Here is a 143686-nt window from a genome sequence, read left to right as displayed (position 1 = left end):
AGCTGTTGTACGGATTCATGAACACTGCACAAGTCATTTATATTTTGTTTAAACATCTCCAAAGCTTCATTCACATGTTCCACATTCCCATCATCCACAAGCAAGGCCTTCATTTCGTTGATTTTCCTTGTGCATGCTCCTAATTTCCCACTGCGGGAGGCTTTGAGTGATTTCAACTATGTTTCTGCGTCAGCAGAAGTCCTGGGATTGTCCGAGATGATTTATTTATTTGTTTTTAGGCCGTGCGTAAAAGACGCTCTGGCTAGCAGGGCAGCCTTTGTTGCACAAACAAATTCAATCACATTCTTTTCACAGACGATCCACAGGTATTTACATTCCTCGTCCAATGTGTGCATCGCCGTTATGATTTCCTCTTAGACTTTAACACATCCGACATTCCATTCAATGCGTATACGGATTTATTCCATTTATTTACTCATGACCGGCCCAGTCTGTCAGCTCCGGTGTGTCCACAGGTGTGTGTCTCTTCCTTACGGAGTTTTTTCGACTTGATGTAGTGGCATCCAAGGTTTCCTTTGCCACTATAGAGTGGGGTTGACGACACGCAATCCAGAGCAATAAGCAGCCGAAGGTTTTCAGTCAAAAAATGTAATTTATTAACAAAAAAAGTATTGACTTAAATAGTCTCAAAATAACAAATCTAACTAATAATTTCGGCGATATACTTTCCTATATAAACTATACTTTGCAGTCCAATATGCAACACTAATTTCGTTTACAATTTGCGGTCGAAAAACTGTTCCGCTCCCCGTCTCATCAGGTCTCAGAGCACCCCGACTGTCCTCAATTACCTCACTTAAATAAACACCGGAAGGTACAAGGAAACAGATCATATTTACGATTTAAAATAAACAATAATTTCATCAAAAGATATTCACCATGGCAATATAAATCATTTTACATCATTAATTCATTTATCAAATTATGAATCTAAATAATAACGTTGACTTCATTGTGGCTCTAACAGCGGCCTTGACTTTTGCTAACCCTTCTTGCGATGAATGTGTCACTAAAGTAATTTTCACCTATAGATGTGGGGGGAGGGAGGGGGGTTGGAGCGAACGGGCGGAGCTATCAGAACGAGGAGGCGCAAGCTCGGGTCAGTCACACAGCCATGTCAGGTTGAACCGGATGACTGCGGGGCCCCGCATGTTGCCCCTTTCACACCAACGCGGTTCCAGGGCCGGTTCGGAGCTTGTGCCTGATAAGCACCGGTTTTTCCTGTTCACGCCGCAGCGGAGCCGGCTCTTTTCCCCGAAAACCGGTTCTTACCAAGCTCGAAAAAAGTGTTGGTCTAGAGCAGGGGTTTTCAAAGTGTGGGAAGGTGAGCCTCCCCTCAGAGAACATAAGAACAGCCGCGCCCCCCCCTCCCAATTATTATTGCTATTATTATTATTATTGTTGTTGTTGCTATAATGCAGGGGTATTCAATTGCATTTCAAAGAGGTCCAGTAAGATAAAATGAAGACTGTTTCTCTCCTCTTGTCTTGTCTCTGTGTGTGTGTTTGAATCTATCGTGCTGACTCACTGACTGCACCGATGTGATTGGCTGAGTAGCATCACCTCCTTAAAACATTAAACAATAACTTTTTTAAACCTTTTTATCTTCATGTTTTAAACATATTGTATAAAACTCCCCCACTACTTGGACTATTCCTTGCACCCCTCTGGAATAAGCCCGAATGGTCTCAACGATATTGCATCAGTAACGTGCACTTTGTTGTTATAACAAGATTGCAAGGACACTGGTAGCGATCGGACAATTGAGTGTTGTTCAGTTTGTGTGTTGAGACCTCTTCCTGTAGATTTGGCCACTTCTTCTAATTTCACCGCTTTTCCCATTGATCACAGTTGTGATGTCATCTCTGTGCAAAAAGTTTTGGACGAGCTTTCTCATTTTATTCCTTTTGTTATTTGCAACTTCAACTCTCTTTTTGTGAGTCTTGTTTTGAGTCCCAAGCAGCCCCCTGGTGCAACCTTTTGCAGCCCGATTTGCTTCAAGTCTTTTTACCTTCTTCCGCAGTTTGTCAAGCTCTTTTTCTTTTGTCTTGAGCATCCTCTGTGTCTTGTTAAGTTTTTTCCTCAGTTTTACTGATGTTTTCCGTCTTGGTGTTGATGTCTTTGGGCTGGAGGTTGATGGTGTACCCTCACCGACATTTTGATCCCTGGGGTTTACAGATATTTTCCGTCTTGGTGTTGATGTTGGGCTGGAGGTTGATGGTGTATCCTGACTGACATTTTTATCTCTGGGCTGTAGGATACTTTGTTGTCTTAGGTCATCTGCCATGCTAGATGTATCTGAGGGCAGGCTGTCTGAGGGCGGGCTGTCATTCATAATTGCATTGAGGCGTTTTTTTTCTTTCTTTGTATCTCATGGAATTCTCATTCCACTTTGTTCGTTGTTTTTTTTTGCTGTTTAGCTGTTAATGCTGCAATAGGCTTCAAATGCCCCTTTGCCTTTCTCCTTTGATATCTGTAAAATGGTAGGTATACAAAAATAAATTATAGAATTACAGTATACTGCATGATGTGCTCAGTCTCTCTCTTTGAGTCTCTCTCTCTGTCTCTCTCTTTCTCAGTCTCTCTCTTTCTCTGTCTCTCCCTCTTTCTCACTCACTCACTCTCTCTCTCTCTCTCTCTCTCACACACAATGTGAAGATGTCCTGTTCTAACCTCTCTCTTTCCTTCCTTCTGTACTCTTCCAGCAGCTCTGGGTTGCTGTACACTTTCTCTCTGTGCTTCACCACCCTCACCTTGGAAGCTGCCCTTTTCCTTTCCACATTTTCTGACCTTAATTTCAAGAGGGATTCAGTATTCATTAAATAAATTAGATTCAAATAATACATATAAATTATTTCTTTATAGTTAAAGCTCACCATACATAGCTGCACACATTTTTTTCATTACCGCAACAATATTGTTCATTACCGTAACAGCCTCCTATATGACATGGTAATGAATGCAGAGCATTACGGTAATGAATGACCATAACACTAGCTAGCATAATAGTTAGCATAGCCATGATGCTACAGAAGAAATATTTGCACTATCATTCTGGCTCTATAAAAGCTACTTTTCTATTGATTTTGGAATCAATAACTTAAAAAACCCCATTATATAATACCCCATTACGGTAATGACAGTTAGTAGTGTACACTGGGGTGTCAGTAAATGGAATCTTTAACATATCTATAGCTTGACCTTGAAAGGACATCTTACCTTGTAGCCATCTTGCATCTTCTCTTCCATGCAATGCATCATGGGTAAAAAAATAACGTTATTTAAACAAACAGGACTTTTAATGGGGCCAAATAGGCAGTGCATCGGTAATGAACGCCACATGCTCCGGACACACATATTAATCCAAAAATATTTTAATTCATAAATGTTAGACCCAAAATAATTATATTACCAGTAAGAATGTACCATTTCAACCATTTTTTGTATTTATGTATGTATTCAATTGTGCAGATTTATTGTGATATTTTGGGGTTAAATGTAAAAAAATAAACTCTGGACGCATTACGGTAATGAATTTCTACATGGAAAAATTGTGAAAAGAATATGAATTACTACCTCAACTACAAAAATAGAAATAGTACCACATAAAATACACAATGCAGTTTCATATAGAATTGATTATTTTGATTATTTTTGTAATTTTGTCTGTCAATTCGTCACAGACATGACCAAAGGTGGTTTCGTGAGAATCACCCGCGTGTGCGTGCATGAAAATATACCACACACCCAATTACAATAGCATGTTCAATTCACTACCCTAGAAGTTAATAAAGTTGTTAAAGTTGGAACAGCCTTTGGACAGCCGTTCTTCCTTGCATGTCAGTCGCCGACACCTTCTTACAGAGGACAGGCAAATCTAGCTGCAGCACGACCCGTATATTTTCGCACGCCGTGTTCTCAACACATGTTTTTAAAACATTTTTAACATTTTCAACATTGTGGATACATCCTTATATGCTCCCGGCAACACACTGCACGTCAACTTTGCCTCCTTATTACACTCACCCCTACTTTAGTCGGAACAATGAGTCTGCGTCTTTGATGCGCACAGGAATAAACGCAGATCAGCCTCTGGCTGCAGCCTTGACCGGCACTTGCTTTTGATCAGAGTCAATGCGGAAAACCCGCACTCACACAGGTAGGTGGAGGTGAAGGGAATGAGCACTTTTACAGCCTTTTTGGCAAGGTGGGGGAACTCGGTCTCCACAGACAGCCAAAAGTGTGCAAGTGTCGCTTTACTCGTCTTTTTCTCGTTGTTTTTTTTCTCACGCTGCGCCTCCCCTGAAGCTCTCTAGCGCCCCCCAGGGGAGGCGCGCCTCACACTTTGAAAACCGCTGGTCTAGAGCATAGACTATATATAAATGGACGTAGTGTCCATGATGTCACCCATAGGATTCTGCAGAGTTGCCGAGAAGCCTAAAGTAGGCAGTGTCGGCCATTAACGGCTCGACAGTGAGACAGCGAGAACAAGCGAAACTCATCCTGAGCACACACAAACACTCACAGCCGAAGTAAAAACAATAAGTGTGGCTTGATATTGAGTAAGAAAAAGGTTTATAACGTTGTGAGATCGCATTTCTCCGCGATCCCAACTCGTCTATTACCAGCGTTCAGGGAGCTCGCTCTATGCAAGTCAATGGGGACTCCCTGTTAGTTAGCCAAGGGATCCTGGTGTGTGAGGTGCTCCGCGGATTGGTCCATTTGGGCCAATCCGGTCATTTGTTGTTGATTTGGGTATTCACACGTCACAGTACCCAGGAAGCAAACAATGGAAAATGAGAAATCTCCAACGAGGCTTTTTGGGGCAGCATAGACTGTGTTAGAGTTTTACTCGCTACAGGGTGTACTTTGAGGGTTTTTGACTCTGCAGACCGTTGTTGGAGTAGAACACTTTTCTGGTGGCTGAATAGCCCCCCTCTCCGCGCCGTTCGTTGGATGAGGCTGGATCTCTATTAAATTAAGAAAGGAATTGAAAACACCGGAATCAAAGTTATAACAAATTATCTGAGTTTACTTCTAGTAGGAAACCAAACACATATACAAGTTATACAGAGTACTCGAGCACTCCGGGCTTCAGGCCTGTGATGCGGTTTTACAGGTAGACAGACCAGCTTTCAGAAAACGAGAAGTATGGACTCCAGGTTTGTGATGCGGTTTACCGTCTTCTAGCACCAGCTTTCAACAGACCAGAAGCATTTTACACTCAAAAACATCAGTATTTCTATCTATTTTTGGGGCGGAGATGGGTCATCTCTTCCTTCCCACTTTTCTCCCAAGCGAATCAGAGTTCTCTGAGGAGGAGCTGTGTAAGCTGATCACCTCCCCCAAGTGTCTTGACTGGCTGGATTCCCTTCTGGTCTAGTTCAATCACAGTTCAAACCATAAAGTTCCATAAGGTCAAAAGTCAACCTCTATCTGTGATTAGAATCTTAACTTAATTTCTTCCCATGAGTTCTCCACCTATTTAACGATGTATTTTAACGACTTAAAAACAGCATCTGGCTTTTAGAGGTGATAAGGAGCGATGTTGGTGTGTGAGACACAGAATCTCTGGATCAGTGAGTTTGAAAGTAAGAATAACATTCCTATTCTAAGTGACTTATCAAAACCCGTTTGTGATTACCTAAAACAGTTCAAACAATACATGTTCACTAAAATACAGTGTAGAATCATATCTTTTTACTTCAATCCCTCTTTTGATCTCACCTCACGAGATCAACATATAGCATTTGAAACATTACCACTGTCAATTTTCTTCTTACTGTGTCTGTCCCAACATTTATATAAACCCATCAGAAGTTGGGATATAGAGCACTTTAAACCTTTAGGAACAGTCCACAACAACAACTTATTATGACAGTGGAGGGAGAATAAAATATGTCTAAAAAGCAAAGTCCTTGTCAGCTGAGTCATCTTTACTCTACCCTCAATGGTGGAACTGATGAGTCTTAACACACAATGAGCAGATACAAGGCACACAACAACAACCACATGTCACCAAAATGGCAATAAAAGTAGCCACAGAAATCAGAAAAGACATTATCATACTTTTCCCTCTTTTGGTAACACATAGTTCTGTAGAATAAAAAATACAAATCCCTTAAATTATGGGATATAAAAATAAAGTTGAAAGTTCCTCCAAAAAATGGATTGTTCAGACAAAGTTCCACACCGGCTATATCAACCTGTTTCAGCGGGAAATGGAGTTCCCTGTGCCGTCTTGGTTTGCCATGTCTTCGTCCCCCCAGCCCGCTGACGGCGGCTTCTGGGGTGCTTGCTAGAGAGATGTGGCCTGATTGTTCTCCCCCGGCCCGCTGATGGCGGCCTCCGGGTCGATGCTGGAGAGATGTCCCGATCCTCCTCCTCCGGCCCGCTGATGGCGGCTTCCGGTTCGACTGCCTTGACGAGAGCCAGATCTGTTCTGATGTCGTCTAGGGTCCTCGCGACGAGGGCCAACTCTGTCCTGATGTCGTCTAGGGTCCTCGCAGGTGTTTTTCCCGACCGCACACTGGCTCCAGTGGTACCAGTTGTCTCCCTTTCCATCTAGGCGGACGGCATGGGAGGTCCCCTTCAACCAGACGTAATCTGCTGTGTTGGCCTTGTGTTTCTCGGGTCCCCCTTTTGACGTCAGCAGCCTGTGTGGAGAAGTCTCATACCAAGCCCTTAAGTTGCTGGAAATATGGTTTTGAAATCATCTCTTCTACTTCTTTAGTGTTTATTGGCGGCACCAACTAGACTGGAGTGTGGACAAGAGACTATGCAGAAAATAATAAACAAAAAATAAAAAATAATAAAAAATAAAAAATAAAAATAAAAAATAGAACAAAAATAAAAATAAAACAAAAAGGAACAAACTAACAAAACAAAAAATAACCAAAGCTAGATTATTTTAAATGTATCAATTTCTCTTAAAAGCAACAAATAAAACAAAACAAAAAATACCAAAACTAGTATTTTAAATTGATAAATTTCTCCTAAAAACGTAATAATCTCACATACATATTGTCTGATGTATATCCTATCCTTTTCCCCCTTTTTCTGAAATAGAACGCCGTTAACGGTGTTCTTATTTTCAGAAATATCGAGCCTTATACATCAGTTATTTAATATCAGCTATATATTTATTATTACTATTACTTATATATCAGGCATTAAATGTCAGCCTTCTTCCATGATTGACCTCGTCTATATTATCTGACTTATATTGATACGTGTTCGTTTGTATTTATTTAATATACTGGGCAATTATTGATAATTTTTTGAATCTCCCTCTTTTCTTAACAACTGGAGATATGGCTATTTGAAATCTGACTTGGTTAAGAGATGATTTGTTTATTGGTGAGAGCAAAACTCTTCCCCTTGTTCTGGGGTGGGGTGGGTAGTTTGGGAGAGTTCCTTACAATCTCCAGATCTTCCTCTCTGTGTTGAGGCCATAAAACCTTTTAATGGGCTCTGTGGTCTGTTCAGATTCAGATTTTCTTCCTCTCCAGAGGTCATGCCTGTCTTTGACCCTGTATGCTGCTTTGAGTCTGCAGCACCTCAGGAGCAGAGAAAGGGAGAGATCTCTTCCCAAAAGTGTAAGCTCCCACATGAGCAACATAGCAACACATTAAACTCTCCCTGACTTGTTTGTAAAGCGCTTTTTAAGGCCTGAATTGAGTCTTCCGTTGTGTAACGGAAAATCCCATTTCCAAAAAGGGGTCAGTTTAACAGTCCTTATCATATTATCGCACTGTGCTTGCATGCTAGGACCTAATTCTCTTTCTACATGTTTTAGCTCCATATTAGCAGGGTTCACTAACATGGTTGGTTGATCCAGTTTAAGATTTTCAATATCTGCCATTACTATTTCCAACATTCCTTTTCCCTGAATATCAGGTCTAACAATGTGTTTTCTTTTAGGAGTATTAGATGGGATACTCATAAGTGGAATTTGTGAGCTATTATCTCCGTAGGGTGGAGGTAGGGTCTCAGACATTATACCACCTTCTTGTTGCTCTCTGTCTCTATGTCTTCTGCAATTCTTTACCCACAGTTCTTTTTACTGGATTTTTCTCTCAAGTATTACACAGATTTGACTTAAAAAAATCACACAGAGCTTTTCATACCTTATCATATTACAGTCAGGCACATTTTTATTGTGCGATGTTTATTTCAACAGATAGCGTGACTTCCAGAAACAAGCTTCTACAATCCCCTCACGGCGATTGCGGCTTCAGGTCAAGAGTTAAAACTCAGTCAACAAAATCTCTTTATCGTCACGTTTAATGAGCCTGATTATCCCCACAACAGTTTTGTGATGAGATTCGGTCGTTCCAAATAATTAGTTGGAGGTCGCGTCTCTCTCCTCCTCTATCACCCACCATATAACAATTACAGACATTTTTATACATTTAAAGCACCACGAAAGGTAACCGCATTAATCAATCTTATCATGATCTGCGGGGAATTTAACCCATCTGTTTTTTACACCTTTTGCAGCCTTTAATTGACGCACTGCAAGCTAACCGCATTAATCAATGTTATTTTGACTTGCAGGGAATTTACCCCATACATCTTTTACAGCGTTGCAGCGTTCGTTTTTAGTGGGTCATAGGACGGGACTGAACTACCCGCCTCTTATGAGCACTTTTGTGCCTTAGGTAAGGACTGAACTACCCGACTCTAAGCACTAATAATCTAATTTAACTAGAATATGTATTGTATTTCCCACCGTGACTAAGAACAGTGAGAACGCTGCTGACAACTCTAAAGTTTTAGTATAATCAATCACAGATTTTTGATATTCAAAACAGGTGTCTGCTCACCTTTTGTGTATAGCGCGCTTGCAGTTGTCAACAGTGTCTCTTTGTCCTCCCCCTGGACTGGATTCTGTCCCCTGGCTGTCGGTGTTCCTTTCTAGAGATCAGCACTCCACGTCGGCAGGTCACCACTTGTTGGAGTAGAACACTTTTCTGGTGGCTGAATAGCCCCCCTCTCCGCGCCGTTCGTTGGATGAGGCTGGATCTCTATTAAATTAAGAAAGGAATTGAAAACACCGGAATCAAAGTTATAACAAATTATCTGAGTTTACTTCTAGTAGGAAACCAAACACATATACAAGTTATACAGAGTACTCGAGCACTCCGGGCTTCAGGCCTGTGATGCGGTTTTACAGGTAGACAGACCAGCTTTCAGAAAACGAGAAGTATGGACTCCAGGTTTGTGATGCGGTTTACCGTCTTCTAGCACCAGCTTTCAACAGACCAGAAGCATTTTACACTCAAAAACATCAGTATTTCTATCTATTTTTGGGGCGGAGATGGGTCATCTCTTCCTTCCCACTTTTCTCCCAAGCGAATCAGAGTTCTCTGAGGAGGAGCTGTGTAAGCTGATCACCTCCCCCAAGTGTCTTGACTGGCTGGATTCCCTTCTGGTCTAGTTCAATCACAGTTCAAACCATAAAGTTCCATAAGGTCAAAAGTCAACCTCTATCTGTGATTAGAATCTTAACTTAATTTCTTCCCATGAGTTCTCCACCTATTTAACGATGTATTTTAACGACTTAAAAACAGCATCTGGCTTTTAGAGGTGATAAGGAGCGATGTTGGTGTGTGAGACACAGAATCTCTGGATCAGTGAGTTTGAAAGTAAGAATAACATTCCTATTCTAAGTGACTTATCAAAACCCGTTTGTGATTACCTAAAACAGTTCAAACAATACATGTTCACTAAAATACAGTGTAGAATCATATCTTTTTACTTCACCGTTCACATGCATAAAAACCTTCATAACACACAAGGGGACGGGTAATAACCGGAAAACCATGACATGGGCCCTTTAAATCAACAATATCAATGCATACAGTTACCTAACTAGCAAACTAACTAATGTACGAGCATGACCTTATTTGACCAACCTCACACAGAAGCCTTTTGTTCTACAGTATAACAGGGTTGCCAACTCTCACGCATCTGGCGTGTGACACACGCTTTCACTCTCAATCTCACGCTCTCACGCTGCCCAAACTATTCTCACGCCAAAAACAAGATGAACCGGCGATCGTTTTTGGCTGGTTATTTACAATGTTGAGTTGACAGCTGCTCAAGCTGTCGATCCGCCCCCACCACTCTTAACAACGTTAACAGACAGCAGAGCAGTGGGAGCCGGTTGGTCAATCCCGGACCCGTATTGCGCATGCGCAGATCTAAGATCCAGTAGAAATGATAAAAAAGTAAAAGTCTGCTGCTTATTGTTCTACTAGGCCAAAATAGAGTCAAAGAGTATATGAGAGTGAGAGTGTGTTAATTAATATATTTGGCAGTTTGGAGTAAGTCTATAGATTTGTTTGTGTGTGTTTCATGTATAGGCCTCTCACGATAATTAATTTTGTTGGATACATTTTCCCGGAAATTATTGCGATAAACGATAATATTGTCGGCACCGTTGTATGACCATTTTAGACCACTGACATAATAATATATAATAATAATTCAAGTACATCCTTTCAAACTGCTAGTCACATCCTCATGTAAATGACAATTTATCGAGTTCATGTTTATTTATCGTAAGATAAGTCAATTATTTGCTTATCGCAGGCACACAATAAAACACTGGAAACAAACATGTGTTTGACTTTCATCTGTGTGCCCTTTATAGTCTGTGTCCAATATTGTGTATTTAAATATATTGTATATATATCCTATATGCTAAGGTCCCGCTACTGACAAGATAGCAGTCATTTAGTGCGCATATGTGTAATTAAACCCATGATATCAAAATCTCACTTCAGCCAGGTACCCAAAGTTGGCAACCCTGGTATAATCCTTCTTAATGTTTTACACTTCTCTAATATGTGTTAACTTGTATGCCACGGATAGCATCATTAGCACAGATGTAGCTTAGCTGAATAAAAAGACCAGTAAGAAATAAAGTGCTTGAATTTCACTTACCGAAGAAACTGCATTCAGGGACGGCCCGTTTTAACCGCAGAGCCATAAGATAAGTCCGATATTTAAATTCAGAATACTCCACCAGGCACCAACACAGCAAACAGATCAACGAGTTCAAGTTGTGTTCCCCGCATCAGCCTCGCAGCTGAGCCGCTGTAGCATCCTGGAGCTTACTAAGCTAACGGAGCTACTAGCAGAGAGACAGAAAGCTAGAAGCAGCACTCACTGCAGAGACCTGTCACTCAAGGTGACCACGCCCTAATTTATGCAAAAACTTCAAGACCTAATATAACTAAAAGGGTTGTGTTATAAAACAATTCACCCCCCACACAGTTGTCATGAAGGGGGAATCTAACTATACAGAGAATATGTTTTTTTTAACCACGATGTAAACATGTTTATTTCTGCTGTAAAGTTGGTCATTTTAACATGGGGGTCTATGGAAATTGCTCCCTTCTGCAGACTGCTCCTACTGGCCACTAGATGAAATGCAGTTTGAGGCACTTCCTTATTGGCCTCCCGGCTCTGCCCAAGAGTTTGCCGCTTGGTCTCGAGCAGTGGTTCTCAACTGGTGGGTCGCGACCCAAAAGTGGGTCGCGGACCCGTTTCGAGTGGGTCGCAGATGTGTGAGTGAAGAAATTGTTTTGCATGCAGTAGGCGTTGGACTGGAAGTACCGGAGACCATAAACGTTTTTGAAAACTTCTGTCACGTAGTGATAATCTTCTCAATAAAACATCTTTGCTGATGTTTTTTCGAGTCTTCTGGCCAATCAGAATCAAGATTGTTGCAGGTGGTCCCCACGGAGAATAACTTTGCGGTAGAACTATTCTTTATGCATCCATGGGTACAACTTCAGATAAAAATGAACACATAATGAAATATGACCCCCGGTTTGATGATTGACAGGTCACAGAACAATGGGAGCTATCTACCCTTACCCACAATTTAAAGTAATTCACACAGACTATCTCCTCTTTGCTCTTCTCTCTGTGTGGAGCAGCAAGTTCAGCTGTCAGAACAAAGTGAAAAACAAACAATGGCATAAAATATTATTAATATGTCGGGTAGTAATAGATTTATTTATTTTCTTCTCAGAGTGTACCAGAATGCGTTTATATGTTAGTATTTCAAAAATCTTGTGGGGGAGAATCCCCCCAGACCCCCCTTCTGGGGTTGGGTTTTCAGCATGTCTGCCTTTTTATGTTATACAGTTCAGCTTTGATTCCATCATCTTGTCAAACCTTTTTCAAAAGCATACTTTAGTTCTGTGAAGGGATATAAGGGATATAATGCACTGTACTTCACGTTAATTAATATTGTATGCTGAAAAGCGTATATATTACAGCACGATTTTTTGTTGAATAGATTTGAGTGGTTAAAAATGTCGGGTCGCGATTTATTGACAAAGGAAAAAAGTGGGACCCGAGGCCTGACCAGTTGAGAACCACTGGTCTAGAGGCAAGAACCGCATACGTCACGCTTACGCCGGAGGGGGGCGAGATGAACCTGAACTAACAGTTTATGGAGAGTACGGCAAATAAAAGTTGAAACAAGCAGTAGCGCTGAGCAAAGTGACTAGAACGCAACTACACACTTTATAAAGTCAGGCAACACTAACCAGTAACCAGGCTTCGTGTGATTCTGTTTATTTGTACCTTACTTTGACCATCCGTTTGCTGTTATTGATCATTGTGGAGGGGGCAGACGTTTTGTTTTGTATTATAGCAGCTATCAGATGGAATCAATACATGGGCTGCACAGGTTGTCATGTCCGGCTATCACAAGTAGAATCATAATGAAAAATATGCCGGTAAAATGTGCCTGTAGAAAACGGCTTATGCCACAAGTTAAAGCAACAAGCAACAAGTAGCCTAGTCAAGATAGTCAGTTTAGCTTTGGTTGCTATGCTAACATCACCCATTTTATACCAGAGAAACCTTCATAACAGCATTGTGATGCCAAACAGCGTAAATTCATACTGAAACACATTCACTTATGGGGAATTGGGGATATTTATCAGCTGCTTGTGTGACAGTCAGACAGTGAATACTTTACAGCGGCCGCTGCTGTGAGTTAATAAACTCCAGTGGACGAGCAGCACTGCAGCGGTCGGTAAATGCCGCTGTAAAGGCCCGGACACACTGGGCCGATTTTGGCCGTCGATGGATGTCAGGCCGACGATGAGCGTCCTGTCGCCCTACTCAGATTGGTGTGTCCCGCACCGCTGTGTCTTTTCGGCCGTGCCGACACCTTTTTGGCCGAAAACATACAAGGCAATCGGCCAAAGGCTGTCGGTCAAATAAGTCACTCTGATTGGCTGCTCAGCTAGCGAATCAGTGCATGAGAAGCTAAACGGAAGTGAGGGACGTAAACAAACGATTTAAGAAGGCACACACAGACGGCTATTCTTTTTCCTTTTCATCTCACCTGGACGCAAGAGTTTATTTTTCATCATGGCGATCTGGAATGAAGGAACCGAAGACCAACTCATCAGCTTGATCCAGGAGAGGCCAGCTCTGTTCGACATTACAGAGAAACGGTACACGAACCAAATAGTGAAAATCCGACTCTGGCGAGAGATTGAAACTCAACTTTGTTTATCAGGTAAGATTCTCTTTTTTTTCATCAATTGAGCTCTTTAGCAGAAACTGTTGGTTTGTTATTGTTTGCCAGCGTACAGTGACGTTAACGTAAAATATAATTTGTTATTTCAACCTTGTGTTTTGTTGTTATTTTTTGCTAGCTGTTGCTACTTGTTTGGCACTGCATATAGATATGAATTGGACATGCTAACTAGCCACAATGCTTAAATCGTTTATTTGTGTGCTTCAGAGAAAGAGCTCAAGAAGAAGTGGGATTCTCTGCGAACCCAGTACACCCGGTACAGAAGACTTGCACCTTCGGGTGGTTCTGGAACACAAAAGACTGGCAGACAGCAGTGGATCCTGACCAGGCTGCAGTTTTTAGAGCACTCGAAAGGCCTCAGGCGAAGCGCAGCAGGATGATGCAGGATGAGCAGGATGAGTCCGCCATTAAGGCGTCAAAAACATTGCTGCACTCGATTGGCATGACCCTGGCACAGTTTACCACGGGTGGACATAATGGACATAATGATGACATCGCGGCCCATTCAAAAGTATTTGAACACAGACTGCGGCAGTTGCCACGTGATCGGCTGCCGCACTTCCTGCATGAGTTGGAAAATACCTTCTTTAAGTATTTAACGGACAATACCCTGGAAAATTTGGCTAATTTCTTTGTACAGACAGTTCACTAATTTGTAAAGATGTGGCTAAACATTTTTTACAGACAGTTGTGGCAATAACAATTTTTATTGTATTACATACTATTTTTATCATATTGTATTTTTGTCGATTGTTTACATTGTCCAGTTATTTTGATAATAAACCACTTTTTACCGATACTGCAAAATGCAAAACTTTATTTTGTACCTTCATACTACAGCCATTAGTTAAGACAACATTAGACCTGCCGCAAACACCCGCCGCAAACACCCGCCGCAAACACCCGCCGTTGCGACGCTGTGAAAGTCCACCGCCGTTGCAAGTCTCCGGCTGTTACAGTCCAATACCGCCCGCGAGGACCCAGGTTAGATCCAGCCTGAGGTCCAAAAAATGTATTAAAAAAATAAATAATAATCTCCCGTTAATCGCGTCTATTCGCGACCCACCTATCATATCTCTGCGCCCCACACTTTGAGAAACGCTGCTTTAGCGACACATTCATCGCAAGAAGTGTAGCAAAAGTCAAGGCCGCAGATTCGTCGATTCATACTGCCACAGAGCAGATTCGTGAAGTTGTAATGACTGATTTGAGAGGTTGTAATAACCAAGTTGCAGTGGTAATGGAAATGATATTTAAAAAATATATTTTTTTCTGCAAGTGAACATTTCATCACTAAGTTCAAGCTACAAAACTTTTTTTTTCTTCTGTGACTTCAAATGTGGTTCACAGATACGTGGATATTTTATACAAGTGTAAATGTATGCACACAAGCTCAGATTTCTTTTCTGCAAGTGCTCACATCAGGTTTTACACGCTCTCACATTTTGCACCATATCTACCTTCATACCCTTGGTCCATTTTAAAAGAAGGGTAATTATACAAACAGAAAGGATGCAAATCCCGAAGTAGACCAAAGAAACAAAACTCAAAATGTTTTTTTTTGTGTTAAAACAAATCAGCTTCTATTACTTTTAATTCCCACTGACTCTGTGATCGACTCCCCGGCTTTATTCCCAGGAGCATCTGAGGAAGATAACAACCAGATGAGTCAGCACCGGCACCAGATCCTCGTCTTTTGACAGGCATTGTGGGTGATTGGATTGTCTGTATCAGTGTGTCGGGGGCGAGAGGCGCACAATGCTGACCCTGAAGCTGATTAAAGGCTGGCGCTGCTCGCCACCTCCTAAACAGCTTGTGACAGGCCGGAGTCCTGCAGGCTCCACGGAGGGTCCTGCTGGAGTCTGGAGGTGCCATCGCTGCTTAGACTGCGTTTGAAAGGAGCATCTTTACAGAAAGACGGACAAAACCCATAGAAATCAATGAATTTTCAGCAGTTCTGGTTGGTTACTGCTGTTGTGATGTGTTCAAGTAATCTGCACTCTGATAGCTGATCTATGTTGTTAGCTGATGGGTTTAAGAGAGAGGAACAGGTAAAGATAGAAACCAGCTAACCAGAACGTCCTTTTCAACCTTAGAGGACTATCTGCGTTGTTGAATGGCAGACCAACAAAAGGTGGGATTGAACATAATGACTTTTCACAATACAGAGTCCCTCTCAGCTGAAAACAAGTAAATGGCTGCTATTTTCTCAGAATTAGGAATACAACATTATTCAGAGCCATTAGGAACAAGAGATTACCAGGTCCTTTACTTTTTTACTTTGATTTCTCTCAGTTCTTTTGGCTCTAATTGCCCCTATTTATATTCAAAAGTAAGCACACAGCATGTTACCTTTTTAAGCCACATCAAATAAAGCAAAATACTTGCAGCAAGGTAATAGCCTGGTCATTTACTTGCCTCTTTTGAAAATATTTATATATTATGCACTGGGCCACAGAGACTATTCATGATTCACTAATGTATGCAGAAAGAAAAAGTTGTCTGTATGTAGCACTTGCAATGGTTTGACTTATTGATAGCTAATGTAGCTGCAACATTCTTGCTTTGTTTCTCATGGTTGAATGCACTTCCTGTTGTCACTTAGGATAAAAGCGTAAGTTAAATGAAATGAAATGTAATGTAATAAGTTGAATACATCATAAGCCATTACATATGTCCGTAAGCGCAAAAGCCAAAAATGCACATCTACAAATGTAAGGGGTTTCTAAACAGTATAGGCAACAGTAAATAAAGGCCCCCTGCTTGTTAAAGTTGCCTGTCATACATTTGATATAATATGTATCATTCCAATAACTAGCTTGATACTGAATAAAGCTGTAAAACACATCTCCATAATTACATTAAGTATAGTGCAGTTAAGTGTCATCCCTACAGGTCACACTGAGACAGAACTTGATTACATTTCCTTGTTGAAAAACGGAAGCACGCTTACTCACTTACATCTATTAAGAAAAGGACATACAGTCTAAATCAATTAGGCAACCCCCATAAACATACTCTTTTGTTCCATAAAGCAAAGCCTTGGTTGAATGCACTTCTGATACTGTGATTAACTAGCATAGTGTGTGGGCAAAAAGCCTTTGTAATTAGTGATATATAAGCCCTATGATAGCAACTGTAATAAAATACAAAATGTTTACTCTCTGTTTTAAAATTAGAGTCTGATGAGGGAAAAACTAGCAGCAGTACAGGTAAATCAGTTCAATGCGGGATCATAACAATGGTGTGTATTGTGATTGTGTGAGAGAGAGCAAATTGCTTACGCTCTCTCTTCCTGAGAATGTGCAAGGTGACAGTGCAGGCCAGACAAATGACCATTTGCAAATACATACAGACTTTTGCTTAGGGTCAAGTTTTAGAGAGCCACAGATCCATTATCTAGATCAGCCTGTAGAGGTTCCAGGTGTCTAGACACAGAACACATTACATGATTAAGGGCCGTTAAGATGGTACACAGGTTGAGTGTGTAAGTGCATACCTGAGTGTTTGTGAATCAGATGAGGAGTACAGGTTACATCAGCAGCACGGAGCTCTCGTTGAGCTCCCAGATGAATCAATCCCTGGCCATCCAATTTAGACTGTGGGGAAAGAGTGAATCGATCCAGTCTTGGGGTTTTCCACACATGGTGATAGCCTTCCCTCGGGAAAGAAAATAAATAAATAAAAATAAACACTCTGAGAAAACAAAACCCCCTGCACCTCTGCTACAACAGCCCCAGCAGCATATTTTACATCATGCAACACAGTTATTCAGTATTGCAATCAAGTGGCAACCAAAGATGTTTGTTACCTGTCTGCCACCTCCAAGCCTCGCTTCTCTACAGTTCAACCCTCTCGTCCAAAAATGTTTTTATCTTGCTCTTAACAAAAATAAAATGCAAACAGCAAAAACAAAAAGGAAGAACTTAAAGCTTCAAAACAGTGTCATCACAAGCCATTTATATGACTTGCTGAAAATGTTTCCTTGTTGTTGTCAACCAGTGATTTATCAGAGGCCGTATGTATCTCTGCAGATTTGGAAGTTATTCATATCAAGTAAGGGATAATGTGCAGCGAGGCGGTCATTATGGGTAAAAGATAATGACTGCCTCGCTGCACATTATCCCGCTTATTACAAGGCCACATTCTCAACAAAGTAACGACATGTGTCAATATTAATTGAAATGCTTTTATTGATTTCAAAAATAGTATTATTGATTTCAAAAATAGTTTTATTGATTTAAAATGACATGCATCCGCTAAGAAAAATGGTCTGTTGTTACCGTTTGAACTACGTAGCAACCGCAGGAACTGATTCGATAGCTTTTTGATTACATATTTGAAAACATCGTTGCTTGCTTTAAAAGTAGCACAATTCATTATGTCAAACCTTGCAAAGTATCTAGATATCCCTGCCCTAATGCCAAAGTAACTGGCAACTGAATATGTTTTGCCGTCTGATGTCTGAACTGTTGCGTAAAAAGGACCGCAGCTCCGTGTTGAGGGTTTCTGCCCCGTAGCTGATCAGCTATAGTCTTTAAATAGTTTCATAGCCCATCATTTGGTCCGTCTTTTCGCCTCTCTTACTTCTCCGCTGTTTTCTTGTTCCTCTTGTCTTTTTATTTTCTTCACTGGGGACTCATCAGCCACTAACCATTCATCCTGTGCTCTCCAAATATATTATTAATATTAAAATCCTCCATGTTGCTCTCAGACGGTAGACAACGGAAAACTAAAAACAAGCAAACAGTTTGACGAAACATGAATTGACCGGACTTCTTTCTGCAGATGTGAGCGTCCTTAACAACGGTCAATAAATCCTTGACAGCGGTCTGTACTACTGGATTAACAATGTGTCACGTGTTCTGAATTGACCAATCAGAATCGAGTATTCAACTAAGCCATGTAATAATCAATATTAGTAGACACAAAACTCAAACACAAACTCAAATAGAAAAAGGGAGACTTAAAAAGTAAATTATTTAAAGGTTTCTATGCAAAATCCACTTTTTCATGTCTTTTATACATAAATATGTGTCTGCGTTAAGAGATTCTGAACGTTTCAGAAAAAAAGATTTGCTCACTTTTTGTCCTGAACCATTTATATAAAAACTTGTCTGAAAATTAGCTGATCCGATTTTGGCCACTTTATGATGTCATACTGTATTTTGGGTTGTGTAACCAGCACTTTTGAAACAGGGCTCAAACAGAGGGGTTTATGGCATGCGACAATGCACGATCTGTTTGGTATTTGGAGCCAAACACTTCAGAGACATGTTTTGTATATATCTGAGATCTATAATATATTGATGAAAAAGAGTATAATAGGGAACCTTTAACCCTTGTATGGTGTTCATATTTTTGTTACTCAGCCAGTGTTCGTGGGTCTGGTGGACCGGCTGCCTTTTTGGGCTTCAATTCAACACAATCAAACTATTTTATGTTAAAATACTCAACAGATGTTTACTTCATCTCAATTACAAGCAATATAAACAACATATATGGTTAATATTTGCCCTTTTACATTTGTTAGATCACATTAATGAATTAAAGTCCTACTCTCAACATCGCCTTCCAACAATAACTCACTCCCCCCCCCCCCCACTTACAGTACACTTCCATTTCTGCCCCCTGTTTTATGTTTATGTTTTGTTATGTTGTATGTCTTGTCCTTGTATGTTTCTTTGTAAAGCGACCTTGAGGTTATGAAAGGCGCTATATAAATTCTAGTTATTATTATTACTCGTTTTTTTTGCCCACTGACCGGCTGGTCCTGTGGCTCGTTTTTTTGTTGTAACTAGCTGATGCTCAATCTCATCCTCTTCTTCAAAGTCACTGTCAGACTCAGAATTCTCAGAAATGAGATCCTCACATTCTGAAGCCTCTTCCTCTTCCTCTACATCATCATCAAATGGTTCTCTCTCTTCCAGAATTATTTGCAAGGCCCTCTGAGCAGAGAATCTTTTGGCCATCTTGATCAGTTGTGATAAGGACCCAAACTGGCGAAGCTTTATTTATTGTGTCTTGCCCAAAATTTGCAGCTTGGATAGAGTGTGAAATAAATAAAGATTGGTTGCCGCAAAACATAATGCGGGAATGTGGGAGCAGACAGGTGTCGGTGCTTGAATTGACCAACAATGTTGCAACATTGTGCGGGAATGGCAGGGGCAGAAAAACACAAAAGTCTCACACACACACACACACACACACACACACACACACACACACACACACACACACACACACACACACACACACACACACACACACACACACACACACACACACCACACACACACACACACACACACACACACACACACACACACACACGGCCCAGACAGGTGCAGAGGACCTACAATTTCCACACCTTTGTTAGCCCAGAACACCCTGTATGTAATGTTCTGATATATGTTCTTCACAGAAAATGAGCCAAGGCCATTGAGTGTGGGTTAGAAAAAATTATTTATCATGTCATTTTTCTTTAAAAATGAAAACGGGTCCCACAGACCCGAATACCATACAAGGGTTAAGGGAACCTCAGAGAGGCTAGACAGAGGAAGTGAAGGAGAGGCAGATACCTGTACGAGATTGGGTCGAGCTAAACTCCCTTCTTGAGATGCTCATCATGCCTGTTTGAATAATGACAGGGAGAAATACTGCCTTGCAATCAGACCATAAACCTTTATCGCTCTCAAGCTTTGACATAAAAAAAAACTCAGAGTAAACAGTCCCCACATAACCAATATAACCAAAGCTCTGTATTTACGACGCTGTTGGTGCTGTATGTCTTATAAGTTGATCACCATCAGATTGTCAGAAAAATCAATCTTAATCTGAGAACATGCTCATTGGTCCATTTTATGAGGGTCTGGACCCAACCCCAGTTGGAGCTATTGCCCACTGAGCTACCAATGGAGCGTATCACAGTAAAGAAAATAAAAAACCAACATTACCACTCAAGGGCAGCTTTACTGCATCCACTGCAGGCTTGTGTCCTACTGGTCACTTTTTGATTCTGAGAAATGAAACACACCCTTTTATCCAATGTTACATCAAACAAGAGGGAAACCATGATACCATATTAAAGAATAATGGATATCCCATCATGGAAAGAGACAGCTGTATCATTTACCATCACTGACTCTTTGAAGTGATAATTGCATGGCAGAAGAAAGGCTCCTTGAGGGATTTTTTTTTTACTCAGCGCCCTGGTCACACTTCTTGTTCTGATAGAAAACCCCAGAAGAATTGGAGGCACATAGTGATTTAAAATGGGGCGAAGCCTGCGAGCTAGTTCAGGCAGTCAACTCGAGCACCAATGATACATTAACACGTGACGCACCTCGTCCCTCTTACAACCATCCAAACACATTCTCTCCTAAACATGCCGCTCTATTTAAGCTGCCAGGTCTTCCTGCCTCTGCCTCGCTATGCTGCTGCTGCCACTGCTGTGTTCACTTGCTATTGCTACGTTCATGCTCCTGCTGCTGTGTTTCATGTTGCTGCTGCTCGCCTGCCCCACCACCACCCCAGCTCCACCCCAGCTTCCACCTGTAGGCTCGGGGGATAGTTATCTAATCATCACTCAATGTTCTTTGTAAATCTGTGGAGTGATGAGGCCCGAGCCTAGACGCCAAACTCAAACTATGTGCTGCTTATAATAAACATATTAAGAACACGTGAGTTGTCTGACTGAATTGTATATGTTTTCAAAATGACTGTCACGGTCCCAGATGTAAAATTTCAGACGCTGGATCTTTAGCATCATCATTGCTTCAGGTTACATCTGTACAAAGACATGCTGCAAGATGAACCTAAAAACACAGTTGTGTATTAAATGTACGTATGTTACCTCTGCTACCTATGCTGAAGTTGCAGTCAACTTTCTGTTGTTCTGAGATTTCAATCTTTAGATAATACATGCAGAGGACAAAAGTGGGCAAGAATGCATATTAGCTTCCAGACTTCTCCATCTTCTATCCAACAGTCCCAGCAGCTGGTTGTCCTTGAGTATTGATACCTCCTGGAATCTTCAACACAATCTGCTGAAAAGATGAGGTTCATTTATCTTTTTAAGTGGGAAAAACATGCTGAGATGTTTTGCCGTTCGCAAAGAAAGCAACCTTCCCCCAAAACAAACTTGCCTGCAACATTTCCTAACCAATTAAGGACGTAATTAATGAAACCTAGCACCTGTAGTGCCAGAGCAATCACCAGAGAGGGGACAGTGAAAAATGTAGCAATCAAATTAATCAAGCAAAAGGCACAGGCCAATTACTCACACACCATCTAGAGTGTCTCGCTGCGCTTTGCGAACAGGTGATAGTTATCATTAAATTAGAAGGAGATCAGCGGCTCAGGCTGTTTCATGATGTGGGACTTTGATGAACCGCGGGCCGGGCGACGCATTTGTAGCGGGCAGAGTGGCAGACAAGGCAGCCCATGTGTTCGATTATTTAAGAAGAGTAGAGGAGAAGTGTTTGGATAATGATTAATGAAAATGTGAGTGACTCTGTGGCAGCAACACAACAACATCTGGTCCTGCGTCGGGCCCTTGTGTACATCCAGTCAATGGTGGTCTTGTAGGGGAGCACTCATTCTCTCACCACCCACAATGACAGCAGAAGTGGTAAAAGTATGCACATTCTTTCTTCACTTCTCAATCTGGATGGACAAAACCTGAAAAACTGAACAATCTCCAACTATGTTAGTGGAAATTCTTATCTGGTTTCTCTATAAGATGTTGGAGCGTCCTTAAAAACAACAGTCTTAACAGTTCCATATACACTATATTATAACCTATCGTGATATATTTTCCCTTTCAAGTCAGTCTGAAGTCCTTTAAATTGTTATTATAATGACATTAGGAAAAAAGGAGGAATACTGGAAGTTGTTCTCAGACATATTAAACATGGTGTCCTTTGTCAATACATTCTAATGCTTTGGACAGTAAGACACTATGCATCAGCATTCTAAATAAAAAAGGCTAGGTAATCACATTACATTCTTAGACACTAGAACACAGTGGAAGCTATTTAAGCCATTAGTACAACATATACCATGCTTATTGGCCACAGAAGAACAGCCTTAGCCTCAAGTTATCTGAATTTATTTTGTACTTCAAACAGTCATTTATTTGTACTATCCGGTTGTGGATATCAAACTCCAGGTATGTTACAGCTTTTAAAAAAGACTGATATGTCTGGTGCCACACTACAGAATGTTTTTCAATATGAAAAATGTACACTTTACAGCTTTAAGTGCTTGGAAGAGATGCAAAAAGATGGAACATTACAAAGAAAATGTGTGAGTTCTTGTGATGCTGTATTTGAGAAGTTTTCCAGCAGTATCGCATCAATAAGTATTCAACGCCAAAATGTTTCTTCTGTTTGTGATCCTGCCTTTGGTTTGTTGTGTGTCAATGAATAAATGAATTGCTCTGTGTGGACAAAATATGGTTAAAGCTTTTATTGCGATGGAAAATAAATGGTGGAGGGCTGCTGGGGCATGAAGTGAAAACAAAGGCTAAGTGTACTGGAGTGTGAACAGAGTTGTGCATTTTAATCGAGGGAAGCGGTGGTTGAGCCGAGTGAAGTTTTGAGGTGCTTTCCGTAGTGCTGTCTGATGGACTTTGTGTAATAAACCATGATGACCTGCTGCTAATCCAAATGTTGGTGCCCAGAGTCACTAAAGCTCAGCCAATGCATGGAAAACTGCCCATTCCCCACCATGTACCCCCTTTGGTCATGTATACAAAGCAAAATTCAGCTATATTTAAAAAAAAAAAAAAAAATGGTGAATGAAAGAGACTGTATTAGGTCATTGGTGACTCTAATTCAAAGAGAAATACAAAATAAAATGCAGCACTTGTTTCAGCCTGTTTCTACATAATGAATTATGTCAATGTGTGGAAGGTTTGCTATGAGGGTGTTTCCTACATCCATTCAGAATCGGTTTTGGCTGACATTAAGGAGACAGTTAGTGAATAGCTGGCAAACAATGTTGAGCATTAGGCTGCGAGTCAGATGTTTTCCCCAAGGGAAAGATCCTAAATCCTGGGCCTACATTTGTTTAGTCGCCAGAAACATAACTCAATATACAAGCTAATGGTTCTTTGTGTTGCATGTGTAATACATTAAGCAATGGTTTTGCTAACATGTTCCTAACAGAGGCCCAGAATATTTTTGAAAGACAAAACTCACCCAATGTATGAACAGATTGAACAACTGATGTACTGCTATTTATTTTCTTTAGACATTTTTAGGTTTATTACTGATAACATTACTGCTTTTCAAGATAGATTTTTAGATTCCATAGTTTACATATAGGTATTAGTTTGGTTGTGTTGGTTTCAATATGGTGTAATGATGTTTATACTACATGATGTTGTCTGTAATAATCCATCAGTTAATGCTGCAATATTCAAACAATCAAATATCCAAGTTTTATTGTATATATATAATTATTTGTACACATCTATTAAGGTCTTGTTTTGATCATTCGGAGTATCTGTATACAACAGGCATCCTCACAGTGCAGGTGCACAATAATGTTTCAATCCACCAAATATATTTGTGGAATAAAACATAAATACTACATTTATTAATACAGGTGCTCATCAAGATGGGTATGTGTCTGTTTTCATCTCCTGTCAGTTGAAGCATTTTGTTTCATTTAAAGGGTCATTTAACCTTCTTGTGTATGTAACCACCTATATAGTTTGTATGTGACACATTTGTGACCTGTGTCTACTTCTGCCACCACCCAAGTACAATGGATGTGAAAACAAACTATTTTAGTGCAGTACTGAAGCATTGTGTTTGTTGTGTTATAATGATTTTTGGCTTTTTATCTCCTGCAGTGACATTTAGTTTTATCTCACAGTTTGAGTCATGAGGTCCAACAAAGTCTGCTGTTCAACACAGATACCACAATAACCAAATTCAGGCAGCAAGTGGTTTCCATTTGGTTTGGATTAGTTTCTTATCTGTACTGTACAGATGGATACTACAGTGCAGACACATGCAAAATTCTGACATATTTGATTCATGAGGTTTTCAGAATTGGCCCAGTCTGGACACCAGAGACACACAATCCCATTATACTGACCCGCTGATTGTGAACTACATTTGGAAATGTTACTAATTCCCTTCTTTTTTTGTATTTTTAACAGCTTGACTGGAATAGGAACAAACACATCATTAAATCAGCTCTGTCCCACTGTCGTCGTCATTATGAAACTCAGTTTGATGCCAACATCTTTCATTAAAAAAACATGTAGCCATTCGGGCCCCGACTTCCCTCTGAACAGAATATGACGCTAATCACGGACACAGTGCACGCCAAACCTGGGGGAAAATGCTCTCTGCTTTACGAACCTATTCAAATAATACCATAAAAAAAAGAAAATTGATGAAGTTGGCTCTGAGCAAAGGCGCTAAGCACTTTAAAAGCCTTCCGTCGCCTTACAATACAATTTCCAAATCAATATTTCATTAACTGGATAGAGGTGCAATGTTCCTTGTTAATAAAGAAGGTTTGGCTCAGCTCAGAGTTAACGTTTAGCTTTAGTGAATTTCAGGCAGGGAGGTGGGCAATTATGCCCACAAACGCATACAAACATTCTCTGCACACACACACACACACACACACACACACACACACACACACACACACACACACACACACACACACACACACACACACACACACACACACACACACACACACACACACACACACACACTCCGACGCCTGTTCCTCCCTTGATTGTTTCTGTGTTTATGGGCCGTTTTATGACCAGAGAGCCTCTAATCTCGAGCGTCGCTGGGCATCAGGTGACTTTCCCCGCGGCAACTGTGAGAAACTAACGTGAGCTCCTCTGACTTTGGCCCTGATTCAAGTGACAGAGAAGGTACAGCTGCAACGCTAACAAAGCTGTCAATACAGTGAGATTCAGGTCAGAATTAGATCATTTACAGACCTTACAGATCATCTTCAAAGAGCTGGTTTGTATTCAGAAAGATTAAGACCGATTCACGACCACGGTTTAAAGAGTATTCAACTCTGATTGGCCGAAGGGGGTCAATAATTTAACATAACCACACGGCTGTGACAACCTCAACAACCTCCACATTTTAAACAAGTAACCTTCACGCTAAAAGGTTACTTGCTCTAGCTGATCTTTGCTTATTTTTCATATCAGATTTGACCCATCTTTTTATTACATTTGGATTGAGTAATACCTGCTGACACTTAATCAATGCCATTAAAGTGGGTTTCAGTGACAGTTTTATACAATGCCCCTTCACACTCTCCATTATATTGACTTTAGATAAAAGTATTGCGCAGACGAACATATGTGGAATTTAGTATTTGGGTTTGAGAAGGCAGTTTAAATGGATTGCATGTACGGGGGGAAATGGGTGTCAACATGTTTTAGTGTCCTAGGGTTTTTAAACCTAAACTGCTCCCAAAGCCTTGTCAACTATATAATAGAGAAAGGTTAAGAACAAGTAATAATGTAAGTTAAATTTGCCATGTTAATATGTACCCAAAAATCTATCCTAAAGAACTTACTGCTTTTGTCACACCTCGTTCTTGTCTGTAGCTCTCTACTATCGAATTATTTTAAATGAGGTCTCTTCTTTAAGAAAGTCAAAATAAAGTTTGAATTAATTCATTCAATAATTGAAAACAAACATGGAAATAATACATACTTTATGTTTATTAAATGCGTGGCCTTAATTGTCCCCTGCAGCTGATAATGCTTAGGTTTACCTCACAAAAGATTGGATATAAAATGATACTTCTGCTTCAAGTTATTTCTTTTCATGATCACCAATTAGATGTCAGCAGCAGGAGAGGAGGTTTGTCTCTTAAGTAATTCACAATACATTACTGTGAGGTTCATTACGCGGGTCTCATTTAGTTGGCTGTTATTATCCCATAGTGAACTGTAAAAAGCACAATTGGGTACAACTGTTGGTCACTTACCAAGAGCCAACTACTATAATGCATGCACAGGCAGAACAAAAACAGGTCAATAAAAAGATAAGCAGTGTGCCAGTACTTTGTGTCTGCCACATGATGAAGTCCTCTTCGTAGAATTCCCTTTGGAGTGAGTAGTGGATTTCTCAGCTTCAGTCTTTCTGCCTAAAGTTACTAATGAATAAATTACATTGTATGAAACAGTGTCTTTTATTGTGTGTTGATCCACTCCACTGCTCCCTAACAGAATGAATCTTGGTGGAGTTAAGGTAGGACAAATGCTTCAAACGTGTTCATCTTTTCTTGTTTTGTTTTTTTACTTTGTCACTCTGCAAAATGCACTTTACAGTGATTCAGCTCCAGATGGATTTGTGTGGAAAGGATTCACTGCGGGGCTTTGGCATCAATGCAAATGCATTGGTGCTTGTCATTCATGGCTGTGTGCCTGGACATTTGATTAACCATTGTACAGCTGAAATGAAATATTGAAATGCACACGCACAGTATCAGAATTACAGAAAGTCAATTTTACTGTAACATTCTTTAATAGTTCTTTTTTTCTCAGCCGGCTGCACATAGTCCCCGCACTGCAAGGCTCTGCAGCATGCGTGACAGATTGAAATATTGAAATTAATCTTGATGAATAGAAAGACATGCAGCGCACATATCCAGCAGGGTTGTGACAGATTGGTTTCTGTGTCTCTGGTTTCATGTGGGATGTGTTCCGTTGGAGGAGTCTGCAGATATGTTTAGGGAAACTGAGTCCTGTGATACGTGTTGCTGCTGGATCTTCTGACGAGCCGTTTGGAGCAGGAGGATTCAGATGTGATGCAATAGTGACACCCAGTGCAAATCAAATACAGTTAACTCATATCACCATGGATGTGTGGCTAAAGGGCTGGTGGATTGCATTTTGATCACCTCTTTCAAAATGTTCACTCAAAACAACACTTACCACCTGGCTTCCACTCCTTAATTATTTTACTTGCTTTATGAAATTAATTTCTTAACAGTGATTAGTAAAGCTTTAATTCTCATGTGTATGCTTGCTTATTCAACTGTTATCATTGACAAACTGTTCTCTTGCTTTCTCTCTGCAAGGATGTCAGTTTGTGCAGTCAGCTCAACTTGGCAAGACTTGATTTAGGAGTGAAATAAATGTATTAACATTGGGAAAAGTAAAGTTTAGAAATGTGAAGAGGTTAGAGATGAAGGAATATCCCTTGATGGAAACTGAACAGAAGACATGAAATGGAAATGGACCGCAGCATCCTCTAGAAAAGAACATTTAAAATGTTTTGCAGTAAAGACTGGCTCATTGATATCTTGACAAAATCTGACATAATTAATGAGCTGGTTACAATTCTTCCTGAATTGACTCCAGCTAAGCATCATTTAATGCTGATCAGCAACCAGGGGCGCTGCAGAATAGCACAAATGCTTTGTGTTCTTCAACAAATCCATAACAAAATCAGAGATGGAAGGTTAGAGGGTTAAAATGCAGTTCTGCTGTTTAACCTACAATTTCTCTCCAGCTCGCATAAAGGAAACAGCATATAATGTTGTCTTTCTTAAGTGATTATAAGAAGAAGGTGATTTAGCAACCCTGAACAAACCAGGATCAGACCCCAGGGATGACCCAGAACACGCTGAAGAAATTGTATTTGGCCACTGGAGTCCTAAAGTCTGACAGAAAGCAGATGAACGATACCCAGGAGGAGCTTGAATATGTGGCCAGGATGAGAGATGGGTTACTTAAGGCTCAGTTAGCTTAAAACAAAGTGCTTGTCGGATCACAGAACAACATCTGAGACACCATTTCAACAATGAAATTGGGGTTCTGGTGCCATACATAGTTGCAACAAACCAGAAAAAACTGAATCTGAAATGTGGCGATGGACCGTGTGTGCTGAGCTGTGAAAGAAAGCAGGGTTTGGATGTGTTTCTCTGTTTGTGTGTACAACACCATGGAGACCTTTGATGAGAGAATGTCCAGAATGTGTGTCGTTCTCACAATCTATATGACGGCTGGCTTTTCGCCATGTCTTCAAATGTGTTCAATCGGAACAGGCATTAACGCTATAGTTTATGAAGCATACGAAAACGTTTTCCTACTTTCGTCCAGATGAGTGCCAATCATTTGGTATCAATAAGAAGGGAACAATAAACAATTTAGAGCCGCCTTTCCAGCCTACAGGTTCTACATAAAGCTGCAGTATTGTGTTGAAGCATGTGATAAGAAAACTAAGTCTGTTAAGAAAGCCTTTAAGTTGTTATTCCTAAAAACAAAACAACTAAAGCATTGAAGTGCAACAAGAACAGACAAGTGCTTAAGTACTTTTGTTTCTTTTACTTTCTTCCTTTTTTTCTTCTTTTGAAAACAGATGTGTTCCTGCCAGATAGATAAAGACTGAGCTTTTTTTCTGTGTAGCTTTATTGGAGGCTGTCCAGAGAGCTAACAAAATGTTTTGTGTCTGGATTTGTTTCTCAAGGGCACTGCATCCAGCGGCGGCCAGCAGGCAGCCTGCTCTAAGGTGTTTGTGCCCAAGATTTCATTTGGGAGCTAACACCATTTTGTGGCTGTCGTTCTCTGCACACCGCCACCACAGAGACAGGGGGAGTGAAAAAATGGGAAAGTTAAGAGGAAATTAATAACACCCCGAGGCGCTCCCCACACAACTGGCTTCTGATTTCTATTTGTTTCTCAATCTGGGCCTCCGCTGCACTGCCCCGGCACAATGACCGACAACCGACATTAAAAACAAATGAAAGGAAGCATCATGCCATCCCATTCTTTCATCCAGGTGTGTGTATGTGTGTGTGGTGGCCCGCGTTGTGTAGCACATGTGCTTGTGTATAGTACAATTTAAATCACAATTTCACCCATCGTGAATAATAAAGCCCAGACTACTAGTTTTTCCTTCAGTTAATTCCCAACTCTAGCAGCATGTTTTCTTGTCTTTTTGCTTGATGAACTCATGCTTGAAATGAGACGATACATAATTCACTTCATGTAGGCCTACACACTGGACACCATGACATCCATTTGCATGGGATGCTGGGGGGTAACAGAGAGGAAAGTAGCATGGTTTCTTATTTTATTATCATTTATTTAGGTGACTTCTCATGAAATCCACAATAGGGAAAGTAAATGTTTCACCACACCAGCGACCCCAGACAAAAGACATTTGGAATGAAACGCTTAAGAAATGCTGGAGATGATTCATAGTTTGTCCTTAAGAAAACAGTGACTCTTGATCGTGGTTTGAATTGAAATATTGATTTAAAGGATATTTTTCAAAAATGTTGTGTGTTGTGTTTCAATGGTATAAAATAAAGTAATATCTTTGGTATCTGCGACAACAATCCGGCATCAGTTGGTCTCCAGGGGCGAACAAGAACTGTGTGCCTTTTACAGTTTTAAAGGGACCCTGTTATGCTCATTTTCAGGTTCACATTTGTATTTGAAGTTCAAAAAAAAGTTCAGAGCCATGTCTGCTCTGATTGGTTAGCTGGCCGGCTCTGTTGTGATTGGTCAACTGCTTAGAGATGTCCCGCCCCTTAGCCTATCACGTACAATGTGTTGGAGCGCTATAGCCAATATAATCACAAGTGTTACGTAGTGATATCATCATGTTACGGAAGTTAAGTTTGTGTATGTTTGTGTTTGTTCTCAGAGTATGTGAAAGTCTGCTGGAAGGGAAGAAGATGAAGCCTTTTGCTCTTTTCAGAAGTCAATGCTTCTTTATGTTGTGGGACCGAGCCTGCCTCTAACCTGAGATTGAGGGCACGTGTCTGCTGAAATTGGGGCCAGCGGTTGGCATTTTATTTGAAAATTCACTGAAAGCTGCTGAGAGCTGACAAGGGCTTTAGGGGGACGTGGTGACAGGCAGATACACGAGCTGGATCACTCACATCAGGAACAGGAAACAAGAGCCAATTAGGATCAGCAGAGACCAAAGCACTGGGCCTTGACAACACTGAGACACTGTGACATTTAGAAAATACTAATTCCCAAAGAAAACACTTGTTCATATCAGGATGTTTTCTTTGCCTCTAAATGCAATTTCCTAGAGAAAAGCTGACAATAATGATCAGAAATTCAAAAGAGAATACAATAATAGATTGATAAGACATCACAATGGGCAAACATAATTACATCCTGCAGAAGCTTAAGAAAATAATGCAAACCAGATTGAATAAACAAGCCATTTCAGTCCTCTGATAAAAACAAACATTAAAGGGTTGTATGATGTGCAGTTTAACATTAACACAATCATATTTTTATAAGAAGCCTGACTTATCCTTTAAAATCACAATTTAAAAACAAGAAGCTCTTCCACTTTTCGCCAGACTGAATCTTCCTAGCAAAGCTTGACACTCCCAACTTAACGTTTCCTGTGCGCTAAGGCAGCTCCAAAGATGTCTGCAGGACACTTCCTCACTGAGCAGTGGGCGAAGGGAAGAGATGAAGAAGTGAAGCTGACAGGTTTATACTCCTTGGAGCAATCATGGTGACTGCTGTCACCCTGCGTCCAGCGCCGGCACAGATCTAAAGTGTGGGGATGGTCTGTCTCTGAGTCTACTGTCCTCCTAACACGACTACCAGACCCATCACAGTGAAGTTGTGACAGTTCCGCAGACACACACTTAAGGCGTCACAGGAGTAGTGGAGTAGAGACGTTATTTCAGGAAGTGCAGTGGGACATTTTTCCTGTGTCTGCCTGGTGTTTTAGTGACTTGCTGTTTGCTGCAGAGGGGGCGGCAAACATCAATTGTGGTATCAGATTTTACCCAGCCACTTTTTTAATGACTAAAATTGAAAATTACGAATCAACTCCTACCCACAAAGTTATCTAGAGTTTTGTTTATTAGTGTTTACATTCTCACTCCCAATTCATCCTATATTGACGTTATGTCAGGATCACGATGATTTGGAAGGACTGAACAAAACCACATGGACATTATAACCAATATTTTCTGAGGAAATAATGTACAAATTAGAACAAGGTAAGTTTACCTCCTGATTGCAATGTAAATCAATGTTACTGACAACTGTCCACACTGTGTCTCTGTAAAACAGTGGGATCAGCTGGTTCCCTGACCCAGAGCCAACACACACACACACACACACACACACACACACACACACACACACACACACACACACACACACACACACACACACACACACACACACACACACACACACACACACACACACACACACACACACACACACACACACAAAGGAATACCTGTTACCTGTGAAATGTCTCTCTGGAGCCTCTTCCTGTCTGCCTCGGTGCAGCTGGCGTACTGTAACGCAGTATGCCATCAGGCTCTGGATGGACGAGTGGTAGAAGGTCTCCAGCAGTTTAGTGTCCAAGTTGTTCTCCCTGAGCACCCTCAGGACATTAGGTAATAACACTGGGGGGTATTCTCCTTGATCTCCCATTAGACTGTCATAGTGATGTTAGCCATGACTTGCTAACTTTCTCTACCGACAGAATCTTGTGTGATTCTGGGTTCATGGTTCTTCATTTGCATGTGATTTGGCCTATTTGTGTTTTTACATTAGCATCACTTCTGAAGCTGCAGCGTGTTCCTCTTTATGGAAAGGTTTTGGGCTGTAGCGTGTTGTGTTAGCATGGGTGTGCCGCAGTAAGGCAAGGCAAGTTTATTTATATAGCACCTTTCAACACAAGGCCATTCAAGGTGCTTTACAAAAATGAAAGACATTCAGACAAAGGCATTTAAAAACTGTCATTAAAAAGAAAAGATAATAAAAGAAACATTAAAAGAAAAAATACATTAATAAAAAGTACATGAATAAAAAAGTACATGAATAAAAAGTTACAGTGCAGTTTAAGATATGAATAGTTCACACAGAAGTTCCATTTTACTGATGCCTTTCTTTAAGGTTACACAACCGCTCAGTTTCAATTAAAAGCAGCGGCAAAAAGAAAAGTCTTCCGCAGTAACATGATCTGTGATAAACAAACCCCTTGAACAAATACTGTAACCTGAAACCTGTGTCTGAAGCCTGTGTATAGATCTGACTTATTACTCTTTATTATGACTTTTCACCGTTGCGATGATCACACAAAATGTACCCTGACTCTTGTAGAGGGTTCTGTAATCAACCCACTGATTTGTAATTTCATTTCTGGGAATGACAGTTCAATCTGAGCAGGGACTCTGCAGCAGGGACAAGGTTAAGTGCAGACATTAAGTACTGTGCACGGTGCAGGATTAGAAAACAGAGCTACCTATGTTAACATTTAGCATGCAGCATCATTTGGCTCGGTCAGGTACGTGCTAACAGGATGTAATCTACAGGTTTTAAAGGGAGTGTTTCAGTTAGACGGAAACCTTAACAAGTATCCAGTTGAAGGTACACTGCTTACAATGTAAAACAAGATAAACAATAATGTCTGCCTTATATATGCAGCAGACAGGATTACTACAAGCTCATTGAAGTAAAACAACAAAAAGAGCTGTTTGTTTTTGTCCCTACTTTAAATAACCTCCAATTTAAATCTGTAACACACCCCTTTTTTACAGGTGGAGCAGCATCATTTATCAGAGGACAAACCAGGAAACAGTTTGTTATTCTCCGTCACTGCAGAGAGACAGACGGACTGAAAAACAGACGATCAGATTCACCTTCAGACCAAACTAACAACTTCCTCTGAGTTCAGCTACTGGAGAGAAAAGTGGAAACTACAACACTGCTGCTTCAACCTGCTGATCCTCCACCCCCTGAAGGTGAGTGTGACTCTAACACCACTCAATACCTGTTGAAACCTGCTTTAAAGATTTTAGGGGCTTTACCATTGCTGGTAACCTGATTGTATGAACAATCTTTTCAGTGTGGATTTACTGTGAATCCAGGGGTTGTCTATCTCAAGGTTCAAGGTTCTTTATTTTGTCATACGTACATAGCTACATTGCAGTTATGCCGATGAAATTCTTAGGTCACAGGCTTCTCCAACAGAGCAACACAATAAAACAGATAAACAGAAATATAGTGCAAGTAAATACAAAAAGAAAAATAGTTTAAAAAGTGAAATATTGCATATATATATATATATATATATATATATATATAATAGTGCAATAAGAGTAGATAAGAGTTGCATGTAGCAAGTTATTGGAATATGATATATTAGGTAAATAGATAAATAATTACTAAGTAGTGAAATAATTTTAAGTAGCAGCCAGATGAATATTTTCAACAGCAGTGATTAACAAGGAAAAGAGAGCATTAACTGTTTATGTAATACATGTTCATCATCGTCCAATGCATTATTCATCATTTGTTAACTTCATGGCGCATCATAAAGCATTGCGCCAGAAAAGAGGTGAACATGTGGGGGTCCACCTGACTGTAATGTCTCCATCACTGCAGATAAAAAACGTACCTGACCTCAAAATTAAAGTGACTAACAACAATCCTTTTTAAATGTAGGCAAACGTGCAAATCCATAAAAACTAAGCTTATTCTTTTGTGGATTTTAAAGTCTTGCAGCACTTAAAAGTGGGGTAGGTAAGTTTGAGCTCGAGATACACTTTTTGTTATATTCCATGGAATGCTCTTAACATCCCGATAGCAATGAATATCTTAAGTGCTTTGACAATAATTCCATAAAAAAATGTCATCTGTGGAAGCTGTAATACTGTAAAAAGCACGACTAATCATTTTAGCCGGCCCGGCTAAAATAACTGGATGGCCTACCTGCCTGTCAGCCTTCCATCTGTGCACAAACTTATCTCGTGCCCTCATTGGTCATGTGCGCGTTCGTGTGTGTTGGAGGAGGGGCTCTGTAAGGAAGTGGCAGATTTTTTCCGGCTGTGTATTTTCAAATTCTAGCGCACTCGAGCTGGTTTCTCCAAAATTACCTACCCCACCTTTAATAGATAAATGTTCCATGATATCTGAACTGAACAATATTTGCTGGGCTACTTTAGGGTTAAAATGTCCCGTCCTGTTGAGATAAAATGAAGTTGAACCAATTACTGGTGAGCTGATGAGGAGTGGCTGGTGTTTGTAGAATGAGACTAAGAGAGACACCAGGAAACAGTTTTATATTATTTGACACTATCTGACACTACATAAAAAGTAATAATGCAATCAAATCAATTTTGTTGCTAACAGGAAATAAAAGGTGTTGAAGGATTCAAAGCATTTGGAATTAACTATTTGCCTTCAACAGGTCTTCCATTGCTAATCTCCTCCACAGCACTCAGAGAGGAGGGGGAGTATTAGAAGTGGAGCTATAAGTAATTCATCCCTGGGTGTTGTGCTGTTAGCAAGGTTAGTCATGGTTTGACAACATCCTCTGCTTGTCCTCAGGCCAGAGCTGGACATTAAGTAATAACACAGGGCGGTATTCTTCTTGATCAGACTGTCATAGTGATTTTAGCCATGAGTTGCTAACTTTCTCTACAGACAGAATCTCGTGTGATTCTGGGTTCATGGTTCTTCATTTGCATGTGTTTTGGCCTATTTGTGTTTTTACATTAGCATCACCTCTGAAGCTGCAGCGTGTTCCTCTTTATGGAAAGGTTTTGGGTGTGCCACAGTAAAATAATTTGTGATAAACAAACCCTTTGAACAAATACTGTAACCTGAAACCTGTGTCTGAAGCCTGTGTATAGATCTGACTTATTACTCTTTATTATGACTTTTCACCGTTGCGATGATCACACAAAATGTACCCTGACTCTTGTAGAGGGTTCTGTAATCAACCCATTTCTGGGAATGACAGTTCAATCTGAGCAGGGACTCTGAGCAGGTTAAGTGCTGACTTTAAGCACTCTGCACGGTGCAGGATTAGAAAACAGAGCTACCTATGTTAACATTTAGCATGCAGCATAATTTGGCTCGGTAAGGTAATTGCTAACAGGATGTAAAATACAGGTTTTAAAGGGAGTGTTTCAGTTAGACGGAAAACTTAACAAGTATTTAGATGAAGGTACACTGCGTACAATGTAAAACAAGACAAACAATGTGTTTCCTATATGCAGCTGACAGGATTACTACAAGCTCATTGAATTGAAACAACAAAAGGAGCTTTTTGTTTTTGTCCCTACTTTAAATAACCTCCAATTTAAATCTGTAACACACCCCTTTTTTACAGGTGGAGCAGCATCATTTATCAGAGGACAAACCAGGAAACAGTTTGTTATTCTCCGTCACTGCAGAGAGACAGACGGACTGAAAAACAGACGATCAGATTCACGTTCAGACCAAACTAACAACTTCCTCTGAGTTCAGCTACAGGAGAGAAAAGTGGAAACTACAACACTGCTGCTTCAACCTGCGGACCCTCCACCCCCTGAAGGTGAGTCTCCAAACATCACTCAAAGTGAATTTCAGTGAAGTCAGTAGAGGAGGGGGAGGGGAGCCATGACTGACTGTACTTCCTGTCTGCTGTGTTTTCAGCTTCACTCAGAGAGACAACATGGCTTCCAGGTCAGAGGAAGATCTCTGCTGTCCGGTCTGTCGGGAAGTCTTTAGAGATCCTGTTCTTCTGTCCTGTAGCCACAGTTTCTGTAAAGCCTGTCTGAAGAACTGGTGGACGGGGAAACCAACACGAGAGTGTCCAGTTTGTAAGATAGAATCTTCAAGAAGAAATCCCCCTTGTTACCTGGTGTTAAAGAACCTGTGTGAGACCTTCTTACTGGAGAGAGATCAGAGATCTCCAGAGGCTCTCTGCAGTCTGCACTCTGAGAAACTCAGACTCTTCTGTCTGGACCATCAGCAGCCAGTGTGTCACATCTGCAGAGATTCAGAGAAACACACTGACCACACAATCAGACCCATCGATGAAGCTGCACAACAACACAGGAAGGAGCTCCAGAAATCTCTGCAGCCCTTAAAGAAGAAACTGAAGATCTTTGAAGAAGTTAAAGTGAAGTTTGATCAAACAGCAGGACACATGAAGGTCCAGGCTCAACACACAGAGACGCAGATTAAGGAGCAGTTTAAGAAGCTTCACCAGTTTCTAGAAGAGGAAGAGGAGGCCAGGATGGCTGCACTGAGGGAGGAAGAGGAGCAGAAGAGGAGGATGATGGAGGAGAAGATGGAGGCTGTGAGCAGAGAGATAGCAGCTCTTTCACACACAGTCAGAGCCACAGAGGAGGAGCTGAGAGCTGAAGACGTCTCCTTCCTGCACAACTACAAGGCTGCAGTGGAGAGGCTGCAGCGCCCCCTGCTGGAAGATCCACAGCTGCCCTCAGGAGCTCTGATAGACCAGGCCAAACACCTGGGCAACCTCAGCTTCAACATCTGGAGCAAGATGAAGGACGTGGTGTCCTACTCTCCTCTCATCCTGGACCCAAACACTGCTAGTCCATTACTCATCCTGTCTGAAGATCTGACCAGTGTGAGACTAGGAGGAGAGAGACAGAAACTTCCTGATAATCCAGAGAGGTTTGATCATCACCGCTGTGTCCTGGGCTGTGAGGGCTTTAACTCAGGGATTCACAGCTGGGATGTCCAGGTTACAGACAGTACATACTGGGTACTGGGTGTGTCAGAAGAGTCTTTCCAGAGGAAGGGACGCATAGAGTCTGGATTATGGAGACTAGCATTCTATAAAGGTGAATACGCAGCATGGTCACCATTAGGTTCAGACACTCCTCTCAGCCTGAAGAAGAAGCTCCAGAGGGTCAGAGTGAATCTGGACTGGAACAGAGGAAAATTGTCGTTCTCTGATCCTGACACTAACACACACATACACACCTTCACACACACTTTCACTGAGAGGATGTTTCCAATCATTAACACTGCAAATGAAGTGAATATATCACCACTGAAGGTGTGTGTGACAATGGAACAGAAGAGATAGAAATAAAGAGTTTGTTTGTGTTTATTATGTTGTGTATTTCCTTTAATGGATCAGTCACTGAATGTAACTTATCAATTTGAACCTGCTGTAGAATTATGCCAAAGATAGGCTCATTTTATTACACTTGTGTGAATTGCTGTGTATTCAAAATATCATTTACTCTTTGTTGTGATTTAGAGGTGTTTTTTTGCCAAAAATACACTAAAATCTGCAATTCTTGGCTAACATACCTGCATGATTCTTGTTGTTCTGAATTTTTATCTTTATTGCACTTATTGTAAGTCGCTTTGGGTAAAAGCGTCAGCTAAATTAAATGTAATGTAATTTAGTTTATTTTTCTATTGTCGAGCTTTACATCTGTCAAATTATTTCTGATCTTTATGTTTGGTTCTACTTTTCTATTTAATGAATTCAGTCTCATTTTAAAAATGTGTTTATCCTTTGTTTTGAATTGTGTGTAAAGAAAGATTTTAAATAAAAATCATTTAAAAGACAACTTCATGTTTGAATTTCCAATCATTGTTCAGATCTTACTGAGGGTCTAGTTAAACCATATTCTCAAGCTAAATATGGACATAACTGAAAGAAGACAGATAGATTTCTAAAAGATCTTTTAAGATTCAAAGACTCAAAATGTTGAAAATATGCTGATATGTTTTCTGATGAAAAAGGAAGAAAAGTATTAGGCTAACCATAGTCATCAAACTGTTGAATTACTCCTTTAAAGGTGGGGTAGGTAAGTTTGAGAAACCGGCTCGAGACACACTTTTTGTTATATTCCATGGAATGCTCTTAACATCCCGATAGCAATGAATATCTTAAGTGCTTTGACAAGCACAAAATTTCATCTGTGGAAGCCGTAATACTGTAAAAAGTACGACCAATCATTTTAGCCGGCCCGGCTAAAATAACTGGATGGCCTACCTGCCCGTCAGCCTTCCATCTGTGCACAAACTTATCTCGTGCCCTCATTGGTCATGTGTGCGTTCGTGTGTGTTGGAGGAGGGGCTCTATAAGGAAGTGGCAGATTTTCTCCGGTTGTGTATTTTCAAATTCTTGCGATCTCGAGCCGGTTTCTCAAACTTACCTACCTCACCTTTAATGCCTGATATATTTTAGTTTTGTCCAACAAAGTAAGAAAGCTAACTATTTAGATAGCTGCAGCAAGCTAGCTTTTTAAGTAGTCGATCGCTAGCTAGATATTTTATGTCCGTTAGCTTGTTTGAAAAATAAAAAACGAGTATGATAGCCTGATAGATTTGTTTTGTCTTACCCAAAAGTATTAAAGCTAACTTTTAAATCAGAAAGTTTAAGTGAGCTAGATTTTTAAGTAGATAGCTAACTATGGCTGGCTAGCTTGATAGATAGCTAATGGTCGTTAGCTTGTTTGAAAAATCAAAAACAAGTAATGTAAGTTCCCAAAATTACTGCTGTAAAGCCTGACATGCTTTAGACTAGTAAAACAGAAAGCTTAAAGTGGACCTATCATGCTGTATTATAATAATATAGTGTAGGACCATACCTATATAAGGCATATTTATACTTTTTTTTTTTCAAAATACCAAACAGATCATGCATTTTAGCCATGCCTCATTTCGCTCAATTTGCACTTTTTTAGCCCTGTTTTTGCAAGGGCTGATTCTGTGAGAACAGCACCACCTACAGGCCTGGCATATGTACTACAGCGTCTCCAGCGCTTTCGAACGGCAATGGCCGTGGCTGTCTCCTCCTGATTGGTGGAGTTGGCCCAATAGCCATAGCGCCACCGTCCAGAGATGGAGTACTCGAGTCCTGGATTCGGACTCGAGTGCCGATTTTCGGGACTCGTGACTCGACTCGGACTCGCGCACTGATTGACGCGACTCGGACTTGGACTCGTGAATTCTCGCGCACGATGACTTGGACTCGGACTCGGACTCGTGAATTATCGCGTACACTGACTTGGACTCGGACTCGGGACTCGTGAATTTTTCCCCCCACGATGACTCGGACTCGACTTGTACATTGACGCTCCGACTTGGACTCGGACTCGAGCAAGTTTTCTATGGAGTCTGATGTCCTCTATCCTGGCGTGTGCACCGGCTGCGAGGCGAGTTCACGTACTGGGCCCCGCTATCCCAGTCTAAAGATGTCTAGAGACACACCCCGCATCGTGCTGTATGCTTTCACAGATTCTGCTTCCACATTGGAAAAGAGCAGCGCAAAATACTCTTTATGTGGAAACAATATTGAAGAGAAGGCTCCGTAACACATTACTCTAAACATCGAGTTCAGACATATAGACTGTCTTGAACACTATCATCAGAGTAACGTGATCTAATCAATAAATAAAGATTCAGCCGATAACACGAAAGCACATGGCTACTTAACATGCAGAATGACGTTATTTTGCATGCCAAGTAGCCATGTGCTTTCTGGGGCTAAATCTTTATCAGTAAACCGATTTAACCGGTAAAAGTTCCTTCAAAATAAGAGTCCCGATCTTATTACTATCAAAATAAAAGTGCAAAACGAAAACTTTACCATAGGAAAATATTGGCATACAAATATAATCACTTCTCTAAAAGGTAACTAATTTTAAATATAGTTTATTTATATATAATAATAATATTAATATTAGTAATAAGCTTTATATTTGTATAGCACCTATTACAAGAATTGTAGCCAAACTGGCTTCACAGCAGTTCAATAGACAGATTAGTATAACATGACAGGATAAAAGCAATGTAGAGGAGCAGCTACATTTCAACACATATATCCACGAAGATTAATACATGAAGACTTGTGACTCGGACATGACTTGGACTCTTCTTAGGTGACTCGGACTTGGACTCGGACTCGAACACAGGTAATGATGACTCGGACTCGGACTCGACTCGGACACTCCTTGGGTGACTCAGACTTGGACTCGGACTCGAACACAGGTAGTGATGACTCGGACTCGGACTCGACTCGGACACTCCTTGGGTGACTCGGACTTGGACTCGGACTCGACTACGACTCTCCCTTGGTGACTCGGACTTGGACTCGGACTCGAAGAGTGGTGACTCGAGAGTGACTTGGACTCGTGAATTGGTGACTTGACTACAACACTGCCACCGTCCTGACGTCAGGACAGTGTTCAAATCTGGATCAGTTTTTATCAGATCCGTTGCAGCCCCTTTTTTAGAGATTTGGGTATGGAGGAAAATAGAGAGGGTTGTGTTTTCTGACACTTGGTGAGTTCCCTGGAACACCGGGGACACATATTCATGTATAAAAGACGTACAAAAGTGCATTTTGCATGATAGGTCCCCTTTAAGTGAGCTAGCTTTTTATAATTATGAAAATAATAATCAGGCCAACCTTTGAGTTCACAAAAAAAAAAGAGAAACTTTCATGTGTACAGTGTTACAAATGTATTTGTGGGGGAAACTTCTGAAGCAATTGGAGTCAGGACTCAGAGAGACACGAGGGGAGCTGGAGCTTTGATGGCACTGACGGTTTATTTGGAGCTTCGGCCGGAGAATTCACAAGACATTTCACGGGCCACGGTTTGACCACACGGTTGAGATGCCACAATAAATTCAGAAGAACTCTACCCCAGACCATGTATTTAGCTAGTTCTGAGAGAATAATCAACATTGTGCAATAGATAGACTAAACAGCTGAGGGACACTGAATCACATTTGTTGTCGCTTATGGCTCGGGGTCATCTACACCCCGAGAAGGATGTGTTCCAAGTGTCCCATAACAATAACTATCTCTAACCGAGAGTTGCCCGGTCATAAACTCGTAACAACAACAAAATGCTAGGGCAGCCCCTCCTTAAGGGAGATAACGGCTGCTCAAGGCTGGGCATCTGCGTCAGAGGGCGAAAGATGACATGCAGGGGAAATTATTCCCCAACAGTATTGAACATGTACAAACTATTTACATAGAGGGTGTGGTCAAACATTTAGGGTTTCCCATTAATGTACCGGGCGCTACAGTGGAATACGCACATACACAGTCAACACAGTCTCACGGCATTTCGTGTTATAGTCAGGAAATGAATCTATTGATTTGTGTTCACCAACACGATTTTCGCACCAAATAATAACAAATTAGAAGGAAAAAAAGATTTAAAAAAATACAGATTTCAGTATTCTGAGACTCTGAGCTCCAATTCTTTTCCTCGCGGATGGCAAAAAAACTCAGATATTATACAATTTAAAATAAAAGTGTTAGGGTTAGGCTTAGGGTAAGATGGTGAGTAAGGGAAGATACCTCCTTATGGACAGAGTTAACATGAAATCTTTCCCACATGTGTACAAATATCCTCTCAACTGCATTGAGACGTCAATTCCATGTACAAATCAATGGCCAAATCTCCAGCCACTGGCAATAACGTCGTCAAGTGGACACAAAAGGCAAAAATTACATTTTCCAGTAGGGGGAGCTCTAAGACCATGTAATATCTTTGCTGCACTTGGGAAAAATAAAACAAAACTGTATTTATGATGAAACGCGCTTTAAAAGGGTAAACAAGTGTGCCTGGACCCCAAACTGTGTGGGTGTGCTACAGCGGGTACCATCTGTCACGTTTGTAATCCCTGCGAGTTTATAAATATTTGACATTGTCCAAATGTCTGAATTTTCACACCAATACATCATATGGTGGCCTATATATCACCGTTCAAATATCAGCTCCAAATGTCAATGCATTGCGGAAATATGTTGGTGTCCATTTAAAGGAACCTATTTTGCATTGAAACCTTCCCTTTAACACTAGAATCGCCAGAGATTTTTTATACCTAAAACCGCCACCTGGGTCAAATTGACCCGCTATTAGAATGCATTGATTTTCAAGGTAAAATGTTCTTTTATTGAACAGTGAGTTTTGATCGCATAGGGATGAAACGTATACCAATATAATCTGTGGACTCTCAGGGCTCGACATTATAAATGGCCCGCTGGCCCGGAAGCATTATTTAGACACCGCGGCCAGCATATAATGTACTTTCAACTCGCCCCACAGCTGTTTGCCGAGAGTGTTGACGTCACACACTCAGCCCGGTTGTCTCTGGCCCTAGACCCACGATTTTATGAGGCCAGAAAAACTGTGAATTAGGACCCGCCGGCCGGTACTAGGCCAAGTGGAAACGCAACCAAAAACGGGCCGCTGACGTCACAGCCCTCTTAAACCGTGCTCCGCGCTGTAGTGGAAACGCGCCATAAGTGCCAACAGAGAAGGGGCCCGAAAAAAGCTCAACCCTTTGGCGCTTCGGGCCCTTTTTTCCCCTTAGTTGCAACGGAGAAGGGGAAAAGTGTCCGGGGCTTCATTGCCCCTTCTCCGTCAAAAATATTCATCCATACATTTTGGACTACAGTCCGCACGAAATCGGAAACCCGGTTTTTGGGTGCATTCAGAAAAAAAACGGCTGTCTGCAAACACGGAGGTGAAGTGTCCGCTCACCATGCACTTTGGGTCGGCCTTATTTTGTGCCTCAAGGCCCCCCCAGCCTGGTTCTCACAAAAGTTGACTCTGACAAATGTGCCTCTGGAGGAATGCAAGGGGAGTTGACAGGGGACTCTACCCGCCTCACGAGTGCCTATTTTCGGACACTTTTTTTCCTTTTTCACCCTTTTGGCCCGGATCTATTTATTTTATTTTTTCTTCAGTTTTGGGCCGTTTGACCCAGTTCCATCTACCTGGGGCACTGCCCAGTCCCGGGTGTCCCCAGTAGGCCCTCCACTGAAAGGGTGGTGATGCCAATAAGAAGGCCGAAGTTGGATGCTGAGGGGCGGCGGGCGGGAAGCATTAAGGTTCCGGGGGAGGCGCTCTCCTTGGTGCTGAACCCTGTGAGGAGTGCTCAAGTGTTGGTGGAGGAGGTGTAAGGCAGAGGAGGGTGAAAAAAAGTTAAAGTGTGTGAACCTCCAGCCGAGAAGGGGTGGTGGTGCCGTGAAGAAGGAAGAATATGGATGCTGATGGGCGGACAGTAAAGCACCACAAAATCCACCCCCCTTTTAGGATTACCAGGGGCATGAGGTTCTGGCGGGTGTGAATATCTGGGTTTAGTCAGTGCTTTAGTGCGGGTACCCAGGCAGTCACAGTTAGGGTTAGGGACACATGCTGGAGGTCTTTAGTCCAGGACAGATTGAAAACATCTCGTAGCTTGAAACATAAAAATAAATTTAACAAAACAATTAAACAAAATGCCTCTTGAGGGCATGAACTGACAAAAACTTTTTTGTACATTCAGGCTCCTCTTTCCTCACAGCAGCAGCCGCACACCTTTAGTTAATCTGCCAAAAAGGCCACATTATTGACCCGAAAGTACACAAAAAGCACACTTCAGATGCTCAAGGTTCTTGAGATGCTTCACACGTTGAAATTTCACCGATATCTGTTACGGTTCTTCAACAAAACGTTCACATGTAAGAGGTTTATCTCACATTCAGAACAATGCAAATGCTCTCCTCTCACTGATTACTGCACATCACCATGGAAACCTTTGATCTCTGGACACGTCGGTAGCTCAAATATAAACACCTGTGTCATGGAACACGATGATGTCATAACTCCAACTGACATGCTCAGAGCAGCAGATTTCAGATAATGGTTAACACAGCTCTACATCAAATCTGATGTTACGTAATGTGGTGTTACTATGGCAACGCATCCCTCGACATAAAACAGCAGCAGACTTCAGATAATGGTTAATGGTCCTGCCCTCAACAGCTCTACGTCAATTATGGGGTGTCACCATATGCCGTTTCCCTCGCCATAAAACACGATGTCGCTGTAGCTCCAATGGACACGGTCCGATCGTCCCCCAAACTTCGCTTGTATATCACCGGTCCATGCCTCAACAGCTCAACGCCAAATCTGAGATCTCACCATAGGCTGTTGCCATGGAAACACATCCCTCGCCATAAAACACGATGTTGTCGTGATACCTATGCAAATGGTCTAAAACAGCACCAGACTTCAGATGATGGTTAATGGTCCGGCCCTCAACAGCTCTATGTCAATTATGGGGTGTCATCCTATGCCGTTTCCATGGAAACGCATCCCTCGCCATGAAACACGATGTTGTCGTAACTGATATGAAAATGGTCAAAACACCACCAGACTTCAGATGACAGTTAATGGTCCAGCCCTCAACATGTCTATGTGCCATTAGTGAGTTTTCCTCAAAAGCTGTTGCCATGGCAACGCATCCCTTGCAATAAAACACGAAATTGCTATAACTCCTATGAAAATTGTCAAAAAGTGCTAAAACTTCACATGTGTGCTAATAGTCCAGCCGTGAAGACATCTACGGGACAGTTTTGAGATTTCTTCAAATGCCGTTGCCATGGCAACACAATGCTTGCCATGAAACACGGTTTTCTCATAACTTCAGTGAAAATGCTCCAAACAGCCAACAACTTCACAGGTTTGGTAACGATGCAGCCATCAACGCATCTAAGCGTATTATGGGGTGTCATCAAATACCGTTGCCATGGCGACAGATCATTCGCCATCAAGTTAGTTCAATAGTTTGCAATTCAAATATTCTGCTGCTTTTCCAAGCCTTTTTACTTTATTTTCTTCTCTTATCACACATTCAAGCCCCCAGTGTTCATGTATCATTTCAATCTAAATTCTTCACTTTCTTCTTACACATTACATTTCAGCATAGCAACTCAGCGTCAGCTTTTCAGCATAAAGCATTCCCACTAGCAATTTCTTCAGGAATTGCATTCTCTAGTTTATCTTATTATCTGTTTTGTGTAATGCACTGCACCTATCTACCAGCAGCTGATTTTGTTATTTTTCAATCAATTTCCAAACTTTTTATTCATTTAAGAATTATAAATAAATGTAATCATTGTTCATTTAATTTGTTAATTGCCAGCAGTTATAAGCAAACTGTACAAAAAAATGAACATTAAATAAAAAAATCGCCTGACTATTAATCGCCTGACTGGACATGATTCTATTAAATGCATCTCAGGACTTTTATGTCCAAAAGATAAAAATGTGTAGAAAAGGAAAATCAAGGTAGCTGGAATAGGCTTATAAATAAACTTGAAACCGGCAAGCAACCTCCTGAATGCAACCTTACACAATTCATGTATTTTCGTAGATTTTAAATGGGCTTTATGATTTCTGACTGAACTAGTCATCAGATAATTTTAAAGTGCATTACTGATGGAATAATATTTCTATTCTATATATTTATACAAAATACAAAAAATAAGTAAAGTTGTATGCTTTATTTACAAAAGTCAAATGACACACACATACAGAGAAAAATATCATGTGAAATATCCTATCAGCTGGTCTACAGGCTGTGGACGATGGTTCTGCTCTTGAGGTGCTCAACGTACTCTTTGGCCTGGTCGAAGCTCGTCCTCTCCTCCACTTTGGGGGGTGAGCCTTCCACCAGCTTGACAAAGTAGTGACAGTTCACTTTGTCCATGATGCCGTACCTCCCGCGACCGTGGTAACGGATCCGCTTCAAGTACCTCCCTTTGCCAGAGTTGGACTCAGCTGCAGGAGGGGAGGGGGTGTGATAAACAGAGAGAGAGAATACTCATTTAATTTGTAGAGGTGACTTTGAATGAAAACCGGTGAAAATAACAAAGATTGTGCCCAGTTTAGGCTTATCTGTAATAACGTCTCTACTCCACATAAATTACTCACACAGCACAACATCTGGACTCAAAAGAATGTACTGCTTTGAAAAAAGAAGACCTGTATTTACTGAAGGTCATTTTCTGAATTCTGAATTTTGAATTCTTGCTTCAGGCATAAAGGTTGAAAGTCTGTGACAACTAATAAGGTTTCAAGTAAATAATTAGGGAAAAGCTAATGTTCTCTATTTGTATGGATAAGTCTTTACAAATTCAATTCTACATATTTAAATATATCCTGCATCTTTAGTACAACAGCTTGAAAACCAAATCATACTGAATATTTTTTAATTGTTTTGTCTTTCCGTCTTTTCTTTCTTGCGAGTTAACAGGATGTCAAAGACTACTCGATAAAAAAGTAATACTGTATACCAGAGGTGGGGACTCGAGTCACATGACTTGACTCGAGTCAGACTCGAGTCGCATATTTTTGGACTTGAGACTTGCTTGACTAACATTGATAAAAGACTTGACTTTGACTTGGTATTCATGACTTGAGACTTGACTTAAGCTTGAGACAGATGACTTGAAAGGACTTGTCTGTTTAAAATTAAATATTTGCGTTTGTTTTTGTAGTGAAATATTACGTTTAGTTTTTTCGAAAAATGTGATTGGGTGATTATAGCGCCGTGCACGCAAACCTGGCAACCCACTAGACCGCAGGACCGTTAGTTAACATGGCAGCGGCTGGCGTTACTCCACAAATAGTGAAGTTTGGATTCAAGGATTATGTTGTCGATGACGCTAATAAGAAGAAAACAGCGGTCTGCAGGGTCTGCAGCATAAAGATCAGTGACACGACCACCAAAACATCCAACTTCATTCGTCACTACAAAAAAACCCACAGAGAAAGGTGCGTGAATGTGTTGTGTTAGCTAGAAAGCTAACGTTAAGTTTAAGCTACGTTAGACTTGGTTTCAAATCGATTAAGCATTACAAAGAGAAGACAAAACGGTAAATGAACACTAGAACCGCCAAGGGATTCATTTGTACTAACCCCGATACTGACGGGCTGTCAGGAGAGGGAGAGAGAGAGAGAGGAAAAGAGATGCCTCGTTTATTTTCCCTGTGTTATTATCAGAGGTTACTGTAAACTGTTGAATAATGTAGTTCATCTACTTTTAGTAGTTGGTTTAAATGTTTTAATTATGTTGTTTTTGTTTGTAGAAGTGCATCATTCCTTGATTTATTGTAAAATGAATCTGAACTTTTTGATCTGTTACGATGATAAACTGAAGCAATTTCTAAATTAACCCAATTAACTGAGTTTTAAATCGTCCTACTTAGTTTATAAGGAAATTATGAAGAGGAACAAATTAAATTATTTGAAAATGATATCTATGTAGGTGCTGATGCTGTTGGCGGTTCTAGTGTTAACAGAAATTTAAATTAAATATGTGTAATGGCAAATGCCATATATGATTTTCTTACCTGGAATTCTGCCTTTTTGAACAGACTTTTTGATTGAGTCCTAGCTATATTGTCTGCAGTTCTGGGGTTAATATGAATCTGATATGATTGTCATCGGTCTAAATTAGATTTCAAATGATTAACTGTGTATGTAATGAAGATCATATTGTGGGTTAAATCCATTTTCATAACCACTGTCTTTTAACTGATTTAAATGCGGAAACTGGGCTTATTCATCAGAATTTCGTATGACTTGACTTGACTTGCTTGACCTGAGCAATGACTTGACTTGACTTGCTTGACTCTCACCACAGTGACTTGGGACTTGCTTGATACTTGTAGGTCAAGACTTGAGACTTGCTCATGACTTGCACATGTAGGACTTACTCCCACCTCTGCTGTATACAATGCATGTTGAACGTAAATCCACGGGATAAAAAGATTGTTTCATTTTACTCCAAATGTCTTGTTGAACTATACATTTAATCAAAGAACAGCAATTCATAAGAACATTTATTATAATGTTTGATTTATTTATATTTCCGCTACTTGTACACACTTTCCAATTATTGTCTTTTGTACCTAGTCTTGTATCTTGTTAAGTACCTGCTTTTGTATCTTGTTGTTTGCGCCTTATGTTTCATTATTTTGTTTTTCACTGGAACCTCTTATCTCTCCTTTCTTATTAGCCCCAATGTTAATTAAAAACCACAGCACCAACATTTGTTGTGTAGACTCAAGTGTTTGTTCTTTTTACTTGGCAATACAACCACCGGAGGTCATGTTGTGTTAATAATGTGATGCTGTTTACACAGTAAAACCCATCAGTGCTGCAGACACTTACCTACATACAGGTTGGATTTGTACTCTACATTGTGATTTTTGACCGCCATTTCCTGGGCTTCCTCAAGAACCTGAACAAACAAAGCAGTGACAGCCATAAATACACTCCATCTGGTGTGATGGGGAGTCATTTTAGAATAATGCATGAATACACAACTTAATGAAAAAAACATGAGCTGTGAACATTTAAAAATGAAATGAAAATACAGGAATGTGATTAAATATGTTTTGAAGAATGTGGTGTATAATTGTATTCAACCCAAATCTTGGCCAACCGTAATTAACAGTGAATGTGCAGCTTCAAACCTCTTTCATGATCTTTGCTCCCTTCTTGTCGTTGAACTGCAGCTGTGCAATGGCCTGATCGATGCTCATCCCTCTGATCTGTAAGGGAGAACAAACAGTGAGATGAGAAAAACAATTAAACATTTCCCAACTGTTTTGACAGCAAGGCGCTGCACTGCCGAAGGAAGTCCCTTTGTAACTGCAGTATACTTGTACTAGTACTTAAAAGGGTAATTTGGCGGCATCTAGCGTTGTGTTTGCAGATTACAACTAACTGAGAACTGTGTAAAAGGACCCATCGGCCTAGTTCGAGGGGAAAAGTACTCCGGTGTTACACAATAATATCCTGCATTATATTTGTTCCTGGAAATTTGTATTTCCACAAATATATATTTATTTTATTTTATATTCTTTAACTTTTTTAATGCTATTTTATTTATATTTCAGAAATATTTTTGGACTGTTTATTTCTTGTGTCTTAATTTCTCTAATGTACATTGCCTTGTGTTTTTTATGCTGTCATCAACTGGCATCTCTGCATTTGCTTGTTTGTAGCCAGGATTAGGTCAGGCGTTTGATTTTGTTGGTCATCTGAATATATGATATTGACAAGGAAATTCCACCATTCTCACCATGTGGGCCAGGTACCACATCTTGTCTTTGCTGTACTTAATCTGCCTTCTGCTGTGGTAAACCTCCTGGAGAAAGAAACACACCACAGTATTCAGGTGTTTGAACATCACAGAGACAACATCCAAACAGTTCATTATGTATAATTATTAAAAGCAGAGAAAAATACTTACTGCTGGCCGGCGAGGTTCATCTGGTTTCTGAGGTGGAAATATCTTCAGGTTGTTCCTCTCCCAGTGCTTCGTTTCCAGTGACGTGCTCGTGTGCAGACATGAGAGCTGCAGAGGACCGGCACCCAGAACCTGTAACCTGGAGACACATTTAAGAAAGTTGAACAAATAAATGTAATTGCATTTGTGTGGTGTACAAGCTCAGACATTCATGAACATTTTACTGTAAATTTGTATCTCAACATGTATATTTTCTACTTTTTTTAATGCTATTTTATATATATTTGAGATGTTTACATTTTGAATTGTTTATTTATATTCATTTAATTGCTCTAATGTACAATGCCTTGTCTTTTTATGCTGCTGCAACCCAAACATTTCCCAAATTGGGATCAATAAAGTACATCTTATCTTTATAAAAATAAGAGGATCACAATTAAGTATTCATCCAAAATAATAGGCTTCCATTCACTATATTTATTTAATCACTGTTCACTAGATATAATCATTATTTGGCACACGTTATAAAATAAGTGCTGCCATCTGGGAGGTGCTAAAGGTCTGCCCCTTATTTTCAGAAGATAGCTCTACATTCACAGTATGAAATGTGTTTTGGAACATCTCAGAATAATGTAACATATGTTTGGAAGGTAATATGATTAAGTGTATATCTACACTGTGAACGGAGCCTGGTTACCACACCATACCAAAAACAAAAACACAGCTTCTGTTAATTTAGTTATTAAAGTTAATTGAAATGACAACAATCTGAAGGTGAAATGGCCAAACACATTTCCGCTGTTAATGTGGTATTATGTGTGGACTACAAATAAAATGTCTATACTTTTCCTCCGAGATTAAGCAAGATACCATAACATTGCCCACACACACTGCAGTTCTGTATTTCACAACGTTACATTATCACGTAGATGTGTTTATTATCAGTAGCTAATTAAACCAGTCAACAGACATTTGTCCTTCTGCAGAGATGGCGATGTACTTACCGTGATTGCAACACCCCAGATATACTTCTAATGAAAGCCATACCTGAAAACACAAACAATGTTCCGTTAAAACTTCATAAGGGGACACATTTTTGTCATAACATTGTACATTTTAAGTTAAAAGGCTGCATTTGTCTTACCACGTCCTGTCATTGCAGTCGCCATATTTCCTTTTTGCGACACTACAGTGTTCACTTGACGGCAGTGATGTTTACTGAGTTAACATAGATATTTGTTTTGCTTTATTCACTGCGTATCAGACACATTGTATTCTCTTATACATTCTTACGTTTAAAAAAGGAATGAATGACAACAAATGTTAATGGTCGTGTTGCAAAAAATATATAAAAAGGATTTGTACAATGATAAACTAGCCAACTCGAAATGGTTTGACCCAACTAGGATTCCGTACTTGACACCGGTTGAATTTACGACACCACGCTTGCCACACGGCCGGTAGTGTATTTGCTACGACAGTGCAGGCAGCATGTGAGAAGTTGGGGTTTCCTTTATCATACTTTATTCGTAAATTAGTCCAATTTAAACTTTCTGAGGCGTCATGCATGAAAGGTCGCTCCCCGCCTCTCCCAACTGGTACTGCTCCCGCAGCAGTGACGTCAGCAGCAGTGGTTTGCTGGGCGTCGGAGCCAAAAACATCATCTATTTGATTGATGTGTCTGCATCCTCCTGCAGGGTTGTAGGTGAGTCTGCTGTCACTGCTGGACATGACATACACACAGGGTCAGTCTGGCACTTATCCACTGGCTTCTATTTTGGTAAAAGTTATGTTGCACGCGTGTTTTTGGGTCCAAATCAAGGTGATCAGATATCCTCAGGTGTGATGATTACAGCTCCTGGACTCACCTACTGAAAGAGGGAACAGATATCTGATCACCTGGCTGGATTGGGAACATAAAGAGCCAGGTGATCAATCCTAAAAACGCAAAATACATATTTGACTTAAATCTTCCCAAGTTCAAGTTACAGACCTTTTTTTTCCTTTTTGCCTTGTCTTCTTTCTCTATGCGTAATACTGAGATCATAATTAGAATGTTGCTGTTAAAAGATTACTTCAAGTCATTATTAGCAGAACACGATTCGCTTTCCCTTTTTACTCATCAAGAAAGGGTTTAGGCTGTTGATTAGACACAACAAGCAATTTGAAGTCCCTTCAAATAGTTCCTCGGTTTAAATGGTACTCCAGTGTTTTATAACTGCACTTCCATAATATGTTGAGACCTGTAAGTGACAAATAAAAAAGAGGAGAGGTCAAATTCAAAGCAGTTAACTGAAGTCAGGTCAAGTTAACACTAGATCATATGATCCCCATTATGGTGCTCAATACATTATTTCATTAGACTCACACACATGAAATCCTGATCTCCTGACACTCAATGTTTTCAGGTGAGCTCGTTGGCCACAAAGACTTGGTGTCCGGCTTTTCATTCTGTCAGCATGCAGGGCAGAGTAACATCTGTGTCAGCTCCTCCACTGATGGGAGCATTCGCTTCTGGGACTCCGACAACAAGGCTCTTATAAGGGAGGAAGCAGCTCATCAGGTGAGTGTTGAATTTCCTGTTCTGTGTCATGACAAGAGGAATGATGCATTTTCACAATATGCTGGTGCCTTCTGCAGACTGAAAACAGCTGTTTGCCTATCATAAAAACTCTCCACCAGAGCCTGACGATTAAAACATATTGTGTTATACAGTATAACTAGGATGTCCCTAAAGTTTTGTTCCCACACACAGAGCTCCGTATCAGCGGTGCACTGGTCTCCGGTGGATAAAAACCTGGTGGTGTCGGGGGATGAGAAGGGTGTTGTGGTGTGTCACTGGTACAACACCGGCGACACCACCAGCTTCTTTCCAGAGCCCAGGACCATCTTCTGCCTCACCTGCTCCCCTCACACCTGGAGCACTGTGGCTGTCGGGTAAGTAGATATCAGAGAGCACAGTTCACTCTGCTTGATTTACAACTTTAAGTAGTTTTCTTTAAACATGATTCAGAATGTCAAATCTGAATGACAAATTAGGTTTCAGTTAGGCTTAATTTGTTTATAATCATAAATAAAATATTACTAGAAGACATTTGTGATTATGAAACCCTTGTACTCAACTGTGAAAGTAAAACAAAATCTATTCTCAAGCTCCGGAAAAAGAAAAATCTTAGGATCTGTTAAACATTAATTTCTTTAGGTTTTGTTTATAAAAAAAGTCTTCTTCAAATCTAAGAAGTGACCCTGTGTCAGAGAGGATGACAGTAGGAAACATTTCAAGTTTGTTCAAATTCAATCTTAAGCTGCCAAACCAAAGTGTAATACACATATCAGTGAATGTGACTGTTCTGTCTTCATCCTGTCTCAAGGTACAAAGATGGGATGATCGTGCTGATCGATGTGAGTAAGAAAGGCGAGGTGATGCACCGTCTGCGTGGACACGAAGATGAGATTCACTCTCTGGCGTGGTCGCCTGTAGCCAGCGAGGACACTCTCTACATCACTGAAGGTAGCAGTCATTAAAAATAAAAATAAGCAACATTTCACAATGCAGTAGCAGCCATGTTTTATTTCCTTGTGCATTTTTTTCTCCACAAAGAAATACATTAAGATGGAAAAGATTTTTTAGATATTTGTAAACAAATATATGTATTTTCTTTGCTTCCTATAGCAACCAGTGGAGCGACTGCAGGAGATGAGAAGGGCTGCTATCTAGCATCTGGGAGCAAAGACCAGACAATGAGGATCTGGAGCTCAGCCAAGGGAAAAAGTAAGAGATTCAGCCTGACTATTATTGGTGTCTATGTGAAAAAAACTCTTACAAGTTATATATTTTAAACCTTATATGCCAGGAATTTAGTTTTTCTTTTCTAATTAAAAAAACAATATATTTCTTTTCTCCTGTCAGTGTTCAGGAAAAGAAAAAAAATGCATTTCTATTTCATTGCATTAACATACAACAACTGTACGTGTTTTTCCCAAACTCGAAGTTTGACCACTGGTAAAACTTGAGATAAAAAAGGACTTAATAATAAAATATATATTTATACAAGAATTTAAGAAAATTGAAAAAAACAACTCAAATCCAGAGAGGATCAAAAATCACTCTGCTTTGTGTAATCCTCTTTTTCATCGTTTTTCCCCTGCAGGTGTGATGACTCTGAAGCTGCCATATCTGAAGAAAAGAGGGTCTGCAGTCGACCCCGGGGTCAAGGAGAGACTCTGGCTCCACGTCCACTGGCCGAAGGGACGACCCACACAACTGGTGTCCAGCTGCTTCGGGTACACACAGTTCTTATCATTTTAGAACATCAGAGAAAGCTTTTAAAAAAACATGGCAACAGCAAGGTTTTGTGGTCACTTAATTGTGTCTTGGAGCAGTTATTTTGCATTTAGAACCCCTTCATTAATAACTTTCCTGTTGTCAGCATCTGGTGTTTTTACTTCCAGTAAGGAATCAATGTCACATTGCAGATACTTGTTATTATCTTACGGTGATGCAGATGCTTTGCCTTTTATTTATAGTCCACTCAGTCTCAGATCAGGGTGTCACGTCGTTTAGTATATTGGCGAACATAAATAATAAAAATACTATAATTAAACATTTCGTTTTATTGGCTTTTATCATTAATTGGCACAGGAATATAAGTGTATATAATTATTGATCATATGAACCATAGTCGTGGAACAAGAACATACACACAGAGTAGTAGAAAGGGACCATGCATGAGACAAAAACATGTATTCCTGTGTGTAAATAAGTGTGTGTGTGTGTCTTATCAGTGGTGAGTTGGTGATCTGGGACCTAACCCGGACAGGGAAGCAGAGGTGGACTCTGTTGGGGACATCATCAGAGGGGCAGAACCACAACAGGATCGTCTTCAACGTGAGTTCAGTTCACCTGCAGGACGACAGAGAGCTGATCATCAGCACCTCCATGGACAGAGAGGTGAGTCACCGTCTTTGCTCTTACACATAACGGAAATGTGTTTCATGTTGCTTTTTGTATAATCACAAGCAGCTTGTTTCATGTACAGAAATTGCACCTCTCATCCTTACCTGGTTGTTGAGCCTTGTATAAAATACACTGAACAAAAATATAAAGGCAACACTTTTGTTTGTGCTCCCATTTTTCATTAGCTGAAATCAAAGACCTGAGACTTTTCCTATGTATACAAAAGGCCTGTGCAGGAGCGTATTTGCAACTTAATGATTGTTTAATAAAGGGTCAAAATTCTAGTCTTGTTGCAAGCAATGTTTTCAGTGTTCAATGTTTAATTATTAACCTTTTTTCCACTTTTTATTCTCCAGATTAAATGCTGGGACCTGGCCTCTCTGGACTGCTGTTGGACTCTGCCCACCCTGGGGGGGTTCGTCTACGCCCTGACCTTCTCCCCTGTGGGAACAGGGTGTCTGGCGCTGGGTGTCGGGGACAACATGATCCGGGTGTGGAACACACTGACCACCCAGAACCAGTACGACACCCGGTCCTTCTGGCAGGGCATCAAGTCCAAGGTCACAGCGGTAAGATGAGACTATCAGGATGTTTGTGGAGACGATTATAATGATAACATTACCCTTCCATTGTTTGTTTTCCATGAAGCATCCTCCATTTTAAACAGCTGTGAAAACTCTTACATGACATAAATATAAGATTTAGTGCATTGAAAAACTTTCAATACTAAGATGGCGCCGCAGATGGCTGCTTCGGTGTTTTGGTGCGCTCTGTTTTGTCTTGTTCTGTGCGTTAATTCAGTGTTTACATACTGTACACCGAACTCTTTCACCAGGGAAGAGCTCCTAAACATTAGAGAAACAACTTCAGCGGATTACTTTCCCACTTTTCTCTGTTCTTCCGTGGAATTATTGGACATTCTTGTAAAAATTACCCTCACGTGCATCCGAGCACTGAAACGCCACAGGAGAGGGAAACAGGCCGGGACACTCGTGCACCTCCGCAGCCGCGGACTTCGCACGCCGCTACCCGGAATATTTCTCTCCAACGTGCGTTCCATAAGCAATAAACTGGACGAGCTTCAGCTACTGGTTAGTAGAAACAGAGACTTTTCTTCATCTTGTGTTTTGTGCTTCACTGAGACCTGGCTGTGTGGATCGATTCCGGACTTGGCACTGCAGCTGGGAGGCTTCCTGCTGTTCAGAGCGGATATGATACGGAGCTCTCTGGCAAATCAAAAGGTGGAGGAATATGTTTTTACACTAAGTTATTGTTCTTGGTGACTTTAACAAAGGCAACCCCAGCCACGAACTCCAAAAATACAAGCAGTTTATTAAATTCCCCACCAGAGAGGGGAATATTTTGGAGCCTATCACGCTGTCCCCCGCGCTGCATTGGGCCACTCTGACCACACCATGGTTCACCTGATTCCTGCATACAGGCAGAAACTCAAACTGTGTAAACCTGTAGTGAGGACATTCAGGCAGTGGAGCAGCAGTTCCTATGGAGGAACTTCAGGCGTGTTTGGACTGTACTGACTGGGACATGTTTAGGACTGCTACTCAAAGTCTGGATGAATATACAGAGGCTGTGACCTCATACATCAGCTTCTGCGAGGACAGCTGTGTACAGGGTTCCCGCGGGGTCTTAAAAAGTCTTAAATTTGATAATCTGAATTTAAGGCCTTAAAAAGGTCTTAAATATGACCAAAAAAATAAGAAAGGTCTTAAATATGATTTAGAAGGTCTTAAAAATGATCGGATTTGAAAGGTACTTCTGTGTTGCGATAGCGTCTAAATGTGTTTTGGGGGAAATGTCCGGGCTGCAAAGTAACCAGTACGGTAATAGCCTTTCAGTTCCCCCCAACAATTTGTATTGAAATAAATCAACATGGAACCAGTAATCACTAACTTTGTTTCCGCCGGCCCCTTATCGGAGAACACCCAGCTAGTAACCTAGCAACCAAGCTTCAGCTAGCGGCAGTCAGAAACTCATGTATCTTCGAATAAATATGGGGAAGTGTAAGTTCAACCGTTATTGGTTGGAAAACATCGAATTTAGTGCTTGGTTGAAACCAGGGGAGGGAAACGTGTTTGAAGCCCGCTGCACCTTTTGCAAAATAAATTAGCGTTTGTTTGGCTAATGTAGCGTTAGCTAGTGCAGCGTTAGCTAGTGCAGCAGCTCCCGCAACAACACAGTGGGACCTCCGGGCAACGTTTGGGTCTACGTCAACCCTAAAAGCGGAGGTGCTGTAGACGCTAAATACCGTAGTACCAATCATACAACAGCAACGATGAAAGATTGTAGCCAAGGCAGCAGAGCTCTGAATATAGCTCTTGTCACTCTCTCTCTCTCTCTCTCACACACACACCCACACTCACACTCACACTCACACACACACACACACACACACACACACACACACACACACACACACACACACACACACACACACACACACTAGGGCTGCTCGATTATGGCAATCATCATAATCACGATTATTTTGGTCAATAATTGATATCACGATTATTAAATACAATTATTAATTGACTTTGAAAACATCCATTTATTGAACTTTAAAACAAATAATAATTTGGACAGTATCTTTTTAACTGTTATTACCCTGAACGTATAATTCAACGGAAAAAATAAATTAAATAAATGATACATTTAAATAAATAATATCAAAAATAATAAATACCAATAAACAAGATCAACAAATATTTTGGAGCGCACTTCCACAAGCTACTAAACATATACAAATATGATAAATAAAAATAAATTAGACTAAAATTAATTAGATCAAATATGTTGTAGTGCACTGTCACAACCTAGCAAAGCAAAATAATCGATTATGTTGTTTCGTAATTGCGATTAAAATATGATTAATTGCACAGCCCACACACACGCACGCACACGCACACACACACGGGCTGCTCGATTATGGCAATCATCATAATCACGATTATTTTGGTCAATAATTGATATCACGATTATTAAATACAATTATTAATTGACTTTGAAAACATCCATTTATTGAACTTTAAAACAAATAATAATTTGGACAGTATCTTTTTAACTGTTGATTACCCTGAACGTATAATTCAACTGAAAAAATAAATTAAATAAATGATACATTTAAATAAATAATATCAAAAATAATAAATACCAATAAACAAGATCAACAAATATTTTGGAGCGCACTTCCACAAGCTACTAAACATATACAAATATGATAAATAAAAATAAATTAGACTAAAATTAATTAGATCAAATATGTTGTAGTGCACTGTCACAACCTAGCAAAGCAAAAATAATCGATTATGTTGTTTCGTAATTGCGATTAAAATATGATTAATTGCACAGCCCACACACACACACACACACACAGACACACACACACACACACAAGCACACAGAGACACATACACACTTTTTGTCTAACACGCTAACACAGTTCTGTACTGTTATGCTGTTATGTTCAGTCATTGTTCTTATGTTGAACATGAATACATTTATGGGACGTATTTCTTCTTTCATAGCAATTTTCCTTCATACAGTACTTTCTTGCCGTGAAATAGGTCTTAAATTCTATTCAAAGTGGTCTTAAAAAGGTCTTAAAAAGTCTTAAATTTGAGTTGGCGAAACCTGCAGGAACCCTGTGTGTACCAACACGCACCAGGGTGAGTTTCAACAACAACAAGCCCTGGTTCACACCAAAACTGAAACAGCTAAGATTGCAAAAGGAGGAGGCGTTTAGGAGTGGCGATAAGGCACGTTTTAGAGAGTCGAAGTACGTCTTTGGCAAGGCGGTGAGAGATGCTAAACGACAATACTCTGAGAAACTCCATCATCAGCTCTCAGCAAACGACTCTGCTTCTGTCTGGCGTGGTCTAAAGGCCCGGACACACCAAGCCGATTTTGGCCGTCGATGGGCGTCAGGCTGACGATGAGCGTCGACACGCCCTACTCAGATTGGTGTGTCCCGCACCGTCTTGTCTTTTCAGCCGTGCCGACACCTTTTCGGCCGAAAACCGTCGGCAGTCGGCCAAAGGCTGTCGGCAAAATAAATCACTCTGATTGGCTGTTCAGCTAGCGAATCAGTGCATGAGAAGCGAAACGGAAGTGAGGGACCCAAACAAACTATTAAGAAGGATAATCTGATATTTCATTTAACTCCAGCTCTCGACACAGGTTCGGGAAAGCCCCATGAGCTTCTCGCTGTAGAGTGAAAATGGAACGCACACGCTATTTGTTGTTTGTTTATATCACGCAGTCTGTTCTTCTTCTCTCGGTTATCACGCAGTCTGTCTTCCGGTTGTTGCCTCTTTTGAATGACGAATAAACACTACCGCCGCCTGCTGGTAAGGAGAGTTATTGCCACTCACGCATGCGCAGTTCGTACGTGCTTCTTGGCCGTCGGCTGAAGTATTTGCGGTGTGTTCCAGTGCGACACATGGCCAAGACGCAGAGACGCGAGGCGACACAACAGTCGGGGGTCCGTCTGTGTCAGTTCTTTGGTGTCAGCTTGGTGTGTCCGGGCCTTAAGACAGATCACAAACTACAAGCCAAAAGCCTCCCTCTCCATGAACGACTGACGCCTTGCAAACGATCTGAATCAGTTCTACTGTAGATTTGAAGACAAAGAGTTCAGTCCTGACACCATCCCTCATGACGCCTCCCAACAGCTTCGGTCTCACACCTCCACGTGCCCCTCCCCTTCAGTGTCCCACTCTCCCACACCACTGACCTCCCCGACATCAAATTCTCTCTCGATAAATGAAAGGGATGTAAACAGACTTTTCAAAAAACTCAATAGCAGAAAAGCGGCTGGCCCTGACAATGTCTCCCCCTCCACCCTGAAGCTCTGTGCTGATCAGCTGTCTCCTGTGTTTACTGACATCTTGAACACCTCACTGGAGACATGCCACGTCCCAGCATGCTTCAAAACCTCCACCATCATCCCGGTTCCCAAGAAAACAAGGATCACAGGATTAAATTACTATAGACCCGTCGCCCTGACCTCTGTGGTTATGAAGTCCTTTGAGAGCCTTGTCCTGTCCCACCTAAAATCCATCACAGCCCCACTCCTGGACCCCCTGCAGTTCGGCTACAGAGCCAACAGGTTTGTGGACGACGCTGCCAACATGGCCCTTCACTTCCTCCTCCAACACCTGGACACAGCAGGAACCTATGCCAGGATCCTGTTTGTGGACTTCAGCTCCGCCTTCAACACCATCATCCCGGCTCTGCTACAAGACAAGCTCTCCCAGCTGCACGTGCCCGACTCCACCGGCAGGTGGATCACAGACTTCCGGTCTGACAGGAAGCAGCACGTGAGGCTGGGGAAACACGTCTCTGACTCCCGGACCATCAGCACTGGTTCCCCTCAAGGCTGCGTTCTTTCCCCTCTGCTCTTCTCCCTGTACACCAACAGCTGCACCTCCAGTCACCAGTCTGTCAAGCTCCTGAAGTTCGCAGACGACACCACCCTCATCGGACTCATCTCTGGTGGGGACGAGTCTGCCTACAGGTGGGAGATGGACCATCTGGTGACCTGGTGTGGGGAAAACCACCTGGAGCTCAACACTCTCAAGACAGTGGAGATGGTTGTGGACTTCAGGAAGAACGCAGCCCCACCCGCCCCCGTCACTCTGTGTGACTCTCCAGTAACTGCTGTGGAGTCTTTCTGCTTCCTGGGCACCATCATCGCCCAGGACCTCAAATGGGAGCAGAACATCTGCTGGTGAACTTCTACACCTCCATCATGGAGTCCATCCCCACCTCCATCACCATCTGGTACGCCGCAGCCACAGCCAAGGATAAGGGCCGGCTGCAGCGTGTCATCCGCTCTGCAGAGAAGGTGATCGGCTGTAATCTGCCATCCCTCCACGACCTGCACGCCTCCAGAACCCTGAGGCGGGCAGGGAAGCTAGTGGCCGACCCCTCCCACCCTGGACACAAACTGTTCACCCCCCTCTCCTCTGGCAGGAGGCTGCGCTCCATCAGGACGAAAACCTCTCGCCACCTGAACAGTTTCTTCCCCTCCGCTACCGGCCTCTTAAACAAGGCCCGGCCCCCCCACTGACACTTACCTCAGCCACAACGTAGTCTCTATATGCATTACATTAATGCACACAATGTTCATACTGCTCACTGCACATATTTCTTGTTTCACATTTCATATTTTATATCCTATAATTCATTCATAGCATTCTATTTCCATGTAAATTACTGCTTTATTTTATTGCTATTTAACTATATTTTATTACGGTGTCCTTAAAGGTGGGGTAGGTAAGTTTGAGAAACCGGCTCGAGATACACTTTTTGTTATATTCCATGGAATGCTCTTAACATCCCGATAGCAATGAATATCTTAAGTGCTTTGACAAAAAATCCATAAAAAAATGTCATCTGTGGAAGCCGTAGTACTGTAAAAAGCACGACCAATCATTTTAGCCGGCCCGGCTAAAATAACTGGATGGCCTACCTGCCTGTCAGCCTTCCATCTGTGCACAAACTTATCTCGTGCCCTCATTGGTCATGTGCACGTTCGTGTGTGTTGGAGGAGGGGCTCTGTAAGGAAGTGGCAGATTTTTTCCGGTTGTGTATTTTCAAATTCTAGCGATCTCGAGCTGGTTTCTCCAAAATGACCTACCCCACCTTTAAACATTTTTTGTTTTATATTAGATTTCTTGTTTTATATTTTATGTATGCACCATGACATCAAGTCAAATTCCTCGTATGTGTGAACCTACCTGGCAATAAACCTGTTTCTGATTCTGATGATTCTGATGATTCTGATTCACTGCAGCTGGCATGGCACCCAAAAAAAGAAGGATCCTTGTCTTTTGGAACAGATGATGGAAAAGTTGGCATCTACGAAGTGTTCTCAAACAGGTAAGATTCCAGATTTTTGTTTTAAGTTATGTACGTTTCCAACACTTTAACACACCTCCACACGTTCAACCTCACCCTACTGTAGATTTGTACCTGCAGTTCCTCATTGTCAAAGGAAATACAAAAACAAAAAACCTTAGTGTTTACAATAAAACTCCACAGGGGACCTTTATCAAAATGACGATGGATATGATTTTTCTAACTGCTCAAAGAGACAATTGCTCTGACTTGGACTTTGTGTTAAGACTTTTCTGTAGGTTAAACCATTGTTTTTCTAGTGGGTTTGTCCCATAATCCCCAAACTCCCCGGAGTCCCATTGTCCTGCAGCTATCTATGTCATGTATGGCTGACTCTCCATTTGTTCTGCTTCATCTCCCCCCAGGCCTCCTCAGATATCGAGTTCCTATCACAGAAAAACGGTGTACACACTGGCCTGGGGGCCCCCAGTCCCCCCGATGTCGTTTGGTAAGCTCCTAATGAACTGGAAGAACCTCCTGCTGCTTGTTGTGAACGCTCTGACTCAGGAAAAAACTCCTGGGATAGGACACTGAAAGTCAGCGGAAAAGCCCAAATGGCTCTGCACGCCTTATTTGTAATTAACTCCTTAATTGAAAAAGCTGGAAAAAAACACTTAATGCTCACCTCCCGCTCGTGGGGAAATCTAGACGTAGGAAGATCATTTCACCAGCTGTCGGCAGCTGACATTTTGATGAGCGTATCAATCGCTCGGCTTCGAATCCATAGATATGATTGTTACCGGGCCAAAGATCAGCTGGTTGCTCCTTAACACACTAGAGAAAAAGCTTATTTGATGCCTTGACACCAACTCGGCTCTCTTCATGTTCCTGGTGGAGCTCTGGGATCCCATTGGTTTAGATCCCCAAGCTAAATTAAAATAGTGGTGCAGAGGAAAATCAGGGCCAAATGCTTCTTACGTCTCTGGATATCTGAAGACTATCAACTGTCACACTACTTTTTTTATAGTTCTTTACAAGAAGACCTGAGAACGCAGAGTAACTATATGTAGAGTGCCTTTTAGCTGGGTTTCCAGAATATATTTCAACTTCAGCAGTAACCAGACTGAAACACACTGAATGGTTCACACGTTAAAAGGTTTATATCTACATTTTTAAGGTAGTTGCCAGAATATGGTTTAGGTGAAAGGTTACTGTTCTTTTTAAATTAACCACGTTGAGTCATTGTGATCAATCATTTCTGAAATGTTTCATGTATTTTAATCAACCTCTGTAATGCAGAATACAATTAGTCAAAGCTGAACCAGGAGAAGGTTCTTCAATGAAATGTATTTTGTGTAATTCCCCTATGAGCAGTTAAACCAAAAGGTCAATAAAAAGCGTATATCCCTGACACTAAGTTAATACTGTGTTTTGTGTGTGATGTTCAGGTGCCGCAGGAGGAAAGCCGTCCTACAGCCTGTACAGCTGCGCCGGGGAAGGCACCATCCTGCAGCACGACCCGTCTAAACTGAGTGGAGAGGCTGCGGACATCGACAAGCTGATCAGAGACACCAACAACATCAAGGTGAGAGGGGTGATGATAGAATTCTCTGGGCCATTTAACATGTTCTAATGTGGTTCATTTAGAAGTTAATGCTTTTTTAAATGTGGGTTGGTACCATGATTTACGCACTGAACTGTTCAGGGTACTAGTTGCTTTTCATGCTGCTGACACTAGTGATGAGCAGTTTAGTCATTATTATATATTCAGATAATCAATTGGTGCAGTGTTCCTGTAATCATTTTATGAGTCCCTTTTATCTTATCTTTGTGTCCTCTGATATCCATGCACATACTTCAGAAAGCCTTTACTAAACCAGCGTCACAATCTCGCTATGAAGTCATTACAAGAGATAGTGACACAGGCTGAAGACAGATAACAGGAGGAAAATAATAGTAAACACAAAAAAGGAAAAACAATTGATTAGATATGTTTATCAGTAAAGTCAGTAGCGAGGGGGGTGCATGAGTAGTTTGAGGAAAATATTTTGGATAGATGTAGACAAGGCACAGGAGAGAGCCTCTTGGCAAAGAAGTGAGTGATTTATAGTATGAGAGCACTAGTGGTTCGTCCAACTAAGATGATCACTACTTCGACCCCTATGTACCAACAGAAAGAAACAATCAATCAAAAACTCACTTGAGAAAATCTGTTTATTCTATCTGTGATAAAGCTTTAATCGAGGTTAATACCAAGGTTGGCGCTCCTGGCTTCGACTGTTTATTCTATGTTTTCCTGCTGATAGAAAGAGAGGTGATTTTGAAAGGTCATAAAGGTGAGCTCTGCTTCCCAACAGCACAAGCTGTCTCCACACACAGACTTCAGCTGGAAGCCAGATGGGAAAGTGGTTGCCATCGGCAACGAGGACGGGTGAGTGACGACCGTCTCATAACGAACCATCAGCCTGTCAGGTCCTCTCTACTCTGTGTGGTCTTCATACAAAAATACTGGCTAGTTAGGACCTTGCTAATTAGTCTATTGTGATGTTTTGTAATGCACTATGTATATAAAAGGACAACAAATTATCAAATGTGACTTAATTAGTTTGCTTTCCAAATCTGGCTGTTCGGCAAGAAGTGTAGTGTCATCCAGTGTTGATATTATAACCGTCTCTATCGTTTTGTCATGCCTTACTAGTTTTCACTTGGTCTTGGAACTACAATTACTTACATTTTCTATTGTGGTTCCTGTGTGTTTTCCAATGCTTGATAACACATGCTCTCTGTCACAGGTGTATTGATGTGTATGAGGCTCCCAGTCTGAAGCTTCTGTGCAGCATCCAGCAGCACCACAAGATCATCAACACGTTGCGCTGGCATCACGACCACAGCTCCCCGCCAGAGCTGCACGGCCTCCTGGCGTCAGGCTCCAGCAACGCCACCGTCTACGTGCACGATCTCCGCTCCATCATAGGTTGGCCAAGCAAATTATACTATTCAGTCAGTCCTACATTATTTGTAAGAGCTTGTATTTTTTTCTGAATTGAAATAATAATATTCAACATCACTTTAAGATGTTCTAAGCTGGGTAGGTATTTACATGCGGTTTCCCTTTCTGCACAGAGAATCCTCCAGAAAGCCCTGTAGTGTTGACAGAGCCGTATCGCAGGCTGTGTGGTCACACCGCTAAAATCACCGGTATGGTCTGGAGTCCACACCACGAAGCCCGGCTGGTCACCGTCTCATATGATGGAACAGCTCAGGTTAGTATCAGGCCAGTATCATGTGCATAAAACCATGATAATGGTTAACTCAGCTGCTCCAGAGTCTGTCTGAATCAACCAAAAACTGTAGGGACATTTCTTGAATCTGTCTGCCACATGCTCCTTTCTAAGGGTTTGGACTTCGCTTTACCTTTGATTGAATAAGTAGACTTAGTTTCTTAAAGGTCCCCTACTATACTATTTTTCATCAATATATTATAGGTCTCAGATATATACAAAACATGTCTCTGAAGTGTTTGGCTCGAAATACCAAACAGATCATGAATTGTAGCATCCCATAAACCCCTCTGTTTCAGCCCTGTTTCAAAAGTCCTGATTCTGTGTCTTTTACTTTAGATGAGAATAAGGAGCCACTCCCAACGCCCCTCTGATGCCCCTTTCACACCGGCGCTTTTCCAGCTCCTGCTCGGAGCTGGAGCTGGAAAAGCGCCGGTTTTTCCTGTTCACACCGCAGCGGCGCCGCGTCATAGCTCCGGAATGCGGTTCACTTCCAGCTCCAAAAAATTGTCGGTCTAGAGGCAAGAGCTTCGGAGCTATGACGCGGCGTCGCTTACGTCTCTCTTACGTCGAGGCGTGCAGGAAACTAAACCCACCTCCCTGAACATGGGTCGACTGAAGAGTCTCGCCATGCCTGCCTACAAGCAGTAGCGCTGAGCAAAGTGACTAGAAGGCAACCACACACACTTATAAAAAAAAACACACTTTATAAATTCAGGCAACACTAACCAGGCTTCGTGTGATTCTGTTTATTTGTACCTTACTTTGACCATCCGTTCGCTGTTATTGATCATTGTGGAGAGCAGGCAGACGTTTTGTTTGTTATTATAGCTGCTATCGGATGGAATCAATACATGGGCTGCACAGGTTGTCATGTCCGACTATCACAAGTAGAATCATAATGAAAAATACGCCGGTAAAATGTGCCTGTAGAAAACGGCTTAGCAAGTAGTCAGTTTAGCTTCGGTTGCTATGCTAACATCACCCATGTTATACCAGAGAAACTTTCATAACAGCGTTGTGATGCCAAACAGCGTCAATTCAGACTGACACACATTCACTTAAGGGGAACTGGGGATATGTATCAGCTGCTTGTGTGACAGTCAGACAGTGAATACTTTAGAGCCGTGTGAGCTAACCCGGAGCTAACGGGAAAATAAACTCCCGTGGAAGTGCAGCCAGCACTGCAGCGGTCGGTAAATGCCGCTGAAACACATTAATAAACAATGAACCACGGCACTCTGGAGAAAAGTATAAGGTTGGAGAAGTCGTTATTTAATTTAATCTGGCTTGGTATGATTAAAAGCAACACGATCATCGACCCGACGCAGTCCCCCCCCCCCCCCCGTTCTTGTTGTGAGCTCCGTTGGGGAGAAAATCAGCGATGTAAACGGTGACGTCATGACGCAGCAGCGGCAGCTGGGCGGTGTGAACAGAGCGGGAGCAGAAAAGGGAAACCGGAGCTGAACCAGAAAAGCTCTAGCTAGGAGCTAGAAAGGGAAAAGCGCTGGTGTGAAAGCCGCATGAGAGATATTTGGTTCAAAAGAACACAATGGTGCTCTAGGAGGAGATTCAGGTGATAAGGTGGGGGGGGGGGTTACCTTGGTTGGTTATTGGCTAATGGTTACACAAGCCAAAAAAACGTTATGACATCATAAAGTGACCAAAATCTCATCAGCTCATTTTCAGACCGGTTTTTATGTAAATGGCCCAGGAGAAAAAGAGAGCAAATCTTTTTTCTTGAAACTTTCAGAATCTCAGAAGGGACACATATTTCTGTATAAATGATTTTGCATAATAGGTGACCTTTAATGTCAACTGTTGCATCAGACATTCTTATCGATTTGAAGTCCCTGTTTCATTTAATTGTTTCTTTTCAGATTTTAAACCTTCTTTGATTTGTTTTCTTCTGTTCAGGTGTGGGATGTGTTGGAGGAAGCAGCTATCTGTAACTACCGCGGTCACGTTGGTTTCCTGCTGTGTGTGGACTGGTCGCCTGTGGATCCAGATGTGATCTGGACTGGAGGAAAGGACTTCACGCTGCATGAATGGAAGGTCTCCACACAAGAGTTTACAAAGCCACCTAAAGGTGAACATCTGTCTTGGGAAACCAATAAATCCCAACCTCCAACTCTCTCTTTCTGGACTTTAGTGAAACGAACCGACTGTAACGTTCACATGCTTATCCTTTCAGGGAAAAAGATGGTCAACCTGAAGGAGAAGAAGAAGAAGAACAAGAAGGTGTCAGGGGCCGGAGGAGCCGGAGGGGCCGCACCACTAGAGATCAACGGAGGTTCAGTTACAGGAGGAGTGAAGGCGGTGAAAGTCCAGGAGCTGTCTGGTGAAGATGAGGAAGATGAAGTCAGCTCAACAAGCAGTTCCGTACCTCCATCAGGTAAGAGAGTTGTAGTTATAGATTTAACAAAAGTAAGATTTGTAGGACCTTTTTTAAAGTGAAGCCAACTTAATTCTGAAATGTTGTTTCAGCCATAATTGAGACGCAAAGAAAAGCCTTCACTGCCGTAAAGAGCAAAGACAAACCAGGTACGTGCTCTAGTTCATAAAACACCTTCAGCTCAATGTATGCATCTGTTTTATATGTAACTGCATGGGTGTGTCTGCAATTCTCTCCAGACTTGCTGAAGAAGAAGAAGCCTCGCTCCATGCTGCCCGTCAGCACCGCCATGGACCATCGGCCCAAAGAGGATCTGCTGCAAGACTGCATCACTCTGGCCTCGGTCAAACACAACAGTGGTAAGACAGAGAGGATTGATTCGCACAACTGTTATAATACATAGAAAGACGGTTCGATTTACTGTACTGTGTGTGTGTGTGTGTGTTTTCCAGCTCCCCCTGCAGGGTGTGTCCCAGGCCAGGGAGAGCACATCCATCTGGGCCTCTTTTCTGACAGACAGGCTCTGTACCGCATGTTTGAGGCAGAGGGTATGTCATTATTTCCTTGTGTTAACACAGATATGTTAATAAAGCATGTGCATATCTTTCAGGCCGTTATTTCTGTACTTGAAGCTGCCTGTTTATAGTAACACAAGTTAGCTGTTCCTTAGACCTGAACACTTTATATACCCTGAGCATGATGCACACAGTCACTGCGAGATTCATGTGCTCCTGATATAAATCACTGAACTATATCAGCAATATTGAAATGACCCTTGAATGAAGTGCGATTCCAGATGTTCTGTCAGTGAAGTAATTGTATCCGTTGTCTCTTGTTCTTCAGAGGAGGGTCATGTGGAGGCGGGTCACTTTGAATCAGTGGTGTACCTGCGGCTGTGGAGTGGAGACCTGGAGGGGGCGCTGCAGCTCGCCACAGAGAAAGGAGAGCTGAATGACCACCTGCTCTCCCTCGCTCCCATGGGTTAGGACCTGTGCTATGTTGGATATACATGTATCTTTAGCTAACACTCACTGACACGTTCTCTTGATGTAGAGCAATTTTCGCTCCAAAAAAAATAGACTTAAGCTTTACTTAAGTCTATTTTCTTAGATAAAATCAAGGCACACCACAGAGTGACTATAAGTTGCACTGATTACATCTCATTAAGCTGTAAATCAGACCCTTCCACACTCACTCTATGAGCAGCATCAATGTGGTGCTTCATTAATGTTTAAATCTTATACAACATAACATTAGGAGGCTTCCAGACATTACATCAACTCCTGTGTTTCCTCCTCCAGCGGGGTTCCAGGTGTGGAGCCGGACAGTGGAGGCCTTTGTGAAGCAGCTGTGTCTGCAGGAGCAGTACCTGAAGGCAGCATCTCACCTGCTGTCAATCAACAAGCTGTACGAAGCCATCGACCTGCTGCGCTCTCACAAGCTCTACAGGTTCCCTCTCTTCATCTTTTTGTTCAAATGAGCATTTATTTACTTATTTTTGTTATTAGCCTTCGGTCAAATACCTACACAGTAATGTGCAAAGTTTGTTTGGTCTGCACATTTTGTTGTGCTACAGCATGGAGGGTAAAATGAAAGAACTTGAACATTTCTAGTTGTTCGCAGCAGATCTATCCATGTTTCTGGTTTTCACGGCAAAGATGTGTATATGCTAAAAGAACAGATCTGTGTGTTTTACGTCAGAGAGGCCATAGCCCTGGTGAAAGCCAGGCTGCCAGCAGAGGAGCCGGTCCTGAAGGAGCTGTACACCTGCTGGGCCGCCGTGCTGGAGAGGGACGGACATTTCTCTGCAGCCGCTAAATGGTAAGAACTGGAAGGATTCCTGAAAGTGTCTTCTCGTACTCCTGGTGTGATTTAATTGGCAGTTAATATCAATGTAAAACTCTATTGCAGACTTTATTTCAACGTGTCCTTTCCTGTATGTTTTACCTCGTCTTCCAGTTACCTGGCTGCTGGCGCCAGTTTCGACGCTGCTAAAGTTATCGCCAGGAAGAACGACGTCTCCTCGCTGAGCACCGCGGCCAGTCTGGCCAGAATCTCCGGAGAGGTTGCCCTGGCTCAGTCGCTGGCGCTGCGGTGCGCTAAGGACCTGGCAGCTGCTCAGGACTGGGCCGCAGCCCAGGAGGTCCTGAGCTCACAGGAGAGCCTGCTGGTCAGTGGCAACAACATGACACAGAAAAACTTTCCTGCAGTGCAGAAAATATAACTTTTATTGTGTTTTGTTAGTTTGAGACAGGATGATGATGATCTTTTTCTTGAAATACAACAACAAGACATGCAACCTAAGACATGCAGAAATGGTTGGGAACCACTGCAAATGTTTTGGGTATTCCTATTAAATATTGCTTTGGGCAGGTCTTGAAGAGAAATCTGCATTTTGAGCATGATATGTTGTTTTGTATATTTCAATTCCTAATCCCTAAAATCCATATGCATCTTAAAGAAACCTGCTCATCTTCTCAAATCAATGACTTTACAGGTTATACATTCAAAGAATAGGGTCAAAAAGAGATTTTACATTTCATTTTTTTGAAATAAACTTTTAATAAAGTGTTTCCACCCTGTGCAGGTCCACAGGCTGCATCTGTGTGTCGCTGAGCTGCTGGCCGTGATGTTGGCAGACCCTCAGGCTGCGTCTCCGCCTTGCGTCTCCACCAACCTGTGGGCGTCTCCAGGCGAGCGTCACATCAGCATCCACGGCCGAGTGAAAGCCGTGTGGGAGGAGCAGTTTGGCGTTTCACAAACGTCTGCAGGACACCGCAGCGTCAAAACTCTTTTGCAGGAGCTGAAGTCTTTGGAGAGTCCTACACCCACCGCCAACATTCCTCTCAGACAGGTGCACAGTCTTCAAAGTGCTCGCATGATTTTAAACAATTTGTGCTAATTAAAGAGGCCAAATGATAGTGATTGAAGTGTCTTATAAGTTATAAGTACCTCAACCATTTCCCTGATCTGTCTCTATCTTGTTGTGTGTCTTTGTTGTTGTTGTCCTTGTCCTCAGGTTCAGCTGTATTCCTCCCTCCATCTGACCCGTGCTGTGTTGAGCTGGTTATCAGACGATGACGGGCAGCTGATAAAGGAGCTGTGGCAGGCGGTGGCCTGGCTCAGAGACGCCGGACACTTCTGTGTCTCTGCAGAGCTCTGCAGGCTGCTGTTCCCTGACGGTATGTCCGTCTAATAATCCATCAATCAAGTTTTAATTTGGTTTCTTTTTTAATCATTTCATTCTTTGAGATTTTGGCGAGAGTAATATGTTTACGTTTTTTAAGTCGAGCCTCAAGACATCAGTCTAGAAGATTTCTGTTTAGGTTGATTTGACACTGTTCCTATCATAATTTAGATAGTGTTATGCCCTTTAATAATAATAATAATAATAAACTTTATTTATATAGCACCTTTCATGCTTGACGAAGCCCAAAGTGCTTTACAGAGTATGACGATAAATGAGGAACATAATTAAAATATGTTAAAACAATAAAACATGAACAGTGATACTACTACAAATGTATAAGCCAAATTAAAAGGATCTTTAATTTACTTTTTTAAATTCCAATTGAGGTTGCCGTTCTAAGATCAAATGGGATCTTGTAATGCACTCTAGGTACTTTTAAAAGTGAAACATTGGAGGATCTGAGTGTCCTTGCTGGTTGATAACATGAGAGACAGTCACTGTACTAATGTTGAAAGTGCCTAAAAGAGATTTTAGCAATTGGTACACATGAAATGAACTAAACCAATTTGAAATACCAGATATACATTTTCAAATGTCAAATCTTTTCTGCTGTGAAATGATTTGATCCATCAATGGATCAATTGATCATGGAAATAATCATCATGTGCAGCCCAAATATATACATTTGATTGATCTGTAACTAGAGCTGCCACACCAATCTTTATTTTTATTTTTTCTCCGTTTCACCAGGTAAGGTCACTGTTTGTTCACTAAATCACCCCAAAGTACTTCAGTACGCAGAGGAGGAAGCCAAAGCTGCTGCTGACAGTCTTGGGGCGTTCGTCCATTACCACCGTCTGTACCAACACTGGTGGAGCAACCCCACCCAGATCCAGAGCAGATGTTCCCTCCCATTAGCTGACTGCAGTCGTGGAGAGGAGGTGGAGGAGAAAGTGGTGAATGGAGAAGGTGATGTCTCTGAGTCAGGGGAGAGTGTCAGTCCGGAGACGAGGACATTTGATGACCTGGACCTCGGTGCGTATGGGCTTCTGTCTGAGCGTCACGCCACCTGTCAGGCCTCCCAGAGGTCAGTGAGGGAGATCCAGGAGCGGATCGCAGCCCTGGTGCTGAGGCACAGCCGGGCCCAGGTAGGGCAGCTGGACTCTGGGGAGAAGGAGGCCGCAGACAGGCCTCTGCAGCTCTCCTCCAGCAGAGAGGGCTCTGCTGATGCTGAGCAAAGGTGAGGGCTCCGTTACTGATGATTACTGACACATTCGTGGGTCTCTTCATATCATGTTTGCCTGTGGAACTATAAAATATACCATTCAGTACTCTTTTAATTGATTTACTGATTTAATTCCAACACATGCAGTATCCAAATGATGCTTAATGTCTAAATCTCTACAGTTTAAAATGACATGGCGTTTAGTTGACTTTGTAATGACATTTTATATGACATACTAGGTGATTAAATTCAGCAGTTTACATTTTGAACATTTCAGGTGTTCAGCTGATCTTGTTGGATTATATGGATTGTCCCATTAAGCTTCTGCATGTGCTCTCCCTCAGGCCTGAGGAGCAGGAGACCCTGCTCTCTCTGTCGACCAAGATGTCAGAACACCAGAAACAGCTGGCTGACCTGCCGAACACAATCAAGGTATTTCATTATTGTTCATTAAAAACCAAGTTATGTTATGACTGAAAGGTCTGCGGTGCAATACTAAAATATCGATAACGACACAACTATCAGTACCAAACAAGCTGACTTTATCAAGTGATTTAAGAAGGGTTTCATTTCTAATAACTCAATTATGTTCCTGTTCCCTCTCAGATGTATCCTCACCCCGATGTTGTTGAATGCTGTCTGGTTCTCCTGCACATCAGCAAGTCTTCGTCTCTCTCAGAGTCGCTCCAACAAAAGGCCAAAGATCTGCTCCGCAAATACGGAACAAATCCCTCCGTCCTCAAAACTGCTCAGAAATTCCTTACCTGAATCTTTCATTTAAAGACTGAAAGAAGCACTTCCTTTGTACAGCATTCTTTTTTTGTTGAGTAAAAATAAACTTTGATTCTACTTCCAGAAAAGCCTGAAAGTCTTCTGTAAGAGCTGCATGCCCATTTTCTGTCAGTATTTTGACCTCGAGTAAAAGATGTGGTTAAACTGCCCAACACTAACGGTTCAAACTGTTATAAATTGATAGGTAATTATTTAAACATGCTTCCAGCTGCTTGTCTTGTGTAAAGATTTGATGCTTTGCTCTAGTGTTTCAATAAATGTTATATATCTTTGGGCAGTGAAGGTCGTGTGGCTTTACAATTTATGGCATGAGATTTTACTGACAAAACAAATATGTAAAAAGATGGAAACTATTTGGCATTTTTATGCTTGATAAATTGTGTACAGAAAGTTGATACATGTTCTGTCTTGTGACTGATTAGTCCAATTGTTGAAGCCCTAGTTTTTTTATTTTAAATGCGAGATTGCAGACATGTTTGGCTAAATCTTGCATTACGTCTCCTTTACTTGAAAAGCCATTGAAACAAATGTTAAACAAGCTGCGTGTCAGTGTGCGACTGGTCAAAAAGATTGAATACTTAACGTTTACATTCAAAATACAAAACAATTTAATATACAACTGTTTAAAACAATGTAGAATGTAAAAACAACAGCAACCACAACATCTGTAAACCTGGTGGTGGACAGTTTGTCATGGTGGGTGAATGTACAGAACCACAGTAGTTTCCCATTGAGACACATGCATAACCAAGCACAGTTATACACTTCGACGCCCACTGTTAAAAGTTTCTGAAAGTGGAAAAGAGCTAAAACATTTTTATTTTCATCAAAATTATACATTTTAATTTACAGGCCCTTCCAACATTAACTTAAAAAAATGAAATCCCTGCAACAAGAGACGAGTCCCGCTGATGAGAAGGATATTCTGAACTGAACAAACTGACTGTTTTTGGCAAGGTTTGGTCTGAAATCACAGTATGATGGAGGAGCTGGTCCCATGCTGTTAAAGAAGGGGAGGGGGGGGGGGTCAATAATGCTGTGAAACAAAAACAGGTTTAAAAAATGGTTCTGAATATGTGGCCATATACTCAGCATGGAGTGTGTCAGTCCGGAGACGAGGACATTTGATGACCTGGACCTCGGTGCGTATGGGCTTCTGTCTGAGCGTCACGCCACCTGTCAGGCCTCCCAGAGGTCAGTGAGGGAGATCCAGGAGCGGATCGCAGCCCTGGTGCTGAGGCACAGCCGGGCCCAGGTAGGGCAGCTGGACTCTGGGGAGAAGGAGGCCGCAGACAGGCCTCTGCAGCTCTCCTCCAGCAGAGAGGGCTCTGCTGATGCTGAGCAAAGGTGAGGGCTCCGTTACTGATGATTACTGACACATTCGTGGGTCTCTTCATATCATGTTTGCCTGTGAAACTATAACCTATACCATTCAGTACTCTTTTAATTGATTTACTGATTTAATTCCAACACATGCAGTATCCAAATGATGCTTAATGTCTAAATCTCTACAGTTTAAAATGACATGGCGTTTTCTTTATGGCATTATACTATGCCTTAATTTAGTTGACTTTGTAATGACATTTTATATGACATACTAGGTGATTAAATTCCGCAGTTTACATTTTGAACATTTCAGGTGTTCAGCTGATCTTGTTGGATTATATGGATTGTCCCATTAAGCTTCTGCATGTGCTCTCCCTCAGGCCTGAGGAGCAGGAGACCCTGCTCTCTCTGTCGACCAAGATGTCAGAACACCAGAAACAGCTGGCTGACCTGCCGAACACAATCAAGGTATTTCATTATTGTTCATTAAAACCAAGTTATGTTATGACTGAAAGGTCTGCGGTGCAATACTAAAATATCGATAACGACACAACTGTCAGTACCAAACAAGCTGACTTTATCAAGTGATTTAAGAAGGGTTTCATTTCTAATAACTCAATTATGTTCCTGTTCCCTCTCAGATGTATCCTCACCCCGATGTTGTTGAATGCTGTCTGGTTCTCCTGCACATCAGCAAGTCTTCGTCTCTCTCAGAGTCGCTCCAACAAAAGGCCAAAGATCTGCTCCGCAAATACGGAACAAATCCCTCCGTCCTCAAAACTGCTCAGAAATTCCTTACCTGAATCTTTCATTTAAAGACTGAAAGAAGCACTTCCTTTGTACAGCATTTTTTTTTGTTGAGTAAAAATAAACGTTGATTCTACTTCCAGAAAAGCCTGAAAGTCTTCTGTAAGAGCTGCATGCCCATTTTCTGTCAGTATTTTGACCTCGAGTAAAAGATGTGGTTAAACTGCCCAACACTAACGGTTCAAACTGTTATAAATTGATAGGTCATTATTTAAACATGCTTCCAGCTGCTTGTCTTGTGTAAAGATGTGATATATCTTTGGGCAGTGAAGGTCGTGTGGCTTTACAATTTATGGCATGAGATTTTACTGACAAAACAAATATGTAAAAAGATGGAAACTATTTGGCATTTTTATGCTTGATAAATTGTGCACAGAAAGTTGATGCATGTTCTGTCTTCTGACTGATTAGTCCAATTGTTGAAGCCCTAGTTTTTTTATTTTAAATGCGAGATTGCAGACATGTTTGGGTAAATCTTGCATTACGTCTCCTTTACTTGAAAAGCCATTGAAACAAATGTTAAACAAGCTGCGTGTCAGTGTGCTGGTCAAAAAGATTGAATACTTAACGTTTACATTCAAAATACAAAACAATTTAATATACAACTGTTTAAAACAATGTAGAATGTAAAAACAACAGCAACCACAACATCTGTAAACCTGGTGGTGGACAGTTTGTCATGGTGGGTGAATGTACAGAACCACAGTAGTTTCCCATTGAGACACATGCATAACCAAGCACAGTTATACACTTCGACGCCCACTGTTAAAAGTTTCTGAAAGTGGAAAAGAGCTAAAACATTTTTATTTTCATCAAAATTATACATTTTAATTTACAGGCCCTTCCAACATTAACTTAAAAAAATGAAATCCCTGCAACAAGAGACGAGTCCCGCTGATGAGAAGGATATTCTGAACTGAACAAACTGACTGTTTTTGGCAAGGTTTGGTCTGAAATCACAGTATGATGGAGGAGCTGGTCCCATGCTGTTAAAGAAGGGGGGGGGGGGGGGGGTCAATAACGCTGTGAAACAAAAACAGGTTTAAAAAATGGTTCTGAATATGTGGCCATATACTCAGCATGGAGAGTGTCAGTCCGGAGACTAGGACATTTGATGACCTGGACCTCGGTGCGTATGGGCTTCTGTCTGAGCGTCACGCCACCTGTCAGGCCTCCCAGAGGTCAGTGAGGGAGATCCAGGAGCGGATCGCAGCCCTGGTGCTGAGGCACAGCCGGGCCCAGGTAGGGCAGCTGGACTCTGGGGAGAAGGAGGCCGCAGACAGGCCCCTGCAGCTCTCCTCCAGCAGAGAGGGCTCTGCTGATGCTGAGCAAAGGTGAGGGCTCCGTTACTGATGATTACTGACACATTCGTGGGTCTCTTCATATCATGTTTGCCTGTGAAACTATAAAATATACCATTCAGTACTCTTTTAATTGATTTACTGATTTAATTCCAACACATGTAGTATCCAAATGATGCTTAATGTCTAAATCTCTACAGTTTAAAATGACATGGCGTTTTCTTTATGGCATTATACTATGCCTTAATTTAGTTGACTTTGTAATGACATTTTATATGACATACTAGGTGATTAAATTCAGCAGTTTACATTTTGAACCTTTCAGGTGTTCAGCTGATCTTGTTGGATTATATGGATTGTCCCATTAAGCTTCTGCATGTGCTCTCCCTCAGGCCTGAGGAGCAGGAGACCCTGCTCTCTCTGTCGACCAAGATGTCAGAACACCAGAAACAGCTGGCTGACCTGCCGAACACAATCAAGGTATTTCATTATTGTTAATTAAAAACCAAGTTATGTTATGACTGAAAGGTCTGCGGTGCAATACTAAAATATCGATAACGACACAACTGTCAGTACCAAACAAGCTGACTTTATCAAGTGATTTAAGAAGGGTTTTGTTAAGGAATAATTCTTCTAGATATCTAACCTTTTACTCTGACATATGTTATCTCCTTTAAGGAAAGGCCTTGGTGCCATATGTGTTGTTGTCCCCAGTGTGAGACCGGTCAACTTGACTGGCACGTAGGGTAATTGTTGTGAAAACACTGAAGCACTTCTTTATCGGTGTTTGTGGGCTCTCGGATGTGAAATCCTTGAGGCCATGAGCGTTGGACGCAGATGATTCAGTGTTTAGTCTACTCCTTCAGAGATGTTGATTTCTCTCTGTGAACCTGTTAAAAGGTCTAGCATAGAGAGAGGCAGTGGCGGCCGGTGGTCTTTTTTTTTGGTGGGGCTCTTGACGTACCGTAAGTGACCTACCCGGGGGGTCCGAGAAATGACCCCTTAAATGATGACTTCTGGTGATGTTAGAGGGGGGGGGAAAGGAGAAATCGAGGCTTAAAAATATGAGAAGACTGATCAATACCTCCATAATCTTCAGTGTGGAAAATATTATTTATCAACCTGAACATCTACTACTTTACCAGGAATTTGTGTTCTCAGAACTGGTCTGTTTTTTTCTTTCTTAAAACACCTTCACCAAGTAGCTTTACAGTGAACTGCATGTGAGATATAAAATTAATAGCATCTTTTCAGTAGCATTAATTATAAATATTTAAGTGGTTCAATACAAGTCACTACAGCATTTCAAACTGAACTGTGAATAAATGCAATTTAAAAAAAATAACCACAGCACAAAATGTCATAAATTGTGTTTTTTCTTTGTTTCTCTGAGGATTATTTACAAACAGGCTTATTTACATATAGCAATAACTCAGAAATGAAAAAGCTACATCGTCTAACACGAACAACCAGTTAGCATAATGATAATATATGTGTTATGTACAATGTAACTGGCAAGGCTAGAGCAAGAAAGAACATAAAGTTTGCAAAAGGTTTAAATAACTTCAAGTATCTGTCTTCAGATTACGTGGAGGTTTTAGTCCGATGGGAAGCAGATTTTAAGCGACACCGAAGATAAACCAAAAATGTGGTGGAGCTGCAAACCGTGTAGTGTTGCTGGGACAGAACAGGAGCTATAACCGTTGGAAAATACATCACAGACAATGCAACAAACGTGGAGACAGAACAATCACTTCTGTGATAAATGCCCACTTATTAATAAACTTCTAACAACCATGGGAAACCTCCTCTCTACATATAAAGTGATATCCAAGCATGGGAAACAAAAGACAGCATTTACCTGTTTGCATCCAGCTAGCCAAGCCTTTCTTGTGTACCAGCTACTTGTGAAGCCTCGTGTATAAATGTTGTCTTTTTCACGAGATTGCTGCGATATATTCAAATCGGGTTGGTCCGGTGCAAGGTCTTTAAGCAACAATTTATCTGCCAAACTTCTCCTTTCGAAAGGATTGGAGATTAGCTCTTGAACAGAATTAGGCGCGGACCGAGGTCCGGAGACTCCACCTGCACACGAAGCCATCCTCATCAACTACTGCGTCAACCGGATACGAGTCACTGTCCAAACTACTCACAGACTGCACTGGGCGCTGACATTGGCGCCCGGTGACCGTCATCTTTGACGACGCTGATTGGCTGAAATTATATTTTCGCGGCATAGTTTACACGTTACAGATAGCAACAGTCAGCTGCTGGTGGCTGCTGCTGTACTGGTTGAAGGCTCCTCTCTTAGCGCCCAGACGAGAGAAGGTGCATGGGCAAGGCCAGGCAGGAAACATGTGATTTATCAGTAACTTTAGACATCGTAACACAATTTTAAACGAGATTTTATTGTAGATTATACATTTTACTGATACCAATTATATAATATTTACCTTGTTCATTAAAAATAAAAATAAAAACATATATATTTTTTTAAACATATTTTTTTTTTTTATTTTAATTTTAATTATTATTTATTTTTATTTTTTTCAATATGGGAAGAGGTGGGGCGGCGCCCCTAGCGCCCCTATGGACCGGCCGCCACTGGAGAGAGGTTCTTGAGAATTGACGTGGCAACTCTACCGTGTGGTCAGAACCTCTGACTCTTTGATTTGTGATGTGAATCCTCCGGCCGAATACTCTGAATAAACCCATCAGTGTTTGACATCAAAGCTCCAACTCTCACCGTGTCTCCTTCCTGAGTCGGTGACTCCATGCATTACTACACAGAAGTTTCCTCCACAAATTGGCGTTGTCGGCAGGATACCAACAGATCTTCAGAGACTGGTAAGTGTGATTTCAAATCTACATTTGGACATTGCCTTACCAGAATCTGTGATTGACGGTATCCTAAAATTATCTGTGAAGCTAAGCGGCTGCGTTTCGTTTTGGTTAATGAACATTTGGGGCTATTAACCCCAGGGGATCATCCAGGGACTCTGTCCTGGCTGGTTCCCTCTGTGTGTGTGCTGCTCGGGACGTATGTGCCGTGCAGGCATACACGGAGATGTTTAAAAAGACCTTAATGAGGGCAGCAGTAAAGTGGAACTTCTGTGTGAAATCAAAATAGAGATTTGTAATGAACAAATCGCCGAGATTCCGGGGGTTTCAGCGGCCAACACTATCAGTTAACTAAAGCAGCCATGGATATTACCCCCAGCGCCTCTAAAAAAAACACGGCTCCAGCTGCTGCGGCTCCGGGGAATGTGTGTCAAATACCTCCCCGTATCTGCATGAGCTGGTGAAGTGAACTCAGAGGGAGAAAATCACAGCTTTTGTCTATAACTTTAACTCACACCACCGCCGTCTCTATTAAAAAAAAAGAGACTGTTTAAAAGCGATCTCGTGGCTTGTGGCCATTTACGATGTGCTGGCAGGTGCGAGGTGCGTGCATTACCTGATGCGACAGGCACCCTACATTGCTGAGGAGCTGATGTCGGTCCGGGGTGCATACATAAAATTATAGGCTAATTGATCATGGGTGGGCAGTGGTATGCAAGTGTAGAGCAAAACTGTGTTTCATCGTTGGGATGAACATGATGGGAGGTGTGTAGGCTGGTCGAGTAGGACTACAGTTAACTGTGTGGTTTCGGATAGAAAGGGTAGAGGAAAAAAGTCTATGTGCTCCGGATCGGGGGGGCATAGCACCACTAGAGCAGGGATAGTGGAGTCGCAAGAGGATAAGCTAGTTATTGCTCTTGGACGGTCTTCAGGCACCGATCTAAGGACTTGTATACAAGGGTGGAGGTACGAGTCAAGGTACCCCACTGGATTCCCATTGGGAGAGATCAAATAGTCCCTACCCCCTCTGAAACCTCTTTAATCCGGACTAAATTGAGCTGGATGAACTTTTGCTGTCACGCTGGTGTTTATTATGAGTTCATCATGTTTGTTTGTCTGATTGTTTGTATCAGGGGTCTATATTGGTTTGTCTAACCGCCGTCTTGTGCATGTTTTGTAACAACTAATAATGAATCAGTCCATAGCCAGGGTAAAATAAACTAAGCTTTAGTTAACTCACCAAAAGTAAATGACTTGAGAAAGTTAAATAATATATAGTGTTTTGCAAAATTCTGGTAGTATAGATGTGCTGCAAAATGAAAATAAATAGCAAAAGAGTGTTTTTATATCCTGCATCTGAGTGTGCAGAGGAAACGTAAACAAGGAGCACACTGTTCAGGGTGTGCGCTGCATCTGAGTGTGCAGAGGAAATGTAAACAAGGAGCACACTGTTCAGGGTGTGCGCTGTAGGTGTAAGAAGAAAATATATTACTTTTAAGAATACATTCTTAAATTGTATTGCTGGTATGTTAAGATATGTTTGTGACCTTTTATAAACCCTATGCCCCGTCCTGCACCCTGAGACCCTCAGAGGCATCACTGCTGGTCGTAAAAACCCTGCCTGAGGAGGTCAGGGTGGCAAAATCTGTCTGCTGTTTTAGGTCAATATTGTATTATGTTTCATTTATTCTTAAATCTATGTATTGTATGGTAATAATGAAAAAAACGTAATGTATTGAACACATTCCGAAACAAAGCTGATAAGACAGAACTTGACTCAGACATAATACAAATTATTGTTGAAACCTTTTGCGCTGTTGCTGCAAAATGGAAACTTTGTTGATTATCTATTCCAACTGGCCACTGGAATCAGATAATTAATATAAGTTGAAGTTTAATTACAGTTTTAAATATAGTTTAATATTCTTTATTAAACTGCTTCAAATGATTTCTCGTATCAACCAATTGGTCTCCATAGACATTACTAAAATTATAATAGTTGTTAAACTACTGACAAGTTTTCTGAAACCGAGTTTATGAACAAAAGAGTAAAGGTCGCTGATTAAGCCAGGATCAATATATTTGTTGACGTTTTCATTACAGTGTGCATAATAAATGTGTTAAATGAATTGAGCAATTCTTTAAAAAGTATAATGTTGCAATCTCTTTACAATAAGTAATTACAGTTAACAAAGAAGTAGAGGTTGTTTTCCAAGGGCCTCTCCTTCTGTCACGGTTGAGTGCAGCAGGCAGGACCCAAATGCAGATTTCCAAGAATAATTCCTTTAATCCGGTACAAAGTAGAACACAGAACACTACCATGTGACACACAGTCAAATACAAACAATGAACCAACAATGACAGACAGAAAAACCAGAACTAAAATACACACAAGACCAATCACACAAACAAGACACAGGTGAGGAGGGAGGAGAAAACACAGGGGCACCAGGTGAACACAATCGGGCAATCAGGCAGGAGGGAACACAGAGACAGGAAGCAACAGGCACGACGGGGGTGAACACTTTTCAAAACAAAACAGGAAACCAAAGACAGAAAAAGACAAGACAAAATACAACACAGACAGATCGTGACAGTACCCCCCCCTCAAGGAACGGATCCCAGACGTCCCAAAAAGTCCCAAAAAATCCAAAAAATTCCAGCAGGGTGGGTGGAGGGGGTCTGGAGGAGGGACGCACAACCAGGACCAACAGGGTGGGTGGAAGGGGTCTCGGGCGGACGGCCCGGGGGCAAGGCAGAGTCCAAAAAGGGGCGAAGGCCACAGCGGGCGAACTCAGGGACCCGGGCATGAGAGCGAAGGCAGTGGTTGGAAGAGTCAGGAGGCCGGGCTCGAGGGCGAAGACCACGGCTGGGGAACTCAGGAGACCGGGCTTGAGGGCGAAGACCGCGGCACTCCGGGAGCCGGGCTCGAAGGTCAAGACGGGACAGCTCCGGTGGACGAGCAGAAAGGCGCCGACGGGACAGCTCCGGAGGCCGGGCAGGAAAGCGCAGACGGGACAGCTCCGGAGGCCGGGCAGGAAGGCGTCGACAGGACAGCTCCGGAGGCCGGGCAGGAAGGCGTCGACAGGACAGCTCCGGAGGCCGGGCAGGAAGGCGCCGACAGGACAGCTCCGGAGGCCGGGCAGGAAGGCGTCGACAGGACAGCTCCGGAGGACGGGCAGGACCCAGTATCGACCGGACAGGAACCGGAGCCGACCGGACAGGCGCAGACGGGACCCCGAACAAGACATGGGCTTGTGTCAATGGGACCCCGGATGTAGCAAGGGCTGGTGTCGACTGGACCCCCAACGGAACAGGACACAGAGTTGGTAGGACCCCCGGCGGGACCGGTGTCGGCGGGACCCCCAACAGAACCGGACACAGAGCTGGCAGAACCCCCGGCGAGACAGGTGTCGGTGGGACCCCCAACAGGACAGGATCTGGTGTTGGCAGGAAACCCGGCGGAGCAGTAGTCGGCGGGACCCCCAACGAGACAGGACATGGGGTTGGCAGGACCCACAGCGGAACAGGTGTCGGCAGGACCCCCAACGATACTGGACGTGGAGTTGGCAGGACCCTCAGCGGCACCCCCAACGGCACAGGACATAGGATTGGCAAGACCCCCGGCAGAAGAGTTGTTGGCGGGACCCCCAACGGGACAGGTGTCGGTGGGACCCCCAACAGGACAGGATCTGGTGTTGGCAGGAAACCCGGCAGAAGAGTAGTCGGCGGGACCCCCAATGGGACAGGACATATGATTGGCAGGACCCCCGGCAGAAGAGCAGTCGGCAGGACCCCCAACGATACTGGACGTGGAGTTGGCAGGACCCTCAGCGGAACCCCCAACGGCACAGGACATATGATTGGCAGGACCCCCGGCAGAAGAGCAGTCGGCGGGACCCCCAATGGGACAGGACATAGAGTTGGCAAGACCCCCGGCAGACCCCTGGCAGCAAGGTTTGACATGTGTAGAGCCAAGGACTGATTGATTTCAGCTAAGGCTCGCATCATCTGCTCATGTTGGCCCAGAAGATTTCCCTGACGAAAAATGGCGTGCTGGACCGGAACAGAGGCCGGAACCATGGCTGCTGGGGCCAGAACTGGGGCTGGAACCATGGCTGCTGGGGCCAGAACTGGGGCTGGAACCATGGCTGCGTGGGCCGGTTCTGGAGCCGGAACCATGGCTGCTGGGGCCTGTACTGGAGCCCAAAGCAAGGCTTCTGGGGCTCGGGCTGCTAGCCTGGACTCGCGACTCCTTCTCTTAGGAGACTTTTGGAGGCTCCGTGGACCTCCAAAAGCCAGATGAGTACCCGAGAACGGCTCCTGGACAGGAGCAGGAAATGGGGAAGAAGCAGGGGTTGACTCCAGACGGAACACACCGAGATGTATGGTGTCAGGTTGGGAGTTGGGAGGCAGGGGGCTAGCATGCCTGGGGCTAGCAGGCCGGGAATCACACATCGAAAGTAAATCCAAAATCCAGTCAGGTAAGAACTTAACCAAAGATGGATCCACTGTTGCCACCTGGTGAGCCTCTGCCAGAGCAGCCTCTCTCTCTGCTGAACACTGGACGCTCCCCTCCACCTACCATAGCAGCAAGCCAAAGAAAAAGTAAAATGTTGTAAATCCACCTCAAATGGATCTGCTGGGCCCATTTCTGGTTGGTTCATTCTGTCACGGTTGAGTGCAGCAGGCAGGACCCAAATGCAGATTTCCAAGAATAATTCCTTTAATCCGGTACAAAGTAGAACACAGAACACTACCATGTGACACACAGTCAAATACAAACAATGAACCAACAATGACAGACAGAAAAACCAGAACTAAAATACACACAAGACCAATCACACAAACAAGACACAGGTGAGGAGGGAGGAGAAAACACAGGGGCACCAGGTGAACACAATCGGGCAATCAGGCAGGAGGGAACACAGAGACAGGAAGCAACAGGCACGACGGGGGTGAACACTTTTCAAAACAAAACAGGAAACCAAAGACAGAAAAAGACAAGACAAAATACAACACAGACAGATCGTGACACCTTCACAGCCCTACACTTTAAATCATGAGACTTTCAAATCATAACAGACAGAGATCGGTATCACTTTGTGTTGCAAGCCAAATCCATGTAAAGGTTCTACTTGAGCCCAATTTAAATACCATAAAGAAAGTATTGAACCCAGCTCAAGCTAAATGTCAAATGTATTTAATTAATGTGCAAGTGTTTAGATTTATTTAAAATGTTCTAATCTCAGCTTCTTTCGAGTTCAGTCTAAGCAACAAATTGTTTCTCATAACATTCTCACTGCTGTCCCAAATGTTTTAACCTTGGGCAGACAAGCTGTTCACACACCCACACACACCCACACACACCCACACACTTTGGATAAGTAGTCACCTTATCCACATTGTAAATTGTTGCCTACTTTAAAGTTATTAGTAATTTAAGATTAATTATTGAATTAAATGGGGTACATAAGATAAAATAAATAAAATAACTTTGACTTGATCATTTTGTTCACAACATTAGACCTGTCCTCTAATCTCTACTAGAATAAGATAAGTGTGCATGTTTGGATGTTTTATCACTCCTGTAATGTACCTAATCTTGATATCCTTTTCATTACAGAGCTGGGAAAATGGTGTATTGATTAGATTCTGATCCGTGCAAGTCCAATTTTGACTGACTTTAGTTCTAATGTTAATGTTAATTTGACTTCAACCCATAAGTAATTATTTAAATTAACTCTAAATGTCACATGATGATGGATTAGTGTTCCACATTTCTTCCACTAATTTGTTTTACAATTAGGCCAAAGGTAAAGAGAGACATTGATGACCTTGTGTCCCTTTTGTTAGTACGTGGTTCCATTTTGTCTATGGCCTTGGACGGCTTCACTAAAAGTCACCCAGTTCTGCCCTGCTGCAGTCCGGCTGAGTGCAGTCACAGAGATGCTATGGCTGCTCTACATGACATTAATGGTCTGGTCTGAATGGACACCATTTCCTGCTCCCAGAGAGAATGACACTCCTCAAACTGAACATTACAGCCGTTGATACTGTCTCACATGGGTCTGCTCCCCCCCACTGAGCCATGAACTGAAAGCATGACATCTGCTATGAACACTTGGAAGCCTCCCTGTCACACCAGCACCAACCCTTGGGTCAGTCAGATGAGACTAACGGCTTCACTTAGGGCATTTGGTTCAGATACATGACTCTCGTTACCGCAGAGTGGGTTGTTTTTAAGGCTATTCATACTGCTATGCAGAGGATGCCTGTAAGTTAGCGAGCTGGTAAAAGCCCCTACTATTGTTTCAAATAGGCCTAATGTCAGGGGTCTCTTAATGTCTAGTTCTACATGTATTCACATTATATAGACAATGTTTCCACCTGGTAAAACTAAAGGCTGCACAAAACTCAGGCTACAATAAAACCATTCTGTTCTGCTCTAACGATTCAATGTATAGATTCTACATCAAAACAATTAGCGTTTATTGTTTCCAATGATAACGTCACCTTAAGTTGAGGAATGCAAACCTGTTTTCAAATGTAAGGTTTTGATTTTGTTTGACATTTCTCAGTAATGACACCCTCAGACACCCAATATCATTCATGCTATGCCTTCAGTAATAACACAGATGTTAAAGGGATGAAACTTTTCCTCCCAAATCAGATATGCTTTGTTTTTCAACAAATGTATCCATTCCTAGAGCCCTGCATAATATATGTTTCTCACAATGGTTTTTTGTAAGCTGCACACAGGTGATACTGAGTCTTCTCGATTAATAGATTATAAACTATACCATGCTTAAATAGACTCCTAAGTTATTATTTCATATGTACCATATGTAAGAAAAGGGAGGGAAGAGTCAATTATATTGAGTAATTGATTTTATATTGGGTAATTTATTTCTCAAACCTATGTTTAATGGAAGAGACAAAATATTTCTGATAAACTAATATTTTATCAAAAGGTAAATGGTGAATTAATATACATTTAGAATCATTGAGAAGGGGTTATATCCACAGGGACAAGCTCACCTTTAACTTACAATAACATGTCTCTGCTATGGACTGATGAGTATATGATTCTTGCATGTTAAATGACTAACACAAACCTTCAAAATGATAATGTGCATGTGTCAGGAAGGCTCCCAAATCATTCTGAGGGGCCTTTCCTATTTTTGTAATTAAATGATAATGTGCTAATCCATTACTTTGAGTTGTCTTCACTCAGAAAAACATCCCTATCAGGTGGTAACCCAATAACTAGGACAGCTCTCAAGGCCAAGGGTCAGAGAGAGAGGGTCACACTCTCCGGGTGCAGAGAGCACCCCCAGCCACGTGCAAGGAAGCACGAGGTCGTTCGAGATGGGATGCTCCTCTTCACCTTTCTGATAAGATGGGATGCTTCTCTTCACCTTTCTGCTGAGAGGGGATGCTTCTCTTCACCTTTCTGATAAGATGGGATGCTTCTCTTCACCTTTCTGCTGAGAGGGGGTTCTTCTCTTCATCTTTCTGCTCGGTGGGCTCTAGCAGACAACCCTGCAGGACGAGCGAGGGTTTCAGAGGCTTCTATAATACAATGTTCCATGTTTCTTGGAGGAGTTTGATGTCTTCCTAACCTCTCCCATCACGGGGGGGACACCTGGATGCATCAGGAATACGCAGTTGTACTCAAGCAGATAGCAGAAGGAATACCGGCAGATGAGCCTCCGTCTCACTGGGGGATTAACTACAGTGCTCACTGAATGAGCCACACAAAAGCAGAGCAATTGGGGGGTTGAAATATGGCGCTCTGATGAAGAAGAGTTTGAGCCAATCAGCACCTCAGTGCTAATCTACAGTATCAGGATGCCTTTACACGCCAGACACTCGGTGTCATAAAGGGAGGAGGAGAACGAGTCAGGAAGCCTGACGGACATGTTCTTCCAGCTCTCGTACAAAGATGAACTTTGAATTGAATTAATGATTGTTTTTTATATTTCCAATGACCAGACATGTGTTAAATAGTGGTGATAAATATATTTAGTCAGATCAGATTACATTTTCACACTAAACAAAATTAATAAATAAATATTCTCAGATTATAAGGTATTGAATAATAAGATATTTCTAATATTATAACAGATAATGTTAATATCCTTAATCGTCCAGCACTCAGGCTTAACAACACTACTCTGTAATGTATTACCCATGCACAGACAGACATAAAATGATGTTTCAAGTACTGGATTAATTTCAGTTTTGGCCCAAAACAAATATTTATAATAATTCATATAACAATTATGTAGCATATTTGATCCTCAAATTAGAGAATTATAATTGAAAGAAATTGATATTCTATATTCAACATTAGATAAACACAGAAGAACCCTTTCCAAGTACCATAAGTAGATGATCAGGTAAGTATGGCTAATAAGAATAAGTGATAGACTTAATTTGGTACAGATCAGTTGTAGCATTTACAAATGTATGAATTAAAGTTTTAAGAATGTTTAATCTTTCCTTTCCAGGTTTTTACAAAAGTCTTTGAATATTTGCCTAACTTTTCCTTTTCAGATTTTGAACAATGTACTTGACTAAAATGAATGTATTGATTTTACTAAGACTAAGTGCCTTACTCTTGACTAAAGCGTAATGAAGTAAACGTAAAGTAATCCTAAAATTGAGGACACTGCAACTTTGCCGATTACAGATTGATCAAATTACCACTGTGAATTTTATGCCTTAGCTGGATCTCTTATGATCCTAAGTTTTAAATGCTTTTGACTAGTGATTGCCTTAAAGCAAATCTTTAAGCTGTTTCTGGTTTTGATTTTATAGTTTGATAAATGACATTAACTAATGGTTTAAATGATAAAAGATATTAGTTTAAAACAAATATTTTGCTATTATGTATCTGTGTTTTATGTGTGTTCATTATTATGCTTTTGACAAAAGATGCTCCAAACACTGATGAGAGATAATTTTTCCTATTATGATTGCCTGTATCAATCATTGTGATTGAATGTTTCAATCTTATTCTACTTTGTGATGTAATTGAATGTAAGGTGAGACCACAGTCAAATCTGAAGACGCCTATTGATTTAAGTATTGACCAGAATTATTAGACTAATGTTTTAAGGTTATCAAAAATGATAAAAAGAGAGGAACTGTTAAGGAATAATTCTTCTAGATATCTAACCTTTTACTCTGACATATGTTATCTCCTTTAAGGAAAGGCCTTGGTGCCATATGTGTTGTTGTCCCCAGTGTGAGACCGGTCAACTTGACTGGCACGTAGGGTAATTGTTGTGAGAACACTGAAGCACTTCTTTATCAGTGTTTGTGGGCTCTCGGATGTGAAATCCTTGAGGCCATGAGCGTTGGACGCAGATGATTCAGTGTTTAGTCTACTCCTTCAGAGATGTTGATTTCTCTCTGTGAACCTGTTAAAAGGTCTAGCATAGAGAGAGGTTCTTCAGAATTGACGTGGCAACTCTACCGTGTGGTCAGAACCTCTGACTCTTTGATTTGTGATGTGAATCCTCCGGCCGAATACTCTGAATAAACCCATCAGTGTTTGACATCAAAGCTCCAACTCTCACCGTGTCTCCTTCCTGAGTCGGTGACTCCATGCATTACTACACAGAAGTTTCCTCCACAGGTTTCATTTCTAATAACTCAATTATGTTCCTGTTCCCTCTCAGATGTATCCTCACCCCGATGTTGTTGAATGCTGTCTGGTTCTCCTGCACATCAGCAAGTCTTCGTCTCTCTCTGAGTCGCTCCAACAAAAGGCCAAAGATCTGCTCCGCAAATACGGAACAAATCCCTCCGTCCTCAAAACTGCTCAGAAATTCCTTACCTGAATCTTTCATTTAAAGACTGAAAGAAGCACTTCCTTTGTACAGCATTCTTTTTTTGTTGAGTAAAAATAAACTTTGATTCTACTTCCAGAAAAGCCTGAAAGTCTTCTGTAAGAGCTGCATGCCCATTTTCTGTCAGTATTTTGGACTTCGAGCAAAAGATGTGGTTAAACTGCCCAACACTAACGGTTCAAACTGTTATAAATTGATAGGTAATTATTTAAACATGCTTCCAGCTGCTTGTAATAACGCTGTGAAACAAAAACAGGTTTAAAAAATGGTTCTGAATATGTGGCCATATACTCAGCATGGAGAGTGTCAGTCCGGAGACTAGGACATTTGATGACCTGGACCTCGGTGAGTATGGGCTTCTGTCTGAGCGTCACGCCACCTGTCAGGCCTCCCAGAGGTCAGTGAGGGAGATCCAGGAGCGGATCGCAGCCCTGGTGCTGAGGCACAGCCGGGCCCAGGTAGGGCAGCTGGACTCTGGGGAGAAGGAGGCCGCAGACAGGCCTCTGCAGCTCTCCTCCAGCAGAGAGGGCTCTGCTGATGCTGAGCAAAGGTGAGGGCTCCGTTACTGATGATTACTGACACATTCGTGGGTCTCTTCATATCATGTTTGCCTGTGAAACTATAAAATATACCATTCAGTACTCTTTTAATTGATTTACTGATTTAATTCCAACACATGCAGTATCCAAATGATGCTTAATGTCTAAATCTCTAGTTTAAAATGACATGGCGTTTTCTTTATGGCATTATACTATGCCTTAATTTAGTTGACTTTGTAATGACATTTTATATGACATACTAGGTGATTAAATTCAGCAGTTTACATTTTGAACATTTCAGGTGTTCAGCTGATCTTGTTGGATTATATGGATTGTCCCATTAAGCTTCTGCATGTGCTCTCCCTCAGGCCTGAGGAGCAGGAGACCCTGCTCTCTCTGTCGACCAAGATGTCAGAACACCAGAAACAGCTGGCTGACCTGCCGAACACAATCAAGGTATTTCATTATTGTTAATTAAAAACCAAGTTATGTTATGACTGAAAGGTCTGCGGTGCAATACTAAAATATCGATAACGACACAACTATCAGTACCAAACAAGCTGACTTTATCAAGTGATTTAAGAAGGGTTTCATTTCTAATAACTCAATTATGTTCCTGTTCCCTCTCAGATGTATCCTCACCCCGATGTTGTTGAATGCTGTCTGGTTCTCCTGCACATCAGCAAGTCTTCGTCTCTCTCAGAGTCGCTCCAACAAAAGGCCAAAGATCTGCTCCGCAAATACGGAACAAATCCCTCCGTCCTCAAAACTGCTCAGAAATTCCTTACCTGAATCTTTCATTTAAAGACTGAAAGAAGCACTTCCTTTGTACAGCATTTTTTTTTGTTGAGTAAAAATAAACTTTGATTCTACTTCCAGAAAAGCCTGAAAGTCTTCTGTAAGAGCTGCATGCCCATTTTCTGTCAGTATTTTGGACTTCGAGTAAAAAATGTGGTTAAACTGCCCAACACTAACGGTTCAAACTGTTATAAATTGATAGGTAATTATTTAAACATGCTTCCAGCTGCTTGTCTTGTGTAAAGATTTGATGCTTTGCTCTAGTGTTTCAATAAATGTTATATATCTTTGGGCAGTGAAGGTCGTGTGGCTTACAATTTATGGCATGAGATTTTACTGACAAAACAAATATGTAAAAAGATGGAAACTATTTGGCATTTTTATGCTTGATAAATTGTGCACAGAAAGTTGATACATGTTCTGTCTTGTGACTGATTAGTCCAATTGTTGAAGCCCTAGTTTTTTTATTTTAAATGCGAGATTGCAGACATTTTGGGTAAATCTTGCATTACGTCTCCTTTACTTGAAAAGCCATTGAAACAAATGTTAAACAAGCTGCGTGTCAGTGTGCTGGTAAAAAAGATTGAATACTTAACGTTTACATTCAAAATACAAAACAATTTAATATACAACTGTTTAAAACAATGTAGAATGTAAAAACAACAGCAACCACAACATCTGTAAACCTGGTGGTGGACAGTTTGTCATGGTGGGTGAATGTACAGAACCACAGTAGTTTCCCATTGAGACACATGCATAACCAAGCACAGTTATACACTTCGACGCCCACTGTTAAAAGTTTCTGAAAGTGGAAAAGAGCTAAAACATTTTTATTTTCATCAAAATTATACATTTTAATTTACAGGCCCTTCCAACATTAACTTAAAAAAATGAAATCCCTGCAACAAGAGACGAGTCCCGCTGATGAGAAGGATATTCTGAACTGAACAAACTGACTGTTTTTGGCAAGGTTTGGTCTGAAATCACAGTATGATGGAGGAGCTGGTCCCATGCTGTGAAAGAAGGGGGGGGGGGGGGGGTCAATAATGCTGTGAAACAAAAACAGGTTTAAAAAATGGTTCTGAATATGTGGCCATATACTCAGCATGGAGAGTGTCAGTCCGGAGACTAGGACATTTGATGACCTGGACCTCGGTGCGTATGGGCTTCTGTCTGAGCGTCACGCCACCTGTCAGGCCTCCCAGAGGTCAGTGAGGGAGATCCAGGAGCGGATCGCAGCCCTGGTGCTGAGGCACAGCCGGGCCCAGGTAGGGCAGCTGGACTCTGGGGAGAAGGAGGCCGCAGACAGGCCTCTGCAGCTCTCCTCCAGCAGAGAGGGCTCTGCTGATGCTGAGCAAAGGTGAGGGCTCCGTTACTGATGATTACTGACACATTCGTGGGTCTCTTCATATCATGTTTGCCTGTGAAACTATAAAATATACCATTCAGTACTCTTTTAATTGATTTACTGATTTAATTCCGACACATGCAGTATCCAAAATGATGCTTAATGTCTAAATCTCTAGTTTAAAATGACATGGCGTTTTCTTTATGGCATTATACTATGCCTTAATTTAGTTGACTTTGTAATGACATTTTATATGACATACTAGGTGATTAAATTCAGCAGTTTACATTTTGAACATTTCAGGTGTTCAGCTGATCTTGTTGGATTATATGGTTTGTCCCATTAAGCTTCTGTATGTGCTCTCCCTCAGGCCTGAGGAGCAGGAGACCCTGCTCTCTCTGTCGACCAAGATGTCAGAACACCAGAAACAGCTGGCTGACCTGCCGAACACAATCAAGGTATTTCATTATTGTTAATTAAAAACCAAGTTATGTTATGACTGAAAGGTCTGCGGTGCAATACTAAAATATCGATAACGACACAACTGTCAGTACCAAACAAGCTGACTTTATCAAGTGATTTAAGAAGGGTTTTGTTAAGGAATAATTCTTCTAGATATCTAACCTTTTACTCTGACATATGTTATCTCCTTTAAGGAAAGGCCTTGGTGCCATATGTGTTGTTGTCCCCAGTGTGAGACCGGTCAACTTGACTGGCACGTAGGGTAATTGTTGTGAGAACACTGAAGCACTTCTTTATCGGTGTTTGTGGGCTCTCGGATGTGAAATCCTTGAGGCCATGAGCGTTGGACGCAGATGATTCAGTGTTTAGTCTACTCCTTCAGAGATGTTGATTTCTCTCTGTGAACCTGTTAAAAGGTCTAGCATAGAGAGAGGTTCTTGAGAATTGACGTGGCAACTCTACCGTGTGGTCAGAACCTCTGACTCTTTGATTTGTGATGTGAATCCTCCGGCCGAATACTCTGAATAAACCCATCAGTGTTTGACATCAAAGCTCCAACTCTCACCGTGTCTCCTTCCTGAGTCGGTGACTCCATGCATTACTACACAGAAGTTTCCTCCACAAATTGGCGTTGTCGGCAGGATACCAACAGATCTTCAGAGACTGGTAAGTGTGATTTCAAATCTACATTTGGACATTGCCTTACCAGAATCTGTGATTGACGGTATCCTAAAATTATCTGTGAAGCTAAGCGGCTGCGTTTCGTTTTGGTTAATGAACATTTGGGGCTATTAACCCCAGGGGATCATCCAGGGACTCTGTCCTGGCTGGTTCCCTCTGTGTGTGTGCTGCTCGGGACGTATGTGCCGTGCAGGCATACACGGAGATGTTTAAAAAGACCTTAATGAGGGCAGCAGTAAAGTGGAACTTCTGTGTGAAATCAAAATAGAGATTTGTAATGAACAAATCGCCGAGATTCCGGGGGTTTCAGCGGCCAACACTATCAGTTAACTAAAGCAGCCATGGATATTACCCCCAGCGCCTCTAAAAAAAACACGGCTCCAGCTGCTGCGGCTCCGGGGAATGTGTGTCAAATACCTCCCCGTATCTGCATGAGCTGGTGAAGTGAACTCAGAGGGAGAAAATCACAGCTTTTGTCTATAACTTTAACTCACACCACCGCCGTCTCTATTAAAAAAAAAGAGACTGTTTAAAAGCGATCTCGTGGCTTGTGGCCATTTACGATGTGCTGGCAGGTGCGAGGTGCGTGCATTACCTGATGCGACAGGCACCCTACATTGCTGAGGAGCTGATGTCGGTCCGGGGTGCATACATAAAATTATAGGCTAATTGATCATGGGTGGGCAGTGGTATGCAAGTGTAGAGCAGAACTGTGTTTCATCGTTGGGATGAACATGATGGGAGGTGTGTAGGCTGGTCGAGTAGGACTACAGTTAACTGTGTGGTTTCGGATAGAAAGGGTAGAGGAAAAAAGTCTATGTGCTCCGGATCGGGGGGGCATAGCACCACTAGAGCAGGGATAGTGGAGTCGCAAGAGGATAAGCTAGTTATTGCTCTTGGACGGTCTTCAGGCACCGATCTAAGGACTTGTATACAAGGGTGGAGGTACGAGTCAAGGTACCCCACTGGATTCCCATTGGGAGAGATCAAATAGTCCCTACCCCCTCTGAAACCTCTTTAATCCGGACTAAATTGAGCTGGATGAACTTTTGCTGTCACGCTGGTGTTTATTATGAGTTCATCATGTTTGTTTGTCTGATTGTTTGTATCAGGGGTCTATATTGGTTTGTCTAACCGCCGTCTTGTGCATGTTTTGTAACAACTAATAATGAATCAGTCCATAGCCAGGGTAAAATAAACTAAGCTTTAGTTAACTCACCAAAAGTAAATGACTTGAGAAAGTTAAATAATATATAGTGTTTTGCAAAATTCTGGTAGTATAGATGTGCTGCAAAATGAAAATAAATAGCAAAAGAGTGTTTTTATGTCCTGCATCTGAGTGTGCAGAGGAAACGTAAACAAGAAGCACACTGTTCAGGGTGTGCGCTGCATCTGAGTGTGCAGAGGAAATGTAAACAAGGAGCACACTGTTCAGGGTGTGCGCTGTATCTGAGTGTGCAGAGGAAATGTAAACAAGGAGCACACTGTTCAGGGTGTGCGCTGTAGGTGTAAGAAGAAAATAAGATTATATTACTTTTAAGAATACATTCTTAAATTGTATTGCTGGTATGTTAAGATATGTTTGTGACCTTTTATAAACCCTATGCCCCGTCCTGCACCCTGAGACCCTCAGAGGCATCACTGCTGGTCGTAAAAACCCTGCCTGAGGAGGTCAGGGTGGCAAAATCTGTCTGCTGTTTTAGGTCAATATTGTATTATTTGTTTCATTTATTCTTAAATCTATGTATTGTATGGTAATAATGAAAAAAAACGTAATGTATTGAACACATTCCGAAACAAAGCTGATAAGACAGAACTTGACTCAGACATAATACAAATTATTGTTGAAACCTTTTGCGCTGTTGCTGCAAAATGGAAACTTTGTTGATTATCTATTCCAACTGGCCACTGGAATCAGATAATTAATATAAGTTGAAGTTTAATTACAGTTTTAAATATAGTTTAATATTCTTTATTAAACTGCTTCAAATGATTTCTCGTATCAACCAATTGGTCTCCAGAGACATTACTAAAATTATAATAGTTGTTAAACTACTGACAAGTTTTCTGAAACCGAGTTTATGAACAAAAGAGTAAAGGTCGCTGGTTAAGCCAGGATCAATATATTTGTTGACGTTTTCATTACAGTGTGCATAATAAATGTGTTAAATGAATTGAGCAATTCTTTAAAAAGTATAATGTTGCAATCTCTTTACAATAAGTAATTACAGTTAACAAAGAAGTAGAGGTTGTTTTCCAAGGGCCTCTCCTTCACAGCCCTACACTTTAAATCATGAGACTTTCAAATCATAACAGACAGAGATCGGTATCACTTTGTGTTGCAAGCCAAATCCATGTAAAGGTTCTACTTGAGCCCAATTTAAATACCATAAAGAAAGTATTGAACCCAGCTCAAGCTAAATGTCAAATGTATTTAATTAATGTGCAAGTGTTTAGATTTATTTAAAATGTTCTAATCTCAGCTTCTTTCGAGTTCAGTCTAAGCAACAAATTGTTTCTCATAACATTCTCACTGCTGTCCCAAATGTTTTAACCTTGGGCAGACAAGCTGTTCACACACCCACACACACCCACACACACCCACACACTTTGGATAAGTAGTCACCTTATCCACATTGTAAATTGTTGCCTACTTTAAAGTTATTAGTAATTTAAGATTAATTATTGAATTAAATGGGGTACATAAGATAAAATAAATAAAATAACTTTGACTTGATCATTTTGTTCACAACATTAGACCTGTCCTCTAATCTCTACTAGAATAAGATAAGTGTGCATGTTTGGATGTTTTATCACTCCTGTAATGTACCTAATCTTGATATCCTTTTCATTACAGAGCTGGGAAAATGGTGTATTGATTAGATTCTGATCCGTGCAAGTCCAATTTTGACTGACTTTAGTTCTAATGTTAATGTTAATTTGACTTCAACCCATAAGTAATTATTTAAATTAACTCTAAATGTCACATGATGATGGATTAGTGTTCCACATTTCTTCCACTAATTTGTTTTACAATTAGGCCAAAGGTAAAGAGAGACATTGATGACCTTGTGTCCCTTTTGTTAGTACGTGGTTCCATTTTGTCTATGGCCTTGGACGGCTTCACTAAAAGTCACCCAGTTCTGCCCTGCTGCAGTCCGGCTGAGTGCAGTCACAGAGATGCTATGGCTGCTCTACATGACATTAATGGTCTGGTCTGAATGGACACCATTTCCTGCTCCCAGAGAGAATGACACTCCTCAAACTGAACATTACAGCCGTTGATACTGTCTCACATGGGTCTGCTCCCCCCCACTGAGCCATGAACTGAAAGCATGACATCTGCTATGAACACTTGGAAGCCTCCCTGTCACACCAGCACCAACCCTTGGGTCAGTCAGATGAGACTAACGGCTTCACTTAGGGCATTTGGTTCAGATACATGACTCTCGTTACCGCAGAGTGGGTTGTTTTTAAGGCTATTCATACTGCTATGCAGAGGATGCCTGTAAGTTAGCGAGCTGGTAAAAGCCCCTACTATTGTTTCAAATAGGCCTAATGTCAGGGGTCTCTTAATGTCTAGTTCTACATGTATTCACATTATATAGACAATGTTTCCACCTGGTAAAACTAAAGGCTGCACAAAACTCAGGCTACAATAAAACCATTCTGTTCTGCTCTAACGATTCAATGTATAGATTCTACATCAAAACAATTAGCGTTTATTGTTTCCAATGATAACGTCACCTTAAGTTGAGGAATGCAAACCTGTTTTCAAATGTAAGGTTTTGATTTTGTTTGACATTTCTCAGTAATGACACCCTCAGACACCCAATATCATTCATGCTATGCCTTCAGTAATAACACAGATGTTAAAGGGATGAAACTTTTCCTCCCAAATCAGATATGCTTTGTTTTTCAACAAATGTATCCATTCCTAGAGCCCTGCATAATATATGTTTATCACAATGGTTTTTTGTAAGCTGCACACAGGTGATACTGAGTCTTCTCGATTAATAGATTATAAACTATACCATGCTTAAATAGACTCCTAAGTTATTATTTCATATGTACCATATGTAAGAAAAGGGAGGGAAGAGTCAATTATATTGAGTAATTGATTTTATATTGGGTAATTTATTTCTCAAACCTATGTTTAATGGAAGAGACAAAATATTTCTGATAAACTAATATTTTATCAAAAGGTAAATGGTGAATTAATATACATTTAGAATCATTGAGAAGGGGTTATATCCACAGGGACAAGCTCACCTTTAACTTACAATAACATGTCTCTGCTATGGACTGATGAGTATATGATTCTTGCATGTTAAATGACTAACACAAACCTTCAAAATGATAATGTGCATGTGTCAGGAAGGCTCCCAAATCATTCTGAGGGGCCTTTCCTATTTTTGTAATTAAATGATAATGTGCTAATCCATTACTTTGAGTTGTCTTCACTCAGAAAAACATCCCTATCAGGTGGTAACCCAATAACTAGGACAGCTCTCAAGGCCAAGGGTCAGAGAGAGAGGGTCACACTCTCCGGGTGCAGAGAGCACCCCCAGCCACGTGCAAGGAAGCACGAGGTCGTTCGAGATGGGATGCTCCTCTTCACCTTTCTGATAAGATGGGATGCTTCTCTTCACCTTTCTGCTGAGAGGGGATGCTTCTCTTCATCTTTCTGCTGAGAGGGGATGCTTCTCTTCACCTTTCTGCTGAGAGGGGATGCTTCTCTTCACCTTTCTGATAAGATGGGATGCTTCTCTTCACCTTTCTGCTGAGAGGGGATGCTTCTCTTCATCTTTCTGCTCGGTGGGCTCTAGCAGACAACCTTGCAGGACGAGCGAGGGTTTCAGAGGCTTCTATAATACAATGTTCCATGTTTCTTGGAGGAGTTTGATGTCTTCCTAACCTCTCCCATCACGGGGGGGACACCTGGATGCATCAGGAATACGCAGTTGTACTCAAGCAGATAGCAGAAGGAATACCGGCAGATGAGCCTCCGTCTCACTGGGGGATTAACTACAGTGCTCACTGAATGAGCCACACAAAAGCAGAGCAATTGGGGGGTTGAAATATGGCGCTCTGATGAAGAAGAGTTTGAGCCAATCAGCACCTCAGTGCTAATCTACAGTATCAGGATGCCTTTACACACCAGACACTCGGTGTCATAAAGGGAGGAGGAGAACGAGTCAGGAAGCCTGACGGACATGTTCTTCCAGCTCTCGTACAAAGATGAACTTTGAATTGAATTAATGATTGTTTTTTATATTTCCAATGACCAGACATGTGTTAAATAGTGGTGATAAATATATTTAGTCAGATCAGATTACATTTTCACACTAAACAAAATTAATAAATAAATATTCTCAGATTATAAGGTATTGAATAATAAGATATTTCTAATATTATAACAGATAATGTTAATATCCTTAATCATCCAGCAATCAGGCTTAACAACACTACTCTGTAATGTATTACACATGCACAGACAGACATAAAATGATGTTTCAAGTACTGGATTAATTTCAGTTTTGGCCCAAAACAAATATTTATAATAATTCATATAACAATTATGTAGCATATTTGATCCTCAAATTAGAGAATTATAATTGAAAGAAATTGATATTCTATATTCAACATTAGATAAACACAGAAGAACCCTTTCCAAGTACCATAAGTAGATGATCAGGTAAGTATGGCTAATAAGAATAAGTGATAGACTTAATTTGGTACAGATCAGTTGTAGCATTTACAAATGTATGAATTAAAGTTTTAAGAATGTTTAATCTTTCCTTTCCAGGTTTTTACAAAAGTCTTTGAATATTTGCCTAACTTTTCCTTTTCAGATTTTGAACAATGTACTTGACTAAAATGAATGTATTGATTTTACTAAGACTAAGTGCCTTACTCTTGACTAAAGCGTAATGAAGTAAACGTAAAGTAATCCTAAAATTGAGGACACTGCAACTTTGCCGATTACAGATTGATCAAATTACCACTGTGAATTTTATGCCTTAGCTGGATCTCTTATGATCCTAAGTTTTAAATGCTTTTGACTAGTGATTGCCTTAAAGCAAATCTTTAAGCTGTTTCTGGTTTTGATTTTATAGTTTGATAAATGACATTAACTAATGGTTTAAATGATAAAAGATATTAGTTTAAAACAAATATTTTGCTATTATGTATCTGTGTTTTATGTGTGTTCATTATTATGCTTTTGACAAAAGATGCTCCAAACACTGATGAGAGATAATTTTTCCTATTATGATTGCCTGTATCAATCATTGTGATTGAATGTTTCAATCTTATTCTACTTTGTGATGTAATTGAATGTAAGGTGAGACCACAGTCAAATCTGAAGACGCCTATTGATTTAAGTATTGACCAGAATTATTAGACTAATGTTTTAAGGTTATCAAAAATGATAAAAAGAGAGGAACTGTTAAGGAATAATTCTTCTAGATATCTAACCTTTTACTCTGACATGTTATCTCCTTTAAGGAAAGGCCTTGGTGCCATATGTGTTGTTGTCCCCAGTGTGAGACCGGTCAACTTGACTGGCACGTAGGGTAATTGTTGTGAGAACACTGAAGCACTTCTTTATCGGTGTTTGTGGGCTCTCGGATGTGAAATCCTTGAGGCCATGAGCGTTGGACGCAGATGATTCAGTGTTTAGTCTACTCCTTCAGAGATGTTGATTTCTCTCTGTGAACCTGTTAAAAGGTCTAGCATAGAGAGAGGTTCTTCAGAATTGACGTGGCAACTCTACCGTGTGGTCAGAACCTCTGACTCTTTGATTTGTGATGTGAATCCTCCGGCCGAATACTCTGAATAAACCCATCAGTGTTTGACATCAAAGCTCCAACTCTCACCGTGTCTCCTTCCTGAGTCGGTGACTCCATGCATTACTACACAGAAGTTTCCTCCACAGGTTTCATTTCTAATAACTCAATTATGTTCCTGTTCCCTCTCAGATGTATCCTCACCCCGATGTTGTTGAATGCTGTCTGGTTCTCCTGCACATCAGCAAGTCTTCGTCTCTCTCAGAGTCGCTCCAACAAAAGGCCAAAGATCTGCTCCGCAAATACGGAACAAATCCCTCCGTCCTCAAAACTGCTCAGAAATTCCTTACCTGAATCTTTCATTTAAAGACTGAAAGAAGCACTTCCTTTGTACAGCATTCTTTTTTTGTTGAGTAAAAATAAACTTTGATTCTACTTCCAGAAAAGCCTGAAAGTCTTCTGTAAGAGCTGCATGCCCATTTTCTGTCAGTATTTTGGACTTCGAGCAAAAGATGTGGTTAAACTGCCCAACACTAACGGTTCAAACTGTTATAAATTGATAGGTAATTATTTAAACATGCTTCCAGCTGCTTGTCTTGTGTAAAGATTTGATGCTTTGCTCTAGTGTTTCAATAAATGTTATATATCCTTGGGCAGTGAAGGTCGTGTGGCTTTACAATTTATGGCATGAGATTTTACTGACAAAACAAATATGTAAAAAGATGGAAACTATTTGGCATTTTTATGCTTGATAAATTGTGCACAGAAAGTTGATGCATGTTCTGTCTTGTGACTGATTAGTCTAATTGTTGAAGCCCTAGTTTTTTATTTGAAATGCGAGATTGCAGACATGTTTGGGTAAATCTTGCATTACGTCTCCTTTACTTGAAAAGCCATTGAAACAAATGTTAAACAAGCTGCGTGTCAGTGTGCTGGTCAAAAAGATTGAATACTTAACGTTTACATTCAAAATACAAAACAATTTAATATACAACTGTTTAAAACAATGTAGAATGTAAAAACAACAGCAACCACAACATCTGTAAACCTGGTGGTGGACAGTTTGTCATGGTGGGTGAATGTACAGAACCACAGTAGTTTCCCATTGAGACACATGCATAACCAAGCACAGTTATACACTTCGACGCCCACCGTTAAAAGTTTCTGAAAGTGGAAAAGAGCTAAAACATTTTTATTTTCATCAAAATTATACATTTTAATTTACAGGCCCTTCCAACATTAACTTAAAAAAATGAAATCCCTGCAACAAGAGACGAGTCCCGCTGATGAGAAGGATATTCTGAACTGAACAAACTGACTGTTTTTGGCAAGGTTTGGTCTGAAATCACAGTATGATGGAGGAGCTGGTCCCATGCTGTTAAAGAAGGGGGGGGGGGGGGGGGGGGGGTCAATAATGCTGTGAAACAAAAAATGGTTTAAAAAATGGTTCTGAATATGTGGCCATATACTCAGTAAAAGCGACTAAAAAGAAACGTCTGAGCCAGTGAAGGATCCAATGTCACTGTGAGTCCGTGTCCATTTTACAGTCACTCGGGAGGAAAATGTAAAGAAATATTTGTTTAGTCTCGTTCAGGGATCACGTGTTGAGGGAGATCGGGGAGAATCTGCTGGTTGGGTTTTTAAAACAAGTGCGTGTTCCACTTGAAGGTCAGTCAGTGCTTGTTGTTGGTCTCCTCCTGACCCGAGCCGGAGACGCCGTTCTGCGGCTGGGTGGAGCCCGAGCCCAGGCCGTATAATCTCCCACAATACTTTGCATCATCGATATTGTCCTCAAAGAAAAGCTGAGACAGAAAAAACAGATTTCCATTACATTCTGCTGTAGATATGAAAGCCCATCTTCCACTCTAACATGATGTATTCAGGTGGGCAAACTTATCGGGGTGAAAAAGTATTTCCTTGGTGTACTGCATTTCCTTTTAAAACAGGAAGTTCAAGTGGGAAGTATAACAGTAGGTGAGTGAAGCTCTAGCGAGGCATGGTAACCTTAGGCCTAGGGCCACAAAAGCGGATTTTAGGTCTTAGAATAAAGTCAGGTTTTTCACGTGATGATCCCAATCGTGTTTCGGACACATGACATACTATAATTATTGTAAAAAAGAAAATCAGTGTGTATCCTTCTGCACAGTTTACAGTAAACGAATTCTAGAAATATTGTAATTTATCTGGGATAAGAAATTTGAAGGCGGCTTAAACTGCAGCTCAGCTAGACTAAAGCATTTTAAACATCAAGACATTTGTTTAACTGTACCTCTTTCATCCTGAAGAAAGCCATGCCGGTGAGAAGCGAGTCAGATCCGGCCTGATGCTGCCGCCCGATCCTCTTTAGCTCCAGCTGCTCCGCTACTTCCTGCAGCCCTCCCTGCAATAACACAAATGTCAGATAGCTCAAGACTTGTTTTGACATTTGATTTCTTATATTGTAAGAAAGAACATTTGCCCAATCATCAACTAATGTTGATTGAAATCAACACCTCTGATGCGGTTTGGACAAAATGACTGTCTTGTATATCTGTGGATATTTTATGTTAAATAGTAGCGCATCAGTCTCATTTCATTGTGTTTCAATTGCCATCTTTGCTACAATGTTCATAAGCCCTCTCTTGTTCTTAAGTGGAGTTAGGACTCCACAATAAAGGACTCTTGAATACCTTCAAGTTCTTGCAGCTCTTCATCAAGTACTTGACGTCGTAGATGGCGGGGAAGAACAGGTTGAGGATCTGGAAGAAGTCGTGTTCTTCCTCAGGGAGCCGTGCGTCTGTTAGGAGCTTCACGAGGTAGCCGAAGTCGTAGCCGCTAAGAGAAACAGAACAGAGGTGTTGGGTTTAGGATGGACTCCAGAATGCTGTAAAAAACACCAATTATGGGTGCAGTTACAAGTAGGAAACAAATAAATGCTTCTCTACAGAGAATTGAGTTGGGTTCTAAACTTTTCAGGATAAATTCAACTGCTGTTATTTTATTTTTCTATTTTCCCAAAATAACATTGGAGATAGAAAGCAGGCTATGTCCGGGGGCATTTCTGCCTTGATCGAAAGGTGTGCAAGATCCACTGTCCCCACCAATTAATTCTAATATATTATATAGTCTTTAAGGCTCTAATAACATTTAGAGATGTAACCAAAATGATATGAAGTTATTTTTTATGAATTATTTTAAATAAATAATATAACATTCAAGAAACTGTAGGATCAAGGCCCGGTAAAATGGGACTAACAATGTAAAAGCTGAATCAGAACAGACGGCTGACCTGTGGAAGGAGAGCCACTTTGTGTTTTCACACAGCACCAGGCCGGATGTCATGAGGAGCTCAGCAAAGTAGAGTGTGTCGATTCCCTCTTCTTCATGTTTTTTAAACTGGAGGCCGGAGTTCTGGAGTAGGTCTATGGAGTCCTGCGAGTACATGTCTTCTCTGTGATGAGCAAAAAAAAAGCAAAAACATAGTGACATTAAAGGAATGCTACCATCACGCTCAACCATCAGCTGATACGTCTTTTAGGTCAGAATGGATTTGATTAGACGGTGCTAAAGGATGGTCCACTCACGTGAGGTTGAATTTGAAGTTGAACTGCCACGTCGACGTGCCAGGAGGATATTTTCCCGCCTCGTTCATGAAACTGAGGCCGAGCTGGATGATCTTCAGGAGGTCGACATTACACCGGAGCAGCTGGTACTGGTAGTCTACTGTGCTTCGAAACTCACCGATTGGCCGGACAACCACTCCAGGGAATTCTGTGTCCTGATGAAACATAGACAGGTGAAAACTCCACCTTTTAATTATTATTCCTGCACTGTTAATGCTCAACGTAATGTGATGGCAAATCGTCACTCAATCACTGCAGTTGTTTAATGTAATGTTTTTGTCTCCAATGCATTATTTAAGAAAACAGCATATACAATTTAAAACTTTACTTACAAATAAAGCAATCATTTACAGCAACGTAATCTCTTACCATGGCAATGAAACTGTAGCTTTGAATAACTTGCCGGATCTTCCTCATTTCGTCCTCCACATTACTCGCCCAGACTTCACAGATCATCTGACTAGAATCGGTTATTGCGGCTGGCATGTTGGTAGGTTTGGATGAGAGCTAAAAGCCCAACAATCCTGCAGCACGTGTGAAGGGGGCGAAGGGGAGGCGGTGAGATGAAGAGGGACAACTCTGGGAGAGGATACAACAAAAATGAGTTGGTGAATAAGTATACATCTTACTGCAACACTGGAGTTAAGACAGCATTATTCAAGCAAGGATGAGGATAGAACGACTGCTGTTTCAGTAAGGAAAATGCACACACTAATGTTTAAAGCACATGTCAACACACACACAGTAAACAAGGTCAACATATGCTAGTATTCTAAGAGATAATAAACTGAAAAAGCAATCTTTATTATAGTTTGAGATATATATATATATATATATATATATATATATATATATATATATATAAATGAGTGAATTAGTCATCAATCCAAAGTGTGAAATGTTGCAACACATGCAATACAACCATTAACATCCCAAGTGATGACTGTAGATAAGTTGATATTTGCCGTTTATTGTTTTTATTTTATTTTATTATGTTTATACTTTATTCAACCTTATAAATATTGTAATGCCTTAACACACTGATGCTGTATTAAAATAACTTCCAAACTTGGGATCAATAAAGTATCTATCTATCTATGCGTTACCATGACAAGAAGATGAATTAGCCTCATACAAGTTAGCTAGCAGTTGTTTATAACATCAAGCTAACACATCATATATACCTAACAAAAAGAACCACAAACGTTCCTCTGAACTGGAAGTATTTGGAAAGGGTTATGGGTGTTTAGTCATCATTTAAAATAACATTCATACGAACTAACGATGTTGCGGCGCTAGCATGAGTGGCTAATGTTCACAAGCTAATCCTCGCGTTATTGGGAAACACCGGAACAAAACATAAATAAAACGGCTCTGCTTGTCCACTTTTCGCAATGTCACACAGCTATGAACACTTGAGACATGTAAATATATTGCTGTTGAAAGTATATACATATGAAAAATAGGTTTACCTCAGAATTTCCTCGACGTTACCCGCCAAGCTAGCTAATAGCGCCTCTGTTGTTCTTCTTCTTCGTTTTCTCCGTCCCCTACGTCTTCTTCTTTGTGTATGTTGGCGGGTGGCAATTAGAGGGTAAATGTGCATACCGCCACCTACTGCACTGTCATGTAACGACGTGATTTGAGATCTCTACAGGCTAAACGGGTAAATAACATATTTTTTCCACATTTTGAATCCTGCTTCCAATCAAAAACAGTTGAGGAAAGATGAATTTGTAAGCTCTACAATATCTGTCTTACAAAACAACTCTAAAACGTATTGAATTGCTTATTGCTACCAGAGTACTTTCTTGTTAGTAATTACGTCTACCTTACCAAAGGCAACAATTGAACTTTTGTTTTCACTACATTTACCAATTGTACATCATTTTACTTTTAAAATGAGCATCCAGCATACAAAACATATGAGTACATGATGCATTGTTATCATTCCAAGGGTTGTTTTCATTACATTAAAGACTTTAACTTGAAACACTTTTTTGTAAAAAGTGTATTACTTCAATGATCTTTCCATCACTTTTCCTTTCAATACAGTATCTTTGCATAGTGTTTTTGCAAGTTTTATTTTAAGTACCTGAATACTTCTTCTACCACCCACACTATGTCCTTAAAACTATTTGGAAACTAAGATATGTGAGAAAACAAAAAAACAAAATGGATAAATGTAATGTTTATCTATGCTTGATAATAGTATAATATAGAAGACCAACAAGTGGAAACATGCATTACACCTTACCGGATTTCAACCTATTATAACTTCCAGATTAATTAAAAATGTCATTTAATAAACACAAAAACTAATGACATATATATGTTATTTCACACTCATATAAAAAACAAAACACAAACGTGGCCTCTAGGAAAGCACATTTATTTGAAAACCATCAAAATATCTGATATACATTACAGTATGTTTTTTGAAAAAATATCCCTTTACTTGCCCACATCACATAGCTGTAGGCAGTGTAATATCATACAACTGGAAGTTATTGGCTTGAAGACAACCTCAATTATCATGGCAGGTAGAAGCTGAAACACCTGGAGGTAAGCTTACGTTTCATGCGTAATGAAATTCATGACAACAAAGTTGGAGCACTGAAATTTGAAATAAAGATAAAACAGAGCTGTGAGTTTTGTCAGGTTCATCAGAAATTGGGAGAAAGCTAAAAATGGGGCCTAGTTGTTAAAAATACAAGCTGAGTCCAAAAAGGTCCTGTCTGTCATTTTTTGTGTTTGGATTCCAGCAGCTCAAACTTGAAATGTGCATGTCTTCGCTTTAAGTTATCCAGACAAGTCTCACATCAATAAAAATGTTATTAGTGTTAAGTCTTTAGTCTTCAATTTTAGCGGTGGCTAAAGAGAAAAAAAACAGCCGGAAGATATTTGAACATGGAGAGTCACCTAAATATGTAAAGATGCCTACTGTATTTGCAGGGCAATGGAAATACTTAAAAGTTGATATTGCTCTACAATAAAATGAAAACAAGGTTGTCAAACAATAAAATGACAACAAGGTTGTCAAACAATAAAATGACAATACATGTGTGTTTTATATTTAAAAAAGTAATCCAAGGCTTCCTGAGTCAGCTAGAACCCAGAGTGTTCAATTTTGTTCAATACTTGCATCCAAAGACACTCACCCTCCCCCAAACTGCTCCAAGGGAACAGTGTTAGAGAAATATGCATACAAAGGTCCAGCTATTGTGCAGTAAAGAGAAAATACATTATCAATCTATCTTACACATTATTATGAGACACATTTTTACAAACAAATAACCACTTTTGTTTTTATGCTGTATGTATCTTTCTTAAGAGCGGTTCCTGGCGGGTATAGATGTGTTCAGCATTGTGTGAACTGTATTGGAAATGGCTTAAATATAACTGTCATTGATTTATATGTAATAGTCCTCCACTTCTACTTTAAATCGACAAGTGCTGTCAGTAAGAAAGAGTGTACATGTTGGAATAAAAGAAAGAATAATAGGGTAAGGTTTCTCTTAGCTGGTAGACCAAGACCTTCTCAACACTTTACCTCAGTGAGTACATCTACTGGGATTAGCAAAATGCCTGCAAAGTTAACACTGTTTCACAAAAACACACTTTTCCTCCCAGATGTGCTGTTGATTCTGTCCTGAAAACGATGTGTCAGTTCTGTGCTGTCAGGGCAGCGGGGGGGGGGGAGACAGGACGTCAGCGTCTCACTGCTCTGTGGACTCAGCGCTCCTCTGGATGTGGGAGATCTCCACTATGGGCCTCAGCAGCTGGAAAGCATCCTGGATGTAAGACGCACTGTTGGATGCCTGAGAGGAGGGATGATTCAAACATGTCAACACCAATTGAAAATCATTCCGAAATGGTCTTGACAGTGCCTGTAAAAGCCCTTTGGCACGAATACCGACAATCAATCTCCCTATCCTGTTACTTCGGCTTTAGAATAATTGATTTTGTCCTTCAAGGAGAAAAGAATGTCGAACAATGATCTGAGATCACATGCACCATGTATTTTCCACTCTTTACTAATCTTAAGAAATTGAGTTTTTACAACTCAATATTTCCCTAAATAATCATGTAAAAGGAAGTTGTATCTTTTGCTGATGCAGTATCCTCATATAGGTTTTTATTTTTTGATGTCCAGATGATCACAGATTTACTTCCTCTGGACTGTTTGAAAATGAAATATTGTGACTTAATGTCACTGTATGTGAAGAGAGTGCCACAAACCTCTAAAAAGACTCCTGTTATCAGCGGGTTGAGGACATCTCCCTTTTCGTTCGACTGTAAAAAAGAAAGATCAAATTCGGTTGGTTTCTGATGAATAAACAGCGGCAGTGTAAAAAGTAGAGAAAAGTTAGAAACATCACACTCACCCCTGCCGTTGTTAAGCAGGAGGTAAACTTCTTGGAAAGCAGTGAGATTTCTTTACACAAGACAACAGTTAACCTGAGGAAGGAAACATACAAATACAGATGTTTAATAACAGTCCAGATGTGACTTTCTACAGTCCTGCAGTGTCCCCAAACAGAAAGGCATCTCACTGTGACAGGGCGCTGGCCTCTGTGCTGCTGTTGGAGAACAGGATCATCTCAGCCAGTTTGTGGAACAGCTCGATGGAGCGAGCCGTCAACTCTGCCAGACTCCTGATGGCTGCAGCGTGGACCTCCTTACAAATACAACACACACACAATCACACACACTAAATGGACAAGAATCAACATGAGAAGAGAAACTGTGTAGATGGAAATATTCAGCTTTCTACAAATACATCCAGCAGCACATAAAGGGTTTACATTAAAACGGTTTCACTTCACCAAATGTCCTGCCTTTACTCTGACACCCACACAAATCAAAAGTCCAATAGCAACGTCTGCTAGGAGCATCTTAGCATGTGAGTAAAGGGTGGTGCAATGAGATAATTGATCAATCAAACAGTCAAGTAAAATTGCCCTACATTTACCGCATCCACCATCCGACTGTTAAAAAAGCAAGTTAATCTGATAGCGACTTCAAATGATTCCCTTCTTTGTAATATGAAATATTGATGATATGAGCATACCTCCACAGAAAGTGTTTTCTTCACACCCTCCTCGCTCCCCTCTTCTTCCTGCTCTGGTTTGGTCATGTCGGTGATCTGGCTGCAGGTGCTCCTACAGGCCTGTTGGAGGTAAGAGACCATGTGAGTAACTTCCCCAACCCAGATTGCTTTATTGTTTACCACAATAAAAACAGGAACTGCAAAATCGAATAGAATCTAAAATAACACCTGTACAACTTGTACTGCCTCAACTCTACATAACTTTTGAACCTGTAATGTATGATTATTTTCTATACCGATACATATGCCTGTTTTTTTTTGTAGGGCTGCATCAAAAAGACTAAAATATCAGCCTCACAAATAATGTTCTCAACTCAAACTGAACAATCTAAAACACAGAAAAGTGTGGGTTGGTACCTTGCTGAGTTTCTCTGCTGTGGCAGTGACACTGAGACCCTCCAAGGACTCTGTTAACTCCCTCTCAAACTCTGAGCCGTCTTCATCTGGAATCAGAAATGTACAATTAATCAATGCAAGTGTATCATTAATGTATCAGACTGAAAACTCATCTCTTTCGACTCTACTTCGAGCAATACAATTACTACCAAAGCACTTATACTAAAAAAAGGACTGGCTTATCTAAAGCCAGTTGAGAAGCACTTGAAATGTGTTGGCTCTATGAAACCTGATGTACTTATATGATTCTGTTTTCTTCAAGTTTGTATCTTCTTGGTCGAATGCACTTATTGTAAGTCGCCTTGGATAACAGCGTCAGCTAAATGCAATGTAATGTAATCATAAATTCTGGTGTGTTTGGGGCTGTATTAATGTGGCAGTGCTAGCATTTCACAGGGATTTTACCTTTCTTCTCGTCCACCTCCTCATCATCAAACTCTACCAGGGAGAAAGACTCCTTGATGAGCTCCAGATCCTCTCTGAGCTGAACCCGCTCATCTCCTGAGAGAGTGGTCAGCACTGACTTCACCTACAGGACACACACATAAAAAAAACACAAAAACAAAGTCACATTTGAGGGTATTATCAGGAGAAATTAATTTCAGCCACAGCAGGTTTCATTGTACCTTAGACTCGCTCTCTCGAGACAGAATCTCCAGTGCCTCGAGGTGTGACAGACCCTGAAATTCGTCAAACAGCATCCCGTAGTGAGCGACCATCTTCTTCTCGGAATCTGAAGACTCTGTTTCTGCCGTCTGCTGCTCCTCACGCTCCTTCGCCTCCCTCAACACCTACGATGCAGAGAGAGAGGAGAAGTTGAGAGAGAGTGGACAAATGTTACCCGTTAGACAATCAGGAGTTCAACTAGAGTTAGTCAGTTTGGTTCACATTAATGCTGATAAAACTGATTTCTGGTATGCTGATTATTTTGTAAAGATACCTAAGTTAAGTTTGTTTTTATTTACATCTTGTGTCTTCTTATTGGATTTATATCCATTGGGATATTTGTCTTACAGTAGTTTTACCCTATTGTTACAGTGCTTTAACAAATGGGATGAAAATGTGCTTTTCTCTTCAAACCAGCAGTTAAATCAAGTTTCTTCTTGCTAGATACATTTTGGTTCAGCTCACTTTTGATTATAAACTGATATTAAGAGGTATGTCATGATATATTATCTGTCTTTATAGGTGTTTGTCCTCCTAATGTGCATGTTTGACCCCAGTATGCCCACCTGAGACAGAGTGGAGTTCCTATTCATCAGCCCTTTGGTCTTCTTGAAGCCAGGATCGCCTTCTGCTATCACATCCATCGTCTTCTTCCCGATGAACTCCAGAGCATCCAGACCGCCAGTTATCATCGTTTTCCCCTGAGAGGAGAAGGAAATACAAATGAAAGAAAAATCATCATTTCCCGAAAGCTGTATGTTCTTAGCATCCATTTTCACTGATGCCATGGTCAATCCTTATCAGAAGAATCAGAATCAGAAGCAGGTTTATTACCAGGTAGGTTTAAACGTACGAGGAATTTGACTTGGTGTTGTGGTGCATACATAAAAGTAAAACAAGAATGCCATGGTTGAGTATTGTGAGTCCAATATCAAAAGTCCACAAAAAAAGTTATGTTTTGGGACAAAGCATGTACTGATGAAAGATAATGTGCATGCATTTGTTCCAATGGTTACACTAGGTATTAAATAAAGACACATGCATACATAAACACTGTTACCTTCCCCCTTCCTACTTCTATTTGTACTGTATACAACTGTTACTACTATTTCAACTCTACCATATGAAACTGGATATTTCAGATGCAAGAACAGTGGATATTCCTGCTTACTGTGCTCTGGACGACGCTAGTGAGCGAAGACAGCATCCCAAACGCACTTTCCACCGCCGCAGAGCCATCGCCCGGCACTCTGTCCGTCTCACTGCTGGATTCAGCTTCAGGAAGAGCAAAAAAAAACACATTATACAAGGCTAAGACAATATGGAGAAAAGGTGGGATGTGTTATCATACAGTAAAGCCCCACCTTGCTCCTTCTGCTCTTCCTCTACTCGCGCCGAGAGTTCAGTGGGACTGGGGAATCCCAGCGATGTCTCAGCCTTCTCTATCACCTGAGTGAGGCCTTGGCCTGGATGGACAGAAGAGATTTAATGGTTGAAAACAGAAATGTGGTGAGTTTAAACCCTAAACATGTGATAATTAGATTACCGGCTTTAGTTCTCAGAGTAGATAACTGAAAGGACCACCATGAGCATTGTGTATATGGTGGTCTATACTCACCCACAGTGGCCACAGTAGCTGTTGCTGTAGATAAGATGGTTTTCCCCCAACTGCCCCAGTATCCCCAGCCACCCTGAGACACCGTGGACTGACTGGGTGTCTGAGAGAGAGGAAGACGGGAAAGAAAGGGCAAAAGAAAAGGAGGAGGTGGAAAGAGAAAAGTTGCAAATGAGTAAGAAATCAATTACTTCAGTGCAAAAGTGATCTTTGGTGTGACCTTTGGGTAGTTACAGAGTTAGGTTTTGCTTTAGTAAAAGAACACCACGGCATCTTGTTTAAAACACATTTATAATACTCAGTGTAGAGCCAGGAGATGACTTGAGATGGTTTTAAATCAGCCTCTCCTTTTAGAATACATGCGTACCCAAAAGTATCTGTCTCAGACATCATTTTATTTTACGTGGCTTAGCCTCACCATGATCGTCAGGCTCAGAAAATGTTACCAAATGTTTGTATTTTTAATGGCATATGCTCTCATACAATTAGCATGTATTTCTAGTATAAACAATAATTATCTCACTGGTGCCTCTGCGGGCTGCTCCTCTACTTTTGGCTTCTCCTCGACTTCAGCTACTGGTTGGATTTCTGGTCTCCTCCTGGCTTTCCTCGTCGGGGCAACGTCAGTGGAGTTGTCAGGAGTGGTCGGTGAGGATCTGTCAGGGGTTTCTGCAGGAGAGCCATCCTCTGTAGACACCTCTGGAGCGGCTGGAGCTTCGCTGTCTGACATCTTAATGTCTTAGTACATGCCTTTAAAGTGAAAATATAACAATTATAACATAATATTTGATGTTTAAGGAAATATCCAATCAGTCTCAATTGTTATATCAAACAACTTAATTCCAGTTGTTACTTTACAGAAAGTGGAATTCACTGTTTTTGTGAAACCACTTTCCTTCAATCAGTGATAACATACATTTCCCAGAATGCATTTCCTCAACACCCAGGGAACAGCAGTCAACTAAGCAGTCAGTTATCTGTGCAGCTGCAGAGTGTCAGTTTAAAGTCCATTCTGGGATTTAGGTGTCCACATAAAGTAGTAAGTACAGTATCTCTGTGCATGCAAATACACATCAGGAATAAGAATCGATGTTATGATGTTTATAATATGAAGCTTACATTCAGTGACATATTCCTTTGACAATTAGCAATATGGTTGTATTAGTTAAATTGCTATAAATGCTTTACATTGAGATGCTAATATGTTATGTTAATTTGACAGAATGACTAGAAGAAGCGCACGTTTAAAACATATAACGCTGTTTGTATAACTATATTAATACACATACTTTAGTGGAAAAACAACACACTGATACACTTTAGCTACACACATTGATATACAACACACATTGATTCACTTTAGCTACCAACTCACCTTGTTGCTGTCAGTGTTTTGATGCTAGCAGTTAACCCCAGCCTGCTAACCTTCCTTCCCCAAATCAACAGCACGACAGGTCTGCCTCTTATATTTCAGTTTGCACCTGTCTTTCAGCACCTTTAACGCCTTTTAGTTTTCCCGTAAACAGTTATTGCTTCAGGGTTTCTCGTTCTTTTTGTCCACAAGGATTAGCCACGTCACATTTTGTTTTTACTGACCAGTAACTGACAGTTAGACACAATGAGAAGAATAGCTTCCGGCTGACTTTTCAAAACAAAAGTTGGTGGCTAAAAACAGAGGTCAAAGGGTCCGTGTAAGTATTCTTGTAAAGCGATTCCATCCAACGAAACAGATTGAAAAACATCTTCATATCAAAATATGTCAAAGATGTCCTCTTTTTATTTTATTTCATAGAATGAGATATTTACTCAAATGTCTCTTTCCTTCAACATACTATTTTATTTTCCAAGCGTTGGAGGTGTAACGATTTTATTTTGAAGAAAGTCAAACCGTAATGCCGGTCATCGCATAAATTAGCTTGATGCAAGAAGTACTAAAATACAGTCAAATCAAAACAGTACTTCCGGAACGGTATTTTTTCACAACAAAATTACAGTAAGGAAAAAAGCTTTAATAATTTTGATTTTTTTAAAACACAAGGCATTAATGTGTATTAGTTGTATATTAATTTATTCTCGAAAAAATGCTAACAATGTGCACTATCCTCAAAACGTTTAACTTGATGGCAAATACAAAATACAAATGGATGACAGTCTTATATGAACATGTTATCATTATTAATTATTAATAGTAATCATAACACAAGCTGTACTTCAGCATGACATCTTTCCACTAGCAGGTACAATCCTATCACCCACCTTCTCCTGCTGCATCTTGGGAGAATTGCCAACAATTTAGCCACACCCACTCCCTCTTACTTGAAGCAGGAAGTAGACGGACCGGACAGGCAGCTCGTGTCTGCTTTGTTCTAACAATTGCGTGTTAAAACTGAGTAACATACTTTAAAACTAAAAGGAATATATTCCAGTTAATTTTTTGGATGTCTATGTCGCTCGAGGATTAGTTGGTTTGGTCGCTGTCCGAGCAGCAGGTGGGAAACATTGTGAATGTTGTCAGTTTAGGTTCTGGTGAATTTGGTGATTCTGTTTTATCTGTAGGTTTTTCCTTCAGTTAAATGCACTAAATACACACATATTATTCCAGCTGAGCTTGACATACTGTTGTTGTTACTTGATAACTATTATAAACTGATTGTTTACTCTACTATTCCTTTCACATAACACCAAAGCATAAATGTACCGTAGGCCTATGTACTGCAATACTACGCTGAGTTATGATATAATAGTCATAAGACTATGTTATCACCCTATACACACTAACCCATACAAGACTGTGCTCCCTAGACATCATCTTAATCAAATTATTTTTAGTTCAAAATAAAGAAAATTAAATCTAATTAGATATCTAAATATGATTTTAGTTAAAAATTGTGATGGAAAAAGCAAAGGCAAAAAATGAGTGGTAATTATTGAAGAAGAAAAAGATGTCTGTCTTTTTATATCGTAAAGTTTTGGCCTTGAACGTCTAGATGTTAATATTTGGTTTACATTTGTCACTAAAAAGGAATAGGCCTAAGTGAAAGAAGATGTTGTGAAAATCCATATGTCTATGTTAAAATACTGAATTGTATAAAGATGAAATGTCAATGACGGATTCTATAAAGATTGTTCTAATATGGACATGACTCTTATGAAGACACAAAAAAGTAAGTGTTTAAAATCCTGTGTTGCTGCGTGAAACATAACAGTAGACTCTTCCTGTTTTGCAGGTTCTTCTCATCTAAATGTGAGCTGAAGCTCTAACTCTTTCCGACATGTTGCCACCTCAGAGACGCCACCTATTTCACCTGCTTCTCACAGTCCTGCTCTTCGGTGGCTGGGCAGCAGACGGAGCTCAGAATGGGTCAGAAGCGGAGGCGGTGCCGGTGCCGGTGCCGGGGCCGGTGGCGGGGCCGGTGGCGGTGCCGGTGCCCCTCATGCGTCTGGTCATCCTCGCCAGCGGGGACATTGTGGTAAATGAGGGAACCACCGCGCTGATAGAGTGTAATGTGACCGGAGGCTACAATGACACCAAGTGGTTCAACTCTAATGGACCTCTGCTGGGTAAGGACTGAGGAGAGGGCAGGAAATGCTGTGCGGAGAAAGAGTTCATGAAGAACATTGAGTTCTTTAGACCCATAGTTGTTTTTTATATTTAAAAAAAGAAAAAAATACACTCCATCTTCTTGTGTTTTTTATAAAGACCTGAAATCTGTCATTACGGTGTATCCGATACCCTGCCTCATCCTTAATGTGCATTGTTCTGAAACTGTTTTTTCAACAGAGGTTTGTCAAAAACCCTACTATGTCAACAACATAATTACAGCACTCTTAGATAATTAATCAGATCCTTTGCTAGTGCACTTTGACACTACACTGGAGAAGCATTGATGTTCTGAAATCTATAATCAAATCAATATACAGATCAAAATCAAATTGGTGATACAGGGTCCCACAATTTAATGAAGTTAGACTCAATCACTCTTTCTTTGCACCAGCCAATCCTTAAATTGAATGCAGTCAATTCACGGTCAAATGTATGTTAAAGATTCTTGAACATATTGTGCTCTGTCATTGTAATGTTATGTTAAATCAAGAAAAATGTCAAGCTTGATCTGACAATAATGTATTATAGTATCGTGAACCACTTTTTTCTTATCAGGTCGTTTTTGTGTACTTATTTAAATGATATTGAGAAATGAGTGCTTATGGGGTTTGTTGACCTATGTAAATATTTTGATGCTGAGTTACTACAGTGAAGGGGATGAGTTGTTAAAATCAGTTTACATTTTTCCCAAATCGCGGTTTTATAGTTTTTTGGTAAAAAAAAAACCTTGTCATTTGTGTTTCGCCTTCAGATGAAAAATGGCAGATTCAGGAGAATGGAGCTCTGAACATCACTCTGGTCTCCTTCAATGATCGCGGCCGCTACACCTGCGTCACCACCAGTTGGACAGGCGAGACTAAAAACTACACCGTAACTATTCGTGTAGCCCACAACAGCAGTGGCCTGGGCCTGTACTTCGTCATCGTCTGCCTGGTGGCCTTCGCCATCACCGTGCCCCTCAACATAGCACGGCTTTGCATGGTCAGCAGCCACCTCAGGAAGACCGAGAGAGCCATCAACGAGTTCTTCCGCACCGAGGGCGCAGAGAAGCTGCAGAAGGCGTTGGAGGTCGCCAAGCACATTCCCATCATCACGTCCGCCAAGACGCTGGAGCTCGCCAAGGTCACACAGTACAAGACCATGGAGTTCGCTCGGCACATGGAGGATCTGGCTCGAAGCGTTCCTCTGCCGCCGCTCATCCTCAACTGCCGCACGTTCTCAGAGGAGGTCGTGGACACGGGGAACAAAGGGTCTCACGGTGAGACATCGTTGTCTGTGATCAGACCAGATATAGGCCATGAGGAGGAGGAGGTTTGCCAGGCACTACTGTCAAGTGGACGCCACACTGAAGGTGACTTGGATGTCAAAGTTTCGATCCACACAGTTTCTGATGAGGATGCTGAGATGGGCCTACGTTTGCCTGGCTCACGAACAAGTGTGTCCTATGAGAGCAACATATAGGCATAGATCTTAGATCGGTCAGAAAAAAAACACATCTTCGGAAGTGTTAGCTGTCCAAATGCAAGGGTTTAGAATACATTTGAAAAAGAAGAAACATGAGCAAATTGGGTTGAAAATTGGGGATTGTTATCATTAAGATTTAGTGAGTCTGGTTCTGCTTGTTGATTTGCAAAAGAACAGCTCTTTAGCATTTTTCTCTGTCTGTTTTCCACTTTCTTTTCTGTGAGATGGGCATCCTCACTACAAAGGATCTTGTACAATATGACTACAACTGTGGCGAACCAAATATCTGCTGAGTCATGTTCATCCTCCCTTCTGCATGAAAGTATTTCCATGCAGGGATGACATTTGACTAGAGTCATTTGCCACATTATCAATACTACATGCTTTACCAGTGATTTGACAGGTCAAATGTTGCTTTCAGAAACCAAAAAGCTGTTTCAGAACAAATCCTTAATTCTTATAAACTCCATCAACATAGCTCAGAATTTGACAATATATAACTTCATTGTTTATGTTTCAGGACAACAAGTTGTAATAAAATATTGTCATTTCATTGTGTTGATTGATTTCATGTCACTGCTTCCTGTCAATCATCTGACACTCACTGTAAGAAGTGGAAGACTTAGAAATGATGCCTCAATAACAAGTCACTTTGACGTGGATGTTTCAAAGGCAGCAGAGGAACTGGAATTTACAAGTGATTACACGGCTTCAATGTCAAATGAAATGGAAAATGTTTCAAACATTACCATGCAGGTGTAATCTATCACATTTTGATAAATGCATGCCTGTATAAGTCAGGGACTCTTTTTTTTCTTAATGATGGTGGTGCAGCATTTCCTCTGCATTTCTCATTTTGGACATTTTCTTTGGAAGTTTCCATGTGTAATGATAAGAACACAGTTTGTCCATATACTGGGTAAGGTGTCTGCTCATACAAATGTGTCCTCAATAACAGCGGCACCTCTACATGGGGTCAAAGGCTCATGAAACTGATTTGTTTCAGTAAAATTAGACCATGAAGATGTTTATAATGAGCTTGTTTATGCTTTGGAAGTTAATGACAAAATAGTCATTTAAAAACATGACATTGTGCTTGGAGAAGTGATTGAGAAGTTTTATAACAAACAAAAATGTTTTAGCCATAATTAGAGACACAACTCCACGGATGTGTTCCTGTATCTCGGGAGTAAAACATGTATATCAGGTACGTGGATGGAACAAGAGTTTGGACAATTTGTGTGTTGTGATACTGTTTATTGGTTGTGATATTCTTTTGCCGAGTCTTGTAATTGTTTATGTGCTGTTGTTGATGTGAAGGTGTAATCATTTAAAGATGTTTAGATGTGTGAAATGGGTGCTGAAAAGGTCATTTGCAGGGATCCAAAGCAACAGTTTCCTATAAGTAATAATCATTAAATAAATGCAATAAAAAACGTCCAAATGTTAGTCTGGTGGTTATTTCTGCCCTTTCAGGTAACACTGCAAATAACCCACTGGGGGGGGATGTTGGGTAAAACTTAACTTTCACAATCATCAGCTATAATAATATTGGCTCATTCACCACCCAAAAAGCTTTTTCATTTTACACATAATGTGCAATATCTTTGTTAAAGAGACAGCAGAGGAATGATTTAATGACCAGATTTATGGGATCTGGTTGAAACAGTGAAAATAGTTAGACAATCTTAAACGGTTGTACATCTTAGTTTGACAGATGTCATAAAAGGGATAAAGCTAGAAAATGCCAGTGTAATATTTGTAATACACACAGTCCAATGTATACCAGAGCATCATTATTTATTACACACAAACTTGAAGATACACATTTATTTCCCTAAATATTTCCCTTAAGCAACTGCTTGCTCCAACACTTTATGTACATGTGGCTTTTTTGGGCAATTGCACTGGAAGAAATCAACACTTACATAACTTATTTTTAGGTGTCATGTATCTGCAATAACACACTACCAATGAACACATTTTTTAATTTCCCCTCTTATTAGAACATGATATACTGATGCTTTATTTAGCTCCTCCTGTACACGGCTGCTGTACTCGCAGTACTTTCTCAGAGGTTAATCTCTTAGAAAACAGCTATCAGTCTGTCCTACCTGAAAATCAGGTTGGAGAGCAGCCACAATAACAATAACCTTGGGCCTCGTTGTTAAATAAAATTGTCAAAAGATCCATCCTTCTTCCCTTTCCTGTCCTCTCTGGAGGGAAGCTTATCTAAATAGAATTGATTGGTCAGAGCGATCATTCATCATGCCGAGCCAAAGCAGACATTCAAATAGAAGGGGGAGAAAGATTTTAGGGATAGGATATTTCTAGTGGTCTCTGTCATCAAAGTTAACCAATGTACCCGTCTAAAAAGGACTGAAGGTGCATATGGATGTGTGTGTGTGTTAGAGTAAATATAAAGAAGAATATAAAATAGATTGAGTAGCTTGAAGGACATATTTATAGCAACTTGTTTGTTAATTTGCAACTTGAGTGTGTTTAAATGCAAGACGGGCTTCCAGAGACTGGATGTGTCTTGTAGATAAATGAATAAAACCTGTGCATGCAGTACATTTTGAATTTAAATTTAAATTGCTCATAAACCTAGGTCATAAAAAACTGTGGCTGATTACATTTTATTTTCAATCACCCTGAAGGAATGAGAAGAGCCAAGGACAGGAGATGATACATTAATGACACAATGAGAATAGTGCTTGTCATTACTGTTCATAGACAAGAGGACACGGTGTAGATCCTGCAATAGTGATTAGTTTGGCTGTTCTGGCGGTGTGTGCGTATGAGTTCACTTTAGTGATTTCTTGGCATGTTCCCAAACACAATGTTCCCTTTCTTAGCTTAGAGCTGGATTGTCTTGTAGAATGAAGGACAAACAAACACTCCAAAGTTTTCTTTTTTCTGTAACAGCAACAGATAAATTGCTTTACTATCGTTGCACAAGATTGGTCCATCTAAGTCTTTAGAATCTAAGTCTTCACCTTGGCAAAAGCTCAACTTCCCAAAGCACTCCCAAAAGTACATTTTGAAAAGTGCTCAATAAATAAAGTGTACATGCTCAGGTATGTTTTGGTTTGACATAGAAATATAGCTTAAATCAAAGTGTTTGCTTTCAGTGAGCAACCTATTTACGACCAATGTAGGTTTCAAGCTTGTTTGTCCTTATTTTTAGATAACCTCCGCCAAAAATGTGGACCCACGAAGGGTCCATCGAGGTCGAGCAGCACATGTGCCAACAATAGGGCAGAGGCACTGTGGCTGACCTGATTCTCTGCAGGGTCTCGCTGCTACAAACGGCCTGCTGTCAAGCACTAATGGGAAATAATGGCTGAAGCAGCATCACAGTGGCAGGCTGGGCTGCTGGGGACCGGGTGGAGGTATTGGGGTCACATCCTCTCATGGCTCCTTGGATATTAGACAGATATTTACCGCACAGACAGAAAACATCAGGAGGGAGAGTGGCGAGCAATGATGTTGCCCAAATTAGGTCTCATGGAAAGGTTCTGACTACGAGGAAGTCAGTGTGAGATGAGTGTGTCTTTAAAGCCCTGAAGGAAGTTGGAGGTCAAACGTTGGACCACTGAGATTGTTTGGGAAACATAATCATCACTCTGCAAATTGAAAGCTTCTGGTTAGGTCTGGGTGGTTATTTCCCAGCCATTTTTCCTTCCTGAAGTAAATGCTCATGGGGTCAAGGACGGATGTAAATGTAAATGTGGTAATGATTTATTTCTGTGGAAATAACTATGTACTTTGGTGTTAAGAAGGAACATTTATTGAAGATGAAAGCTTCATCATAAACTCAATAATTATGAATCCATTATTTATTTCTACAATAGCAATTTATTGGAATTAATGAATTAGAAATTGACTAATTGAACAGTCTCTTTTTCTCTATATTGCTAGTGCAACATAGTGTCTAATGATAGGGGAATACTAGCTAAATGAATAATGCAAACGATGTGTCTTTGATTTGCACTGTTAGTATTATGTTTATGAGAAATGTGTCAGTGTGCGGGATTTCAGCACATGTCACACTACAAAACCTAGAGAGACAAATAAAATAAAAATATTTACATCTTCTCATCTTGGACTGTGGCCACTTTTTCAGTGCACAGACAAACATACCTTGCATACACATGGACCTAGGTAGTTATTCTCTCATTTTGCTCAAATGAACATTTCCAACATGCATGTTAAATGATAGGACTACATTGTTTTTCTTACTTTAATGAAAGTGTAGTCAACTGTACAGCTGCTATGTACAGAAAGATATCTCCATGGCACAATGTCTGTGTAAGGCTTATTCTTTTGTCACCATACACTATATTCTACCATCAACTATTTAAAGTTATTGGCAGAATATTAATGACCCACTGTGATCCTGAGCACCGAGTTCCTCCTCAACCTTGATTTTGAATAAATAGAAGTCAGAAAACTAAAACAAAAATACGTTGTTGAAGTGTTCCAGAATTCAGTGGAAATAATTCAAGACTATGAAACAGCTAATTGGCTTTATGGTGAAGTATTAGATTCAGAAAAACAAATCCACTTTTAATGGATATTAACAACAAACATCACTCTTGCATCTGTTGCATGTCAAAACAATACGTGCTTTCCTATTTTTTATTGAATTACAAACAGATTAAAAATAAAACACAGGCTTATATTATGAAGAGACAAATAAGGATAAATTAGAAATGAGTTACTCATCAAGTGCCAGAGTCCCTAAATGTATTTAAAAAAACATTAGAGTGTTCTGCAAATGGTAAAAAAAACATTTTTCAGGAATAACATACCCTATTGTACAGACACACTCACATTGTGGATCTATTTTAGAAAAGTTCTTATCAATTTTAAAACATTGCGGATAATAGAAGTTCATTTTGATCCAACTCTCGCTGTCACTCACTTCCCTCTCTAAAAGGCAGGGATAGCTTTATTTTCTGAGCCCATTGTGTTTGTTTGTTTGTTTGTCTGAATCAAAAGCTTAAGGTATTAATAAAAAAACGTTTTCTTCCAACTTCAGAAAGTCAGAAGAAAATCTAAACTTGAGCAGGAAATTGCCTCCACTCTGGAGTCCAGGTTTGCTCTTTCCACTGAGAGCAATCCGAGTCACAAATGAACAAAGAAAGCCTGCTGCAGCTTTTAATTTGTTGTGTTATGTGAGTCAGACCACGATTAAGTGCCTTAAATTATGGCTCTGGGTTCTGTAGAAATTGCCGCAAAGGTCCTTCATTTTCATTATCTTTCTTCAGTTCAAACACAAAAGGCAATTGTATATGTATACTGTATATTTTTGTGAAGGTCCTCTGCTCAAGCCTGCAATTCAAAATGTTCATTATATATATCAAGCGGCTATTTTTCGATTTTGGCCTTGATCCAGCCAAAGTCTGACCTTTCATTGTGTTCATTTTTTTAATATTCAAACAGCTCATGCCATTGTATATACAACCAGACTTCACATCCTGTTCACTTGCAGCTTCCAGTCTCCTGTCCCTAACTTCAACCAAGTGCCTAAACATAGCCAATAGAAAAGTTTGATAATGCATCAGCTCTTGGATTACAGAATCTGATCTTTTGGAAATAAAACAAATAATTAACTGATATATTCAGAAACAAGCTTTATGCTATATTTTTATTTGGGTACATTCACCTAGGAAAAAGGGATGTTTTTCACTGTCAATGTATAAAAAACGTGTTTTTAGATCTCGCAGCCCAATCATCAGAACAACAATTTATCAGAGTTTTCCAAAACAGGTGCCTGACCATTTGAGTGTTTTCTCAACTGCCAACTTTTGTGGTTAGGTTTTTGAAAAATATTGTGTTCATGAAAATCAACACTGATTCTTGGTAAGAGCCAGGATTTGAACATGATTATGTGTGACAAAGACAAATAATCTAATCATCAATCTAATCTAAATGACTCTTTTATCCAACCACCCACCCTCACCGTGAAGAACCAAAGGAAGATATAATCACACAACATTGATTCTGCCACTTCTCACTCTTTACTGAGGCTGTGCCAATGCTGGAAAGCTAGCAAGTTGCTTGCTTATTAGCAAACACTGATAAAGTAAATAAGTACATTTACAACATCCAACTATGTATATAACTTGTTCTGTGTTCAATAGGTCTGCAGGGTAAAAGGCTTTGTGGTGCGCTGACACTGCCTGTTCTGTAAGGGAGACAACAGTCATCATTTGCAAAAATACATAGGGTTGCTTGCAAGTAAAATGTGGTCATTCCTTTTAAACATCAAATAACATGATAACATGTTTTGTGTACTGCCATTTAGTAAGGAAATTACTTTTTTTGTGATATTTGGACTTTTATTTGTAGATAACATAAATATAGCCAATTCAATTTTAGGGCAAACTCGAACTAAAGTATAATGATGAAAGTCTCGGCTAATAGGAGAACGTGTTATGAGGTCTATTTTAATTAGTTTTTCTATCGATTAGTTTAACAAACACACACGAAGATAGTGATTGCTTTATGGCTGTGCATTTAAAATGTACTTTTGATTTACATTACATCGATTTAACAACTCACTTTTCTTTCCCCTATAGTTAAAGGACTATTCGCACTAGGAACTTGGTATCAAACTACCAAAGTTTCATTTATTGAATGACCTTCTCTATTAACTGAGCAATATCTGCCCCATGTTGTTTCATTTTAAAACCAGAATTTTCAATATGTACGTTTGTATTGAATGTCTTTTATTTAGTATAAATACTTAGATTCAGACAACCTTGTTATTATTAATATAGAGTGGGAGTTTTTGGTTTATTTTTCCCGTTAAATACTGTTTTCTTACCTTTTCAATGCTTACAAAGTTCTCAATCTACACTTTTATCCCTACTGAGGAGAAAACTAACTGACTGTATAAAGCAAGATCACAAATACAATCTCAAATTCACTGGAATTTACAAGTTAATTTCCATCACTGCAGTGAGTATTTTTCCGTCGCACATATCTGTCCTGATGCTTTCAAAGACAAACTTCACACAGCAGTGGATGAGCAAACAAGATTCTGCTCTTGTTGTCAGTTGGCAGTAACGGCTCTGTGGGCTTCATTTGGCAGGATGGTTGAATTAGATGAGACGGCCTCGCCTGCGCTGCACGGCTCAACTTTGTGGCTTTTGGGTTAAAGATTGTTTCACAGCACGGACTCAGACAGATTTACTGAGTAGCAGACACACTATAAATATGCAGTAATGAAACTTGTGAAATATTTATTGATCAGCTTCTTCCTCCATCTTTTCACGGACAGGTAGGATGTGCTCCTCAGTGAAATAAGACTGAAAGTTACTGTGTAACATAACTGTAATGACTGCAAGTTACTGAAGCTACTATTCAAATAGGAGATTTTAGCTCTGTTTTTTTTTATTTACATAAATCAGTCTAAGACGAGCTGTCAGCGGGAGTCCCAGGCTACAGAGCATTATTTAAGGACTTGCCAACATCCAACATGAGCTCCATACAGGCTGCATAGCAATAACATTCATTCAGTTTTATATAGGTCATGGCAACTGGCATGTCAATTATACAGTCTGTGCTCAATCTTCAAATACATGACACACTGCAAACACGTTTACTAAGTGTGAAAGTGTGCAGTGGCATCACATAAATAAACCATCTGTTGTTTGAGTTTACACTTCTTTGATTCCAGGAAGCTATAGTATAGATAGTCAGGTAAAGTCAGATGAGATTTGTATAGTTTTGTCTTTGTATTGCAATTGCTATATTTCCTGAGTTTAACATCAAACAATGACTGTTGGGTAATAATTATGTCTTAATATTTGATAAACAGTGATGTGACTTGTGGCATTTTGTTACACAGTCCCTTAATTTAAACACTTGGCAAACAATAAACTGACTGATATGTGTTTCACTGCTGACGACCAGACTGAGGGCAGAAAGACCCCTTAAACAAACAGGAAGTGAATTTGGCTGCAGTACAGACCTGACACAGCAAGCAAGATGCAGCAAGGAAGTGTATGTTGTTTTTTGTTGCAAAATATTAACAACTGTAGTTTAAAAAATAATTTAAGGTTAAGGTTAAGAGAGCAACAATTCCTACATGATTCGTCTAATGTTGATGCACATTAAAGCTGAAAATTATCATCATTATTTTCTATAATATATCTTTGCATGGCAGTCACAGTATATGTAATGTTAGGTAAATACAATGGATATGTTAAGGTATGGTCATGTTTATTATCTGCTCAAGATTAAAGGTGGAATTTTTGAGCCAAGATATTCAGCAATGTGCCAACAAAGGCTGTGAAGAGTAGAAGACTGCTGGTGGTGAGTAAAAAGGATGTACGAACGTACAATCCTGTTGTAATTTTATTTTATGGCCCCAAAACACATTACACCACATATTGCACACATGCATGTGTGTGTTCAGGTTCAAGTGTTAGTGTACATATTCTTTGTTAAAGGTGGAGTTCCCGTGGGGGGGAGGGGGGCAGAGGGAGGGGGAGACCAGGTGCATGTTGCATACAATTATTGTTACAGTGGATGAAGGGGGTGGGGGTGGGTTGTCTAAAGTCAAAGATGAATCTTGATTGGGCCAAATTTGACCCCGAGTCACTCCCAACAATTCTGCCGGGTCTTCCCAGACCCGAACACCAAATTATACACTTTTTTGTTAGAGACCTTCAGACTTGGCTAAAATGGTCAAAATCAGTTTTGTAGTGTTTATATAGCTGTTGTGGAGGATATCATGAAGCCTTGCTCCGATAAAAAAAACTAGAGCGTAGTTATTATATAATTTTAACTTGAAACGGGTCACGGGAGACCCGAACACAACATAAGGGTTAAAGTTATATCTAAAGAACTTGGCTGGCTGTCCCTTCCAATGTGTTGTAACCATTTGAAATGACTCATGCAGGGATGATGGCTGCAGATGAGAAGGATATAAAGCCTGGTTTTTAAGATTAAAGGAGAGTGTCCTTGTTTTACTCACAGCTGAAAGAAAGTTATCTTTTCCTCTCCGCACCCATGAGACATCCTACCATTTTAATGCTTCATTTCTCCACCGTCTACAGCCTTGGGTTCATTTCTCTGATGTTCTCATTAAGCTCCCCTGAGTGGCTGCTCTTGTATGACATTGACAATCCATGTAACGTCTTATTTCATGTCAAACTGCACCGGAAACCAGGGAGGCCTCTCGCTTTTAGTGTCAATTAATTTACGTGCAATTGCCCAAACTAAAAAAGACAGATTAGATGTTAGATTTCTACCCGTTAGGACATTATTTGTACTCAATGTCTTCATCTCCCTCCGAGCTCCAGTGACTCCTTGAATGAGAACTATCACACCTTCCACACTTAAATGGATCGAGGTAAGGACGAGGCGAACATCTCATCCTCCGTTACAGCTTTGGTTTATTGTTTTGACTCCCGCAGCTGAATTGCACAGCAGTCAAATGCTGTCAGTGTGTGTTTGCTCATTTGGCAGCACTTTTAACACATTGAATTTTCCAGAAAGCTTTTATACAGGGAGAACCGCCACATGGGAGCAACAGCTTGTGTAAACAAAATTTTAAGCACACACCCATAAACTGCAGACAGATTTACTCAACAACACACGCACACAGAGCACGTTCCCCAAAACCCTAACCCTGATATCTAAACCTTATCCTATTGGATTGCCCTATACCTAACCACTCTGACTTTTGTGTCTAAACCCAATCCTAGAATATGCACATCAATATAATGTCTAGGCCTGGTCCTTTTTAATTGCCATAGATTTGACCATTTTGACTCTGGTGCCTAATCCTGAATCCCTGCATTTGATGTGATGCACAGGAGGACTTCGGGTTTTGTCTTTTCACTAGTGATATGTCGGTCGCGAACAAGCCGATTATTTTGAACGGTTCTTTGGAACGAACGATGGCAACCGAGTCGTACTTGTTGAGAGCCGTTCTTTTTATCGTTCAATCGTTAGTCCGCACTCACTGCCTGCCAAAATCCACTCACCTTCCTGTTAAGCCCCGAGCCTGTTTTCCAGGTCTCAGGCTCGAAAATGACATTCCCAGAACAAATGACCATAACTACACTTCTAAAAGGGGAAAATGAATAATCTTTTTTCTCAAAGCAATGACAAACCTGTGAGTTGGATGTAGAAGAGTCAGAATCAATATAGATTTTTTTTATTTTAAAGTAAATTCAGATTGAACATAGTGAAGAAATGTAAATGATTGTGTCCGTCCAAAAGAAAAACATTACTTATAGTGAAAACCACCCTTGAATGATGGGATAGTAGACTAAAAGCTTTAGGAATCCAAACTATAACATATAATAAGTACCCTGTATCAAGATTGATGCAAAACAAGTGAAATTTGACCTTCTTAGAGAGATTTAGCAAAAAGAAAACACTTCTGGGGTCATTTGGGTGGATTTGACCTATCTCTGGCCCCCCTTGGTCGATTTTGATGATTGACATTTATTTTTAACCGCTAAAGCCAATGGAATCGAGGGGAAGTTCCACATACACACACATGTTACCAAATAAGGAGTGAGAGTGACGCGTAGCCAAAACCGGAAGCTGCGATACACTCTGGTGGCTACCATTAGCAGCTAATATTAATTCTCCAATTTTTACATACAAATGGAATTATGGATTATCAATAGTTTTTTCAAAGTGACAGACACATTGGATTAACCTATGGATTAACCCTCAGCAGCGTTTTTATCGTTTTAATGCCATTGAATACAACTTTTGATCGGAATAACAGCAAAAGGTGAGCATATCTCCGTGTTTTGCTACCTAAAGCTACGTTGTGTGTTGTCTGTATTTGCTTCCCCTGTCGCAAGTTCTGATCGCTCAGTGATGATACTTATATTTCTATAATCTGTGGAATCTCAGCATGTTAGCTAAGCTTGTTTGTGCAGATCCGATAAGTATATCGATCGATTCATACCTAGAGTTTTGTGCAAAGTGCGTTAGCATGTTTTCGCTCAGGGCTCATTTAGACCCTTCTTGTGAGACTTGTGTTTTGTTTCGGTAAAAATGGTTCGTATCATCAGTTAGCTGAGTTTCTTCCCGTTAGGAGGGTATGACACATTCATAGTTTTTTAAATATTAAGAAGCCCTGAGACACAGTGTCGTGAAAAGAACCTGTTAAGAACCCACCGGCGGTCTTAACCCGCTTGTTCCCCAAACGTATTCTGTGAAGACCCGCCCCTACTCTGATTGGTAGGTTTCAGCACGAGGAGTGAGATGGGGTGGGTCTTAATGGAATACGCGAGACAGAGAAGTCATAACAAGTGGTACAGGACAGGTAGACGACGTGTTTTCCGGATGGAAAATGAGCCAAACGCGAAAATGCAGCAGCATTTGGATGCACTTCAACCAAAACCCAGGCAGTGATAAGGCGCTCTTTTGAACGGCTCTTTTGAACGGCTCTTTGAAAGGAACGGAGCCATAAGATCCGGCTCCCTTCAAAGAGCCATAATTCCCATCACTACTTTTCACAGTTGCCGTCTCACGGGGAGACGTGGGGGAGTCTTTAATTCCTTGTTTTAGAGATCATAGTCTGGTATTGTCTACGTTTTGTGTAGACTACTCTCCCTCGCGGTTGCACTCTCCCAATTAGGATTCGAAAACCGCGGCTTAGTGTGACCGTGGTGCAATAGACTACCTAAATGTTCCAGGCAACCTAACCACTCTGACTTTGGTGCCTAAACCTAAATCCAAGATTATACGCATCATCAATATCATATCTATACCTAATCGCTCTTACTTTTGTGCCTACACCTAAATCACATTTTAAACTCCACTACGAGTGGTAAATAGCCCCTTGTCCTAACCCTTTTTATGAATTTTAAATGCATGTTTTTTTTTTGTTTATTATTAGTAATACTACCATGTTATATATTCTTCTTATATTTTATCTATTATTATTTATATTTTACATGTCACAGTTTATTCTATGCTTGCACGGTGTATTGGATGTTTTCTTATTTCATTAGGTTCCAAATGAGGAGGTTATATATTTTATTCTTTTTTATATATTATTAATCCCCCGTTTCCTATTTAAACATTATTTATATTATTTTATTTTTATTTTAGTTATTTCTTTCCATTTTAAATGGATGTTGGAGCCTCCAGCAGGGAAACACCCTGAAATAACCCCTTGCACCACCTCTCTAGACCTCGGCCTGGGTTTTAAACACTTTTAGGGACACTTGGTTGACTTTATTTAAAAATATTTTCCCTCCCCGTCTGCCTACTAACCTGTGTGCGTTTTATATTTTTTATTTTACATTTTACATATTTGTTTTATATCTTACATATTTTAACATTTGGGTTGATGTGATTTTTATTACCAGCACTTGTTTTTAAAAGCACTTATTTTACTAAGCACTTTTATGTATTTATTTATCATTAATTTTTTCACACACATTTTACCTGCATGGCGATTTTAAACAAAGTCAACCTCGGTACTTTTAGCCAGATGTTTTTAACCCACTTACCAGGTCTTTTACCAGATGTTGTGGGACACAGCCTCGGACACAGGAGTGTCAGGTTTTAACCCCGCCGCATACGCTCTGTGCTTCAGCTGCTGCTCTCTTCTATCCCTTTTATTGCATTTTCGTTATTTCATTAAAAAAAAGATTAACACAGAAGGAGCTGAAACTCTCTGATTTAATCACTATGGGGGAATTCAGGTCCATCTTAAAGGACAGATAACATGACACCATTGGTAGATGTGAGTGCTCGTATATCTTAAAATCGTTTTAAATGTTGCCAGTTTTGAAAGATTTTTAATAGTTTGTTTTATTTCGCATATCGACTGGCTAATGTGCCATTTTATTTGTGTTTTACAGCTGTATTTGTCTGCCTGTCTTCTCTGTGTTTTATCTGTTGTAACTTTGTTCATGCTGCCCTTCTTGGCCAGGTCACTCTTGAAAAAGAGATTGTAATCTCAATGAGTCTTTTACCTGGTTAAATAAAGGATATATATAACGCAGACCAAACAGGGCTTTTATAAACTTTTATTGTTTTTTTCCCCAAAACCCTAACCCTTACCCTGCTACCAACAGCAGAACACATAGTTTGTTTCCAAACAAACTGTGCAACAGAAATGAACACATATATTGTCTGTTGATTTTCATACTGTATGAGTTATACAAACATAATTAGCAACATGCAAAGTTACATGCTGTAACTTCCTGGATTGCTTTACATGTAATTGATTGGACCATTCATTGTAGTCTTTAGCGTTACTTGTTTACATTTACCATTTATTTGTCAATTATCTGTCTTTTACAGTTTTCTTTTGTTATGCCATTTATACTGTATATAGCTTAGCAGCAATACTTAAAGTGCAAGTGTGGGGCCTTGAAATAAAAAAAAACAGACAAAGTCAAGTGCTATACAGTACATGCAGATATCAATTATGCAGCCTTTGCTGTTGACCTGCACTATGGAAGATCGGGTTGTCTTTGCACCTTGTGTCAGCATGCACAGTCAAACTTGTTTAGTACAAGCATCTACAAGAACATTCCTGGGTGTTTATTGCACTCTGTGTTTAACGTGATCCTGATATTGCAAACATAATCCTCCCCTTCTCTCACTGACTCACATACTGATGTGCTTTATATCGATTTCCTGACCAGCCGGGTTTCCTTCTCTCCCCAGTCTGTGAGCATCCTGAGGAGTCAGTTAATGGTGCGTTACTAACTCCAGCTCAGTCATCCTTTACATGCTGCTCTCACAAGAGCTCCTTCACCCTGAATATCCATTACTGCTGGACTGTATAGTAGCGGCAGGCCGTGCTCATAACATATTTATGAATGCTGCCTCAGGGAGGCTCGTGTTCTGAATGCTGATGTGAAGTTCAGGCGTCACATTTGTATTACTTTATCACTTTTTCCTCCAGTACTTTTTTAACCACAATCTTGACACTTTAAGGATAAAATATCTGTTACACCATACTGACACTGAATTGCCAGTACATGTTGTACTGACACCTTTTAGCAAATTGCAAGCTAAGAGTCCACTTGTTTCAAAGTTCTTTAAAAAAGAAATTTCAAGTTTCAGAATGTCAAAAATGATAAAAAAAATCTTTGTTTTTCTATTTTGTTTATCATGAAAGGGGTAAGGTATGGTATGATTTAAAAAGGTTTGTATTATAAACATGAAATATATCAGGCTATATTATCTATACATTTCGAAAATTCATGATAGAAATATGCGTTCAATAAGTGTAACAGGTGCATTTACTGGTGTCTAGTAATGAAAGAAAAAAAATGACTAGTTTCTATCTTCCCCCAACTATGTGGTATTTCCTTTATCAAGTCAATTGTGCAAATATAAACACGTGCAAGTCTTCTTGGTTGGTGTTTGATTTAAGGATGAAGAAAGAAAAGACACAGGTTAGACCTGTATCTGCCAGCATTGTAAGCAATATACACATGTCTAGCCACTCCATCTTCTCACCATGAATCACTCAGTGTGAAAGAATCAGCTAAATATATAATATATGCTTGTAAATATATATCTAAGTCGTGATCCCTCACTCAGCAAAAGAAAAGTGGAAAACACTGCTTTGCAGTCGAGCAGGATGCAGACGAGCAAGACTCTGAAGCAGATAACAAAACAGGTGTTGCATTTTAAAGTTTATTGTGAAACACAAAGGATTGGATAGCAAGAGGGAATGTTAACAATGAAGCCTAGTCATCACAGGTGGGGACCATGAAATAAAGCGCAATTTGTTTAGGGCAAATACTTCACAAGTTATTTCAAAATTAAATGAATATATAAAAACTGAAATTGTGGTCTGCTAGATTCAGTGTTTATTTTATTAACAGCCATATTTTATTCCAGTTTTCACCTGCGATATAACACATTCAGCAAATCACAACAAAATACCTCACACATGGCAACAGCTAGCAACTAACTGTACTATAACACCAAGGGTGGTTTGCATACATGTTTGCATTTCATTGCAGCTGGCCCTCAAAAACTGAACTCAGATAAGAGCACTTGGACACCACTTAGCAGTCTAATGACAACATGTTCTTATTAAAAGTTAAAATTATGAGTTTTGGCAACTGGTCAATTATGTCCATTGGAGGAGAGAATCAGCCATACATGTTTGACTCAGATGAGGAGTTTTTTGTCCAACAGAATCATTATAAACAGATGTAACAGATAAGTAAGTGTAGTAAGAGGTTAAGGTTTCGATTAAAATCCTAAATATGCATGGTTACTCAAGGAGTCTTTACCATTACATTGTTACATAGATGTCAAAACTAATACAAATGTGGTAGTAATGAAGTTCTGTGACTTAGGCTGTAACTATTTGCAAAATATGTAGAATGTTCTCTTTATAAATTAGGGCAAAACAAAACCCCAAACAAAGCCTGTGTTTTAAAAGGCTGTCAGGCTGGCCTCAATGTTTGGCTCTGACTTAATCAAAGGTGAGATTCTATTTTGATTAGGACATGTTGCTTTTCACTTGAGATCCATACCAGATGTGTTAATTTAAACAGAATTCAGACAGTGTGATGGCAATTTTTAATGTTCCAATGTCCTATATCCTATTGCCATTACTTCACAGGAGGTGGAGTGATCCAGACGCAGACACAAACAGATGAATATCCGGTCTTTTGCTGCAGTTTAGAATGATGTTTTATTTAGCGTTTTACATACCAAGGTTTATCATACAGTCAATTGTTGTGGTGAGCATCTGCCGGGCTGGTGGAATCGGTATGCTGCATATGCTCTGTTCCTCCTGTGTCCTCGTCAGTTCCTGTCACCTGTGACCCCTTTTATGCACCCGGTGCAGCTAAACCCCGCCACCAAGTGTTACAAATAATATTACACTATACATATAACTTAAATAAACTGAGACACCAATAACACCCATAAAATGGCTCCTATGACAGTAATGAACGGAGACACACTCAACAAGTACAGAATCTTTTGATGTTATAAATTGCTTTTTCACAGTCATGGACATGGCAAATATTTGCATGTGCATAACTCCCCCTGATGGCCTTCTGATGAGTCTACCTCTTCCTTAAAAGACAAGACAATTCTTCTCTCAGTAGCCATTATAAAGCTACAATGCACCAATAAAAAAATGTGAATAAACTTTTCCTCACCAAAATCTGTGATCATTATCGGATTTGAAAAGAGGGAGAACATTACGCCTTCTCGTAGAGGAATTTAAATAAGCCTGTCGAAAATCTCCCTGGAACCATAGTCCATAAATAATATTTTTGGACCAGATTAAAAAGTGAATCAAAAAACAGTCCATCATTTGGCGGATAGGTAAATCTTTCTCTGACCTGTTTTAACTGTCCATAATCCACAATGTAAATATGCTCTTAAAATGGTTTAGTTTTTTTAGAAGCTATAATGTAGGCTACTTGCAGGATTCTTGCTGTTCTGAATTTGTGTTCTAATGGTTGATTGCACTTATTGTTAATCACTTTGGACAAAAGTGTCGGCTAAATGAAACGAAATGTAATGCAATAAAATAGAAAACTATGGCTTTAAGCCTAACACACCTTACTTTCACACAAACACGCTTCATCGTACACCAAACAAGAAGATTTGAGTCACTTCCGCCCTCACATAATAGATCACAGAAAGATGGAATACAGGAAAGCGAAGCTCCCGCTAGCAACCATTAAGACATGGAACAAAGGAGGAAGTCAACCTCAGAAAATGTTGTTAACTAAACCCTACGTTTTCAGTTTTAATTGTAGTGCTTTGTTGTTAAGTTTCACTTAAACTTGTACAATGTAGTAGGAGCAGTTGCACCTAACTACGTTTTTAGAAAAGTAGCAATTACCACTGACACCTATTTGCATTCTAAATGAGTGCCACTGAGCAGCACCTGCACAAATATGCACATATGGCCTGCTAGCTTTTGTTTACTTCAGCGCCATATGTGCTGAGAAGCGTATGCAGCTCTTAGCATTCATATTTACACATATGCTTATTTGTGGATGCACACAGCCACCTATTCTCAATGCACAAATACAAATAAATACACCCACTCCTGTTTGAAAAGGCAAAAGGAGTACAGTAATGTTTTCATTATCAAAACCCAAATCAACAGAAGAGGAAATCAACGCCAGATGAACACTTGGTACAAAGAGCAGTGAAGAATAGCAGAGAGCGAGGCAGGAAAAAGATACTCCAGAGATCAAAATGACAAGGCTGCAGCTTTATCTGTCACTTTTTGTTTTTCTCCAGATGTTACAGAGATGGCTTTTGTCATTAATTAAACATTAACTCAGCTCCTGAATGTTGTTTTTGACAGATGCAATTGTTTGCAATGTGCCACAGAGCCATAATGTCACACGAGAAAGGAAGTGAACCAGGTGCTGCTGTAGAAGCATTTATCTGATTTCTGTGAACTTTTTTAGATGACAATTCGTATATATTCATTCCTTATAGAGCTATGATAGCATTAAATTTGTCCGATGATTATTGGGTCAGCAAGTTTATAATCCAACAATCATGAGATGCATCCATTTTCAACCATTCAAGGCTTCTCTTCGTTTCATGAATTAACCTTAAAATCTTCCAATGCCAATGATTATTCAGAACAGCACTGTGGAGGGGGAAGAAAATCCTATCCATCCCCAAATAAATGCCTGATAAAAGCAGAACAAAGACCCTGAGTAGAATAGGGAGATCTGCTTGAAGCTGCACATGGACTGTGCTCGTGTATATTGATTTATTTTTCCCAGACATATACATGATTGCTCAGTACGAAAATAGACGTGTCTGAACTTAATAAAAAGACCATCGTGATTACATTTGTGCTTAATCCAGATAGCACTGATTGAAGTATGAATAGCTTCTACTTTTAGCTAGCACTTCAGTTTCACTAATAACTAGTGTTTGAGGAGGATGTGATTAGTAGTTGGTACTAAATGGATATTTTCTTATTTGATCAATAACAAATTTGGTTTAATAGTTCAATCCATCAACGGCTTTACTCATATATGTATATATATATATATAAAATCCGAGGCTGACTGCTCATTTGTCATCATGTCCACTTCTATTCTCATCACTCTACTGATTGGATGGTCGACACACAGGGATATTCTTTGGCAACTCGGTCCCTGTGTGAATTTCTCTTAATGAGGTGGTCGGCGGTATTGAATTCAGCCCTCTATGGAGTAGGGACATTGATGGCGGGTAAAAATAACCATAGTTACGTATGACTTCTGGCGACTAAAGACAATTATCTTTGGAGCCGCTCTTGATCCGAGGTGACAGATGGATTTGACCTGGACCTGATTAGATTGTTAAGTTGGACCTTGAGCAGTCTTCACACTCTGAAGGCTGGTAATTGATTATTATTACGCTGGAGGTGTTCCACAAATTTAAAGTCAAAGCTGTTTCAAGGGTCCTGAATATGTTGTCTTTAGTTATTCTGATGTCAATGCATGTATCCTTGTTTCTAGTATGTGTGAATGTTTTACTCAATGAAAATAGAGTTCATCATCAATGCACTGCCATTGGTTTTACAAAGTTTCCATTGGGTTGAAAATGTAATACATAAAGTTTAAACAAAACAACAATATTAATAGAGTTCTATTTCATTCATGTTAATTCGCTTTTTTTTTTTTAAATGTATTTTCCGGTCTGATTGTGCTTTCATAAAGGGACTATAGCCCAAATAACTCTGGGACAATAGTTGAAAGTTAACTGGTACTGTGGCTATTGTTCAGGTTACAGGTCCTGTTTAAAGTACACAGCTAGGCTTCTGGGAAATTATTAGTTTGGAGAAATGGAAGGTCTGAAAGCTGACAGCCAACAAACTCGAGACCAAGGTCAATGTGGGCTAACAACTTGATATCAAGAGTCTGATGTGTCAGACCTGAGGCTCCAGTACGGGGATTCAGGTCAGTACAGGTCAGATTCAGATCCAATCAGTGTGCACAGAGAGAGAAAAGTTGTCCTGTAGAGGTCAGGACTGAAGAGGTGAACACTCCTAATTGGTGGTGAAGTGAAGAGCAAAGTGCTGTGACTTGATAATAAAAAATGTCAGATTCAATCACGTCAGGTCCACTGCAACAGGGGGACACTTTGTTTTACCTGACTGCCTGTGATTTATCTTTCTCCACTACGCACACACACTCAAGCGCACGGACACACGCACGCACGCACGCACGCACGCATTTGTACCCACTACCCACGCACACACACGCGCGCAACACACACACACACACACACACACACACACACACACACACACACACACACACACACACACACACACACACACACACACACACACACACACACACACACACACACACACACACACACACACACACGCACGCCACGCACACACACATGCACACAATACCCTTCGCTCATGAATGCTCACTGACCCATGAATACAGTGTGAGAGTCAGAGACACCTCCAACCAATACCTGCCACAACAGAACAGTGGAAAAGGAGCGAAAGTTAATCACTAGCTGCAGTGAAGCGTGCTGTATAAAACTTGGATGTACAACTAGAGAAAATCAAACTATAGCATTGTTTAACAAAATATAAATTCCCATTTGAAAGTTTTCTTTGTCGTCAAAGAAAACTTTCCCTGTTGAACAACAAAGTTCAACAGGGAAAATAAACCATGACGTTTCGATAATTTAACAATATATGCTTACATCAGGCTGAAAGTAGTAGCTTTCAGCACTATTTGTTTTCATAACTTTCATTACAATTGTAGCACACTCACAAAAGTCCTGTTATGGGACTTTTCTTCACACAAAAACCCATGTATGAGAATGGAGCCTCGTGGGGTACATATATGATATATTCTGAAAGTGCACGCTTCATTTTGTGGTATGGAGAGTGAAAGAAAGAGGAGAATCAGACCCAGAATACCCACATAATAAACAGTCTATGGCTGCGATGGTGCCCTCCATAACACTCCCCTCTCTTGCTTTTGGGGAAATCCATCATGTAGAGCAGCTGCTTCAGGCTCCGGCTGATCAAATTATAACCTCCCTGATACGACCTGCCTGCTGCTTTGTAGTTCACAAACATGAGGTAAACAAATCCCAGGAAAACAACTCATACCCCCACAACTCTGACTTGAGTTTAACATTTTTGTCCTTTGAGATAATTGAATGTGGAAAAAACGTAATACGAGGATGAAAAACATATTTACACATCACATTCAGAGAAGCTTATTACAACTAGCCAAATTACAGAAATGTGTGCCTGGTTACCCTAAGTTTCACCCATCCCACAATTCTTACAAGCGACATGGACCAGAAAACAAATGAGTCTAGCTCCTCGGAACAAATCATAACACAATAACCCATCAGTTCCATTTAAATACTAACAATGTGACCGCTTTACTCCATAGTAAGTTAATACAGTTCAAATGTAAAGGTGACTTCTGCCATTTTTGGTTTGGGAGATGTTTTTATGTAACCCCTTCGTTAATTATGTAACTGTTCGGACATCATTTTACCTAAACACAGAAGTTAGTAAAAGCTATCAACATATCCTTGAGGTCTAACAAATGCATTTCCTAAAACATTTGCAAAGCATTGTTTTGTGATGTTCCTCTTCTTTTTTGACTTTGTCCATTTTGTTTTGATTAGTCAATAACCCTTAAATAGAAAGTGTACCGAGGAGGCACATCTTTAACAATCACGTGCCTCCTCACCCTTACTTCCACCGCCTGTATACTATAGGCTACCAAAAAATGATAGTTCAACCCAAATATGTGAAATTAAACACTGCATTAATGTCATTCTATGGAGTTCCAACAAATATTGCAAATTGGACAGAAGCAGTGACCTGCAGTGAAGTGAGGTGGCTGCTGTTCTGATTGTTATTTGGAGAAATCGTTTGACACTTTATTTGTTTGACTTATTAATATCTACTAAACATTATAACCTAACCACTGTAAAAAAAACTAGATGGATCACTAAACCTTGTAGTTAGAAAACTAGTTTAAAGTTCAGCGATTAAACAGATGTTGGTATTAAATTGTTTTTCTCCCTTCCGGCAGTGATGCTGATTACACTCGGAGGTGAGCAGTGAGCCTGCCGATACAACTCATTTAATAGCACACTCTATGCTTTCATGGTCCCATTTAAGTGATTGATTCTGGGCAACCCTACCAGCTCCACTATGCATTAGTGATGAATGCCTCTTTGATTTAATGGTCTCTTGTGGAGGCACTTTCAAATCTGCTAATTTCGTAAACAACACAACACCTGTATTCTAGTGGTCTTTCTATCATTGGTAAAGAACACTGAATGTCACAATAAACATGATTTCACTGAGGAAATAGAACCGTTATGTTTAAATATTTTCTCTTAGTCCTCAATCTTGCCTTGTTGACATACAGTATGTCGCCTACGTTGGAATTGCACTCAGCATAGAGCACATTATATCTCCACATAGTTATGCAACATGACATTTTATCTGAAATCTCGTATTTGGAAATGAATGTAACTGCCAGCTGTCACACATATAATGTCTTTAATAAAGTATCTCTTAACATGCTGTATTTGTGGGTTAAATGGCTGCATGCTCGAAGGAGATTGCTATAATCTGCTTTGATAAAAGTGTGATGCTCGGATGAACAACAAAACCCTGAGGGTACAATGACATAAATCCTCTGTTGCCTCATACTCAGAGCACCGATTTGTGATTTGTAGCTAAACCATCATAGAGGACATGTTGCAGGGACTGTCAACATTATTATTGGTATCAAGACACATCATTCCTTCAAGAGCAAAGGACAAAAGAACACTTTCTCCCTCTTCATCACAGGCATATGGATACAAGTCTCTAAGGAGCAATTCTGATGAAACCTAATTGTGTCTGGCAGTGCTACAAAGGAAGAATCAAAATCCAAAAATCTCAATTGGATGTGATTGTACCCAGCCCGGCAGGTTTGGCGAGATAATTTGTTTTGTATATTACATTGTCAGGCAATTCATAACCTGCCCAGATTGAATTGAGGTTTCTTTCGAATGTGATTTACCTGTTTAACAACATAAACTAATCTTTGATATCACTTAAAAAATCTTTATATAGTATTCAATGCTTTTACTGTTATTTTGTGCGCATTATATCCCATTTAGCAGACAAAGACCATGGTTATCTTTTCCTGCATGATTATAAACTTACAATTAATTTTTCTCCTAATTAGACCATTACCTGTTATCATAATACGTTGGCATTTACGAAATACTTAGCCTCGTGCTGATCCTGTAACTGAGCTGGTACAATATTATTCTATATATATTTAATGAGCCAAATCAATGATACTTGTAAGACAAAGATAGGGAGCAAGGTTATTATCAAAGTCATGAGCCAAATGTACTGCTGTTAATAAATGCGACTTTTCAAGTGATCTTCTGCAATAACTCACAAGGGCTCAATCCATTATCCCAGAACAGTTGGGGAATATATCAGCATATTAAGTGGTTGACATTATAATTTATTATCAACACTGATTAGCTTCTGCATCTCTCAATACATTTGGAAGTCACAGGAGATGTCATTAAACTCCAATTTGAATAAGTTAATAAAGGGGCAAGGTATAAAAAATACCAGGGAGGACGTAACATTAACGTTAACCTCTCCCAACAAATCACCTCTTATTTCCTCTGAAGGCCTCATTAGTCGCGGTGGAACTTCGACTGATATATTTCCTGTACCTCTTGTTGCTACATTTATTTATTTTGGAAATGCATTGTAGGCTTACGGTGAGCAAGGTCATTGCTAATACCCTTCTGAAATTGACAGCGCTTTTAAATGTTCTTAGCATGTTCGCCAGTTAGAGCAATTCAAAATTAGCAATGTTACATTTGCTTTGAGGGGAAATCAGTCATAGTTTTCCATCAATATGCTGTTACTAAAGTATGCATTAAAGGTGTTCTATTATGCAATTTTTAGGCATATATTATGGGTCTCAGATACAAATATATAAAAAACATGTATATGATGTGTTTTGCTCAAAATACCAAACAGATCATGCATTTTAGACATCCCTCATATCCCTCTGTTTTAGCCCTGTTAGAGAACTGCTGATTCGGGGTCCTTAGCTTGAAAAATAAAAAAGAGGTGGAGCTAATGCCTGCTCAGAATTACACGGCAGATTCAGCTCAATGCTGCCATGACTAAATGCCATCATGTGCTAAATCACATCAAGGATTATTTCTGAAACAGTATGGAGCTCAAATAGTTTTTCTCTTGCGGGTTTACCACAAGGTGAGTTCCTTTTTTTATTGCCTGCTGTTTTACACATGTGCTCTCTCCAGTACAGGTTAGCTCTGAGTGTTAGCATGCTTGCTAATGTAAACAAAGACCATATTACGTCCAAAATAGTCGGGCATAGTTTCTGATAGCAACTTTCTGACAGTGCCGTGGGTCCACATTGCCGATATTACGTCATATGGGAAGCAAATCTGGATCAGCTCAGTTGTACCCCCGTTTTTAGAGATGTGGGTATGGAGGAAAAGAGAGAGGGTTTTGTTTTCTGACACTTTGTGAGTTCCCTGACACACAGAGGACACATATTTATGTATAAAAGACATAAAAAAGTGCATTTTGCATGATAGGAGACCTTTAAAGTTAAAATTACTAGTCAGGTGGTTACTGAAGTCTCTAAAGTTAAACATTTGGTAGCATGCTAGATAGATGCATATAATGGAGAATTTAATTGATACTATCCGGATATTCAGACTGATTTATAGGTTTCACTTCAACATTCAGTCTAACATTGTGTTCCAACACACTCTCACTCCATAAACGTCCAGGAGCGACGCTTGGTCAGGGTCCCGAGGCGTGCAGTTGGGACGCTCCTAGGCTCCTTCAGCTTCATAAACAGACGCAAATAGCTTTCAACTGATTGCAATGTATTCCCATCTGCGGCGGGATTTGACGCTCATGGAAGCACGGCATTCGTTTGTGTCGGAGGCTGTTAAAGGCAATGTGACCGTCCATTCCCATTGGATAACGGAGAATTGTACACCCGGAAGTAAGTATTCCCCTTACTGTCGATTGATTTGACAGTGATATCTGCACTACTCATCAACTCAAAAACACCAGATTATCCTTGTTAATTAAACGACATTCATAGGTTTTAGTGTACAATGCTTTTGTCACGTTTTCCCCTTCAATTCTGAGAAACAAGTCGTTTTCTATGAGTTTTGGATGGCCGAAGACATTACATTACCCACAATCCTCTGTAGCAACCATATACTGTATATTGCAACAGGCAACAGCTTCGGTTCATGTTAATTTACAAACTCTTCAACTACAACCGTAGTTATATTTAAAAACATGTTAGAAGGCCTCACGAAATACTTTGATGTAAATTTAAATTTAAATGTGAAGGAATGTGTGTATATTAACTGTGGGTTTTTCTCTGGAAGTTTTTCCTTGTACGATGTGAGGGTCAAAGGACAGATGATGCCGTTTTTCTCATACTGATATTCCGCTATGCACGCTGGGATTTGGTGTTTATGCGATGTGAAATCCGAAAACATTTAAAAAAAATTAAATAATACTTTATTCCGAGTGTGCTTGCTTTTCTCTTTGAAAGTCATCACATAACGGCATTGTAATACACGGTTCGGCTGCATTAAATATTACATATCTGCCGTAGTTAACTCTATTTATAGAGCCCTGATGACAAGACTTCTAGACAAACAGGAACTGCCGCCAAAACTGAAAACTTGACGTGGATCTTAAATATATAAGCAATTAAACAACATCTTACATTTATTTTCACACAATACGTCTCCTTGCAGTATCAACACTAATTCGGCTGACTTTTATATTTGATCCAATTGGTAGATAGGCTGTATTTACGCCATAACGGTGCACAGCTGATAGAAAGGGACACCTACTGGTTAAAGCACGTTATTGCATTTTATAATTGTATTATTAGATATTAATAGGAGGATGTGCAAAACAGACCAACTAATAAGGCTTTATTTAAACATTAAAGAATACTTTAGGTTAAGGTCTTCTTTTGAATAAGAAAAAGCTTTGGGGGTATAGAAGATGAATATATATATAATATATATATAAATAATACAATTATAAAATGCAATAACGTGCTTTAACCAGTAGGTGTCCCTTTCTATCAGCTGTGCACCGTTATGGCGTAAATACAGCCTATCTACCAATTGAATCAAATATAAAAGTCAGCCGAATTAGTGTTGATACTGCAAGGAGACGTATTGTGTGAAAATAAATGTAAGATGTTGTTTAATTGCTTATATATTTAAGATCCACGTCAAGTTTTCAGTTTTGGCGGCAGTTCCTGTTTGTCTAGAAGTCTTGTCATCAGGGCTCTATAAATAGAGTTAACTACGGCAGATATGTAATATTTAATGCAGCCGAACCGTGTATTACAATGCCGTTATGTGATGACTTTCAAAGAGAAAAGCAAGCACACTCGGAATAATGTATTATTTAATTTTTTTTAAATGTTTTCGGATTTCACATCGCATAAACACCAAATCCCAGCGTGCATAGCGGAATATCAGTATGAGAAAAACGGCATCATCTGTCCTTTGACCCTCACATCGTACAAGGAAAAACTTCCAGAGAAAAACCCACAGTTAATATACCCACATTCCTTCACATTTACATTTGAATTTACATTAAAGTATTTCGTGAGGCCTTCTAACATGTTTTTAAATATAATTACGGTTGTGGTTGAAGAGTTTGTAAATTAACATGAACCGAAGCTGTTGCCTGTTGCAATATACAGTCTATGGTTGCTACAGAGGATTGTGGGTAATGTAATGTTTTCGGCCATCCAAAACTCATAGAAAACTACTTGTTTCTCAGAATTGAAGGGGAAAACGTGACAAAAGCATTGTACACACACTAAAACCTATCAATGTCGTTTAATTAACAAGGATAATCTGGTGTTTTTGAGTTGATGAGTAGTGGAGATATCACTGTCAAATCAATCGACAGTAAGGGGAATACTTACTTCCGGGTGTACAATTCTCCGTTATCCAATGGGAATGGACGGTCACATTGCCTTTAACAGCCTCCGACACAAACGAATGCCGTGCTTCCCTGAGCGTCAAATCCCGCCGCAGATGGGAATACATTGCAATCAGCTATTTGCGTCCCTTTATGAAGCTGAAGGAGCCTAGGAGCGTCCCAACTGCACGCCTCGGGACCCTGACCAAGCGTCGCTCCTGGACGTTTATGGAGTGAGAGTGTGTTGTGTGTTCATGTCAGCCATTTTATGTTTGAGAGGGTTGCAATCATGATCACAAATAGGGTTCAAAATCACCTGCATCATCACCATTTATTTTTTTCAAGTTCTGGAACAGGAAGATGACGCACACATGAATAATTCTGCCTAAACAGCTGTGATTAGCTCAGCTGTGTATTCAACTGGGGAATGAGCAATCAATGAGCACAACACCAGACATGTAGTATAAACTGTAGAGTACTTCATTCATTAATGTTCTCTAGCTGTGTGCATGGTCATATTTATGTATGGGAATAAACAGTATGGCCATGAATGTAAATGTGTTTACATGTATGATGCATGATATGTGCTTGGAAAAGCTGCCCTGTTTATTTGAAGGCCTGACCATTTAGAAACCTCAAGATTAATACTGCAGCTGGCTGGTAAAGTATTTATTACTTCAAAGTGTTAACTTTTCAGGAAATAGGAATAACAGTCAAGGTTTGGCCTGATCATTTTAGCTTCACTGCACTGGCTGCCCATACATTTTAGGAATAATTAAAAAAACATTTTATTTACTTTTAAATCCCTCAATGGCCTGGCCCTGACCTCTCTGAGCTGCTACACCCCTACACACCCACTCACCTTCTCAGGTCAGCTGATAACCTTCTCCTGAATGTACCTAAACAAAGTCAAAGCTCATAGGGGACCGTGCTTTCGCTGCTGCGGCCCCTGAATTGTGGAACGATCTGCCCCTCCACATTAGACAGGCTTGTACACTGTTTCTTAAAACTCACCTCTTCTCCTTAGCTTTCTGCACTTTGTTGATTGTTGTTAAATTATATATTGTTTTTACTATATGTCTGTTCTTTTTTCATTCTTGTTTATTTTGTGTTCTTACCTTTATTTGATTTTGATTGTGAGCTGTGCTGGGTGATTTGATATTTCTTTGTGCAGCACTTTGGACTGGAGGTTTTTAAAGTGCTTTATAAATAAAGTTGGATTGGATCGGATTGGAATGGTTTTTGTGCAAACTCAGTAGTGCTATTTTCTAGCTTTTAGAGATTTCTGCAGTAAAGACTGATAACCCTTAAAGGGATAACACAGTCTGAAGTCCTTCATTTATCAGGACAATGACATATTGTGTTGTTTTGACTCTAAGAAGTGTTAAAGACACATGGAAATCACTGAAGAAAATGTGTATGAAACTTCATGTTTTTGTAAACAAAAGGGATTAATTTGACTGCAGATTTACAGATCAATAACATGAAGAAAAAAAAACAATTACGGGCAGCAAAAGTAAACCCACGATGAGTGTGATAACCACTAAGGAGATAGTGGAAAGACAGGCTGAGAAAGAAGGAGGAGGAGGACACATTGGAAATGTCATTATCTCGAAGACGAAGGTTTGCTTTGGAGCAGCATCTACACGACAAATCGACCTTCCAAGTCTGCGCCGCTCAGGAAACTGTTTACACAATTTGCTTATGCGTGGCTAATGTAATAACTCACAGCAAATACGCAGCCTGAATAAACACTATCGTTTCTCACAAGTGCAGAATTTGCAGAGTTTAAAGCTCTATCCAATGAAAAATTGTCCCTGTTTTGAATTTCACAGAATCAATAACTTGGCAGAGAAGCTAATTGTGTTGTTTTCCCATTTATATCATCAACAGTTTGCCATCTGCGTTTCATTAGGCTCGTTTGATTGCAATATGTAAAAGATGAAAGAAAGTTGATTCAACACGTGGTCATGTGATGTGCGGAGTAGAAAGCAGCTGTTTTCACTGTGCCTCTTGTTCACAGAGGCGTAGAAATTGATTAGATTTGCCTTGCAACGTGTTGTCGAACAAAGCCGTCAGTTGCCCGGGGACACACTGCGCTTTCTAACATCAATCAGTGGCAAACATGCAGATATGCTTTAATCTTAGGAACTATAGCAATAAGCCCAACAAGACTATAGTCAAACTGAAGCACTTCTGAGACTGTAATACTACACGCTGTCACAAAAAATACCCTGGGTGTAAGAGCCACAAAATGATGTCTGGGAAAATGTTTTAGGACAGATTGTGTATTCTTGAATTTCATTTGAATTGAGACCACCATTTTAGTT

General features: G+C 40.5%; 9 protein-coding genes across 13 annotated transcripts; 6 read left to right on the top strand and 3 right to left on the bottom strand.

Moving 5' to 3' along the window:
• The first annotated feature begins 33123 nt into the window (after window positions 1–33123).
• Window positions 33124–37898, top strand: LOC117490149 (nuclear factor 7, brain-like). 2 transcript variants are annotated; one of them, XM_034139748.1, is made up of 3 exons: window positions 33124–33364; window positions 35740–35943; window positions 36045–37898. In XM_034139748.1, the coding sequence occupies exon 3, from the start codon at window positions 36064–36066 to the stop codon at window positions 37450–37452; it is 1389 nt and encodes a 462-aa protein (XP_033995639.1). In that variant the 5' UTR covers window positions 33124–33364; window positions 35740–35943; window positions 36045–36063; the 3' UTR covers window positions 37453–37898. The 2 variants fall into 2 exon arrangements, with proteins under 2 accessions (XP_033995639.1, XP_033995640.1); XM_034139749.1 differs by lacking the exon at window positions 33124–33364 and having other exon boundaries at window positions 35558–35943.
• Window positions 37899–45663: 7765 nt separating this feature from the next.
• Window positions 45664–50651, bottom strand: mrpl22 (mitochondrial ribosomal protein L22). Its single transcript, XM_034140108.1, has 7 exons — window positions 50581–50651; window positions 50441–50483; window positions 49440–49575; window positions 49269–49334; window positions 48658–48735; window positions 48353–48422; window positions 45664–45955 (listed from the first exon to the last, which is right to left on the bottom strand). The coding sequence occupies exons 1-7, from the start codon at window positions 50603–50605 to the stop codon at window positions 45747–45749; spliced, it is 627 nt and encodes a 208-aa protein (XP_033995999.1). The 5' UTR covers window positions 50606–50651; the 3' UTR covers window positions 45664–45746.
• Window positions 50652–50752: 101 nt separating this feature from the next.
• gemin5 (gem (nuclear organelle) associated protein 5) lies at window positions 50753–74326 on the top strand. Of its 3 annotated transcripts, none has more exons than XM_034140106.1 (29): window positions 50753–51141; window positions 51845–51999; window positions 52192–52373; window positions 52808–52947; window positions 53110–53208; window positions 53588–53720; window positions 54222–54387; window positions 54750–54962; window positions 61208–61293; window positions 61677–61759; window positions 62700–62836; window positions 63609–63682; window positions 64044–64225; window positions 64375–64514; window positions 66450–66621; window positions 66727–66927; window positions 67020–67076; window positions 67167–67286; window positions 67380–67475; window positions 67771–67908; window positions 68229–68376; window positions 68629–68748; window positions 68887–69097; window positions 69515–69781; window positions 69947–70109; window positions 70868–71129; window positions 73254–73481; window positions 73841–73928; window positions 74102–74326. In XM_034140106.1, the coding sequence occupies exons 1-29, from the start codon at window positions 51000–51002 to the stop codon at window positions 74261–74263; spliced, it is 4365 nt and encodes a 1454-aa protein (XP_033995997.1). In that variant the 5' UTR covers window positions 50753–50999; the 3' UTR covers window positions 74264–74326. The 3 variants fall into 3 exon arrangements, with proteins under 3 accessions (XP_033995997.1, XP_033995995.1, XP_033995994.1); XM_034140104.1 differs by having other exon boundaries at window positions 70868–71132; window positions 73257–73481; XM_034140103.1 differs by lacking the exons at window positions 73254–73481; window positions 73841–73928; window positions 74102–74326 and adding exons at window positions 71687–71774; window positions 71949–72872 and having other exon boundaries at window positions 70868–71357.
• Window positions 74327–75345: 1019 nt separating this feature from the next.
• On the top strand, window positions 75346–88486 carry LOC117490386 (gem-associated protein 5-like). Its single transcript, XM_034140110.1, has 3 exons — window positions 75346–75601; window positions 75961–76048; window positions 88102–88486. The coding sequence occupies exons 1-3, from the start codon at window positions 75348–75350 to the stop codon at window positions 88261–88263; spliced, it is 504 nt and encodes a 167-aa protein (XP_033996001.1). The 5' UTR covers window positions 75346–75347; the 3' UTR covers window positions 88264–88486.
• Window positions 88487–88568: 82 nt separating this feature from the next.
• LOC117490609 (gem-associated protein 5-like) lies at window positions 88569–89642 on the top strand. The gene is made up of 3 exons (XM_034140368.1): window positions 88569–88822; window positions 89180–89267; window positions 89442–89642. The coding sequence occupies exons 1-3, from the start codon at window positions 88569–88571 to the stop codon at window positions 89601–89603; spliced, it is 504 nt and encodes a 167-aa protein (XP_033996259.1). The 3' UTR covers window positions 89604–89642.
• A 1073-nt stretch (window positions 89643–90715) lies between these two features.
• Window positions 90716–100004, top strand: LOC117490608 (gem-associated protein 5-like). Its single transcript, XM_034140367.1, has 3 exons — window positions 90716–90969; window positions 91328–91415; window positions 99084–100004. Exons 1-3 carry the CDS (start codon window positions 90716–90718, stop codon window positions 99243–99245), a joined length of 504 nt encoding a protein of 167 aa, XP_033996258.1. The 3' UTR covers window positions 99246–100004.
• cnot8 (CCR4-NOT transcription complex, subunit 8) lies at window positions 99857–104094 on the bottom strand. The gene is made up of 7 exons (XM_034140107.1): window positions 103966–104094; window positions 102863–103072; window positions 102455–102648; window positions 102160–102321; window positions 101561–101705; window positions 101161–101271; window positions 99857–100693 (listed from the first exon to the last, which is right to left on the bottom strand). Exons 2-7 carry the CDS (start codon window positions 102977–102979, stop codon window positions 100565–100567), a joined length of 858 nt encoding a protein of 285 aa, XP_033995998.1. The 5' UTR covers window positions 102980–103072; window positions 103966–104094; the 3' UTR covers window positions 99857–100564.
• A 770-nt stretch (window positions 104095–104864) lies between these two features.
• fam114a2 (family with sequence similarity 114 member A2) lies at window positions 104865–111905 on the bottom strand. Of its 2 annotated transcripts, none has more exons than XM_034140102.1 (14): window positions 111659–111905; window positions 110807–111033; window positions 110287–110386; window positions 110033–110134; window positions 109840–109943; window positions 109235–109369; window positions 108629–108793; window positions 108408–108531; window positions 107964–108049; window positions 107568–107666; window positions 107050–107171; window positions 106882–106954; window positions 106736–106789; window positions 104865–106314 (listed from the first exon to the last, which is right to left on the bottom strand). In XM_034140102.1, exons 2-14 carry the CDS (start codon window positions 111011–111013, stop codon window positions 106213–106215), a joined length of 1473 nt encoding a protein of 490 aa, XP_033995993.1. In that variant the 5' UTR covers window positions 111014–111033; window positions 111659–111905; the 3' UTR covers window positions 104865–106212. The 2 variants fall into 2 exon arrangements, with proteins under 2 accessions (XP_033995993.1, XP_033995992.1); XM_034140101.1 differs by having other exon boundaries at window positions 107050–107174; window positions 111659–111904.
• Window positions 111906–112529: 624 nt separating this feature from the next.
• LOC117490381 (microfibrillar-associated protein 3-like) lies at window positions 112530–116800 on the top strand. The gene is made up of 3 exons (XM_034140100.1): window positions 112530–112772; window positions 113511–113844; window positions 114639–116800. The coding sequence occupies exons 2-3, from the start codon at window positions 113556–113558 to the stop codon at window positions 115346–115348; spliced, it is 999 nt and encodes a 332-aa protein (XP_033995991.1). The 5' UTR covers window positions 112530–112772; window positions 113511–113555; the 3' UTR covers window positions 115349–116800.
• Window positions 116801–143686: the final 26886 nt, after the last annotated feature.

The sequence above is a fragment of the Trematomus bernacchii genome, unplaced genomic scaffold, assembly GCF_902827165.1.
Source record: "Trematomus bernacchii unplaced genomic scaffold, fTreBer1.1, whole genome shotgun sequence".
Classification (NCBI taxonomy): domain Eukaryota; kingdom Metazoa; phylum Chordata; class Actinopteri; order Perciformes; family Nototheniidae; genus Trematomus; species Trematomus bernacchii.
The sequence above is the reverse complement of the archived record's forward strand: the minus strand, read 5'-3'. Positions and strand labels throughout refer to the sequence as shown.

Excerpts from the sequence above, each read along its gene's own strand:
- LOC117490608 (XM_034140367.1), top strand. The coding sequence starts at position 90,716 with ATGGAGAGTGTCAGTCCGGAGACTAGGACATTTGATGACCTGGACCTC. Across the intron at positions 90,970-91,327 it reads TCTGCTGATGCTGAGCAAAG|GCCTGAGGAGCAGGAGACCC; the intron begins GTGAGGGCTCCG and ends GCTCTCCCTCAG. Across the intron at positions 91,416-99,083 it reads ACCTGCCGAACACAATCAAG|ATGTATCCTCACCCCGATGT; the intron begins GTATTTCATTAT and ends GTTCCCTCTCAG.
- LOC117490381 (XM_034140100.1), top strand. The coding sequence starts at position 113,556 with ATGTTGCCACCTCAGAGACGCCACCTATTTCACCTGCTTCTCACAGTC. Across the intron at positions 113,845-114,638 it reads CTCTAATGGACCTCTGCTGG|ATGAAAAATGGCAGATTCAG; the intron begins GTAAGGACTGAG and ends TTTCGCCTTCAG.
- gemin5 (XM_034140106.1), top strand. The coding sequence starts at position 51,000 with ATGCATGAAAGGTCGCTCCCCGCCTCTCCCAACTGGTACTGCTCCCGC. Across the intron at positions 61,760-62,699 it reads AGTCCCCCCGATGTCGTTTG|GTGCCGCAGGAGGAAAGCCG; the intron begins GTAAGCTCCTAA and ends TGTGATGTTCAG. Across the intron at positions 67,077-67,166 it reads AAAGAGCAAAGACAAACCAG|ACTTGCTGAAGAAGAAGAAG; the intron begins GTACGTGCTCTA and ends AATTCTCTCCAG.
- LOC117490386 (XM_034140110.1), top strand. The coding sequence starts at position 75,348 with ATGGAGAGTGTCAGTCCGGAGACTAGGACATTTGATGACCTGGACCTC. Across the intron at positions 75,602-75,960 it reads TCTGCTGATGCTGAGCAAAG|GCCTGAGGAGCAGGAGACCC; the intron begins GTGAGGGCTCCG and ends GCTCTCCCTCAG. Across the intron at positions 76,049-88,101 it reads ACCTGCCGAACACAATCAAG|ATGTATCCTCACCCCGATGT; the intron begins GTATTTCATTAT and ends GTTCCCTCTCAG.
- LOC117490609 (XM_034140368.1), top strand. The coding sequence starts at position 88,569 with ATGGAGAGTGTCAGTCCGGAGACTAGGACATTTGATGACCTGGACCTC. Across the intron at positions 88,823-89,179 it reads TCTGCTGATGCTGAGCAAAG|GCCTGAGGAGCAGGAGACCC; the intron begins GTGAGGGCTCCG and ends GCTCTCCCTCAG. Across the intron at positions 89,268-89,441 it reads ACCTGCCGAACACAATCAAG|ATGTATCCTCACCCCGATGT; the intron begins GTATTTCATTAT and ends GTTCCCTCTCAG.
- fam114a2 (XM_034140101.1), bottom strand. The coding sequence starts at position 111,013 with ATGTCAGACAGCGAAGCTCCAGCCGCTCCAGAGGTGTCTACAGAGGAT. Across the intron at positions 108,050-108,407 it reads GGAGGTGGACGAGAAGAAAG|ATGAAGACGGCTCAGAGTTT; the intron begins GTAAAATCCCTG and ends TTCTGATTCCAG. Across the intron at positions 106,790-106,881 it reads CCTGCTTAACAACGGCAGGG|TCGAACGAAAAGGGAGATGT; the intron begins GTGAGTGTGATG and ends TCTTTTTTACAG.
- mrpl22 (XM_034140108.1), bottom strand. The coding sequence starts at position 50,605 with ATGGCGACTGCAATGACAGGACGTG. Across the intron at positions 49,576-50,440 it reads TCTGGGGTGTTGCAATCACG|GTTACAGGTTCTGGGTGCCG; the intron begins GTAAGTACATCG and ends ATGTGTCTCCAG. Across the intron at positions 49,335-49,439 it reads ATGAACCTCGCCGGCCAGCA|GAGGTTTACCACAGCAGAAG; the intron begins GTAAGTATTTTT and ends TTCTTTCTCCAG.
- cnot8 (XM_034140107.1), bottom strand. The coding sequence starts at position 102,979 with ATGCCAGCCGCAATAACCGATTCTAGTCAGATGATCTGTGAAGTCTGG. Across the intron at positions 102,322-102,454 it reads AACTTCAAATTCAACCTCAC|AGAAGACATGTACTCGCAGG; the intron begins GTGAGTGGACCA and ends TGCTCATCACAG. Across the intron at positions 101,272-101,560 it reads AGAGCTGCAAGAACTTGAAG|GGAGGGCTGCAGGAAGTAGC; the intron begins GTATTCAAGAGT and ends GTGTTATTGCAG.
- LOC117490149 (XM_034139748.1), top strand. The coding sequence starts at position 36,064 with ATGGCTTCCAGGTCAGAGGAAGATCTCTGCTGTCCGGTCTGTCGGGAA.